Source organism: Ruditapes philippinarum, unplaced genomic scaffold (genome assembly GCF_026571515.1).
Source record: "Ruditapes philippinarum isolate M1 unplaced genomic scaffold, ASM2657151v2 ctg1830_1_1_1_1, whole genome shotgun sequence".
NCBI classification, from domain to species: Eukaryota; Metazoa; Mollusca; class Bivalvia; order Venerida; family Veneridae; genus Ruditapes; species Ruditapes philippinarum.
Window position 1 is genome coordinate 1 of NW_026861117.1, and position 144,179 is coordinate 144,179.

Sequence of the window (144,179 nt, forward strand, 5' to 3'; positions counted from 1 at the left end):
GGGGATAAAAGTTTGAAGAATTGTTCATTTGTTGGCCCAGTCAATTGAAGAAAGGTCTTTTGTTAAAGAGAAGTAGGGAATTGTACATTGGAATGACTTAAAACTGTAACCTTTGGTTGAAGACTATAAGTCTGGAATCATCAGATTCTTATCTATATGATCTTAAAGATATAACAGTGTTTTATCTTGAAGTTAAGTTGGTGAATTATTGAGAAAAAATCTTGTATATTACTGGGAACAATACCATGGCCAACTGCAGTTCAATTTGTACAAACTATTGGCTCTATAACAGGCAAAGTTTGGTCTTTACATGTTCACAAGGAAGCTCAAAGTTGAAATACCAATTGAAAGTTTATGGCTGCTTGAGACCAGACCACTAAGTCAATACATTTTACAATTGTCTACAGTTTTACATATTTAATTTGTTGGTTTTCAGGTCTTTCTTCTTTGAATAAGAGAAATATAAAACTGTAGATTTTTCTTCCTCATACTTGAAATGTTCATATGAATTTTTTGTTTTTACTATAAATTGTAAGTTGGTCATAGTTCTCTATGGGTATCAGTGAATAACTAATTTAACATGTTACTGAACTGATAATGAGCTGATATTTATTGTAGCCTGGATGTTTTATATCTCTTAGCTACTTAAATAGAACATCTTAAGTAACATATAAACACAGTTTGATAATATATTATACTATATATATACATGTATATCATTGAAAGTTTTATGATTATATACTGTTTGCTGATTTTGCTTCAGATAGGGCCAATCTAAAATACAATTAAATTCTTTATAAATAAGATTTTTATTTTTTGGACAAAACCATATACCTTTTGTTATGTTTAGGTTAAAGTTAAGATACAGTGTCTCTCTCTTTCATGTAGTGTTATGTAATAAATCTTTCCATGAAGAAATTTCTAGGGTCTTTAAAACTTACTCATGGAGAGTTTTTGACTTAAGTCCAATATATGGCATGTTTGTTTAAAGTTGATTCATTGTTAAATAAAATGCATACATTCTTATCTAGTGAAATATCAACCTTGTAAGACTGCTTAAACGATATGCATTTTGAACCTTTGGTGTTATTTAATTAAAAAAACATAGGAGAGAGTTGTTGCCTTTTGGCAATTGTGAAACATGGTGTTAATCACAGTTAATAAATGAGGACAGAAGACTGCCTTATTATTTAACCTCCTGGCTACATTACTGAGTTATAGTTTTTCAGTTAATCATGTGATGGGACATACGTTTTTTGGTTTCTTTATAATTATTTATTTATCTTCCTTAAGATCTGGGAAAAAAACAACGTAAAAACTACCCCAAACTTACAAAACACAGTTATACCACAATAATACATTCATTGCTATTTTGTTTTGCTAACAAAATACAAATGAGCCATGTCACAACAAAACCAACATAATGGGTTTGCGACCAGCCTGCGCATCTGCGCAGTCTGATCAGGATCCATGCTGTTCGCTTACCGACTCCATTACAAGTAGAGAAACTGATAGCGAACAGCATGGATCCTGATCAGGCTGGTCTGGATTCATGCTGGTCACAAACGCACTATGTTGGTTTTGTCATGACACGGCTCAAATGTAGAACATGATGAAACTTTATAAACTTAAATGTTTAAAGTGTCTAATTTCACACATTTTATTTGTTATTAAAGATGATATATCTAATATATTATCTCTTTGGTAGAAATTTCAAAAAAGCATGCATGCATGATGTATAGGATAGAAAAATAAAAAAGTTGTTAAACATATAGACAACATATAGTTGTAGTGCAAGATGTGAATACTGATTAGGTCCGTGTAGAATGATACTTTTATGTTTGACATTTATAACCAATTTAAAACCATGCCTTCATTAATTGCAATATTTACATTTTGTGTATTTTTTCTTAATTTCATTTATTTCATGTTTTTGAATTTCCAAAATAATATTTCTGTTAATCGTTATGCTTTGTTTATATAAAAATAATAAGATGCATTGTTTATAATAATAATTATATTAATTGTAATAAGATGCATTGTTTATAATTGTTTTATCCATTTACTTAAACAAAGTTGCTTTATACTGTAACTCGTATTATCCTCCCCATTTTGAAGAAAAAAGTTGAGCTGTTATGATTGCAGCATCCTAGTTGTCCTCAATATGCAAAAACTTTAATGTTGCCCTTTATTCAAACATTTCAAAAGTTATCAACATAAAATTTCGACTTCTTACTTATCAGGTTAGTTGTTAGACAAGGGGCATAATTCTGAAAGGTATATTTTTAGAGTTATGCCCCTTCTTCAAAATTACTTATCAACAGTTGTTGCCTTTAACAGATGAGCGTTAACGCATGCAATGCTCATGTTTTTTTTGTTAGATTTTTTCTTTAGTTTTGTCTGGTATGTGGAAGAAATTTGAATTTTAAATCAGATTGAATTATTTATGAACACAATAATTTTCGACTGGTATTGTTTTTGATTATAGCAATCTTAATTACTTCATATGCAAAGCCAAATTGGTGCCAGAATAGGAAAACATCTAGTAAGGCTATCAAAAACCTTATCAAATGACCTTTTGGCTGCCCAAGAATAAACATCTTTGAATCCTTCTATTTTTTATACCTTTTTTTCTCTCCTTGAGAAACATAAAATGTACCCTTTGTTACAGCCACAACATTGAGGATGAGTTTCACTGTATTTCTAATTAACAACAGTGATTGCAAAAACAGAGGTAGGCTTGGTCTGAAAGTAAACAATAAAGCTTTATGAAGTTCTAAGAGTGAGGTAGGAGGTATATAAGTTCTCTGATATTACAAACAAAAAGGAACATTTATTTCATTTCTTTATAACATTTCATTGTTTTATCGCAAGATTTGTTTTGCAGGTGTTATTATTTTGTTTCATAAGAATGTTGAATTTTACACAATTATGCAGTGTTGCCTTTTTTGCATAAGACTCAGCCTTTTACTTGGCAAGAAGTTGGTTAGTTAAATTATAACATAATAAAGTTCATGTTTTGTTTATGATTTCAGGAGAAAAAATGCCCTGATCTTGAGGACGCAACTTACTGTCCGAGTACATGCTGTGATAGGTAAGTGTAACCATGTGACCTTCACCTTCTTAGTGACCCTTTTAGTTATATAGAATAAGCTTTACTTTGAGTATCAGAATGCTAAACAGTATGTTTGGCCCTCAGTAAATTTCACTTATATGTGTAATTATACTCATTTCTGTTTGATAAATAGTAATTTTAGCTTTATTGATCTTTATTTAATGTCAATTGCATTCGATAATTTACACTTACTTTGTTTTTGAAAATAACTTTACCATAATATAATTACCTTTACAGGGTTAATTTACTGATTAATAATGGTCTTGGGACATTGTACTTGATATTGATGATGATCTTTGCACTATCAAATCTGTCTGTGACATGATCACTGATCATGGAAAGGATCAAAGTGTAAAGATTTACAATATCCTTCATTTATCATTAGAGCTCATCAAATACAGTATAGTTTTTAGCTTGACTATTCGATAAGAATAAGAAGAGCTATAATTGTAGTCACCCGAGCGTCCACGTCCGCGTCGGCGTAACCACTTATGTTAAAGTTTTTGTAATACCTCAAATATTTTCAAAGTCCATAGACATATGGCTTTGAAACTTTGCACACTTGTTCACCATCATGACCCCAACCTGTAGACAGGGGGAGGTAACTGTATCAAGCATTTTGACAGAATTATGCCCCCTTTTTCGACTTAGAATTTACATTTAAGTTTTTGTAATACCTCATATATTTTCAAAGACCATTGTCATATGGCTTTGAAACTTTGCACATTTGTTCACCATCATGACCCAACCTATAGACAGGAAGAGGTAACTCTAGCATGCATTTTGACAGAATTATGCCTCTTTTTAGACTCAGAATTTCGTTACAGTTTTTGTAATACCTCAAAAAAAGTCCAGTGACATATGGCTTTGAAACAAGATGAAATTTTATACTCTTTGAGAGCATAATAGGACTCTCTCCAAGGCCTATAACTGTAACATGTATCTAAAGAAAAAAAAATTCCCTTTTGTTAACTTAGTAAATATTACATTATCAAGGCTTTCTTACTATCAAGCACTAAGAATAGTCGAGCGTTGCTGTCCTACCGACAGCTCTTGTTTTTATACCGGTAGTTTGTTTAATGCATAAAATGAAAATCACTGATTTAAAAAAAAATTGGCATTAAAAGGACTGAAGTGCAATACTGCGATGTCACAATGTAAACTTGGGTTTAAATGTGGGCCAGTTAAATACACATATTAATCATGCTTTACTTATTGATCTTTGATTATTAACTATGTTAAAAAGCAACTTGAACTAGAAATCAATCATGTCAAGTCACACTGTGTGGTTTTTACAACATCAAATATTGAAAATGTTGTAATATTTGCCTCTTTCTATAGGCATTTATACAAAATCGTTTCATAATATTTACCAAATTAAGTACAAATTGTTGTATTTATTTAAATGGTAAATTTTCAGTTTAAGGTTGATATTGGGTGATATTATGTTTAATTTTTTTTTGCTATTTCATCTTGTAAGGCTACTGTCCTCGGGCAGAAATTTAATTGTAACCTCTTTCTTAAATAGCATATTTTCATGCTCAATTTATAGGATCTTTCTAAAATAAAGTAGGATTTTATGTTCAGATATTTTTTTAAATGCATAATTTTACAGGGGTACACCCCTTCTTGATCTATAAAAGTCATTATTTTTTCTTTATTTTACACTCATAATATCTTGATGTAGTGAAGTCATAAAGTTAAAATGTAGTCTGAGGAATAACAAAATAACTCAACAGTACTGGTATAGGCTATCTGGGATATAAAGATTTATTTGAGTGGGGGGATTTTGCTGTGGCCTGATAAAGATAAGGGAGGGGGTATATATCACCAGTGGTCAGTTTATTATGTTAACTGTGTGAAGTGTTTTTATGATACAAACCTCATTATATCTGTATTATATATATAAAGCTGCTTATATTGCCTACTTATGACTACAATAAAACCACTTGTTGGCGACGCCGGTGAGCGGCGTCGTCTTATATGGAATGCTTTTTATTTTGGCCTATGGAAGGAGCTGTTATTATTAGCAGTTAATTTCATGTTGTGTTAATTAGTTTTATTTTGATTCGTAAAAATCAAGTAAACAAATATGTTGTTATATTTGTATTTAATAACTTTATATAAAAAGCATGTGCATTGTGATATTAATTTCACGAAATTGCAGGCTCAGATTAACAGCTTGTCCCTTTGTTTTATTGACAATACTAAAACCCGGATTTCGAATATCGTTGTGGTCTACATTGATGCTCATTCATTTATATATTTTCAAAACTTTCCTACAAGAAGAAAGTTCACCTGCAAATGAGTATTAGGATAGGTAATGGACTGTTGTAAACGATTATCCTATTGATTTTATCCATATTATGTTTATCTGTTGAACAGAATGGTTGTTTTTACAAAGTGTACCAGTATCCGGATGTTGACAGCTATCCGATTTTCTGCAATTACTGCTGTCACATGGCCATCTACTTTTTTATGAATACTTTACCATTAATTTGCATGGCATAACTAAAATGAGCCTGCAACATTTCTTAATTTTGATGTTTAGGGTGTTCTTTTGGGTTTCATGTTTTCTTTATTTCAAGGGGAAGTAACTCATGTTTACTAAATTATTTGTTCTTTTCTGTCTATCTTAGGTATTACTTACAATTTTTGTTTTATAAAATTTACCAGTTGCAAGGTCATCAAAAGCATAGAGGCCCTGATGAGTGAATATTGATATATATATACTTTTACTGGCTTTATATACCTAATATTTCATATTTATTTAATAGAAACTTGGAATTATTAATGTTATGTGCATACATTTATATCTTAGTATATTGGTATGATGAGACTTATAATATTTCTGAATTTAAAGAGTTGTAGTTATGTCATTATTATTAAGAGATGAGACTTTCATTTAAAGTTATAAATGATAATACATGTATTGATTGAAAATGTCCTGAAACTTGGATCAAGCAATATAATTGATAAAGCCTCAAAAAATCATGTTCTGAATAGTTATTCTAATTTTTTTCTAACATGTGCATAGTTTGAAAAGGACAGCTTCTGCCTTATCTATTTGTAATGGAGGGACACCGGTCTCAATCTCCAGGTCTCCTGAGTCAACCCGACAACAGACTTTTCATAGAGTAGATTGATACTTGTCCTTGAATAAATTTGTACACTAAATTTTATAGTGGGTGATTTGTGCCACATGAAAACCAACAAAGTACAAAAAGTAAACCGGGCGCCAGATGAAAACATGAAAATACAATCTACCACAAAGTGGTTCGTTGGTTGCATTTTCATGTTTTCGCCCGGTGCCCTTGATGTAAAATACAAATCAGCCTTCATAAAATTTCTTATCATAGATATTGTACATGTATCATAATAGCACAGTTATATTCTCTTTCAAATTGACCTGTTATAAATAATGGCACAACCAATAACTGTCTTAGCCCTTTTTAGTAAAAATAATTATACAATAATAATTATATAAATTGTTATTTTAATTAAGACTATCAGAGTATGTAAGGTTTTTATTTCTTATTTATTAATTAAGAATTAATTTAGAACTGTTCACTATTTAGGGGAGAAAATGTGTAAGCGGCGAGATAGCTCAATCGCTACAGCCGCGGTACATTATTCTGTGGGTCACAGGTTTGAGTTCTGGTCAAGCTGAAAGTTTTTCTCATCCTGTTACTGCAAATAACCATGAGTTTAATTCACTATGCTCTGTAAACATCAGAAATTCAAGTACATGAATCAATATAGTGGGGAAAAAGGTTTAGGTTTAGAACTGTTTCATTATTAAAGAGAAAATGTCCGGCCGGATAGCTCAGTTGGTCTTCTGAAAGTCATGGGTTTGAGTCATGGTCAGGCAGTTTCAGTCAGGGTTTAGAAGTGGTTTTTCAACTGACACATGTTTGATTCATTCAATAGATTGCATTTAATTTGAAATGGACAAAGGCAGTATTGCGTGATACTTTTAAATCTACAAAAAGCATTTGGTACAGTTGATCACACTAAACTGCACATGAAGAAGTTCTTTTTTCTTCTTCTTCATCTCTTCAAGCATCTGCCATATGTAATGACATTCTTGCATGGTTCAAGTCTTATCTCTGATAGCAGCTGGTGAATGTGGCTGGTACTCCTTCTCTCTGAATACCTATGGTGTCCCCCTGATGTTCATTTTAGGTCCTCTTTTATGTATGACATGTCTGCAACCCTAAGCAATAAGCTTTTATTATATGCACAGGCACAAGTATCAGACCTGGGAAGAAAAAATATTACCAGATTGATTAAAAAACCTGTGTTCATCTTAAAAGTGTCACAAACCAAAAAAAAAATGTAAATGATGACCCCCTTTAAAAATATACTTTAAGTTAATAGTATATTTTTAAAGGGGGTCATTATTTACATTTTTTTTTTGGTTTTTGACACTTTTAAGATGAACACAGATTTTTTATTAATCTGGTCATATTTTTTCTTCCCAGGTGTGATACTTGTGCCTGTCATTATATGATGATGACTCAGGTATCCTTGTATCTGGTAAAGTAAATCTTAAGATTGGTTTATTGACTATAAATTGTCTTTGCATCTTGGCAAGACAGAGTCTATTCTTTTTGGTTTAAGTTTCAACATAAACTGGGCCAAGCCTCCAGGTCACATGAAATGGTACTGCTATAAAGTACACATCTTTTGTTAAGTTTTTAGGTGCAAACCTGGATCAAATTCTTTTGGCGTCGCCCTTTGATGCTTTGCATCAATGCTTTTCTTGTATCTCTTGATATACTGGTAAATATCCCAGTCTGTAATGGACCACTTGATACATAATGGTAAATATATACACTCACAGGGCCTTTTTACCTTCTATAACAGGGGCCGGTATAGGGCTGCTTCCCCAAAGAAAATTTCTTTAAAATCATGCAGTTTTCCCCCAAAATTAAATTTACATCAAGTTTTTTCTTCCCCTTTTGCAAATATACCATATAATTTTTCCCCAAAATTAAGGGCTGGGCTGCTTCCCCAACCTGTGAAAAAAAGCCCTGACTCAACACTGTTTACTTATTCCACACAACCATTACCATGAAGGAATCAAGATGGATTTCATTATTAACAGATTGGCGATCCATATCATTGGTTAAAATGCTGTTAAAATCAGTTGTATTTTCAGCCTGTAGATTTAAATATCCCCCTTGACCCCTGGCCAAATTGGTTGTTTTCATTGGCACAATATGAAGCCTCTGGTGATTGTGTGCTCCTCTTAACCTTCATATTTGTTAAAGATATTAAGGGCATATTATGAAACAAATAAAATTTGCCTTCATTAGAAAGGGCAAACATGAATTAAATAATGGTTTAAAGGCATGTAAGATGCTTGTTGCTGGAAGAAAGTAGAGCTAAATGTGAAATAATGTGTCATAAAAGTAGCAAAATGTAAAACAAAGTAGTATTTTGACTTCCATACAAAAAACTAAATCACTATAACCACTATAAGTGTACAAATAGCAAAAAGCTGGCGATGGAAAAATTGGATCAATAAGTAACTTTTTGATGAAAAGTATTCCAAAAAATAAAAATGAAAATCCTTTCTGTGGTATAATGGGCCTTTAAGATAAAGTACTAATGGTTTCTCAGGTACTGTGAATGTGTCTTGAAATACTGTGAATGTGTCTTGAAATACCATTGTGCTAGTCTGGCATTAATTTGATTAAAGCAAGATGATGTAAATGGTTTTTGAAGAGGGGAAGAAAAATCTCTCCTGTAAAGAATAGTGATTTGTCTATGGAGAGATTCCAACCATGTCACAATAAGACTTGTCACATAAATATCAATTTATTTTATCAGTTTAATCAACTTATAATTCATACAGTGCTTTGATCTTCTCACTTCTTTACATGAGGACCAATTAATACAATAAAATCAAGATCATGTCATTATGTGATTATGTCTTGTTGTTAGTTAACATTATTTTTCCTAATTTATAAAATGATAAGAATTTTGCATGTTTTAAATTTACACATGTCAATCCTGCCCATTTTAAGGTGACAACAGACACTTTCCGTGGTACTCACATAAATGTCATTTAAACCAAGTTATTTTAGTAATAATTGTTATTCATTTAATTTTTGTGCATTAAATGTCGTTGATCATCATAAAAAATAACATATTTGAAAAAAATGCCTTTGTAAATGATTGATTTTGAATAAAAATCCTAAAATTTTAAATCGTCATATCAAAGTCATTTTTTATTTTTTTGTCATCAAACTTTTGAAAAATAACCATTCTTATATTATCTGGGGAACCGTGTCTCAAATTTTTTATATCTTTTCTCAAAAAAATATTACGTAACGTCAAACATTTTATGCGACTTTTTTCACCATACATATTACGTAATTAAAGATAATTAAGTCGCTGATTGAGCAAACAAAAATCCCTGACACGGTTCCCTCCGTAAATGAATTTCCTTTCATGTGCTTTAAACCGCATGTTAATTGCTTGATTATTAAAAAAGTTATGCCGATTCAAAGTTAGTCCGACCCGCATCAAACGAAGTGTCATAAATCGGCTGTTCTCTCTCGGACCCCTACGTTTCACGCTAAATAATTGCATAATACACAAATATCGCACCAGAGAGGGTCACAAGTTGTGGTAACATACTCTAACAACATTTTATGACCCAGTGACATCCGACCAATTAAAAAGCTGCTGATTAATATCAGTTTATAGCCGAAATTTCTTCAATTCTTAACGTGATTTACTGTCGTCGCACATGTCACGTGACTATCGGTAAAATTTGAGGCACTCAGTGGGGCAAATGGAACGCATTTGCGCACCGCTAGCGGGGTATTTAATTGTTTCCTATTTGAAGTTTATTATTATTATCATCAGCAGCATTATTATTGTATTATACCAGTGTCACTCTGCCTGTGTATTCGTGTATGAAATTCCGTTAAAATATAAAATAAAATAACAAAAAACTGAGCTTCTGACAGTCTTTTAAAGTCCATGGTAGATGTACAAATAAGAACGGGATAGTATATATTTTTTCCACCAAATTGATAATGCTTCACATATTTTAATAGAAATAAAAGGTATTACTCGATCATTATGATGTGGCCTTCTTGACTTCTATTATCATGAATATCATCTATGCACGGCATAGAGATCCAGTTTCTACCGGGATAGACAATAAATTTCATACTTTGTCCCAGATTTATTAGTACTGTGTCGGATTTACTGGCGAACAATTTATTTTCACTGAGAATATATTTTAATATCTTTTTTTATTCATAGAGAAATAATCATCCTTAGACAATCTAAAATGGTTTAGAAATTTGTCAGGGACACCTTACCACAAGTCATATAAGCGTTCACATAAAAAATGTCGTCTGTTGTTGTTTTACTTGACATTGTTAGAAAACGAGGTTGAATGTAAAGTAAGCCCTTGAATCCGTACAAAAGTCTATCAACTCAATGTAATATATATCAGATTAACGGGACAGACAAATTATTTTCACACCTTATGGATATTTTAGCAACTACATTTTTAATCAACCCCGTGGTCGTGCGATTTGCCGCTATGCTTAATTATTTATGTTTCATACATTATGTTACGTACATTGGCCGACAATTTCTTAATTTATAAAAAGGCTAAATGTTGAGATATTCATAAAAGATGTACGGTAGATGAACGATACATGTATTACGAGAAATATGGACCAGTATGGACCTGTAATTCACGGATATATGGAACTACCGATTTCCCTCATTGATGCCTCAACAGGGGGCGGAGCGTTATCGATAATCGACAGGTTACGCGAATAGCAGATACAAATAGTATAGGTACCGTTTTAAATCGTTTAAAAACACATTTTTTGGACTAACTGCTTCCAAAATTAAATCACGAATGTGTTCAGAAAAGGTTGATAAATCTACTTAGCAAAAAATCTCATTTTAGGTATTTTCAGTGATAATTGACTCCGTTGTCACCTTAAATAGATCATGTTAAAATAGTAAACATTGTTTTTGATTAAATCTTACATCATTAGTTTTAATGACAATACTGGTATGTAAATATGAATGAACAGTGTCAGATTAGTGTACTAAAGTATGAAATGTAATAAATTGAGCCGCGTCACGACAAAACCAACGTAATGCATTTGCGACCAGCATGGATCCAGACCAGCCTGCGCATCCGCGCAGTCTGATCCGGATCCATGCTATTCGCTTACAAACCCTATTACAAGTAGAGAAACTTATAGCGAACAGCATGGATCCTGATCAGACTGTGCGGATGCGCAGGCTGGTCTGGATCCATGCTGGTCGCAAACACACTATGTTGGTTTTGTCGTGACAAGGCTCTTATAATGATTTGATTGCCAGATTCATGCTCATATGAGAGATTTAAAGTAAGAAGCATAAGAACTCCAGCAAACAGAGATGAAAGACTATCCCTGTCTTATGATAAGTTAAAAACTTAGATGCGTTAATCCCTTCATATGCGGTATCCTCTTTGGTTGGCAAGTTATACAAAAATCCCAGTATGATATTTTCCTTTTATCTTTGAACATATATACATATGAATTATTCATGGTGAGTAGTCGACAGCCATTGTCAATAAAATAAAACAAATTTCTTCACCACTAAACCCATAAAATGGCTGAGCGGCAATGCCACCAATAAAGAACCAAGTCAAATTGATGTGGTAATAACAAATTGATGAAATTTGAAATAGAAAATTGCTGACAACAAGCATTTTGTTCTACAATGTTTCTGTTATTAATAGATATGGTTAGGGTCTAACTAAACCAATGCTCTGTGAACGTAGGCTATCTATTTGGACTTTGTGTAGGGGAAAAAGAAGTGTTATGATTTAGATAAAGTTTCACATATTTTTCTTGTCCTGAAGAAGTAAAATAATTGTATAAGATAGATTATTGTAAGGAGAACATAGGTCAGTATATCAGCTAATTATGATCAAACATGGCTCCTGTGTATGGTTTTAATTGCACTATATCTGATAAATTATCTACCTATTGTTCTCTTTTACACCTTTCTTCTTTCTCTTTCAGATTACATTCTCTAGTTCTTGCAAGAAGAATGTATAATCATTAAGTTTCTGTACATATTTACAGCATTTATCCAAATATCGTGATTGTGAGCATGGGTGTCATTCATTTGAAACATATTTGTAAAGATACTGGTATTTACCCTGAGAGCATAATACTGCTGTATTTGTATACATAATTGATAAGCAAATAATAAATTGTAGATAATTATAGCCAGGTGAGAGTGATTGAAGAACAGGGATTATTAGGTCAATATACCATAAACACCTGAAAACTTTCCCTGGCTTGTTTAAAATATCAGGCTTTCTTGTGTAATAAGTAATTTAATGGTGTTTTTTTTCTTATCATGAATTTATAAGGAACGATTCATGACCTTTTCTTGAAATAGTTATGACTTTTGGGATCATTTTGAAAAACTTATTTATTTTTGCACCTGTCACCTTTAAAAGACACCAGGAATCGTTCATACCTATAATGCTCAGATATATTCTAGCTGAAATACTGCCTATAATCATAATTATTTGACTGAAAATTAAAAACAACACACACACACATGTACAACAAAACAACAAAATCCCCAGAGCTGTTACTTAAACAATGAGTCTGATATGTCATAGTAGTGACTGGCCAGTTATCAATATAAATTTGAACACAAGTTATTATTATAAACTTGATATATCTTTATATTTTCAGAAAAATTGTTGAATTCCTGTGGACGTGAACTAAGACGTGCCTTATTTTCTCTCAAACAGATCTTCCAGGTAAGCTTTGGTCATTTTCTACAAAATAAACTACTCTCTATTTAATCCCATTTAATTTTGTAATATAGATTTATAATTTCCAACTTCAATACACCTATTTTATGGAAATTTGATATGTGAAAGTTAATTTTCCAATTTTTATTCTCATAAACCTGTGAGTGCAAGAAAATTTAAAAGCAATTTTGTGCATTTTCTTTTTACGCAGTACGTGTAATTGTTCTAGTGTGTGCGTTTAGGTACAATTAAATTAAACCGCAGATGTTAAATTGGAAGTAAAATTAAATCAAAAGTGTCATTTATTTTCAAAAGAGTTTCTAAATTTGAAATTTTTATTCTAGAAATAAACTGAATGTAAGACGGAAATGTAAAGATTAGAGATTTTGCCAAATAGTTATTTGAACTGAAAAGCTAAACATATGAATTGATAAGGTTTTTACACTTACCTCAGATTTGAAACAAGATAGTATTTAATTTAAAGAGGCAATTTTCTAAAAATACATTCAGTATACTTTTCATAAAATGCATGTTTTGTTAAAGGGTGTAAAAATGAATTTGTTAAACCTTTTATTTGCACTTGTAAATTTAAATACATGTTTTTCCTTAACCAGTTACCATTGCGATATAGGACTTAAGAAGTTAAAACTTAGGTTCATGTAGCTTATTATACAAAATTACAAGTTTATTGGCCAAAATATTGTCAAATTGTCAGTTTTTCATAATAAGATGTTACAAAAAAAAAAAAAGATCAAATTTAAAGAAAACTTATTGTTCCACATTTCTCATATGTAAAAATCTTTATATGAAGTCCGGAGTTTCTCTCAGGAACCAGTTATTTTAAGAGCACATGCTGGCAACATTAGTTGAAAAAAAAAAATCAAGTATAAAAATCTCATTGGTTTAAAGATAAGAAGTTTTTTTAGAGGCAGTGTATCTGTTTGTATCAGCTGATGTATATCTAGGGTAGATAAACCAATTATTTAATTTCCTCCCAAGTTTACCTGTTGGTAAGCTGGTATACATGCATTTCCCAGCATGCAGTTCCAGGCACAAACCACAGGTAAACATCCAGATGATTGCTTTTAGAAAGCAAACAAATATTGAGGGTATTTAAGGGTATTTAAGTATAAAAACTGGTTTGTGTTTTAATGAATTATTTCCAGTACATAACCATAAGTTCTGTGTAATAATTTTCCCTATGAAAAGTTGAAAAATGGTATTAATTTTAATTTTACTGATAAGTTCATCTCTGTATGAAACTTTGTAACATGTGCACTGGTACTTCTGGCAAACTACCTGGATTATATAATTCATCTGTAACTTGTAAGGTGAAGATTTACAAAAGATATAAACAGTCATTTGCAACTATTAGTAAAATTTGTACATATAGAGATAAACTTCCTCACATATTTATGCAAATTTCAACTGTTTCAACTTGAAGGATTTCTATATGCTGGCCTTGTAATCTAAGGATTGCTAGTTACATGGGTTGAAACCCTGTCAGGGGCAACCATTGTTTCCATGAGCAAGAAACTTTACACTAATTGCTTAGTACTGGTTGGCTCCAGGAAGGGATTCAAATGCAGTTAATAGCTTCAATTAAAATCCAACTAAAATAAATTCGTATAAACTAAGAGTCTCTATGGTCGATGCAATTGAATTGTTTCTTTAGTTTACCCATTCTTTAGTATTTAGGGATGAACTGTGATAATCGTTAATTTCAAATTATAAATGGTTAATTATTATTATGTTATATTTGATTGTATAATGATAAAAATGTGTATAAAGTATAATTATACAGGAAATAAATACTTGACATCAACTTACTGTTTTGTATATAATGGAAGATCCTACTTCATAGTAGTGTACTTGAGGATAAGTAAGTTTATATATAATATGCTGTTAATTAACTTATTAGTTATCATATTTGACCATCAGTTAACTACTGTTCAACTCTTCAACTCTCCACGCTTTAATCCATTACTGATGAAAGCTTGCCTACATTTACTAGTCAACAATAGATGGATGCTGTACATCATGAAATCCTAGTTACCCGAGCAAAAATGTCTTACAAAAATAATTGGTTGCATTTCCCACTTGATTTGTTTGCCTGTAATTATAATATTTTGTCTGGAAATGCAGTTCATGTTATTGACTTTTTACCTTTCCTTCATGGTTTTTAAAAGTTTTCAAGGGTAAGAAAACAGTGAAAGGTGAATTATTTAGAAAAGTCTAATGAAAGTTTCCTTAGTATTTCCTTAGTATTTGGGTTTTGTGCAATGTTTGGTCTTCTCTGATCACTGAAGTAGAAAGTTTTGACATAAATTAGACTGCACCAATGAACTTTAAATGATGTTACTTTTTAGGTATAAATGGAAATAGAATAGATATAGTTACATGTATAAAGAGTCAATAAAACTCTCTCTATGCTAGAATTGGTGGTCAAAAACACAACTACTAGGAAAGTATCAAGGTAGTTGTTACATTTATGGGGTCAGACCAAGCTTATTTTGTAAGCCTATCTAGTTTGATTTCATCATGATATCCCTTAAGTTAATAATGGGCTGTTCAAAAATAGAAGTTGGACAAGTTCATTTTGAAAATTCAGCAGATTCAGGGTGTGAATCATGTATATAGCATATATAACAATGAATGTTATTATTATATTTGTAGGATGACAAGGATCTTGTACATGAATTTGTCAACAATGATGGTCTGGATTGCCTTATCAAAGTCGGAGCAGAAGCCGACCAGAACTACCAGAATTACATCCTTAGAGGTATTTTAATCACTGCAATATCTGGAGACTTTATTATTGCAGGCCTTTGATAATAATATACAATGATGCTTGTTGTTTAATTTTACTATTTGTTAGGAATCGGGTTCAAATTCAAAGAGATACAAATCATTATACAAATTCAGCAAATTTGTTAAACTTACCTAGTTTTAAATGTAAAGTTCCTCTTTACACCCTTTAAAAAAATTCAACACCCTTTTAAAGGGTATAAAGCTATATGAAATATTTTCATAAATTCTAGGGTGAAATAAATTATATTGCTACTATAATTATTTGGTCAGTTCTGGAGAGAGTTGTAATACAGAATGTCTCTCATATTTAACTCAAATCGAAATTGTATGAAACAGATTAAAATGTTTGGGAATAAAATCTTGTGGTGCTATTTTAAGTAGGGTTTTTACCATTTAGCAAAGCAATACTTTCTTCCATTCATCATTATTTGCTCTTAAGTAAATGTAAAAACTTTTTTCTTTGATACAGGTTTTTTTGAAGTACATTGTATTCTTTTTCCAAATACAAATAATTTTGTAAACTACATGCACTAGATATATAGCTTAAAACACTTTTATCTTAATGGTGTACCAGATATTTGTATATCAGCAAACGTTATTACAATCATAAGTCCATGTACAGGTTATAAAAACAATTTCAGGTGTACATTTATTTTTTGCTGATTCATCGAAATTTAGTACATCTAATGGGAAAAATTACTTCAGACATAATAACATCTTGTGTGTATGAGTCACAATAACTACATAAATGTAAACATTGTATAAATAGAAGACATGTATATTAATGTTTTATATGTTATAAAATGTACACAATGTGTGTGTATATATATATTGTATCAAATGTTTATCATATTTACAGCCCTTGGACAGGTGATGTTGTACGTAGATGGCATGAATGGAGTCATCAATCACAATGCAACAGTACAGTGGCTGTATTCATTGCTAGCATCCAAGGTATGTCTCCGCGTGATACCATAGTATACTTACTTCATTCACATTCTGCTCACTACCTCATCAGAGCTTAATGTACAGTGACATCTAAATAGGAAAAAAATGTTTAGATATACCCTTTACATATCTTATTTGTCAAGTTTGTTTTATCCCTTGATAATAAACATGACTTATATGTAGCCTTAAGTACATTATTCATGTAAAATCTTATTCATAAAGCATAATTACTAAGACTATGCAAGAGCCTTTGTTTGTAAACTAGTACTGCACTTTCAGAAATCAGAAATATTATAAGATAGTGAATAATAATTTCCTCGTGAAAAGTTTAGTGGTATCAAAACAACATAAACAATTAATTAACACTTGAGATTTTAGTCATAAAAATGAACCGATTTAACACAACCCAGTGTTATGTTTGATAAAAAAAATCAATAGCTGAAAGATTTCCAGGCCTCTGGCAAGAAAATTTGTTAAATTTCTCAAATTTGCAAAATTGTCATATTTGCTTCATGTCATGAACTAATGGAGTAAATTTTCAGCCAATTTTCTGCCACTGTAAATGTTTAACATGAAGAGTTTCATAAAGTAAATGGCATAGTAATTTTCTAACCTGATATTAATTCTTTAAATTCTTAATGTGACTTTGCAAAATTGTAAACCTTATACTTACAATATCAACAATTTCATTTTGTAATTACTATTTAGTAACATAAATCAAGACAGACTGCTTTAGAATTTAAGAAATGTAGATCCAAATTTGAATTCTTTAGGTATTTCACATTCTTTTAGTTTTAATTGAAGTAATTATGAAATTAAAAATGGAGAAGAATACAGTGTGGCTTTTTAAAAGTAAAACTGTGCCAGACATTGTTATTATAATCAATGTTAAATCTCCAACATGGATAGGAATTATTAGAGAAACATCTGTTTCTTATGTGGAGTAGATTTGATACAGAATGAACAATCTGTCAGAATTGTTCTGATATGATATTCTTTGATTGTCAATAAAAGGGGGTATAATGTCGTAAATGAAAGTTTTATTTTCCGTTCTGATCACATACTTTGATATCTTTTACAGAAGTAACATGTGTGAAATTATTTTTGAAATATATAATACATGTAAATGATTAATATTAAGTCAGAACAGAATTGTGTAGTTTTACATTGTTTTCATAATAGCTTTAACTAATGATGATGATGATCCCCCTTGTGGCTGAGGGGTTGCCTTTAAGAGTTAAGTCATCAGAATTGCAGCCATAGTTAATCCTGTGTGATCGTAAGGGGCGACGAAATGGGTTTGAAGTACGGGAGTCTATGCATCTCTTAGCCCCAGCAGGTGGGATGGTTTTGACACCTGGTGTTGCTTAAAGTTTGTAACACCTGAGGTTAGCGAAAGTCATCTTTCCTGTTTCAGCTCCATATGACCTAAATTGTGTTGGTGTGTTGTTAAACCAAACATGATGACAATGATGATAGTGATGATGTTAATAAATGATAATATATCTTAATAAATCAGGAAATAACTTGTTACTATATTTATGATTCATTCAAAATTTTCTTTGTGAAATGTACAATTGTAAACAAATTTCTTTATCAATTTTTACAGTCACCTTAATATATTTACAATTATTATAGTCCAGCTAGAGATCACACCAACTATAAAAGAAAAATCTCAGTCTTAAACTTCAACTAAAGACCTGCCAACATATTGTGCATAGTACATATTTATAGATTGAAATACCTTTAATCAGATTAGTCAGTAATTTGTGCTTAAAGATATGATAAGTGTTATACCATTAGGTCATTTAATGTCATGGCAGTATTTACACTTTCTCACCTTTTTCTAAAGCCTTTAATATCACAGCTATATCGAAGCCATATCATTTTGCTGTATTTAATTTGTACAATACCATGAACCCATGTAAGGAGATATTTATTGCGGATAAAACTGATCAGCTAATGAGATTTAAAGTGCAACGTGATCTAAATTTATGAACTTATATTGACATGTCATGGTAAACATGTTATGTAATATGATGGCAATCATATGACTTGAATTTTTTTTGTATATTTATGATCTTAAGATACTACGTTTTATGATTTAAAGATATAATGTTTTGCTTGCTCGTAAAAAATGATAATGAAAAGGCAAGCATTAAAGAAAAGAATGATTTTGGCTGTCCTCTGTACATAAATTTATGACAATTTATCAAAGTAAATGCAGATTGAAAAAAAAATGCTTATCCTTAGTTTTCATAATGTACAAGATCTTTTGAACTTAGCTGTTAAGAAGAAGAAAAAAAAATGAGAAAAGAAACAAATTTCAAATAAAAAATATTTGTAAATTACTTATTTTGTGTATCATAATGTACAAGATCTTTTGTGCCCAGCTGTTAACAAGAAAAAAAAATAAGAAAAAATAATTTTTGTGCAGCTATAACCTTCAATTTTTTTTGGTGTGTCTTATTATCTTTGTTACTATAATATTATATACAAATGTTCAAATGTAGCCCTTTCAAAGTAAGGTACAGAATATTTCAGAATGTTTTTTCCTTGGTAGTAGCAAGTTTTAAGGCAATAATTAAAATCCTAAGCTGATTTAATAGCAGAAATATTTATATAGCATGAAAATATTATTTTTGTAAATCTTTCATATCGTCTGTACATAAGAAAACATTGAACAAGATCTGTCAAAAGTTGGATTTAATCTATATTAATACTGATTGACATTTTGTATATCCTAAATTAGGTCAAAGTTTCAATCAAGTGTAACATAATCTAGCTGTAAATACATTTATGATTAACCAAGAATACAAATATGTTGAAATTGAATTGTACCAGTGTTTAATGGTTCAAATAAGAATTATTTAGTCATTTAAAATTCTAAAAATAACCTTTTATTTAAGTAAGTTGCCAGCTTCAAAATTCAGAATTGACTTAACACTATTAAATTTTATTAAATTAATTGAGTGTTTTTATTAGGTATATGATTAACTGATGTATTAATCTCTACAGATAGTGATAGTGGACACCAGGGTTTGTAGCCTTAAAGCCTCTTAAAACACATCCCAATACATGCATTTACTCTGACATTAGCTCAATTATTTACCCCCCTCCTGAAGATATTAAAATACATTTGTTTGGAAGGCGATTCATTGCTTCACCTGGCTTAAGAATACAAGAAGAAATAGCAAGTGGTCCTAGCTTTTTTGACCGTATTTGTCCATTAAAAAGCTTTACCTGAATCCTGAGATAGATTTTCACAATACACTTTTCCTGCTAAGAAATAGAAACTGTCCTTTGTTTATTTATGGACCTTATTCCTTTAATAATAACAAAATATTAAATTATATGAACAAATGTATTGTGTGGTAAGACTACATGTATGTACATTGTACAAACTGTTCTAATTATTATATGAAAAAGTGACATCATTAATCCCTGTGACTTTATCCCTGACATGTAAAAATTGGAAGAAATAACTTTCTACAGTGCCCATATTCATGTATGGGAAAACTTCAACTTGGCTCACTGGCATGGGTAAAAGTTTACAGGCATTCGCCTGAAGTTCAGATTTTTTCTGCTCCTGAAAGTTCTCTTTTTCTACATAAAACCAATTGAAATAATACTAAATTCAGGGTTTTAATGTTTTCTTATATTTTCAACTTGCACACATAGAAAATATTTATGTAAAGAAATGAAGTGCACTTTGTAACATTATATGACCATGTTAACAGGTTACAAGCTTGTATGATAATGTCACCGATGGGTTGTTCTGTCTCAAATATGATTCAAGTGAATACAAAGTGTCTAAGGTGACCAAGTTCAATAAGTTCTAATAGTTCTATTAGTTCATGTTGACAGACAGTTCTTTTCTTTATAAGTTTCAATCCATTGTTTTGTTAAATTTCAGATTGGTTACAGTTTTAAATTATTAAATTTTTGATGCAATTTATCCCACAGTTTTAGCCGAAATAGAATATTTCAGATACTTGTTGATGTATTTAGTATTGGTTAATTTGTGTTTAAGTTTTACACATTTGATTGGTTTGAATATTAATACATTCATTGTAATGATTGAGCAGTTTCACAATAAAGATTGTTCTTCTGTTTAGATTGGAGAATATTTTCAAATACATAACCATACTTTATGTTTATCATGTTTTCATTTCAAAATGTTAAGGTAGTTTCATAAACTGATTTATTTTCATTTATTATATTAAACCTTAACCTGGCAGGAACCAAAAGTGATCAACCTTTGCCACCAGTATAGAGCCAGGCCAGTCTGCACATTCCTGCAGTCTAACCAGGCTCTATACTGTTGGTAGCTCAACTTTTGTATTTTGATATTGAAATCCCTTGTACTATGAATGGACTGTTCCAAATTCAAAGCTGGACAGATCCATTATAGAAATATAGTAGGTTAAGGGTTAATACATCATGTACAATATTGGTTCATTCACACTAATCACAGAGCTATGATTATCTTTGTCATATTGTGCAAAACTTGTCTTAATGGTTTACAATTCTAAATTTGTTATAAGTTATACCGTAAAATTCCTAATAAACGCCCCTCCCCTAATAAAGGCCCCCCCAGGCCTTTTGATAGGGAAAACAATCTACTCATCAGTGCTGAACTCATAATTAAAGCCATAATTTTATTCAAATCATTCAGAATCCATAGTATTTTATAGTAAACACAAATATGTATAATATGAACTTTAAAACCTTAACATTTTTTAATGTCATTACCAACACTTGCTAACACTAAATGTATTTACAGTGATTTTTTTATTTAGGAAAAACTGTGTTGTAATAATAGCCCCCCTTTTGGAAAATGTTAGGCCCCCGGGGGCGTTTATTAGGAATTTTACGGTACATTCATTTGATGTTAGTACATGTTCTTAAAACAGATCCCTTGTTTAAAGCTCTGATTAAATTGGTTGTTATGTTTTGACTGTAATGATACTGTATGTTTACAGTTTCGACTAGTAGTGAAAACAGCTCTCAAGTTGCTCCTTGTGTTTGTGGAATATACAGAAACTAATGCTCAACACCTCATCAAGGCTGTCAATGCTGTAGATAAGAAAAGAAGTAAGTATATATATACATTGATACCTTAATTGACTTATTGTAAGGCAGCAGGTGTTTTCTTGTGCCAGAATTAATGAGGGATGTCCTAAGTCTTGCACCACTAATAAGGCTACCATTACATGTCTTATTATTCAACTATAAATTTAGATTTGCAGGGGAATCCGAAAACTTTGTAAACAAAGCCAGGAGTGTAAGTACCTGTTTTTAAAGATGCTAGTATAAAGTAGTCTGTATTAAATGACAATTCAGCAAAAAAATGATGACGCTTTCACTTCTTCAAATGATGAAGCATTACTGGAAATACTTATGTATCTCCAAATTAAATTATGAAAAATGACAACAATTAAGATAATGATATTTTTGTCAGAATGTTTTGATATTTTCATTAGTGTTGCCATCTGCCTTTATAATTACCACTAATGTGATTGACTAACATTATAAGTATTATCTATGAACTGACAGTAGGTAGACACCTCTCATGTCAAATCAGCTTTGGCATTTATTGATATCTACTTGGCAAAGTTCTAAAATTGAACAGTTTCACTGATGTGGGCAAAGATTATTGACTTTAAAATGAATTCTACTGTACTTTAATATAGATGTTTTGATAGATTCATGTTTATTTTAAATACGAATACGAACTTTATTCCTTTCAGCATAAAACATAGTACAATGTTTATAGCCACACACATGCATGTATGTGTTGCACAGGTGCTTATGTTAAAAAAATGTACAATTTGCTACATATAATATTAGTATATATATGTGATTTTGTTCTGTAAGAAAACATATGGTCAAAGTCACACTTATGTCCCAGCATTAAATAATTAATTCAGATTATACTTTATAGAATGGAGAAAGTGCTATCTAATATGGCAGCTTAAAGTGAATAAATTATGCAAACAAAATACACTTGATTAACATGTAACTGTTTATGTATATTAAGTCTGTAAGTGAATAAATTATATCAACAAAACATGCTTGATTAACAATGGTTAATTGTAACACAATCATAGATAATTGAAAGTACTATTTGTGAGGAAGCGACGAGACCTCTTTATCCTTCAAGAAACTTGACCTATTTAAAAAGGATACTCTAATATTTGCTGCCCAGTTTTTTTTGATTTTCACATGATTCAAAGTAATCATTGTGTTATAATATACATACATAATTCACATTTCAGGGAATCATCAAGCATTTAATGATGGAAATGTTTTCAAAATACAATATGTAACAATATTTGTATGGGAATAAAAGTAGAATTTATAATTAAACATTTAAGTGGAAGTTTCACAAATTTCACAGAAATGGTAAATAAGTGGGCTGGAAAGTGTTTAATACAAATTGCAAGAACTTGTTTCCTTAGCAAGCCGAAGTAAATATGTTTAAACTAAAAATAACTATTTAAAATCTCATCATACTATTAGATTTATTTTCATCACATGCCAACATGTATATAATGGTTATATTTGATATTTCAGTGGTCAAGCCTTGGACAAACATTATATCAATATTAGACGAGAAGGATGGTGGTGACACGGAACTTTTAGTCTATGCCATGACACTTCTAAACAAGGTATATATATATATATATATATATAAATGTTGATTGTAAATGAACTGAAATATCAGATGCCGTATGTCATATTCAATCAATACTCTACATACCTTCTCTCATCATAATAATTTGAGCCGTGTCACGACAAAACCAACATAATGGGTTTGCGACCAGCAACATAATGGGTTTGCGACCAGCAACATAATGGGTTTGCGACCAGCATGGATCCAGACCAGCCTGCGCATCCGCGCAGTCTGATCAGGATCCATGCTGTTCGCTTACCAACCCTTTCACAAGTCGAGAAACTGATAGCGAACAGCATGGATCCTGATCAGACTGCTGGTCGCAAACCCATTATGTTGGTTTTGTCGTGACGCGGCTCATTTATACATACATTCCGATCAGGTTCTATACTGTATTCTATTCAGTTTCAGTATTTCATCATATCCCTAAAAGTGATGATGGACTGTGTCAAAATTTGAAAGGGTTAATGATAAACAGAGTTTTATAATTTATGTGGTTGAAGGACTTCAATTAATTACCAAAAACAAGAGTAATCTCCCTTTGGTCAAAAACATAGAATTCATATCTTTCTATCCATGTTCAAACTTTACCCTGCTGGAACCAAAACCGATAAGCTTTGTTACCAATATAGAGCCAAACCAGTCTGCACATCCATGCAGTTCTGACTTGCCTCTTGATCCATAGGCTTACTAACTTGTAATTTTCATCCCCAAAGCCAATAATAGACAGTTCCAAAAAAAGGAGCTAGACAAGTCCATTAAAGCAGATTAAGGGTTAATAGCTGGTTTGGTGTGAACTTCATTTATTCTTCCTCAGATGGTCCATTATCATATAAATGCTTTAATTATATTCATTAAAGATGATTGATTTATTGATTAGGAATGCAATTGTTGATACATTACATTATATGCATCAATTTATTATGTTTGAATGACATGTCAATATAACAATGTCAATGTTAAACATTGATTTAATATCCATATGTTAAAGTTCATCTTCAGCAATGTTGTCTCAAATTTTTGCTGTACAATGTTACCAATGTTTGATTTGATATTAAATATTGCTGTCTTTTTACAATTGCGAACAACAACAAATTTTAGATGTGAAAAAATAGATAACAATAATGGTTTATGCACAGGGTTGAGTGTTGTTAAGAAATGTGCTACATTTGTAATCTTATACCCAGATCTTAGGCATTTGAATGGTCAGAAACTGGCATAGAATGTTCACTGACCAATGAAAATCTCGAGATTCTAGCCAGAGCTTTTAAAAAAAAACGATTTTATAACTTTGAGGCCTGTATCCTGTATTTTTTAAGCTTGAGTTTTTGTAGAAAAGTATGGCTATCCTCCTATTAAATGTATGACTTCAAAATAATTTGTGTCTTAAATTTACTTAAAATGTCAGAGGCTAGAACTATTAGTTGCAACCAATATGATTAAAATTTGAAAGCATAACCTTTGTTATCATGACTCATTGACTGTTAAATTATGTTTTACTGCTTTTTAAACTGGAACGTCTGTGGCCGAGTGGTTAAGGTCTTTGACTTCAAACCACTTGCCTCACACTGCTTTAGGTTCGAGCCTTACCAGTGTCTTTGAATTCTGTCATGTTAGAAAGCTATCCAGCTAGTTTATAGAGCATCAGTGGTTCTACTGAGGAGCTCATTTGCTCCTGAAGTAATGGGCACCTGAGGTCTTCCTCCACCAGTATAGCTAGATATAGAGATATAGACATCATTGACATGTAGGCAGTATTAAAACTGTTTTAATTAAACTTTGTATGATCATGGAATATGATTATCAAGATATTTTAAGCAGAATAACATTGAGGGTTACCAAGCTTGTTTTTGAGTACCTGCCTGATTCAGGTTGTTATATTTTATATTATAATATGTATATTATATATATATTATATGTATAAATATTACAGGTATTAAATGCTGTACCAGATCAGGATACATTCTATGATGTAACAGATTGTCTGGAGGAACTAGGTATGGAGCGTATCACTCATAGACACATGAACAGAAAGGGGGCTGACCTCGATCTTCTTACACAATTCAACTTGTATGAGGTATGAATATTCATTAATATTTATACCTGGTGTTTACTCAGTGATATTCAGGCTTTAAATATTGGTTATATAAAAAATAAAACTCTATTTATGATAGACAACAGACCCCTCCTATTCAAGATAATGCTTATTTTTCATACCATGTGAGATGCACATTTCCAAAGGTGTGAAATAGGTAAAACATATTTTATGGGAGATATTTATGAAAGTATTGCATTTATCCACACGTGAAAAAAATGGAACATTTAGCAGTTTTCCATGTACTGAAAAAAAAAATCGTAATTACATTTGTATAAGCATAAGTCTGAAAAAAGGCATCAAAAACTGTTTTATTAGATATGATGAGTAAAAATTTAGTATTTGTTAAATGGGGTACTTGAACTGGGTTGAAAAATTACACTGGTATTTTAACATTTTAATCTTAAGAAGAGGTTCTTATTAGGGTTTTTATATTTTTACCAGTGTGATTCTTAAGTGTAAAAAGTTATTCTTTCTGATCGATTTTTGAAATCATTGTGATTTTTAAACATTTTTACAGAACCAAAAGAGAAAGGCCCGAATCCTAGTGGTAACGCTCTCCTTGTTATTAAGTACAACTTGTTTTGTTAAAATGCTGTTGAAACAAGACAATGGTCTATGTTCATGTTCTTATGTATTATCATTGTTCGTACCCCTATGTACAACATGTTGGAAACATGATCATGTTTTTATTCTGTATGTCAATTTTCATTGTTTTAAAGATTTTCAGCAATGTTATACTGCATGGCTATATTGCCACTATGTGGATGTTATACTTGAAGTTTTTTTTATGTTCAAAGTAAACCTAACTTATATTATTCATGAGATATGAATGCCTGAAACAAGGTTGTTTTTTGTTTTTCAATGGGTCAATATTATTTATAGTAAAAATCCAAAAGAGAATTTCATATTATTAGTAAACTATGGCTGGTATAGCTTATTGAACCTTTCCTCATGTATAGACCATTTTATCTGTAAAATCATCTTAGATTTTATTCATGAGACATTAGATGACTGTATTGCACTTTAATGTGGTGTACAATAGAGCAGAAAATATGTATTTTTAGGAAGTCTATAATCCAGTTTGTGATTAACCAAATTTGTTTTTGAACACTTGCCTTTAAAACAATTTTTCTTGACTGTAAAGTGAACTAACATAGAAATAAATCTGTTACTATTTTAAAACCACCTTTGACTTTTAACAACTACAGGCATCTTTGAAGAATGAAGATGGCGAAGAAGATGAAGTAGGTCAGATGGAAAATCTCCGTCGTACTCCAAGAATCAAGAGTGACGGGGACATTGCACGAAAGTCCCGTAGATTTTCCACCGGAGTGATGCCAAGTCGGAACTCACTGGGAATGAGTGTCGAGGGAAATGAACAATCGCCTTTGAATAAATCTGCCCTGTTAGCTGAAGAATATAACAAAAGAAAACAGAAATTAAAAGAGTCAGTAAAGTTACCTCAATTATTTTCAGTTGAAAATTATTTCTTATGTGTTTACTTATATTTTACAAAATCTGTGTTCAAAGAAAGGTCACTTTATTCATTGATTTCCAGAAAGGAGTAAAATCAATAAAACTCTAAATTAAGTAAATGAAATACATTTCCTTTATTATTTATCATATCAACTGAAGAAGCCTTATAATTAGCGAAACATGTTTTGATAAACTGTGTTGGTTTGTGAAATCTTTTTTATCATACTTGAAATTACTCAATATTTGGACTATATTTAATGTTATTAAGACTAGTTATATGAAGCTACTATCCCTCGTGTACAAGGTTACACAACATCAAGCTTCATAGCAAAATATCATGTTATTTTTTGACATACAATTGTGCATACATTTTAAGTAAGATTATATTTCCTTAAATGTTTTTAACTAGAAATTGTGTTGTACACACTTATTTAACTCATAAAGATTGCTGTGACTTTGATTTTTATAAATGTAAAAAAAAAAATGTTTTGCATACATCAGAAGATCGGCTATACCACCAGAGGAACACGAGATGATTGATAGATTACCGGACAAACAGATGCGTATAAAACGGTTAGGGTTAGACAAGGAAGATCCGGTGGATGATACCAGTAAATACACAAATGGCTCGGACAAATCGCATTGTACGTATTACATTCACAGTATGTCCGTGTTATGTATAGTAGTGCACAGTCTGGTCTATGAAAGAACAAAATCAAAATTTCTAGTCATTATATTGTAGATGAAATCATTATTTTGAAACATCATTAGAATAACATGTAATTTTTAAAAAGTTTAGACTGAAACAAACATTATATGCACTGATTTAGTGTTTAATATGTTATGAGCAGATGATATATATAGCATGAAATGTATTTGTATAATGTCACCAAATGTTCTGTCTTTTGTCTGTAAATAAATATTTATTGTGTCGATGAGTATGAAAATTCGATATATACAAGAATCTTAGCATGTTACATGTTAATTGTTCATGACAATTTCATGATTCATACGTATATAAACAATGGAGAGAAAGGACTGACGGGGCGGTGGACAATGGAGGATGGGTTTCGCACGGATGGCTTAGCTTACGCTGTGTGAAGCTTTATTGTTCATCTGTATCATTTACAGTCTGGTACATGTGGTACTCATTGCTTTTACTAAATGAAAAAACAAAAATGATATTGTGGCGTCCTTCAATTTTCGTTCAAATTTTAAAAAAAATAATCTAATATTGTTTGATTTACTAATTGCTATGAGAGGTGATATTAATGCTTGGCAAGAAAATGTGTATGTTTGTACTTTGAATTGCTTGTTTATAAACGTAAATTTGAAATTAATCTTCAGCTGACGGAACTTTATCTGAACAAAATGATCAAAATGATACACTGTCTGTCCATGGTAAGTTGTCATATAACCCACATTATATAACCAGGTTTGGAACTTTGTCATATAAATCCGTCCTAGGAATTCTTGACCCATTTCTCATGGCTTTAAATTCATTATTCATGTAATAACATTTAAAGCTGCTTCTGATGCTAAAATAATTCTGAAACTCGTGCACACACTCATGCACACACTTACACAGAACTGTTAGGTTTTGTTTTCTTTGTTCTTCTGTATATCTGATTTTTAACTGAAATTTGGCAATATGAAAAAAAATAGAATAGAGAAAAGTCATTTTTAGTTTTTAATACTAAGAAATACAGAATCTTGCATTTTTAATTCTTCATCAAAAGGAATTAAAAACAAATGAAATAGCAAAATTGTGTTAGTAATTGGTGGTATGATTATTTCAAACTTTATAAATGAATGCTGGATCTTATACAATATATTATAAAGATACATGATTTTTTTTGTACACATCCTTTACAAAGGTTTATGTCAATTCATCATGCCTTTGCATTGATCTTGGTGGGGGGGGGAAGAATTAGCAGTTTAACATAAGACATTAAAGAAATGATTTGAAAACAATTGGCAGCAGCTTTGATATACTCTATGGCAGTTTATATTTTGACTGTAATTCTCTCCCCTTAAGGTGATAGTCTTACATAACAAACATCAAAAAGTATACAGACATCTGTACAGGGATCATAGGTTCTCCCAGGAATAAATGTATGTGTAATGTTAAATTGAAGAAATGATAAAAAAATGAAACTTAACCTTCAAAGTCATTTTATTTCCTTAATTGAAATCTAGACTTGTTCAAATAAGTTAGAATCTTGACATTTACAAAAGAGATGTCTGTGTATTTTGAATTAATGACAAATCATTCTCTGCTTATCCTAATGTACCTGGGATTTTTGTAGCATCATACAAATGCACCTATCTTTACCATTTCCTACATTTCTTCAGAAAAAATCACACGATGGGTTAACATAATCGGTGTGTTTGATTGAATCTAGTGAGTGATTTAACTTTTACATGAACGTTTTTGCATTAGACATTTTGATCAACTTATTTAAAGAATCATGGTTAACTTATAAATAATATTTTAATGACAGATTTGCTGAAATAGTTAAAGATCCTGTATGTTTTGTGATTGATATTGTTACTGTGTGTATACCACATTTGCAAAAATTTATATATGTATATAATTATGCAAATAAAACAATTTTCAAACAACGAAGAATATGTAAAATGTGTACTGCAAATATTTGTGCACATTATATTTAATCAATAAATTATATCCATTCATTTCTTATTGGAAAATTTGACTTAGAATTTATAGAAAACAAATTTCTAATTACCTCCCTTTATTTACATGAAATGTTAAATTTGGTAATATCTTTATAAATAATGCTTATTTGAACTTACAATATTGACAAATCTTAATTTGAGCATCATATTTATTAAATAAAACCATGAAAGAAATGTGTTACAGGATCTTTAAATAACATCATAAAACTGATCATCGGTAAATGTGTTGAGTAGTGTTAAAAAGGACATTAATTCAGAAGTTGGGAAATAAATTTGAATTAAAAGGCAATTTATACCCATGGTAATGTTATTCGTGTCATCTAATAATAGTTTAGTGTACTGATTTTAGGACTCTATAACCTAGAAAATTTCATACCTTCATTCCATGCTAATAAATAACCCAAGTACAGTCAGACCTGTGCTGTCAGGCCCTTGAAACAGAACAAACTACCTAAATTGAATACCCACCTTTTATATTTCCAAGTTTTTCTGGCAAGATTAAGTGTTTCTATACCTTATTTGTCTGGTGATCTAACACAGGTTTGACTGTATTTCATCTTTGACTAAAACATATATAATCAGATCAAAATATAGAAATAATTTATCATTAAAAGACATATGAATTTACATGTATACATATACATCATACTGGTTAGATTATTTTACCTTATATTATAATGATGATTTTAGACATTGATATATAAAAGTTTATTTGAATAGTTACAGTATCAAGCATGATTACAGAGACAGCAATTTATTTCTGACGTTTTCTTTTAATTGTTTAGTTTCTGCCATTTTTTTCCTTGAATTTTGAGAATGTTTTTTTGCAAGAACAACACTGTGTTACTGTTTCTATTTTGCTATGGAGTGATATTTTGAATGTTTTTTATCTTTTATTTCTTGTTCAGAACATACCAACTATGTACATGTGATCATTAAGATTCCATTAATTCTTTGTAAAATTTGTTAAAAGAAAATTAAGAATTTTCTTATCATAAATGGTGTAAAATACATGTATAAAAATAGTCTGTCTTACCAGAATTATGTATGTAAGTGGAAAGTCTGAAAATTGTTTTTTTCTGATTTGAAACAAATTTTATATTCGGAGGAGAGAAAATAAGTTTGAAGTGGTTCTGGCACATATCAAAATAAAACTGGTAAGGCCAGTTACCCACCAGTACATGTAATACATGTTAAAGATAATTTTTATAATTAAAGAAATAAGTATTATATGAGAAGTTATGAAAATATCACATGTACATGTTTGGTTGCCATGTTCCAATTTTGTTGCCTAGCAACTAACCTGGCATGTTTGCCTGCAGATATGATGAGGAGCCGCCGTGACAGGCGGGCACGCCAGCGTGACTTTATCAAAGCACAGGAAACTACCACTTTGTTGAGGCGGGAAGGTGACAGAATGTCTATCGCTAGCAATGACTCTACAAGCACTTGCAGTAGTAATGGCAGTGCTGCACCTGTTGCCATGGAAACTAATTTACATGGCGATAATAAATACTCTTCTATGAGTTCACTTAGTGACACTGAATCTTTGGGTAAGGATTAGATAAAACCAAAATGTCCAAGTAGAATAGTTTGTCTCTGTCTTGTCATTCTGTTGTCTGGTGAACTAGGGTTACTATACTTCATGCAAATTGCAAAGTTCTGGGGTAATATCTGAATAGAAACTATTTTATTTTTTGAGCACCCTTACAGTACAGATATTTACAGGTCTAATATTTAATTTTGAATTTTAAATGATTGATTTACCTCATTTAAATCCTCAAGCAAACATGTTTTATTTATATATTTTTATTATGAAATAGATAAAAAGATACATTATATCATTAAAAAATATACTTTCTTATTATGTTATGAGCATTGCATGATAAGGTACATGATCATTGGATGATAAAGAACTATCCTCAGATAAAATATGTGCTATCCTCTGAGGGCTGTATGTTATGTTTTCACCAAAACCATGTTTTTCTCGCATGTTCACAACCCATATTTCATCTGTAATGACTTTAAAAATAAGCCTAATATAGATGGCTGTGCTTAGTAAAGAATGGGATGGGGGGAAATTAAGACACCGATGCAGGATTCTTTGGAATTGTTTTATAAATCTGGTTTAATTATTGAGTTTACTGTGTTCTTAACCGAATATATGAATGTGTCAAGGTCATTATGATTTTGTATTTAATCAAGATCTTTTAGTTAAATAATTAAAAGAAGTTTGTTCCTTACTGTGAAACTATTAGTGTTTATGTTTTAGAAATTTTTTAGTAAGTTGCAATGGCAGGTGGTCACTTTCTAAGTAAATCTGTTTTGGAAGGGAAGTAGACTAACAAATTTGCAAGGTAAAGTATTTATCAAGTCATTGTTCAGGTGAAATATGGGTTAAGAAATCAACTTGCTTTGAATGCTCACTAAACATATTCCTCATGAATTAACATTTACTTGTTCATCAGTATATTTTAATAGTTTGAATGATATTAGTGTTGAGTTGAGTATGTATTATATGTATGAACATTTTCATGTGTGTTACAGATAACCAGCATCTCAAAATGGGCCGGGAACCACCAGATAAGAATTACCTTCGGTCACAGAAACCGGATGAATCTGGGTACCAGTCAACGGACGATCACAGTCGGTTACAGGAGGATGGATATTATAATGAAAATGAATCTCAAATGCAAAATGGTGATATGCAAGGAATTTCAAACAATAGACGTTGGCTAATGTACAAAATGGCTCACAAAGATGATGAGTCAGGACAAAATGCTATAAACGATCAAAGTATGTCTCCAAGAGATAAGCTTATAAATGATAATCAGACATCACCGACAAGTGCTAAATTAGATGATAGTCATAATAAAGTGAAATCTGAATTAGAACGTTTCGCAAACAAGAAACCGGAGGATACGGGACCAAAGCGACCTTCTGGGCCGGCTGGAGATAAATCTGGGCTAATTAGTCAGGCCATGGAAAATTTGAACAAAAAACAAGAACCTACAAAACCATCAGAACCTGTTATACATAATAAACCTGATGTAAAACAAGCAGAAAGTGACTTACAATGGGAAAGATTAGCCAAACGTTTTCATCGTTCTCTCAAAATTAATGATATGGATTTTACAGATTTAAAAGATGATGACGATACTGATGTGTTCGCTCCTCCTAAAGTTGACTTAGGTTCAGGTGTACCGCCTCACAAACCACCAGGTATGGTCAGTATACCGCCGACACAACCAGGAATTCCTGGAGCTCCTCCCCTGCCCCAGGACTGGCTCCCCCTGCCCCACCCCCACCAGGTGGTATGGCTATACCACCACCTCCCCCGATGGGATTAGTAGCATTCCAGCCAGCAATGACAGTGGATTTACCTCCACCACCAGGTGCCGACTTGCACAAAAATAAAAAGACTGTGAAACTTCACTGGAAAACTGTTCAACCTGAACATCCTCATCCGGCAACAAAAGGGGAGACAATTTGGAAGAATATTGTTAAAGTAAAAGTAGATCCTGACAAATTGGAGCATTTGTTTGAGACAAGACAAGCAGAATTAAAACAAAAGGTCAGTATTGTATATTTTGTTTAGAATTGGATATCAAATATAATTATGAACTTTCGTTGATTATTAATTTTGTCTTTCAGCTGAAGCTGAGTGCTATTTTTTTTATGTTTTATCAAAGCAGATTACTGTAGAAAATTTATAAATGCTTGTTTAAAATTACTTTGCTAATAGTTTTTTAACATACGTTTATTTTAAGTATTTTAATTTTTAATGTAGATTTATAAGTGAATGAAAATAAAATGTGAATGAAAGCTTTCATAGCTTTAACAATTAATTGTAGGCATTTGTCTTTGCTAAACTGATCTTTTTTGTTTCACAATTTCTTACAAAAGAAATTTAGAGCTTAATTGTGATATTTTGATAAAGTGTTGTTACTGTGATAATAATTTTACATGTGATAATCAAGGAGCAGATGTTATGGGTTTAGCTTATTTAATATATACCAGAAGTACAATGTTCAATTTACACATGTTATGACTGTTTAATACTGTTTCACTGCCTTCAAAAGCTTGCGAAGATTCTCTATATTTTGTATGTAAGTTAAAAGCATCATATCAATTGCTATTTTTTGGCAGAAATATCTGCTGGATATAGCTCTTTTCCTTTATAAGACTAATTTTAAAATTCAAAATTATTTTAAGAGCTTTGTTCCTTTTTTGCAAACTTAAATTTCCTGATATGAAAGACATTGACTTTTGCCAACAACAACAATAAAAAATCTTGTCAATTTGATGCTTTTCCCTAATAAAGAAACAAATATTAAATTTGATGACAAAAAATAAAAAATGGGGATGTGGGAAGAACTAACTCAAGCTATTGATTGCGTGAATAACTTTGAAATCTCATTTGTCAAAAGAATTAATTTGATATGTTTTAGATATGTTTTAGATATTGTAACAGAATGAGAAAATGATGTGATGAATGTATTAATATTTTTTCACATACACTCCAACAAACACAAGTTTGTCTTACTGTTCACAAATACCCAATTACCTCCCTTGAATAAAGGAGATATTTTGTCAAGCCTGTCCTTGGTGACCTTGACATAGTTACAATGACATCTGTCTGTATGTGTACATGTTTATCCATCAGTAACCATCGAACAAATGAATATGATAAAGTTACTAGAAAAATTTAGATATTGTATTGTTACTCTTCTGCCGCTCTTATATGACTTCATTTAGTAAAAGTGTCATGACTTGAGGGTGACAAATATGGAAGTCATGTAATTGCAAATTTATAATGGCTTTCTGAAATAATTATGTCACACGCAAGACCGATGTCAGTAGCTTATTCAAGGTTCAGGTCCTGTTAAATTGGTCAAATATTTAACACAGAGCTTGACAAGCAAATAGTCTGCAGGTATTATGTTATCCAAAGTTTTGGATTTTTCCAAAACCCCTGCTTAATAATGATAAAATTAGTTACAGAAAGCTTACTTTTACAACGTGGAGTTACTTTTATCCTGTATTTTGTACATTACTTATGTATTAACCAGTTGAAATATTTGAAATGTGTAGTAATTTGATTATATTGTGATTCTTTTTCATGCTTGTTTACTACGCTGGATTTTAATTGCATGTTGTATGCTCGTTCATAATTCAGGAAACGGTAAGAACCAAAAAACAAACACCCCCAAACAATCAAAGCACTGAATGTACTGATGGGGAGGCTATGAGAGAATGTTTCAGACTTATAGTTTCTTTTCTTTTTGCTTAAAATATGCTACCAAAATAAAAAGATATGCACATTGCGCTATTTATCCTTACTGTTGTGTTCAACCATTCATATATATGGTTAATGAGGTTGACTATTCATTTTGTTAATATTCCAGAACATTTAATTAAGGTCTACATTCGGACTGTTAATCATGCAAATTTTGAAAAACCTAAACTGTCAATAATAAATGACATACCAGCAAGTATGACGACTGTTCATTATCAGATAACAATAACATTTTACAACTGACGGTTCCTTATCAAAATATTCTAGGACTGTTCATCATAAATATTTTATGTCATTTTAATATTATTGAATGATAATAACAACTGCAGTGATGCAACATTTTTATTGAACATAAAAATTATACACGTTTAGATGTACCATAATTGAGATCAATAAGATACTGTCTTGTGATGAGTATTAACATTCATGCTCTACGGACAGAAGGTTGTCTTCTTCAGAAGCAAATCTCGAATAAAATCACGTTTCAGAAAATTAATCCCATTTCATTACTGACGGCATCGGATAATATTAAAGCTAAATATTTCTTGAAAAAATACATCTCTGCAAAGCTTATTCAAAAACTGAATCAACCTAAGTGAAAATTGATCAGGAAGTTATATCTTCTTTTTTTTACCGCCAACACTCAACACTCAACCAACTTATGGTAGTTAATCGATAGATTCTACGTGTATTTTTTAAACCTCACTAGCTTGAAATATATACTGCGGAAAAATCTGTTGTTAACAGGGTGTGCGGTTATTACGTAGGGTTTTCCCTGTCGACCATTTCCCGCAAATAGATGAGAACATCGAAGCCGTCAGTGCTATGAATGGTGTTATAAATGGCGTGTTTTGGAAGTTTTTTGTTGAAACTTCTCCAAATACCTCCAGAGGCGTGCACGTCGCGGAGAAGGCACACGGAAGGTCATAGTCAAGTCATCATAAGTACCAGAGGTGATTGGTTGACCTGTCGTGACTTACTCTGGAGGTTTGGCGCTAATAGATGCCGTTTTTGTTGTCGTCAGTCAGAAAGTTGATGCCTTGACGGTATTGTCGTCTCCTTTACCACCAAAGAACGAAGAATGGGCTTCCAGGAAGAATCTGCTTGAAAAAGACGTCCCAGATGCTATAATCTCGGACATATGGTTATTCCGGCGCCGAGTATAAATAAACTTAAAACACACACACTTTTGTTGAAAACAAAACAACATCACATTTTCTGTAGTAATTTTTCAAGTGTTGTAAAATGAATAAGAAATTCCTCTTATGCCGCCCATTATTTTTAGAACACAACCATAAAAGTTTCTTTTTTTTTATTTTTCAAATAAACATTTATCACTTCAGCGCGAGCAAATATCGGTTTCAAATTAAAGTTTCGTAAGATATGTTTAATGACTTCCCGATGCTCGACTGTAAGTAATTTGTATATGTATGCGGTTTTTTTTTTGTTTTTGTTTTTTTGTTTTTGTTTTTTGATTAAAGCTTCTTATTCTTTAATATTTTTAATGTATCTCATAATCTGTATTGAAAATTTGAATTTTATTACAAATGGACTATCAAATTATGATGTATGCCCTAGAATTGAATAAACTTTCTAATTACACAATACGGGGTCATACTGATCTTGCGTCTTTCTCTGAAATACTTATTTCCTTGTTAAAACATATTTGACCACATATTTCTGTCAATTAACTGTTCACTTTACTTCCGATTTTGTTGTACGGAAACACATGTTTCTATTTGTGTTTTCTAATCAATTCGAATCTATAATCAGTTTAATGGGATCACCACCGGGTAAACGACTACTAGGTACTTTGGTCATGTTTTTTTACCACAAATATTTGAATGTTTCTATTGGGATTAAAATGAGCATAGTTAACTAAACAACTGTTTGTATAAATTCCTGACCTGTCTAATTCTAATTATGAGATTAGTGAATATATAAGACTTTCACTACAAAATATTCCTAAACAAAAGAGCACATGTTTAAATTTATTCCTATACAAATAAAAGATCAGAGTAGGGATCTGTCAATTACCAAAGATACTTTTATGTTAAAAGTTTGATTAATGAATTATGTAAGATGAAAATATAAGTATTGCTTTTTTTTATTTTTGCTAATGTAAAATGTAATATTGTGCTGGGATTTTGTCGGAGGTCCTTAGGGGTTTTGTAGTTAAATAGTTTTTTTTTCGGCGATAATGGTTAAAGAATAAAATGTTTTTTAAACTATATGTTCATCACCATCAGTGAATTTTTTAGTTAAATGTATGCAAAATATTTACTAAACAGCTATATGATTTAGCGGTTTATGAGCGTTTTCCGCGTACAGCCTCCTGGGGTGTACAAATAAGTTAGTTTTCCTTAGTTATCACGCAAGCATGATCCATGTCTCTGATGTAAGCGACAGTTTACAATTATTTGTCTTTAAAAAATATTAAGGACTATTAATAGTTTATAACAACAAAAGCACATGCATGATATTGAGAATACGTAGTTGCAACGTTCTAGTTAATGACCCGTCATAAACAGTTGGTCGCTGCGTAGTAATTGGAAAATTGTTATCAAAAATAATAAAGAATATTTGCCACTGAATTAAAGCATTTACTTATAAATTTTCATTTATGCTTTTTTGTTAAAAAAATATGGATAAAGTTATTATTTTGAAGGGTTTTCATACCAGAACTATTTAATACAGACGTACGTAATATGCCTAAACCTGATTACCGCGGCAGTATGACGTCACGGAGTAGTGATTTAAACAAAAATCAAGAATTTTTCAGAGAATTATTATCTTTACAAATTGCAGATATGAAATTAAAGAATGAAAATATTTTCATATTGTAAATGTCTGTGATGAGTGATGAGTCAGCTTAGAAAAAATCAAAGTACTATTTTTTGACCTGATTACCGTGGCAGTATGACGTCACGGAGTAGTGATTTAAACAAAAATCAAGAATTTTTCAGAGAATTATTATCTTTACAAATTGCAGATATGAAATTAAAGAATGAAAATATTTTCATATTGTAAATGTCTGTGATGAGTGATGAGTCAGCTTAGAAAAAATCAAGGTACTATTTTTTGACCTGATTACCGCGGCAGTAAGATTTGACAGACAGTTATTAACATTGGGTCGGCATAGCCTCCCCAAAAACAACAACATTTACTATCTTACCCTTGTCCCCCTATATTACAATATACAGTTTAACCCTATTATTACCTCAGATTTATTATATCCTGTACCCACTATTATATGGAATGAAATTCACCCTCGTTGTTTTTATCATTCCATTATAGACATTTATATGTTTATGTAACAGTACTCAAAAAGCACTTCTCTTGCACTTTTCCATCACTTACACTGTATTTCAAGCACCTACTGGTATATAAGGGAAAAATTGTGACAAGTAACATTAAATTTTCTGTAAATCTTTTGGGAATTATTGTTTGGCAACAACATACAACTTGATGTTTCTGGTTCTGGTTGCTTCTTGGTGCAGTGCCTGTTGTCAGTTAACTCATAATGTGTAACAAAGACCAGATAACTGTCCGTATTATTGTTCTATGAGAATACAAATTTCCTGTCCTTTTAGAGTAGAATACTAAAAAATAAGTTGACAATAGTGTTAAGCATGTAATCTTTTAAATAAGCCAGTGGGATTAAGTACTTGCCCTAGTACTTGTATAAAATCAGGCCAGTTTCCACATCAGAAAGTCGACTAGACCAAATATACTATTGCCTGCATAATTTAAGCACAAGTTGAAATCTAGTTAGTTCTGGATACAAAAGAAGACAAGGTCTGTTACTCACTTGCAGAAGGGTTAAGGTTAATAATGAACAAAAATGAAAGTGCAAGAAGAGTGTGTCACAATATCAATGCTATGAATGGATCATTATATTATCATACTGTCCTGTGAGTTGAGACAAGCATTTTTGCCCCTCTCTTCCCCCAGAATAAAGTTAGGTCTTGAATATATGTGCATGAATTGTCTATTCTCTAACAAGTATTGTCTTGATATGATTAGTCTTTCAGGCAATTTACAAATGAACATGCTTTAGTGTAGTTGTTAACCCTGAAAATAAGTTAAAACATTGGTTATATATTCAGAAAACAAAAAATTAGGTTACAATATGACAATATGTCGAATTTTCCACTAGTTCTATTCCAATCTTTAGATTACCATATGAAAAAAATTAAGATCCAGAAAAAATCATGTCAGTCTGTCGGATAATTGGCTATTTGAGTTCCTGGTAACCAATAGCGGGACAAACTAATGATATCATGCTTGGCCTGTTTGTTTATCTGTACAAGTCAGAATTAGACTTGTTCATCATTTTAATTTTAAAACAATATGTAAATTCATTTAAATTGAATTAGAAATGAATAATTTTTTAAGTTGAGATTTGTCATCAGGGTCAAGATCAAAGGGAACTTTACACTGAAGCTATGTTTATTTGTTCCAATAGTGTTGCAAGTCTTATACTAATAGAATGCTGGCATGAAGTTTTAACATATATAATTTCTGTATATGATAATATTGCTAATATGTCAAGCAGACGACAATTCTGTTTCTCATCTTTTTTGTTGAATTACATGTATCATTATTTTGTGGCAAAATTTTAAAATTTGAAGAAACAAAAAACGAACAAAAACAGAATCGTCCTTTGGAAAGTTTTATATTTTTTAAAAACCTCTTCACAAGAATGGGAGAAAAGTGTTTTGTTTTTTTTCAAATGATTTGTACAATGATTTATATTTTGAGGGATTTTACCTGAGTTTATCCAAAAACTGTTAACATCTTGTTGAGAGGTTTATATGTCTTACATATTGTAATACATGTATCTGAAGTACAGTCAAACTATCACCATCTCATATAGTGGTGTTTGTTGTTAGGTATTCACAGTTTCAAACATTCAAATCGTTTAAAATGAAAATTAAAAAAAAATTATTTAAAGAGCACACTCTTTTCAAAGAAAGTCTTAAAAGCATAATTATGTTTGACCGTACTTTGTATAAATAATACAAAAATGGGCTGAAAGTTTTGCTTTTTTTTTCAAATAATGAAATTTGACTATATATATAAAGTAAGAACAGATGCATCTCATGAAGTCTCTGAATTTATTAGGGATTTGCTGTTTTTCAAGATTTTGATATTTAGTTGTAAACAATATTTCTTTACTTGGAATATTTGCTAATGTAAAATTGATAATAAAGTGTTTGTAAATTAAGCAAAACTAGCAGCCTACTACAGTGTATGTAATGGATCATTTCTTATCTTGCATGTTGTTCTCGTGTACTTGTTTGGTATGATACAAATATATGTATAAAATTTCATTATCTCTCGCCATTATTTGAAATTATGAACTTTAACAAAGCTGGGGCTTAAGAACCAGTCTCAGATGAAAACATCTGATTTGGAAGTTTGTGACACAGTTTTGAAATTTACCAATGACAAAGGACTGTTTTGTAACTGGAAATAAATATACAAAAGAAAAAAAGATGCAGATCTTTATAAATTATAATAAGGGTATCCAAACAAGTACATGTTACAAACTTTTTTCAGCACTAACAGCTTTATTTAAGACTGATAGGTTTGCTGCAGGTGATGGGAAAATTTTATTTTTCATACTCATTCTTAAATTGTATTGTTCTTTGGCTTGTGATATAACTTTAATATATAAACTTGAATTCTTGTATATAAATTGCTTGATATTTGTTACATTTCGGATTTGCAATAAATTTCTTTCAGGTTTGCCAATTAATGTAGATTTAATTTTTGCTTCTCATAGTATATTTAATCTATTACTTGAAAGTAACTTTTTAGTGAAATGAAGAATATTACTGCAAATAAATACAGTTTTTATTTATTTATTTATATTTTTTTTGTTTTGACAGAATAGGAATTAACACTAACCAAATAGGAAGTGTGATTAAATAAGCTTTTTTACGAGAATGATTAGATGTTTCTAATTTCGTTATTAATTAATAAAACTGTTGTTACAAAAAATTTAAGACTTTTTTAATGTTTAAAAATTTTCATTCATGAAACATCTAATCGTTTCCTATAGAACATTGTTGACCCATAAGCTTATGATACCAGAATGTTCCTATCAAAATAAAATGTTCTGTTTTTATAGCGACAAGAAGCCGCTGGTAAAAAAGAGATCACTGTGTTAGATCCGAAGCGTTCAAATGCCATCAACATTGGTCTTACTGTCCTACCACCTCCCAGAACAATAAAAGCTGCGATATTAAAGATGGACAACTCTATCATGAACAAAGAAGGCATTGAGGTAATTGCATTCAACAAATTCTCTCCCTTGTCTTAATTTGTCACAACTCTTGATGTACATTAGTTCAGATGCTATTTTAATAATATCTCAGCATGTTAGACACACCTAATGAAGATTTCACGTTTTGTGTATATTTTTGGTTATAAAATTATTGTATAAATGGTATGCGGGATAAACATGTCCGTGATAAAAGTGCTACCAAGTTTACTAGCAGCGGATGGAGGGATAACACCAGTAAAACTACAAGCATTAGAAGAGATTCAAGTCTGGTGGTCAAGGTGTCTGCCTTTTAACGTTAGCCCTACTAGGGTCATAATAATGTAAAATGATTCTTGTCTCATGTCGCATTGCATATAACAGGTTGGTGCCCTTATTATCAAAAAAGTATATTGTTGTTGTTGTATCACATATGACACCAGTATTGGTTAGTTTAGGATGGTTAGTTCAAGGTAGTTAGTTCAAGGAGGCAGACTTGAAAGTTGTTTAAATAAGCTTCAAGCTTTCATGATAGTTGAGCAAAAATAAGTAATACTTCAACACAACAACTTATACCTACATGATCTACATTTCAGAAAATTTTGAATACAATGATACCATCAGATGAAGAGAAAACAAAGATCTTAGAAGCCCAGCTTGCCAACGCTGATATCCCGCTAGGTACCGCAGAACAGTTCCTGCTTACATTGTCTTCCATCAGCGAGTTACAGTCTCGTCTTAATGTGTGGCTCTTTAAACTGGATTATGACACCATAGAATCTGTACGTTCTTGTTATACACTTGTATACCTTAAATTTTCATTGTATCTTTAGATAACTTTTCCTTTCTTATTTTTTCATATGACAAGAGTATAGCTCTTTCATAGAAGGGGACTGGGAAAAAAATTGATTCACATCAGCTGATATTTGTTGTTATGTGTGAATAAACTAATACGCTCAACAAGTCAAGATTGTGTGAGAAGTTTTCAAGTAAATTTTAACAGTTAATCTCAGTATTCAAATGAATTTATATCAGCTTTTGTTGAGAACAAATGAAACAAATAATTATATTTTATTTTACATAATTTGTGATTGTTTGCTAAGTTTATCAAGATTTTAGTACATAATATTTACTACATGTAGTTTGTAATGAGTTGTTTCATATGATACTTAACTCATAATAAAATTTGTCCAGATTAGGAATGCATAGAAATCAATTTGATTGGTTATTGAATATAAAAGACCTGGTATAAAACAAGATAATCATTCCTAAGTACAGGTTGCTCGCCCATATAGTAATTATTCTGGTGGTTAGGGTATACAAACCTAAACACACCCACTAAAGTACTGGTATGTTACTAATTTTCATATATTCTGTGTTATAATGATAGGAAGTAGCAGAGCCCCTGATGGACTTGAAGAAAGGTATAGATGAACTACAAGATAATAAAACATTTAAATACATCCTGTCAGCCATTCTTACCATTGGTAACTTCCTCAATGGAGCTCAGGTCTGTACTAAAATTGTATCTGTCTGTGTATATTGTTGAAATGTATATTTTTGATCGTTAGTTTCCTTGATGTGAAATATTCATTTAACACAAACATGTATGGACAATTTTACTTTACCAATGTCAATAAGATATTCTGCATTTTTCCCAGCAAGTTAATATCTCTAGTAAACACTTTCACTTAAAACCATGTCACTTGAAAACCATGAAAAATTTAGCTCATTCATGAAACAGGTTTAACTTTGAATGAAATGTCACTGGTTCAAAATTATTACTTGTTAAATGCTAAACGTAAGTAAATTATCATTCTTTTTCAACAGTAATCAATTCTTTAAAAATAATGAAAAAAAAATTTATCGCAAGATTGGGGATACAAATTTTAATATTGCAGAATAAAAGTTGCAAGAAACTCTTAAGCTTATTTGTATTTTCTTTCATACAAAATTTCAAAGTGAATTGTCTGCATAATATATTGATCTATTAAATATTTATCAATTAAGTAAAGATCTATTAAATATTTATCAATTAAGTAAAGAATTTTTGTGATTTTTTTTTTCAGGTTCGTGGATTCAGTATAGAGTACCTGTCAAAAGTACCAGAGGTTAAAGACACTGTACATAAACATTCTATCTTACATCATTTGTGTACTATAATCATAGAGCAGTTTCCTGACAGTACAGACCTGTATTCAGATATAGGGCCAATTACACGATGCTCAAGGGTAAGATACAGGAATTTCAATCCAAATTCATGTACATATTTTTGAAAAGATGACTTTCATTGTAACTTTTTTGGACTCACCAATTTAAGAAGTTTTCTGTTCCATATTTATATTTCATACTCGACTGCCTACCGGTAGGTACTTTGGTATTTGTAAGCTTGTTTGCTTCTGTCATTAATTCTATGTTTTGGTCTTTACAATTTTGTTGCATTTAAAAGGAAGATTTCATATTGTGTTGTGTATATGATAAAAGTGAATATTCAAATATTTTAGATGTGTTCAAATTGATTGAATATGAACTGTTAATTTTAGAAAATTCAATATGAACTGTTAATTATAGAAAATTCAATATGAACTGTTAATTGTAGAAAACTTACAGAATTTGACTATGAACTGATATTATAGCTATTGCAAAGCTGTTTAACCGTTACCCCACTTGATTTTATATTAATGTACATGCTCTGCTTTGTTGATGGAATAGTCTTTCAGTAATTATAAGGATTTCAATGTTAGAATTATTAAAATTGAGAACCCAGACAAACAGAGTCTAGGACCCCTAATTGAAGTGTAGGTGGTAGCTTTGATCTGTTTATAAAGATTTAAGCACTTGTAAAATTAAGTTCACTTAAAATTCACTTCCATTTTATTTGGAAAAAAGAAAGAAAAACGTCATAATTTTCTGTATAATTTATGGTATTTACTGACAAGTGGAATTATTATCAATGGTTTGTTTTGAATATATTACAGGTTGACTGGGATGTTTTGTCACAGAAGCTGGACAAATTGGAATCTGATTGTAAGGCGTCATGGGACAATTTACGTGCAATAATCAAACATGATGGAAGCTCAAATTCACAACTCAAATCCAAGTAAGTGGTAACAATAATGTTCAATTTGTGTACAATATAGAGGTCTGATTTCCATATAAAACAAAGTCACTTGTACCTTTATAAAAGATAAAGGCTTAACAATGTTACAATGTATATATGATTTAACTACATAAAGAAAAATGTTTAATATATGTAGTATATATATGTAATTTTAAGTTTTAAGTTCAAAAATATATTAAGTTTTGATAATTCTTTACAGAATGTCTGAGTTTTTGGGAGATGCTGCGGAAAGAATTATGATTCTTCAAATAGTTCATAAACGTGTCTGTAACAGGTAAGTGAAATAGTCCAGTAAATAGTTCTGCACCGTTTTCTGTAATTAAATAACAATGCAACAATGTTGAAGTTGAATTCTATTTAATATACTGACCAGTTGACCTGTAATCACAAGTTGTTATTAAAAATAAAAGGCTTTCCCAATGAATTAATTAAATTGTTAGGCTTAACTAAAAATATTCTGGAAATGTTATATGGCCTAGTATGAAAATATGTAAGATTATATGGACCCAGTCTGTTACAAGAGGGTTATACAGAAAATAACTATTTATATACATGGACATACAACCTGACAAAAAACATTTCACTTTTTTATTACAGATCAACTTGACTCTTTTTGTATTGGAAAAAAAAGAAAATTTAATTCATAAATTTATATGTGTATGTTCTTTCACAACCTTTCAATATTACATTCAATAATTATAGCTAACAAAAATATATGAATTAACAAAAAATATATGAGCCACGTCACGACAAAACCAACATCATGGGTTTGCGACCAGCATGGATCCAGACCAGCCTGCGCATCCGCGCAGTCTGATCAGAATCCATGCTGTTCGCTTACCAACTCTATTACAAGTAGAGAAACTGATAGCGAACAGCATGGATCCTGATCAGACTGTGCGGATGCGCAGGCTGGTCTGGATCCATGCTGGTCGCAAACACACTATGTTGGTTTTGTCATGACGCGGCTCATATATATGCTTGCAATGATAAATTACATGGACGAAAATTGTTTGTTCATCAATATTTTACATAAAATATATTATATTTTAGATATCACAAGTTGTTACTGTACATGGGTTTACCATTGTATCAAGCGAAGGAGCTCAAAATTAACCAATTCTGCAAGATAATCAGTGAATTTGCTCTGGAATATCGTACAACACGTGAAAAAGTTGTACAACAAATGGAGAAGAAAGCCAACCAACGAGAGCGTAAAAAGACAAGAGGAAAAATGATTGTAGATGTAAGATTTTATTTCAGTCTTGTGTGTTAATTTGTAGATCTTCTTCCAAGCTTTTCAAGTTGCATTTGAATATTTTTCCTGCTTTGCTTTACCTGTTAGGTTGTTAAAGTGGTGACAATATATTGTCAGGGCTCAAAAATCATGTTGTCTTTTTATGGTTATTGGTCTTACTTTAAAAATCTTTATATCTTTAAGATATTTTTTATGTAAAGTACCAGAATAGAATGGCTTAAGGTTGATCAGTTTTGAAAAACTTTACCAGGTTAAGCTTAAGGTGGTCTAGTTTTGAAAAACTTTACCAGGTTAAGCTAAAGGTTGACCAGCTTTGAAAAACTTTACCAGGTTAAGCTAAAGGTGGACCAGTTTTGAAAAACTTTACCAGGTTAGGCTTAAGGAGGACCAGTTTTGAAAAACTTTACGAAGTTAACAGGAAAAATGTTGGTTATGAGTTAAAGCCTAGGGCATAACAAGACAATATTAAAGAAGTTATTCAGGGTTATGAAATTACTTGTAAAAGGCTTTCTACACTGAAATTAAATAAATTACTCTTTCCCAGATACAAAGAACATATACACTGTTGATGTTTATTTAGTGACATGATTATTGAGCTCTGTTCAAGCTTAAATTGATAATTTTGTTTAAAGACCACATTCTTTCTGCTGCTTTCCCAGAATGCATTTCACTTTGATTCTTACCAGTCTGGCAAGTTGTGGTGATTGTTCAGTTTTTGTTGTTATTTTTTTTATCCTCCAAAAAACATGTGTTGGTTTGTTACAATATTTCAGTATTAAATATTTTAATTCAACAAGGCATCTTTTAATAATATAAATTTTATGCAAAACACTCCTTATCTTTCATTTTGAATACACTTCTCTAAGAATTTTTCCCCATTTTACGCATGATTTTCTCGAGCATATTAAAATTTTATACTTCTTTGATACCAGTCCCTTTGTTACAAATCATACAAAAAAAACTTAAGTTTTCCTTACAATTGTTTCTAAATTTCTAATTCCTTACATACTGTATAAGTGGATATTTCCGCGTGTCGAAATGTTAGCGAATTTAAAATTCCTCACATTTGGCGTGAGAAAATATTAGTGAAATGTGCAAAATGTGCAATGTTAGAATTTAATGACAGGTTGGTTGATATTTATGCTAGAGGAAATTTAAGCAATTTTTTTTTTCAATTCCTGAAATTCACAAATATTTCCACGTCGCTAACTTAACCACTTATACAGTACTGTTGTATTAATTTGTTACATGTTTGTGCGGCGGCTAGTTTTGTGTTGTATATGATTTGTATGGTTTGTTTATACAGCTTACATTGCCTGATGGCATTGACAATAAGATCAAGAAGGCAAGTTTATGATGATGTTATCAATCAAGATGAATGAATCATTCATTCCTAGAAATATCATCTTTTATTGCCAATAGTTGTGTTTGAAAAAATGAAATCTTGATTGTTTTTCCAGAATGAAATTTTTGTTTTTGTTCGTTTTTGTTGTTACCTTTCTGTTATGACCATTTTATTCATATGACAGAACTCATAATTTATTTAAAAATAAATATTTATTTTTTTGTTTATCAGGTTAATGCTTTTCTTATGATAATAACCCATTTAATATGATTCCAGAAATAATAGGACTATAATACATCCACAGTTATAGAACTTCCAGAAGGATATTTGTCCTTTAATTAAGTTTCCAAAATTGTCTTTGTTTTGAAATTATAACTTTTTTTTAATGTAAGTTTGTTGTTATATTCTTTTTAGACAACAAAACCCTTAATCAATTGGGAAGAAATAACGCTAACCAACATGACTCAGAATTTACTCTGTTACTGATATAAATGCTCTCCCAACCTCTTTCTTGAGTTCTGTCACGTGATTATGATGGTAATTTAGTAGGTAGTGACCGTTGATTTTCTAACGCAGGAATTATGATTTGACATTATGCTCATTTATAGCTTTCATCAGTCGAGGTGATGCACCGTAACTTAAATTCTGATTTGGTGAGAAAAAATAATCAAAAAATTATATTCACTTATAATAATATTATGAAAATGAAGCTGTAAAATCATTATATTTTGTTGGGCATTAAATTTTTTAGGGAATTTTATGTCCAATGATGCCAAAAGATTGATTTCTGGTAAATTTAGATGGCAAATATTTTTTATTTAAAATGATTAGTTATCAAATTTTTGTATCTGAATGGGGAAAAACTGTTTTGTTAAAAATTGTTGAATTATTGCCCATGAAATATTTTGATTTTACAGTATATTGTCATGTTTTAGAACATACGTAGCTAGATGTTGTTTACAGAATACAATTATGATAACACAGTGATTTTGCTCGATGGTGTATTTTTCATGTACATTTTGCATGCTCTCTTATTAAGGGTTTCTTTGGATATCTGAATGACTTTATATCATAAATAAATATCATAAATAAATATGAACAAAAGTGTTTATTATTGTTTCATATCAATTGATCTAGGAACTTGATACATAATTGTTTTCATTCACTTCAAAAATTCATTTTTTTTTGGAACCACAAAAGAAATTATCTTTAATAAAAACACTTCTAACATTGTTTTTTTGATGGAAATGCATGAATGGTATTAAAGGGTAATCTTTCATTTTTTGGTCAAACTATGAGTAAATTTTATTTTGTATTACTTGTTCACTGTCTATGATTTATTTTCACTTACACATATTGTCAATATATTCAATACAGAAATATGCCGAAAAGTTTAAACACTTGTCATTCATATAAAATATATCCATGTGCATTTTTCATTTAACATTTAACTTAAATTATGTCAAATATATGAATTTGCCTATGATTTTCAAAGCATATAATAACTTTACAATATAAATCTGATATTAAATACTGAAGAAATATATTTTGATACATTCACTTACCAAAAATAATTTGACAAAGTACTTATGAATTTTAGATAAAAAGAAAAATAGGATGCCCTTGCTGAAAAAACGTTTACGACAGTTGCATTCTTGTTGTATAATACTATAATCTGTGTTTGTAGATGGGTAAATTCAAGGGCTCAAAGGGGAAGAATGCCAAGCCAGACGATCAGAGCGAGGAGGCGTTACAGCGGGTTCTTGCTAACGGCTACACTAGTGCAGATGACCGAGGGTTACCTGGACGACAAGGACGTAGAAAGATGGGACCAGCAGGTTAGTATTAGTCATGGTTGAAATCAGTCTTAAGGAATAGGTTATAATGTTATCATTGCCTAAACAGAATGACTACATTAATGTTACTACAGAATTTTAATTTATGATATATAAAAATGATACAAATTTTTAAATTGTCCTAGTCTGACTAGAGATGTTAGGATTGCTAGTTGCATGGGTTTAAACTGCATCATAGGCAAACTTGTTTCTCTGAGCAAGAAACTTTTCAATCTGCTGTAAAGCACTGGTTGGTTCCTTGAATGAATTTGAGAGTGTGCCTATAAGCTTATAGCTTCTGACATAATGGAACTTAAATAAATTCTGTTTAAACTTATCATTCTATATGGTTGTAAAAATCACAGGACAACTCTAGATTTCCTATTGCCAGGCTGTCTTTTACAGTACATTCAATAGTTAAATACTTTTATATCAAGCTTTCACTGAATGTAGGTTTCCAGGAGTACTTTCAAAGATAATCATTGCTTATTCAAAATGAAATGCATTGACACAAACTGGTCTATTTTAATGTTTATTTTGTGTTTGTAAACAAATTATTGACATTTTTGATGTCACTTATTCATTATGTAAAATTGTTTTAAAACTTACAGAAACTTAACTCTGAATCAAATGTGTTCTCTGTGCTCTTCAATTTGAATATTTTGATCAAGAAATCTTTCCTTTATATGCTTGACAGTTTAAAATATTTTAAATAATAAGCAATATGAGTTCATGACACAAATAGAGCAGGGCTAAAGAGTGCAAAAAGGTAATGAGAACTATGGTGTCGTGTTTTATCTTTCAGACAACAAGAGAAACAGTATATCTCGGGGTGGGGTAACAACTGACTCGGAGATGTACGATACCGGGGACGATGAAATCCTAGAAGCTTGTGTACGTACTGCCACCACTCCAAGTACTCGTGCACCCAGGGAACGCAGAAGGTCAAGAGGTCAAAAAGACAGGAAATCATGTAAGTAAAGTTTGATATAACTTTTATATAGAAATATCTTGTACACAAAATTTGCATAAGTTCATTATAGAATGATGTAACTTATATACTCAGAATGTTCTGTTCTTGAAAGTTTGTATTAATATATTCTTGTAGATAAATAGCTTAATACAGTAGTTCCTGTCATAGATATAAGTTAAAGAAAGGAAACTATATTTTCCTGAAAATTAGTAATCTTTTTGACAAGTAAATTTAAAAGATTAGTTCTTAAATTATCTTCTTGTAATTTGTTTGTGTTTCTTTATCAAAAATATATATTTTAATGTGTTCATAGTAAATTAGATATTGTAAAACAAATATTTATTTCTTTTACTCATGCACTATTATACAAAGGGTATAGCACAAGCTTTTTCCAGGCACCTGCTTAGGATAATCTATACACAATGCTTCCACCCTGGTCTCGCACAATATGCTACACTCTTTACAAAATTCTACTTCAAATGCATTAGTTTCAGGATAAAAAAAAGAAAGAGGGGACCTTTTCCACACTTAATATCTGTAACTGACTTGTCCATGCTTCAGGCTGACCCAATCTTTATTTCTAGGGAAAATTTCACAATAACTGTTGACTAAAAAGCGAATTTCACATTAACTACTGACTAAAAAGCAAACAGTGCAGACCATGATCAGATGGAACAGATGTGCCGGCTGATCTTGGTCTGCACTGGTAACATAGGTAGATTCTGTTGCCACCTGCAGCTTAAAGTTTAAGAGAGAATTTGTTTTATTAATAAAAAAATAAGTGATGATTATACCATATGACGAGAAATTACTGAGAGAGAAAAATAAGTTCATGGGACTTCATAAAATACCATATCATGCCTTATTAATAGATATATATGTAAGATAGGTCTTTGTTCATTCTGAACTACATGTATAATGGTTGAATTCTCTCAGTATGTATGCTATTATTCCACTTTTTAACCAAGGTAAAAGTCTTTAAAGGTGTATAAACAGTATGATTATCTGTTCATAAAATCATCTTTGGCCTTAAATTGACAGAACATTTTTTTACGTAATAAATCATTTATAAAAATATGAAACGTCTTTTATCTGTTCAAGTGAAATACATAACTTGCTCTTTAAAAAAAACTCAATTTAAATCGTTATTTTTTCACTGAAAACTACCCAGTTGTTGTCATTTCCCAAGTAGACTTATATTATGTCCAATTTCTTATTAAGAATTAATTCATCAAGATAAAATTGTTTAATTGATTAGTTAATTGAAATACTAGTAAAGGCTGTAGACTGTTATATAAAGATGATTGACACCTTTCCAGATAATATGAGAATTATGCCACTATACTGAACAATGTCTAGGTAAATTTTCTACCATCCCGTCATGATTGAACGCCATGCACACTGAAGTTTTTCACTCCCAATATTTCAGTTGTAATTGTCATGTTATGTTTTATTATAAACTGTTGGCTTTGTATAGATGGCTTGCATACTAAAATGTTTTAATTTTGGAAATAATAATAGGAGAAAAACAAAAATGAATGTATCTTTTGCAAAAAAAAAAAAGAAAAAGAAAATCGAGAAAAAGATACTGTATTAATTTTATTGTAAACATCTGAAAATAGAATTATACTCGTATAAAGAAGTTACAACAACAATGTGTGAAATATGTACACTTACAGCAAATTTATAAACTTTTTGAATTTTTTTTTAATCTGTTAAATTCAATGGATATGTTACTATTTGTAATTGTTCAGTTATAGTCAGTTATAGTCAAATTGACTGAATAAAAAAAAAAGAAAAGTAAGCAAGCCATGTTGCGATAGCCGCCATTTTCTAAATAGTGTGCCGATTTAAGTTTGTTATAAAGGCTAATTCCTAGACCTAAACAACAGTTGAAGTTCATCTATATATCCATGTTTGTTGTACCTTGTTTGTGTTTGTTGTTTTATGATGTTATGAAGTGAAGTGATTGTCTTTTTATTGTTTACATTATCAGCTTATTAGAAAACCGATGGATAAGTAATAATCTGCAAAAAGTGGGTGGGGTAATTGGGAGAAAAGTGCTCATAGATTCAATAGAATCAAAAGTTCTGTGATTTTAAATAATGTATATACATTGCTCTTAATTAAGAAGGTTTTAATTCAATGACTATTTGAAAATCACATCTTCTCCATCAGTGAAACATACATCATTATGCCATTCATGGTGTGACTTGAATCCTTTAAAATAAATATATAAATTTGACTAAGCTAGTGAGTTACCATATATATACAATGCTTTTGTTTTGTTAACTGAGAAAGGCAGTAACATGGAGAAGGCAAACAAAATGAATGGAGTATTGATATAAAGAAAAGCTTCAATAGGATTTAATTTTATTAAAAGTTAGTGTAATCGAGCATTTTGTGTAGAATTAAATAAGCATTATTTGTTTTCATTGAAGCATGTTTTGTCTTGTGTGGTGAAATATTTGTTTGTGTAAAATCTGTTTCCTTACATTTTAAAAGATACATATAATAATAATAGAGTGTAAAATCTATTCCATAGATATTTCAAACAAAATTTCAAACAAAATATGATAATATTAAAATCATTGATTAAAAAACCTGCCCCCATAAATATGTATACTGGTAGTAATGTTCACCTCGAATATTAAGACATTACATATTATATAGTTATATAGTAATTTCCCTTGGTTGAATTACTTTCAGTCTTGGATAGGGATAGTGATACTGAACATTGATTGGGTAATACTTGAGTGACTAGTGTTACTATGACAACTGTGTTTCCATGGCAACAAGATTTAAACATCTCATTTTCTTATGTTTTTACATAGCTACAATGTATTCTTATTGAAGAAAACTTAAAAGATTGACTTGAACAATGTATCTTTGAATAAAATAAATATATGATAATTGAAAAATGTCTTGTTGCCATGGTAACCAAAAATGATCTATTTTTATTCTGCCATCTGTCGTTGCTAAGGTTATGTTGCACAAAATTCACTAGTTCATGCTACATTATAGACTTTTAGTTTCACAGAGTTTTGTTTTTTGTTGTACATATTTATAGTAGGTTCACAATCATTTATAGCATTTTTCAGTTGTAGATGTATTGAAAACATATTCACTTATAAAGCAATGATGCTTTACAAAGCAAAAGTGCTTTGTGAAGCAATGGTTCTTTGTGAAACATTGGTGTTTTGTGCTAAACAATAGAGAGAAAGTTTCTTTCAAAAATCATATGTATCAAGTTTAGTTTATTGCTGTTGTTATTTTTTGTAAGAAGGAAAACTGAGATTTAAATTGTGTGACTGAAGTTATTGCTTTATAAGTGAATTGTTTTCTGGTTTGTAGACATTCTGATTTATAATGTATCCTTCTACTAGCTTATATGTTGTAAAAAGAATGACTTGTTTAGTATTTTATTTTGTTCATACAGACCTGGTTCTCCCAGACAGATGAATATATTCACATAATACAGACCTGTTATAACACAATGTAATATGAACACACTGAATGTATTAATTTGTCACACACATTAATTTTGTTACTATCATTTGCAGAGTTCAGAGTATGGGTGATACGAAATGTGTTAAATTTTAACTATAAAAATGATTTCTATGGTGATAGGACTAATGCTTATAGGTTGATATTTTCACACTGTGTGTTGCCAAGCTTTAGTTACCAACACAATTCTTTTGCACATAAATTTATTGTTCTATCCATTGATTTGTGAAGATTAGGTCCTGACTTGGAATCTCCAGTCTCTGTGCAGTAAGATTAAAATCTCACCATGGATATAGACTTAATGCTAGCAAGGAGTTACTTAGTTTATCTTTTATAGATGATTGTGGTTCTATCACTGTCCTTCCCTGTGCCTGAAATTGTATATACTGGGAAGTTACTGGAATTTTCCTTGCTTTGATACCTTTCCTGTTTATCATTTGGTACAAACACTTTCAGTCAATAATGGTTATGCCATTGACATTGTCAGTTTAGCAGCATTTTACTTTTTACCAGAATAAAACGAGTTATGGAAAAGAACTTATGACTGACTTTCCAATAACAATAACAATAATATTCCTGCAATCACTTTAATTAAGCCAAGGTTCTAGTTTGACCCCTATACTTTAATTAAGCCAAGGTTCTGGTTTTTCCCCTATACTTTAATTAAGCCAAGGTTCTGGTTTGACCCCTATACTTTAATAAAGCCAAGGTTCTGTTTTTCCCCTATACTTTAAATGAAACCAAGGTTCTGGTTTGGCCCCTATACTTTAATAAAGCCAAGGTTCTGTTTTTTCCCTATACTTTCATGAAGCCAAGGTTCTGGTTTGGCCCCTTTACTTTAATAAAGCCAAGGTTCTGTTTTTTCCCTATACTTTCATGAAGCCAAGGTTCTGGTTTGGCCCCTTTACTTTTGATGTCTTTAAATGAAGTGTCTCAATCATTTTATTAATAGGAGTTTCTTGAAAACATGTATCAGGTAAGATATATATATAATCAGCAAACACAATATAATTTTTAATCAGTCACATCCCTGATAGAATAAATGTAACTTCAAAGAATAAAATATTCTGCCCCATCACAACTATATTCAGTTCAGAGAAGTTCAACCACTTCTGAAAGATTAGAGAACTGTTATCTCTCACCATCCCATATTCTAGAGTCTATATCAAGGTTGGGTTGGATTCTCAATGGGAAAAGGTTTTCTTTCCTTACAAATGCTCAAAGATTATAGTGTAAAAAAGACTAACAGCAACAGAGCTTATTTTTGCTTTTAAAAATGTTTTTCTTCATTGTGGCTTTTCAGTGAGGCGTGAGTTCTTTTCGATAGACAGATACGTAACAACATAGATTGTTAATCTAGGTATAATATTGCTCAACACTGATGCAATAGTGCTAAAGTTTTTGGTGCTTTCTTTTTTTGGCTTGTGTTGTTTTTGTTATGCTGTTTTAGGGCCACTTTTTGAATTTATTCATGCATTTTACAGGGACTTCACCCGAGGCAGAAGTTTAAAGTGAAGTTCATGACTGCCTTTGGCATGACTTAAGTTAAGCTTTTTATTAAAAATTAAAAGTAGCAATACACAAAGTCATTTTTCAAAATTTGCTTGACAAACTGTTTTCTGAAACATCATATTTTTATGTTTTACTTAATTTATATTTGAATGAAAAACATCAAATACAGTTATACTTGTTCTTTTCAATTGTTTATATTTGCAAGATAGTTTGAAAGGTTATATACATTAATGCACAGATTTTGATGCAATGCAAATCAAATGTTATGAATGCTAATTTATACTTAAAAATAATTTAATGAATGAGATATTAACAATTTATCACCAGTCATATAAACTTAAATCTTATATCAGTACATTAATTCATAGTCACATTATGAATGAACTGTTTAATTTTGCGTTGATTGTTTGTTTCAGACAGTTTATAATTTTCTTTTTAAAATTTGGTTCATAATATGAGCCGCGCCATGACAAAACCAACATAATGCGTTTGCAACCAGCATGGATCCAGACCAGCCTGGGCATCCACGCAATCTGATCAGGATCTATGCTGTTCGCTGCTAGATTCTCTACTTGTAATAGAGGTTGGTAAGCGAACAGCATGGATCCTGATCAGATTGCGCGGATGCGCAGGCTGGTCTGGATCCATGCTGGTCGCAAATGCACTATGTTGGTTTTATCATGGTGCGGCTCATATTATTGTTATCCTTTGTTATTGATATTTTACCCATAACCTTTTGAAAATCCATCTCCCAGATTTATATTAATCAATTATTAACAGTTTTTTTCTGAACAATGTATCAAATGAAGTGATTCAGTAAGCAAATTTTTAACAAAAAGTCTTAACGTAGTCTGTATTAATGTTTCTTGTAAAAATAAATGTTAAAAGTATTATAATTCAAGTAGTAAAAATGAACTGTAAATTTTAATGTAAAATGCTTTTTTTATTTGCTTAATGTGATGGGATATAACATAATGTATAGTCACATGCCCTGTGGTTTATGGTGTTAAATTAATACTGCCAATTGCAACATTTACTTTTTAAATAAATATTTTAATATGATCTTTGATAAGTTATAAAGTCCAGCAAAATTCAAATTTAAATAGTAAACTTTGCAAGAAGCAGTGAATTGATTTTAATAATTCAACAAATGTGTGCCATGATGTTAAATGTTTTGTATTTTTGTACAATTTCAGTGAGACGAACATTAAAGAATGGTCTAACACAAGAAGAGATGAGTGCCATTTCAAGCCAGAAATTCTAAAACCATTGTTGACAATGTTCATGTCACCCTGATCTATTTTACAAGGTCATTTCATGTCTGTAATGCTCACAGCAACTGATGGGCTACAACCAAGCTACACTTGGACAGTGTGAGAATAGCTACATTGTGAGGACTACAAGACATTGACTGATTTAGTGGTTTGAATTGGATCAGAGACTTTGGTTACCCAAGTTTTTGTAGTTTTGTTCAACATGGCAATAAGTTATAAGCAACAGCTATATAATTCATAAAACCTTAACTGTTTTGTACCATACCATTGAATTGTCATGGCATTTTGGACTAAGCTTAGCAAATTTTGGTTTTGGATGAAATATTTATGTGCCATTTACTGTAGAATACTTGTATTTATAAATTTTACATTTCATCATTGATAGGCCTTATGTTATGACAACCTTGCTCATTAGAGTGTGAACTGCTTACATTATCTGTGTTATTTTCATTGTTATATGAATTAGTGTAATTTTGTAATACGCGTAATCCAAATGCTACGAATAGATATCTCACTGTGTAGCGTCAGTTTAGTTTCGTAGTAAAATAAATGGTTATTCATGTACGTGACCAACATATCATGTCCTTTATACAAGATTTAACCGTCCAGTTTTATAATGACCTATTTCTAGATCGGCCTAATAAAAATTTGCAATGAATTTGTAGAATTTAAATTTTGATCGACCTAATTCAGTGTTAATTATTGTTTTTGTGTTGTATTAGGAAAGTACAAAACAGGTAATAGATAGAAATCCTTACAAGTGCAATACTTTTGATTTCTGAATACTGACAATAGCATTTTTTTCTGTTTAATTAACCAATTAAGTCTGTTTCAATTAATTAACAAACCCTTACATAGGATATTTGCTTGAATACAATTATAATAGGATACCGGTATGGATAATTGCTTAAAGAGAATAAGATATGTTATAGCTTAAACATGGCTTAAATCTTTTTCTGAACGTTTGCTAATATTCAAAATTCAACTGTGACATTCATACCATTTCAAAAACCTTCATTTCATATCAAGAAATGGAGAAATACATATTTTGTAACAATATTTTCTAGAAAAAAAGTTGTTGGGTTAAAAAAAATAATTGTAAAAAAATATATATTTTTGTGATATTTGGTGTACATATTTAAGTTTGAGATAAAGTAGATTTTTAAGATATTTATATATCAGATTCTGTCTCGATGATGTATTTATATTCTGTGGGGATATATATCACAACATGACATAACTTCATATCTATATACATGTACACTGACTATATGACAGCATGGTGTGAATCAAACTATACTATCTTATTATCTATTTATATTTATTTATTGTGAGTATCATCTAGACAAAATGCTTGTATTTTTCACTAGTTTTCAGTTGAGAAACCACCTTGGTGACAGTTGTTTAGTGAAATCATTAATGGTTTAATGTATTATGATTACAAAAATTTATTTAAATTTTTTTTCTCTACTTTTTTTTTCAGTTTGAAATGTTGTTTGTTAATATGATAGAAATTTTTGTATTCTTAAAATGGTGGAAGTTATTTAAGAAAATTTGAAAGATATGAGTATGATAAGAATTTGTTTGATGTTGAAGGTTGTCTGATGTAGGATTTGATTCAGGGAAGGGGTTCCTGGTCTCTATGGTTACATTATGTTGACTTTATTATGTATACATGTATGTTTATGCTTGCCACGTAGATGAACTAGAATTCCAGTGCTTACAAATGTTTTATATTATTATTTATTGTTACCTTTTCTTTCATTTTTATGTTGTTATTTTTTTTCCGTTTGTTTAATTGATACCTTTTTAAGGTATGCAATAAACTCATTTTTATATTTCATTTGTTGTAATGGGTTATTTGTACCGGAATTAAATTCTGTTCTTTTTTGTCCTATAAGTTATGCCATTTTTGAGATGTAAAAGACACTATGTAGCAGGATGAAATAAGTATTATATTATAATAAACAGTGTTTTGCAATAATCTGTAGTTTTGAATAAATCTGTTCTTGATTAAAAAAGAGAATCCATTATTCACATATGGGCAGTTTTGATAACTTTTTGAGACTCATTCTTGACCTTATAACCTTGAACTTGTAACCTTGACCTTTGACCTTGATCTTTGGTTGAAATCATCAGTATAATGTGTATACCTAGTCAAATATCAGTGTGTATTGTTCAGCATTCAGACTTTACACATTTTATATGTCATGTTACTGTGTTTGTGTAATCCTAATATAAAACGGCATATTAGGTTTTTACTGTGTACTGTGTCTCATCATGTACTTTGCATGCATTTGTAATCCACTCAGAAAATAAAACGTGTATACTCATAGTTATTGAACATAAGTCATTTGATGATGTCTTAATGTATGTGCATTTCTTATTCTATTTTGTGGTTAGGTATTCATTCATTAATGAATTATATTTCTTAATATTGCTTTGAACAAAATCTTGTTTAATCGGCATTTAAAAATACCACAGTGTTTTATAAAAGTGTGAATATATTTATTCTAGTTTAGAATTCAATACCGATTTCAATGCTAGGTAACAAGGAGAGGTTCCAAGTATAAAATAAACTAGTTCATCTTTTGATGTTCATGCAGTAATTTTTCTCACTTTTGAAACATTTGAGGTATATATTGTATTACAGGAAAACTACATGTTTTAAATCTAAGTCTCAAATTGTTAAAATTAAACTTTTTTGTAAGGATAGCCTTCTGTAATATTATCAAGGCCAGGTAGATAATTTGTTATCCATGACACCAGATTACTAGCATATTTTATTCACATTGACTTCAATATATAACTATATATATCATGATTTTTTTTTTACCTACTTTTCTCAGAATTCTCTAGATTTCTTTTAACTTATTTCATTTGTATTTTAAACTTATAGAAACTTAAATATGTATTATATGATTAACTGACGGTGAAGTTTAATTTTCTTTTCTTATTTTTATTACTTGTGTATAGAGATTTGTCAAGTCTTTCAATGTGTTGTTTTAGTATCAGGCTTTAGTGATCATTGTAAAAAAATGATCACTGAACAGCAAACAGTTATGATCACAAATGAATAGTGATCACTGATCAGTAATGATTACAAAAGAAAATGATCACTGTATGGTAATGATCACACAATGAATAGTGATCACTGATCAGTATTTGTTACAAAAGAATAGTGATCACAGAATGGTAATGATCACACAATGAATAGTGATCACTTATTGTATAGTGATCACTGTCACACATAAATGATAGTAATAAATATTCAGGGATAACTAGCAGAAGCAATTATTAAGTTTCTATTCACAAAAAAATAGTGATCATGATCAGCTGCAACCAGTAAATGATCACTGATCACTATACAAGTGATCATATACTGGATAGCTATAGTGTAATTAATACAGGACAGCCTGATAATTCATGCTTCCATTTGCCTTATTTTTTGTTTCTAGATCGAGTCTAGATGTAGTTGACTATATGTGAGAGAATTTCACAAAAATAACATTAATGGATGTGTTGCTGGTTTAAAAATATATAAATAAAAAACATCTTTTATAAAAAAAACAACACTATTTACAATACCAAAGTAAAAAAACATGCACTGCTGTCAGGCCACTGGCTATGAAGAGATGATTCCAACATGAACTAACGCACTTGTGCCTTTGTTTATTATTGGTGAGGATTTATCAAACAGGAGCGGTTTGTTATTGGGAAGGATTTTATTTGAACATTTATCATAAAGCAATAGATTTGATTTTGGACAAAAAGCTGTGTTATTTGTGTGGAAATCTGTCACAGATTGTCTGTAGATGTGATATAAAGATGTAGATGTAATCAATTTTGTTGTTTATTTAAATGTGTCCACCTGCCATACAAATGTATGCATCGTTTTTGATATGATTTCAATTAAAGATTTATTTCATGTAATCTTTGGTGTTTGTTTTATTTATGACAAAATATGTAAACAGTACTTTACCTCAGTCAAGTCATCTATAAATGCCTTTGTGAAATATCTCAGGATTGTTCCCGGTTTTAAAACAGACTCAACTATGCCCTATAAAGGAGTTTTGCAGATTTTTTATTTTTTAGCTCAACTATCACACAATGACATGTTGAGCTTTTGTGATTGCTTTTCCTCCAGCGGCCATTTGTATACTTTTTTCTGTAAACAACACCTCATAAACTGCTAAGTCAATTTCATCCTATTTACGCAGGAATGTTCCTTTGGTGGTTACCTCTGGTTCCAAAAAAAACTTGAAATATCTTCTAATAGCTAGAGCTTAGATATTAGGCATGAAACATCTTTAAGTGAGTGTCTACCAAGTTTGTTCAAATAAAAGCCCTGGTGTCAAAATTGGCTGCACCCCAGGGGTCATTGATTTTCCTTATATTTATGTAGTAGAAACTTAAAAAATCTTTTACAAAAACACAAAGAGCTGTTTAATGCATGCTGTTTGGTACCTTAAGAATTATTATATATTCCTTAAAATAGTTTGTCCGTCTGTTCGAGCGAGGGGTAGTGTTCAAGCATAAAGAAACATCATACATGTATATTATAAACGTTCTGGAAAAGTTGTTTGGCGCTGACAGGAAATGATTCAGGCCCGTCGTCACGATTTTGTGATTGGTGCGGCCAACTTTGTTGGTTTGAGCCAGAATCTAGGGGGGTACGGGGGCATGCTCCCCCGGAAAATTTTTTATTCTAGGATGCTCTCAGGGGCGTTTTCCCGTATATTTGGCACAGTTTACAGCCTGCGCTAGTACATGTTATAGTAATATATGTCAACGATTTTTTACACTTTTAAGTGCGCCGTAAGTTTTAAGGGTGAAATTTAAGGTTCGCATAACGGACGGACAGGTGTACATAAAAATGAATACAGTACATGTTATTGATATTTGGCAAATGAAAAATAAACAATAACTGATGTTATAATTCTTTAGATGCATTTTTATCTGATAATTATAAATAAACAAATACAAGAAATATTACAGCTACGTGGATTATTGTTTAACATAAATCACACAATGGTATAGGCTTAAATATCAATTGATGACATGATGGAAGAATAGTACATTACGAGTCACTAATAACCACTTTCTGTTTAGCAGTAACTTGTATTTTGTTCACAATAATCTTACACAACACAGAGTTTCATTTTATGTAAATTTTCCAAAAACACATCGCCATCGTTCTCTGGTGGTAATGAACTCATCGGCAATAACACGTTAGTTAAGTGAATCTGTCCTGTACTTATGAATATGTAACACCATTAGATTGTTCAAACGTACTTGAGACATTGTCGATCTCAGGTATGTCTTTCTTCTTCTGAGCGCCAAGAATGGCCTTTCACTTGTAGCATTAGTAGCAGGCATTTCTAACAAAATCTTAAACAACACAACGACCTCAGAGAACAGTGCTCGTTTTAGCACTGACTGTTCTGACACAAATTTCAAAACGTCAGGTAGAGTAACAGTACTATTTTCTGATTTGTCAAAATGTGAACGTAGCAGGTAAGGCCTTAGCTGCACCTCTAAGATGTCTCGGTTAATGTCGTTACCATAGGAATTTCAAACAAAACCAAGTTCTCTAGTGTACTCGGTCTTCAAAGGTTGTGCGACCTTAGTACGTAAATCCTCCACGTTCTGAAATACGGGATATCCCGGTTGGTCAAATTACAGACATACATGAGTAGTGACCTTTTCAAGATACTTTAGTTTGACCAGGAACATTGTCAGTGAACAGCAATGACATTATTTTGTATAGGAAGGCCACCGACCCATTATATACATATACAATACAATACCAGTAATATACTATGTTGTGGAGCATTGTACCTTGAACCGTCTTGGTTGTAAAAACTTTTACGCAGCGTAAAACATTTGACTGTTGACTATTGAACAATTATATTTTCCTATTTGTATAGACATTTAGCAAACAGCACATACAACGTATTATGTGACATTAGCTATAGATCCCTTGGCAGTACAAAAAGCATGAAATTGGTTAATCTGCTGCTCGTCTATCGATCATCACTGGGGAAATCCCAATGTGTCTACCAAGTTCGATACCAAGTTTATGATCCGGACATTTCAATCTAGAAAAACAAACTGTTGCGTAGATAAAATGGAACGTTCAATTTCAATAAGAACGCTACATCTAACAAGGGTTTGAACTCCTTATAATGTTCACAGCTAACATAGTTATAAAGTAATTATGCCAGTCCTGTTTCTGGCAATCAGATGCCGGCTTTTTAAATTTAGTAATGAATTTAATGATGCCACCTACATCCTAAGACAATCATACATACCCAAAACAAAAATTTAAATAAAAATGCTTTCAAGTCTTTGATGCCCATGTTCGTCTTCCTACCTAATTAAGTATTTGAGCATCAGATAACAGTTTATAGTAGCAGTTTACAACAATATTCTACAAATCTAGTAACATAATCGACATTAATGGTAAACGACCACATCCGCCTAACGCAATGTTTAACCACTGCATGGTGGAATTTCAAAATAAACAAGAATATTTGAACTTCTGTTGATCAAGATGTGCACTGGAACCCCATATGTGAAGGCGAAAGTAAGTCATTCACGAGGTAAGTTTTCAACCTTTTCAACATTATTTAATGGTTTCAAAGCTTTTTGAAGAAAATAAAAAATGTACCTCTCCCGACTTTTCTCTATATTTACCTTTTTTTTATTTATTTTTTGATTGTTTTGAATCTCCTTTTGATTGTTTTGAATCTCCATAGTGTTTGCAGGAATATTTATCTCCGGCGTGGGACCTGATGTGTTCAAAACATGCAATGCCTACGCGAAACAGAAACATTTCACGAAATCTGACCGCAGAACGATGGTATCTAAATTTAAATATTAAAACTACTCGCAATTGATTTGTATTGTAGAAGAAGTCCTCTTGTCCGCGGAAACGTCTGAGATGAACCAGCAAGAAACAATAGTCATAACTAATATCTTGTTGATGAATGTCACCACACATCAAGCCACACCAAATTGATTTCTTGTTCCACGGATTTTTTTACAGAAAAAATAGCGACGAGCGAGCGATTTTTTTTCTATATTCACGATTTTGATGATTGGAGCGAGGAAGATTTTTTTCCTTCACAAATTTTGGTCATTGGGACAAAAATCAGGGTCATAATGACGCTAAATGTAAAATTATTGTCCAATCAATAACTTGTTTATATGGCACTTTGAAGGCAAGGTGAAGTAGGGGCATCCTTGTCCTATAGAAAATTTGTAGTTAAATAGGAAAATTCATATAAATAGTGTAATCTGACTGGTTAATTTTCTCGTGCGCACGACTTAATTATCCCGTTCCCACGACTTAGTAACTAGGGGCCACGACATAGTATCTCGTGCGCACCACTTAATTATCTCGTGGCCACGACTAAGTAACTCGTGACCACGACATAGCATCTGGTGGCCATGACATAGTATCTCGTGCGCACGGCTTAATTATCTAGTGGAAACGACTTAGTAACTCGTGGACACGAAATAGTATATCATAGCACGAGATAAGTAAAATCACACGCAAATGTCACCTCTTAGCTATCATATTGTACTGTCCGTACAGCTGAACTGTGAACTTTCAGCAGTCATATTGGCAAATAAGGAGCCATATGTTAATGAATTATATATCAGACCGCCTCCTCCTAACAACAGTATCCTTATAGGGATATCATTATATATAGGTGATGCAACATTCTACACAACCTTGTTAATATTACGTTATATCGCCCACGTTAATTGGTTTGCCATGCATTATGAGTATTGGTTTTTGTGTTTCATGCCGGTTTTTGGGGAGGCTATGCCGACCCAATGTTAATAACCGTCTGTCAAATCTTACTGCCGCGGTAATCAGGTCAAAAAATAGTACCTTGATATTTCTAAGCTGACTCATCACTCATCACAGACATTTACAATATGAAAATATTTTCATTCTTTAATTTCATATCTGCAATTTGTAAAGATAACAATTCTCTGAAAAATTCTTGATTTTTGTTTAAATCACTACTCCGTGACGTCATTACTGCGCGGTAATCAAGGTCAAAAAATAGTACCTTGATTTTTTCTAAGCTGACTCATCACTCATACACAGACATTTACAATATGAAAAATATTTTCATTCTTTAATTTCATATCTGCAATTTGTAAAGATAATAATTCTCTGAAAAATTCTTGATTTTTTGTTTAAATCACTACTCCGTGACGTCATACTGCCGCGGTAATCAGGTTTAGGCATACGTACGTCTGTAATAAATAGTTCTGGTATGAAAACCCTTCAAAATAATAACTTTATCAAATATTTTTTTAACAAAAAGCATAAATGAAAATTTATAAGTAAATGCTTTAATTCAGTGGCAAATATTCTCTTTATTATTTTTGATAACAATTTTCCAATTACTACGCAGCGACCAATGTTTTATGACGGGTCATTTAAATTTGAAAGTTGCCCCAAAAATTTTTCTTTCCAAAATCCCTGCAAATTTTTTTTTGTTGTTAAAATATTAATTTTCCTAAAATATTTTTTAAAAAAACAAAAAATTGTAAACTGTCGCTTTTCAATCAGAGACAAAAGGATTTTAAAGCCTTTTGGGATAAACTAAGGGAAAAATAATTTTTTTTTGTAACCCCAGGAGGGTGTAACCCCGGAAAACGGCCCCAAAAAACCGGGTTTAAATCATAACTGTTTAAATAAAAATTTTGCCTACAATTTTTAAATAAAAATTTAATATGGGGAGAACATATATTTGAAAAAAAATTATATTCTTTAACCATTATCGCCCAAAAAACATTTAACTACAAAACCCCTAAGGGGCCTCCGGGCAAAATTTCCGCAAAAATATTAACATTTTTTTAAATTTGCAATAAAAAAAAAAGCAAAAACTTATATTTTTTATATTTTCATTTAAATTTATTTTCAAATTTTAACAAAAAAAGTATCTTTGGGAATTGACAGAAACCCTACTCTGAACTTTTTTTTGGATTTTGGAAAAAATTTAAAACATGTTCCTTTTTTTTAGGAAAATTTTTTAATTGGGAAAACTTTTTATATTCACTAATCCCCAAATCAAATTAAAAAGGGCCCTTTTTAAATTTTTAAAAAACATTGTTTAGTTAACTATCTCATTTTTAAACCAATAGAAACATTTTAAAATTTTTTGGTAAAAAAAATTTTAAAACCAAAAGTAAACCCAGGGAAATCGTTTTCCTTTTGGTGGTGCCCCTTAAACTGATTATAAGGCGAAATTTATTAAAAAAACAAAAAATAGAAAAATGTGTTTCCTACAAGCAAAACGGAATAAAAGTGAACAGTTAATTTAAAAGAAATATTGGGCAAATGTTTTAAAAAAGGAAAAATTAAATTTCAGAGAAAACCCCAAAAGAATTTAGTAAACCCCCTAGGGTAATTAAAAGTTTAAATTAATTCCCAGGCATACTCAAAATTTTATATTCCCCTTTTAATAAAAATTTAAAAATTTTTAATACAGATTATGAATACATAAAAAAAATTAAAAAATAAGAAACTTTAATTTAAAAAAAAAAAAAAAAAAAAAAAAAAAAAAAAAAAAAAACCCGCAAACCCTATACAAATTTTTACATGCGAGCTCGGGGAAACATTAAAAATTCTTACCAAAATTTAAAATTTAAAAAAAAAATTTTCGGGCCTTTAAATGATTAATTTTTTTTAAAAAAAAAAAAGGGAAATTTTTGGTTGGGGTTTCTAAAATAATGGGGGGCATAAAAGGAATTTCTTTAAATTTATTTTAAAAACCCCTTGAAAAAATTACTAACCCAAAAAAATTTTGTTTTTTTGGGTTTTTAAACAAAAGTGTGTGTGTTTTAAGTTTAAAATTTTTAAAATCGGCGCCCCGGAAATAACCCCTATGCCAGATTAAAAGCACGGGGCGTCCTTTTTAAAGCAGAATTTTTCCCGGAACCCCTTCTTTGTTCTTTGGGGAAAAGGGAACCCACTATACCGGGCCAAAGGGATCAAAATTTTCTGAAAGACAAAAACAAAAAAGGGCAATCTATTAGCCGGGAAAAACCCCCAGAGTTTAAATCCCCACATCCCAAAACCCAAAACCAAACCTTTCCCTTCCTTTTCCCCCCGACCCTGCACGGCCCCTGGAGGTATTTGGGGGAAGTTTCCAAAAAAAAACTTAAAAAACCGCCCCTTTTTTAACACCAATTTATAGCCCCTGACGGCTTCGGATTTCTTTATCCTTTTTTGCGGGAAAAAGGTCGACCCGGGGAAAACCCTAAAAGTAAAAAGCCCCAACCCCCGTTACAAAGGGAAATTTTTCCCATAAATTTCAAGCTAGTGAGGTTTTAAAATACACGTAAAAAATCCCATCATTTTAAAACCCTAAATTTTGAGTGTTGGGGGTAAAAAAAAGAAATATAAATTAACTTCCTGAAAAATTTTTCACTTAGGTTATTCAGTTCGAAAAAAGCTTTTTAAATGTATTTTTTCAAAAATATTTAAAACTTTAATTTTCTCCCACGGGCCTCATAATGAAAGGGAAATTTTTGAAAAAGGGGGATTTTTTTCGAATTTTCTTTCCCGGGAAAGCAACCCCGCCCAACATAAATATTAAACCATTTTTCAAAAACAGATTTAAATTTTAAACTCAATTAAAGGTACATCTAAACTTAATTTAAAATTTTTTTGTTCAATAAAAATTTTTCAATCAAATTTCAGTTGTTTTTTTAATCCCTTTTAATTTAAAATTTTAAAAAGAAATAAAGTATTTTTGAAAAACAGTCCTAGAAAATTATTTTTATAAGGAACCTCATTTAAAAATTTTTTTTGTTATCTAAAAATGAAAAAAAAAGGTCATAACTTGCTGGTTTTTCATTTTTTATTGACATTTTGGGGTTTTTTAAAATTTTCCAAAAATTAAAAACCGGAATGTAGACCCCCCAATTTAAAATTTTGGAATATTAACAAAAGAAAAAGTAAACCCCAATTTAAACCCAAAAATATAAAAGGTTGGGAAAACAACAGAAAAATAAAAGCGAAAATTCAAACTTTTATTTTTTAGCCCTAAATTTTTAAACAAAAAAAAAAGAAATATAAGTCTGAAACATTCCTCATAAGGGGCCCCCCCATCACAATTTTAAAAGCTTGATTAAAATACTCTTCAATAATTGCATCATCTAAACTCACTGTTGCACGATACATGTTTACTAATGCTTCCTACAAACTTATTGTAGTGGGAAATGCTGTGCTTCTACTTTATTAATTAATTTGGAATATATTTCAGGTTAACTTTGAATTTCTGTTTTTGTTTTTTTGTTTTTTGTTTGTTTTTGTTTTGTTTTTTTAATCATGGACAACTTGAGATCATCCTACGACTTTTAATTTATAGAAACTGGTTATAATGATGTCCTAGATACTTGCCTTGCATAATATGAAAAAGACTATAGACACACCTCCATTTTTAACGCGATGTTCAAAATGAAAAAAAGTAGTACGGATGTTTGCACTGAAATTCGACAAAGTGAAAAATTAATGACATGCTTAAAAATAAAAATAACTCTATATGGACTTCTATATTTACAAATTAATGTAATAGAAATTGAAACTAATATTTGTTCTATTTTTTATCCAAAAATTTTTTTGTGCTTGTTTTTTTTCAAAAACTCTTTAAGGTTCCCGCCCCAAAAAAACATATAATTCTCAAACCCCTATTTGAGCAAAATTTAAATACACGAAAAAACTTAGAAATTTTAAAAACCCTTTCCAAAATTTTTGGGAATAAAGGGAAAACCCATCGGACAGGAACCAAGAAAGGGGAATCAAAAACCGTCGGCCCCCCTATTTTTTTTTTCCCACAAAGTTTTAAAAAAACGTGGACCCCCAACCCGCCCTAAATCAAAGAATTTTTTGGGGCCCGTTTTTTTCCCCCTTTTAAACCAATTACGACACAGGGTGGGATATCATGTTTTGGGGCCCCCCCCAACCCACCCCAACCCCTTTAATACCATGAAAAATAATTCAACACTTTACCCTAAGAAAACAAAATCATAACCACCGATAAAAATTAAAAAAAAAAATTTCCCCTGTAACTATATAGTTTTGATACAGTAGTGGAAATTTTTTTAGTTTTTATAATATATTTTATCGGGGATCTTGAACAGTAAATCTAAGAGTGTTTGATTATTTTGTTTATTTGGTATGTTAGTATGGGTCCAGTGGCCAAAACACTGACAGTGTTGTAAATTTTTTTGAAATTATTCCAAAACATGTTCCTTTAATATTTACAGTATAGTGGAACCCCATTGTATCGTGCTATTCATTGTATCGATCTATTTACAAATCTTTAGATTTTTTGCAAAATATGTAACCTAATGATTGTTAACATTTACGACAGTGTCACGAAAATCTTTCACATTTATTTGTGTGCAGTAAAATGAACAAAAACATGTTTCCAGTACCGTAAGACGTTGTAGATAATAAATAGATTTATAAATATTGTGTTCTTATTAAAAGTACATTTACTGTCTGTTAAAAGTTCCTAAATTTATGCTGACATTTTAAAACAGACATCTATGTTTCTAATTGACTGAAATATCTAACATAAAGATGGTTAAGGCTTCCCAAACTTTGGCTAACTTAGCGATTCTCACAATGCATCGTTATAATGGCGTGACCTAATTCTTCAACCTGTTTGACATGTCTGTAAATATCCGTATATTCCAAAGCTAAAAACTATATATCAGTGATGTTTGCCATGTAAATATTATGGCAAAAGGATAAAAATAAATGATACAAAATAAATATTCAGGGAGATTTGAATTTTTAAAAGCAGTTGTGATTTATGGGTAAATAGATCGATACAACAGGGTTCCAGGCTAACCCTTTTTACTGTACAGTATTATAAATTATATACATAAATTTGTAAAATTATCATGGAAATTTCTTAGATAAAAAGTGATGTTAATGTACATATCAAAGTTTATTTTTTTAGATTTGTTTGTTAACCTGCATTTATTAGTAGGGTCTATGACTGAACAATATTAACTTTTTTGCAGAGTTTTGGTCATATTCTGATTCATATAGTGACTTACTTTATCTCCCAGTTGTAAGTTACGTTTTGTTCATGTTACAGGGTTATGAATATTCAAGAAGTGGAAATCCAACTAGACAATGTCTGGAGGAATGTCTTGCTGCACTCGAAGATGCCAAATATGGTATGTGGTAATAGATTAATTAAATAGTAAAACCTTTTGTCAAAATTGCCATTAAAAGATTTTTTTAAAGAACTATTCAACTGTACATATATGATAATTGTCTCCTGTTTCTCTTTAAATTGCTCTGTATACTCTCCATATTTTTGTATCACATTGGACTCCTCATAATTGTTCTTCCAACCCTTGACTTATAGTATGAACAAATTTAATACATGCCAATTAACCCAATTGTACATTGTAAATTAAAAAAAATGAATTAAAAAAGCATCAACCAACCATATTTTGTTTAAAAACACAAATGCAAGAGATCCTACTATAATTAATATGATAGAAATAAAATGATAATTAAGACTCATATTAGATGATCGGTATTAGAATTATTTGATATTATTAATTAAGTGACAGTTGACTGACAATACTTCTGAAAGTGTAATATACATGAACTGTATGATAACATATGGTAAATTGAGTTCATTTAAATGTCACTATGTGAGCTGAAAATATGACAGTGTGACCTTCAAAATGGTGATAAGGTTAAACTAGCACTGGATACATGCATATTTATGTATTTATTTATGCAATATTATTTTTATCAGTAAATTCAAGGGTGGCTTTTATAAACGTTAAACCCTTCGCTTCGTAAACTATCCGATTTCCGTAATTTTATTTAATACATTTTCCTCATTAAATTAAAGAATTTCAAACCAAGTTAATGGGAAAGTTCCTTTGGTGTCCCTTTACTAATTGTTTAAAAATTAATTTGACTCTTTTTAAAGCAACGTAAAAAAAACTTTAATCTTCTTTTAAAAACATAAGAGCTAACGATGTATATTTGCATAAACATCTCCTAGTGATTTACCAATTTTTCAAATAAAGTCGGGTCAAAATTCCCTCCCTTATTTCCTATATTATGCAATTATTTGAGCTAAGATATTTTGACCATTTTTAAAGCCCTGGGGTCAAAACTGGCCCGGCCCCAGGGGTGTCATTGTTGGGGGGGGCCTATATACAGGTGAGCGACCTCAGGGCCATCATGGCCCTCTTGTTCAAATTTTAACTTCAATTTTTTTTAATAAACAGGTAAACCATTCTTCTAAAAAACTATCAAAGATATTCTCCTTAATGTTGATATACTTTTGCACTCTTAAATTTGAGAAGAATTTCTAAAAGCCAGGTAATTCTGAAAGTTATTTTTGCTCCCTTTCCTAATTTTCTCAAAAATCATTTGCTCTTTTTATGCATAGGTAAACATCCAGACATGTTATCTTAACCTTTTACCACATACAGCATTATACATGTACTGCACTTTAATCTATAACACAGCGGCCAGATAGATAATCAATAATCAATATCCTTCTGATAAGGGGTTGCACATTATCTCCATATAGGGTATGATAAGACTGATGTAAAATTGACTAAAGTTGATACCTATATGTTTTAAATGAAAATAATGTATTAAGTTGTGTTTTGACCATTTTTTTGTAGAGAATTGAAATCCGATATAATACCAGTAATTATTTAATTGCTCTGTAACTGTGTTGATTTTGCATGTTTTTGTTTTACTTTCAGGAATGGTGTTTGCATCTGGTCTAGCTACAACTACAGCAATAACATTTCTACTGAAACAAGGAGACCACCTGATCAGCATGGATGATTTATATGGAGGTAATTTTCTCTATTCACTTGATAAATGAACTTTAATTTTACCATGATCTAACAAACATCAATTTGTAATCAATTTCAAGGCACATACATGATTATACTTTACTCATTCATTGCAAGCTTTAAATTTTGATGATACATTATATCATGGGAATAGATGTTTTAATTAAATGTATTTTGAGATTGTTCAAAATCCTTTTAAATTAGTTTATGAAATTCTGGTGTTTGACTTGATAAAAGATGTTCAATGACATGACATTATAGCAAATAATTTGTCTATAAGTAAGGGTAAAATCCATAAAATTTCACTTCTGAATAAAGTTGATGGCATGAGTAGGTGAGGGGAGTTGTTAAATTATGGATGTCCTCTTACTTTATTACAAAATTTGTCCACATAAGATGTCAAGAGTAGAGTTAACCACTCAGTTGCTTTTAAAACAGGAGTGAAAATTTACAATAATTTCTAAATGTATGACTATAAGTGAAACAAATTAGAATCATAATGTTGTAAAAAAAGTTGCTTTGATAGTAAATGTACAAGTTATTTGCAAGAATATGGAATGCTACTATAATGTGGACCAGTGGTGGTGTTGGTAGTTTTCACTCCGAATCATGGCAGTAAGCCACATTGAATTTACCAGGCTATCAAGCAGTTTACCAGTACTAGTTGCCTTCACTTTCACAAGGAACTAATAACTTCTGAAGGCCTACATGCCAGAGCAGAACTGTACTTCAGAGGTTCAGTGCAAATGACAGTAGAAAGGATTTCATGATCAATGATGACAATCACAACGAAAGTGACCTGCGCCGTCGGGTCGCCCAATTCACAGTCCAATGCTCTACCTATGGAGCTAACCAGATGGCGCATGCTACCGTTACTATCTTTATGTATTTATATGTTAAAGGTACCAACAGGCTCTTCCGCCAGTGTACAACCAGGATGGGTGTAGAAGAATCTCTTGTAGACTGTACCAATGTACAAAATGTTGCTGATGCTATCAAACCAAATACCAGGGTAATCTTATTTCTTTGATTTTTCATCCACTGTAAAACGCTTATATTTTATCCTTGACCTTTAGTTCATATGAGCTTTTAGGATTATGGTATGTATGATCATCAATATTTTATGCTAAATGTTGATATTCAAAGAACTTTTCCTAAGTTACGAGAGATGTTTCCGGAGCCTTAATAAGCTGTAGAAATATTTGAACAAAGAGCATAATAAATTTGTATTGAGTCCAGCTGTTTGTATATTTCATCAAGGTTAGAGATGTGTTTATATATATATCATCAAGGTTATTTATACCATATATTTAAAAATTATGAACATATATGTATTATATAATGTAAATTTTTATGCCCCCACAATGTGGGAGCATATAGCGTTGCACTTGTCCGTCCGTCCGTCCGTCAGTCCGTCCGTACGTCCCGAAATCTTGTGAACGCAACTCCTCTTAAACCGGATGGCAGATTTTGCTTAAACTTACAGGGATGAACAACCTTAATGTGGAGATGGTAGTAAAGGAAGGAATTTTCACTGCGACCAAATTTAACAGAATTATGGCCCTTTGTTGATTTTTTCACTAGATACTATGTAGAAATTTTGTGAACGCAACTCCTCTTAAACCGGATGGCAGATTTTGCTTAAACTTACAGGGATGAACAACCTTAATGTGTAGATGGTAGTAAAGGAAGGAATTTTTGCTGCGACCAAATTTTACAGAATTATGGCCCTTTGTTGATTTTTTCACTATATACTATGTAGAAATTTTGTGAACGCAACTCCTCTTAAACCGGATGGCAGATTTTGCTTAAACTTACAGGGATGAACAACCTTAATGTGTAGATGGTAGTAAAGGAAGGAATTTTTGCTGCTACCAAATTTTACAGAATTATGGCCCTTTGTTGATTTTTTCACTATATACTATGTAGAAATTTTGTGAATGCAACTCCTCTTAAACCGGATGGAAGATTTTGCTTAAACTTACAGGGATGAACAACCTTAATGTGTAGATGGCAGTTAAGGAAGGAATTTTTGCTGCAACCAAATTTAACAGAATTATGGCCCTTTATTGATTTTTTCATTATATACTATGTAGAAATTTTGTGAACACAACTCCTCTTAAACCGGATGGCAGATTTTGCTTAAACTTACAGGGATTAACAACCTTAATGTGTAGATGGTAGTAAAGGAAGGAATTTTTGCTGCGACCAAATTTAACAGAATTATGGCCCTTTGTTGATTTTTGGTTTTTTTCACTATATACTATGTAGAAATTTTGTGAACGCAACTCCTCTTAAACCGGATGGCAGATTTTGCTTAAACTTACAGGGATTAACAACCTTAATGTGTAGATGATAGTTAAGGAAGGAATTTTTGCTGCGACCAAATTTAACAGAATAATGGCCCTTTGTTGATTTTTAGTTTTTAACTTGGGGCACATGTAGTCGAAAAAATATTTTACCTAGAGTCATAAGATTGACAGAACAGTGGCGTGTGGGGGCATCCGTGTCCTATGGACACATTTCTAGTTTTATATATAATGTAAATATTGATTGTTTTATAACAGATGGTATGGATTGAGACTCCCACCAATCCTACAATGCGATTGGTTGATATTGAAGCAGTATGTAAGGTTGTCAAGGAGAAAGCTTCAAAAGAATGTTTTGTTGTTGTTGACAATACCTTCATGTCATCCTACTTTCAGGTAATATGTCAAATAATATGAGCCGCGTCATGATAAAATTAACATAGTGTGTTTGCGACCAGCATGGATCCAGACCAGCCTGTGCATTCGCGCAGTCTGATCAGGATCCATGCTGTTCGCTACCAGTTTCCCTACTTGCTATAGGTTTTGTAAGCGAACAGCATGGATCCTGATCAGACTGTGTGGATGCGGAGCCTGGTCTGGATCCATGCTGGTCGCAAACCCACTATGTTGGTTTTGTCTTGGCGGGGCTCAAATAATATCAATTAGTTCTTCTATCAACTGGTTAAAATAAAAGGAGAAAAAACTTATTCCTTTACTTGATTAATGCATTCTCATTCTATAGGTACTTGTTATATGCTTTCATAGCAGGGACTGTTAAAGAAGAAAAAAAACTTTAAAAAATCATGCAATGAAGGTTTGCAGGGAGTTTCTGTGGCCCTTTGGTTAAGATTACTAACCCTTACTGATCTGGGTTTAAATTTTGCCATGGTCTTAGGATTCTTTCATGTGAGGCACTACTAGGGTGTCTACTTAAGCATTATACAGGTACATTCTAAGGTTTTATTAAAAAAAGCTTGAAAGTTGCCATATTGCTTTTACAGTGTCAGAGAGACCAAAAAAGTGTGCTTGCATTGACCTAGGTGTATTTAACTCTTAATACATTTATACTAAATATCTTATTATAAATGGACTTGTCCATCTTTCAGTCTGGGCTAAACCATTAATCTTTTTAGGGTAAAATTTTAAATAAGAACTGATTGAATAGCAAACAGTGTAGACCATGATCAGATCTTAGTCTGTACTGGTCATGTGGGTGGTATTAGTTGCCACCAGTAGGCTCAAGGTTAAAGTGATATTCATATAGAATTATATTAGTGGTATCAATAAAATCTAGGATTAACCAGTCAGTAAAACCTTTGTGTTATTGCTTATTTACTGACAAACAAAATAAAAAATGGCAGGTAGTGACCCTTTACCAGATATCACTGCATTTTAATAGCATTTTAAACTTTTGTAATAAAAATTTCACCTGATTATTTCAGAGACCACTCATGTATGGTGCAGATATTGTAATGCATTCCTTGACCAAGTACATGAATGGTGAGCAAATCTTTCTTACATATATTTATCTCTTAACTGAAATTAAGTGACATAAGTTTAGCAAGTCATTCCTTCCAAGTTTTATGATATCTTTCCGTATAACCTTGACATACTACCTACTCTGTGATATATTTTAAAGTTCCTGAGTCAAAAGTTAAATGACATTTGCTTTACAATATTATACTTGGATATCTGGACTGTGTAAGGTAATTTTATATCATAACAGGTCATTCTGATGTTGTAATGGGAGCTGCATGTACTAACAGCGATGAGCTGGCTGAGAGACTCAAATTTCTACAGAATGGTGAGCAACATTTTGATGTGAATTGATTTGGAATGCTTTCTGCATTTTGTTTATATTTTTCTGACCACCTTTCAGAAGTTCTAATGAAACAGTGGCATAGTGTTAAATAAGTTAAAATATTAATAGTTTTTTCAAATCAATCAGCAAGAAATGAGTCAATGATACACCAGTGACCACTATTGTTTCAATTAATGATAAATGATTTGAACATAGAGCTCCATGTAACTGTTAATTAATAAGAGTATTGAGAGTTAAACTACCTGTATAATTTATAGTGTACATTTGAGCCATGCCATGAAAAAACCAACATGATGCATGGGCTTGCGACCAGCATGGATCCAGACCAGCCTGCACATCTGTGCAGTCTGATCAGGATCCATGCTGTGTGCTGACAAACTGTATAACTAGTAGAGAAACTGATAGCGAACAGCATGGATCCTGATCAGACTGCGCTGATGCACAGGCTGGTCTGGATCCATGCTGGTCGCAAATTATTTTATTGGTTTTTTCATGGCGCGGCTCATTTAACAATAACTTTATTTCAGCTACTGGACCAGTACCCTCTCCGTTTGACAGTTTCTTGGTGAATCGTGGGTTGAAGACTTTACATGTTCGTATGAGGGAACATATGAAGAATGGACTCGCTGTGGCGCATTTCCTCGAGAAAGACCCACGTGTTGAGTCAGTCATACATCCAGGTATTTATAAGATAGTAAACTAGTGTGCTAGTAGATAAAGGTGGTGTGGTTCAATTTTAATGGCTTAAAGGCTAAATATCTGTTTCACATTACATATATCTATATTATTGTTTTACTAGCAGTACTTAGATCTATCCTGGAAAACTGGTTAGTTGGATTGGTTGCTGAGAAGTGACCAATAATGTGTAAAAATCGGCGTAAAAAACGCAAAAACAAACAAACTAACAATTATCCAAGAAAGTGTTTATGTTTTATAAACTGGCAAATGATCTTACCATTTCTTAACATTCTCTGAATAAAACTGCTTCCATTTATAATGTGAAGTAGTTCCGATGCAATACATTGTAGTCAATAGGTATACCTTTATAATACTGCACATTTGTAGCATCGCTTTTCATTTGATAATCATGACGTTTATATAGTTTTATATACACGGCTGCTGTCGATTTATAAAGTATCTCGCTTTATTCCTCTAAAAATGATGCTATTTGTTATGAATATTTCTAACAGGTTATATGGCCATATATAAACGGTTGTTTTCAATATAACTATCGCCATGCGGCTCATGTTATATTTACAAACAACCGTTTATATAGGGCCATATAACCTGTCAAAAAAAATCATTATAACTAATAATATATGTGCATATCCTTGACTTTAAGGGTATTTATATGTTCTTTAAACTGTATTGGCAAGAAATTTTACAGTTAAACTAGGATTATTTTCAGATGGAGTAGTATGTTTGTTATTTGTAATGAACAAATGTTATCATTTACACTTTTCACTTAAAATTTTTATGATAATCACCTAATTATAAGTGTTGCTAGAAATGACCTGTTTGTGTAAACTTAAGTGGCGGTAACATTTATAAGGGAGGTAACCAAGTAAAATTGTATGTAATTATCTTTTATGTATTACCTTAGTTATCTCCCTTACACCATTATCTTACTTTATTTAGGTCTTCCATCTCATCCCCAGCACGAGTTGGCAAAGCGCCAAATGAGAGGTTACAGCGGGATGGTGTCCTTTTATATCAAAGGAGGTCTAAAAGAGGCAGAAACATTCCTGAAAAGTCTGAAGGTATAGATATGATACTGTGTACCTTATTACAATCAGTTAATGAAGAAACATTCTGTTTATTATGTGAGAAGAAATATTGTTAATACTATGAAAGAAAATATGTTGTTACATATCATAATAAACCATTTCATTTGCATCTGGTTCTTTAACTTAGACATATTTGTCCCTTTAATTTATGTATTACTAAATGTCTGATGGACACTTTCCCATCTCTAGAATTGTAATTGCATTCATTTCAGGTGTTCACATTAGCAGAATCTCTTGGTGGCTTTGAAAGTTTAGCTGAGTTACCGTAAGTCTTAAACTTTTTTTTCAATGCATATGTATGAAGAATTCTTTCTTTTTCTTTGTGGTGTTGAAGTTTCCTATTCAAAAAATAGAGTTTATATTTTAGCTTTCTTGTATTTTTTGCCCACTAAGTTTTTATGTGTAGTAGATAAATCAGGTTTGAAGTCATCATAAATAAATTTTATCATAACACTAATTAACAGATGTCATAGGAATTTGTTGTTTAGGGATACTTACCATTGACAGTTTCATGTGGGTAGATCAAGGTAATTTCACCTTGAATAAAAAATAGATTTTCATTATAGTAAGCTTATGTTTTTGTAATTGTCAAGGTGATGCAGGGAGCATCTATCATTTTCAGTTCATCTATTCCGAAGAAAAAGACGCTGCAACATTATTGTCATTGGCAGCATGCTAAAACTTTAATGTTGCCCTTCATTCAAACATTTTAAAAGTTATCGACATGAAATTTGGAATACTTGCTTCTTGTGGTTAGACAAGGGGCATTATTCTGAAAGCAATACTTTAGGAGTTTGCCCATTTTTGAATTAGAATTTTTAGCAGGCGAGCTTTAACACTGCATGCAATGCTCTGGTTTTGTTTCTGTTTGAATATAGAGCAATAATATTGAATTTCTTAAACATTTTTTGATAGTTACGAAATTTATCATCTACAGATCTGTGATGACCCATGCTTCAGTGCCGGCCCATGAGCGTGAAAAACTGAAAATCACCGACAATCTGATCCGTTTATCTGTCGGTATAGAAGATGAGGAGGATCTTCTACAGGATCTGGACCAAGCTCTTGCGGCTGCTACTAAATAAATCACTTTATCTGGTAAATATATATATGTTAAATTGACACATTAAAGCAGCATTTATTCAGATTCATGCTCACTTATATATGAATTATTAGAAAATGATTGTGAAAACGTTCTGAAATGTACAAATAAAGTGATGTACTTCAATTTCTGAAATGTTTTGACAACTTTTTGACAAAATATGCTATTTTTTCCCCCCTTATTCCATTAGAAGGGTGGTAGAAAGAATGGCGGGAGAATTACAAATGTGGCCACATCTTGCATAGAGCATTTTAAACATTAATCCTAGAACACTGTAGAATATGTTTAAGTTTACTCACCTAAGGACCTAAGCTTGAAAAAGAAATCCTGGAAAAAACAAACTATTAATACAATGTACTTTGTTTTTATATTAAAGTTACACAATATTTGAAGAGTTAATTTGGTATTGATACACAGATGCAGTGGAATGTTTCTTTTTTTGTACTTGTAGTATTTCTTGTCAATTCTCAACTTTTGTGTTGAGTAGTTCGCAAATCAGCTATGAAAGAACATTTACTTAGATATTAAAATTTTGAAGTTTTCTAAGCTTTAATCATCGTTTTTCTTCATCACATAAGCTGTTACACAGTCTGATATGGTTGCTGCGATATAGTACAAGATATTCATAATAATTCATAAACCATTCTCTGATAATGAAGTAATATTGTTGTATGAAGAAGAAAAAAAAAATACTAAGATATTTTGTTAATTTGAAAGTACTAATTGTTCCATATGTTAGATTTGCTATCAATATTTGTGTCACTGATACATTTGAAGTTTTGCTCAATAATTTAATTTGTTTCTTTTTCAGAAAGCATAAAGCTGATCCACACAGTTTTCTCAAAATCAAAGAAAATCTCACATAATTTCACATAAATTATAATCATATGCTGGCAATAATATTCTAGGACCTGTTACAGGAATATTTAAAATTGTGTGTTTAAATTTGTGTATCTTCACAACTGGAAAAATACCATATGGGTGAGCATATACATTAAAACTCTATTCTTACAGTGATTATTGATTTACTGATTTCACCAATGATGCAAATTGTTTTGTGTAAAGATTACAACACAATTGCATATACATGTATTTTGTATTTTTCTGATAATTTGTTAAATTCTATTTATAAATAGTTACTTTTTTCTTTGGGTCGAGTATTTTTTTTTTATGTTTCTCAGGCAAAATGTGCTCAATTTTACATGTACTCACTATTGACCTTATTACTCCTGTAAAGGGAAGTAATATAATAATATTTAGCCAAGATCTGTTAAAACAATTTATTATTGTATAATTATAATCTGATTTCTCCAGTGTCTTTAAGTTTGTATTTTCCTAGTTTTGTTTTAAGTATACTCCTGAAACACCCCATGTATTCCTAGAATATCATTATAGAAAGCTAATAGAAATCAACAAAAGCAACATATACTGACCAGCCCTTCATATTAAAATACCTGTTAACCATACATGCCATATCGTCCCAGACTTCCGGGGACTGTCCCGGAAATCAGGTGACAGTCCCAAAGGCTTCCAAAACATGATTTTTGTCCCGATCTGAAATAGTCTCCTTTGCTGTGAGAAATATAATGTTTTTATGCAATCTTATTGTCAGGTTCATTATTCTGTCTGTAACAATTAACAAATACACATTTAGTACATGTAAAAGCCCCAACCTTTTTAGACCAAAAGAGTAAAGTTTTAGTCACTTGTTAATACTTACTGTTACTTAGTTATTATTAATTAGTAGATCTTGATGTACTTTCCACTAAGCACTAGGTTAACATTCTATATTTATGATATGTACTGATTGAAATAAAGAAAGGTGAACATTTTATTCAAGACAGAATGATGTATATTGATAATGATAATAAATGATTTTCATGATGTATTATCATCTCTGTTAGATGATCTAACTTATCACTGCAATATGTTAAAAATTTTCCCTTTTTTTTCCCTAGTTTCCTTAGAACTTCTCCCAAGTTTCAACATTTTTTTTCCCTGCTGGAGAGTATGGTGATAATATTTATATATGTTGTTTTTTTTGTTATAATCAGCATTTTATAATCAGTATTTGCAGCTTTAAAGTGATAAATTTTATTATATTGTTAGCCTTTATTAACAGCGATGCAATTATGGTATTACATGTAATTAGGAGTAATATTTTCAAATTTTGTTTGTTGTTTTTATTTTAGAAATTTTTGAAAGAAGTAACCAAAATACTGTCAGATTTTGTAATTTTATATATACATTGTTTTAATACATAGTATTAAATTAAGTTACAATTTATATAAATTTATATTCATCATGGTTTATTTGACTAAAGTGTTACAATATTCCGGTAAGCTTAAAAGTGCTATATTTATTCTGTTGTGTAAAAGCTACACACATGTAGATATCGTAAGTAAAGTATTTTACTATTCTAGATTGCTACTTAGTGTAATTGCTATTGTCAGTTATTTTGAAACATTGGTACTGGTAATTTAGGTATATACATTGTATGCTATCTTCAATAATGTTACTTTTTATATGACAAAATGATTACTATTTAATTCACTTTCTTAATTTTCTTTAAATTAATCTTAAATATACAGGTGAGCTGCTTTAATTAATATTTTTGTTTATATATTTGCATTATGTGAAAAGGAAATAGGATCAGAGTTCTATTTTTAATTAGAAGATTCACTGATAATAATATTGATCTGAAATCCAAAATTGTACTCATTTCATATTTTTCCCCAAGAAACAAAGAAAACTGCTATTTTTTCCTATATTAGGAAACACAGACACAAAAATATAATTAAGTTTTGTTGTTATTGTTGTTTTTGTAATTGTATACAATACCATTGACTGGAGAAGAAGTTCTTGTCCCGAAAAATATTGATAACAAATTTTCTTGTCTCACAAGTTACATTCAGATAATGTTGATGACACAAAACATGACTAGTCAATGTAATAATAAACTATCACAGATGCATATTTGTTCTTTGTTTTCTTGTATATCCTTTGTTTTCTTGTATATCTCCTTATACATGTATACAGCAGGATTTATTTGCACCCAGTGTTTATTTCATGAAATCAGTAAAATGTGAGCTGTTAAAATAGAAAGTATTCAGAGTGATTACAGCCCCCACTATTTTAGTAATTTTAGTTTTCATTTGGCCAATGAGAGTATTCTTACTGTTAATTCAAGTGTACCATGTGACTAAAACATTTGTACTGTTACATAGGTAACATTACACATTCACAGTAAAAATCTGAAAAATATAAACCTATAGAAACAGTGTCTCATTGAAGTAGATGTTCTGGGTAATAAAATAAATAACTTATTTAAATACTATTCAACAGTATGTAGTATCATAATTATAATACTGTTCAATAAATAAAACTGTCCAAAAGTTGCTAAGTGGAGAGAATATTAGTCTTTGCAAAATTCGTAGATTTTCTAGCTTTAGCACTTGTGGTAGAAAGAGCTATGTTTATGTATGATTTGGTAGATAAGTTTGTTTAGCACAAGCAGAGTGAGAGAGTTGGGTGTATGTACAATTACATTCTTCAGTGTTCGAGTTTAATTTAGTTAATCCCAAAATTGGCAGCTAACATTTTGTGCTTATGTCTGAATCGAAATCTGATGAAAATTAGAATAGTTTTAAGGAGTATTACAATAATAGGACAATGTTTTAGTTCCACTACATGTACTTTGATAAGAAATATACATGCTTCATAAAATTGTCAATCAAAATGAATTATCTGAAATATATGCTGCAAAGAAAGTGCAGAAATTAACCATTTTGAAATTGAGCCTTTTAACTTAAAAGAGACTGTCATCTCTATTAGAACTTGTTGTCCAGTATGTATTCAAATTTTTGTCCTTTCCTTTAAAAACAAATTATGGCTTTTGGAGTATTTGACCTATAAGAAATAGTAGTGATTTTATTATCACTGTACAAACTGTCCTATATATAGCAAAATTGTTGATGAACATTTTAGAATTATGCAACACATTTTTTCATTCAAGACTATTGTTGGCATGGTTACGAGAATGTAATATTCTTGTTAAACAGCTCCATTTTCTCAAGTACCGAACACTGAGAAAATACATGGCCTTGTTAATAATGTCTCCAATAAGTTATTTCTTACAATAAAGTAATATTCTACAAAATAGAACTGTAAAGGAAAACCAGACTATTGAAAAAAAAAAGACTCAACATTGCAATCTTGTAAATTGACAGGTTTCTGTTACTAAATTTAGACCAGGATAATTATCAGACTGCAACTGTTACAGTCATAATCACTTCTTTAAAAGTATCGTCCATGCCCTAGACATTTTTATAACTGCTCTCTTTCATATCTATCTGGTTAACAATTAAAAATAATAACAAATAGACACATTAAATTTTTTTCCTTTTATTACAATAAAAAATCTTCTCTGATACATTCTGCAAGAAATTTATACAAAAATAGAAACTCATTACTTTATACATTCACCACAATCATGACTCAGTAGCTTACAATTGTTGACTAGACATTCTATTTTTGGAGAACAATTTATATAATAAAGGTACTTCACTATTGCATAACCATAAATCTGACAACTTTAAATCTAGCATTTATTCTGCAGTATCTTGTCGCAGTATCTTGGCTGTTGACTTTGTTCTTCAGGAGAAATCGGTCTTCATTTGACCCTCAAGTAAATTCTAAGTACCCAGGGCCTTTATGTTCCCAGGCTCCATACACCCCTAGCAACTGTTGCCATGCATTCTGATATGATGCTGCAGCCATTTTCAAGTCTCTGTAAGTTTTCAGCTCTTTATTTCTAAAAATGAAATAATAAAGGCCACAAAAATACAACAAGAGTGCCATGATAATCACACAAGTCCATTTTGATAACATACATTACAAATCTTTCTATACTGTACTATACACATGTATAAATACATGTATTAAGAAAAAATAATATTTTGAATAAACAACGTCATTAAGATAATCTGTATGCAGTACAAGGACATTTTATAAAATGAACAGGTAAGATCTAGTGAGTTACAACTTTACACAATTGATATGTTTTAACAAGTATGTCTGAAATTATATCACTTATCATTTAGTTGTAACTTTCTTATAAACAGAAATAATTCACTTCAAAAGAAGTTAATGTTGAAATTAAAATTGCTTGTCCACTATTAAATTCTTGGACTAAGGTTTTTTATGGAAAGAGTGTATGGTGGTAGTAATAAACAAAACTAATGTCTTAACTTATTGAGAGAACATAAACAAATGCATGATAAGGTTTTCTAAATTAGTGATCACAATTTTTCATTGTTTTAACAAAATTAATGACAGGACACAACAATTTTGTGATGACCTATTTATACATGTACACAATTTCACCTTATACATGAATAATAACTCACTCTAATATTTGTTTTTTAAACATTACATAATTTTGTTACTTTGATAACAAATTCATATTACATTTAATTTAAATATAAAAGAACAAAATATACAGCGGCACCAATAAAAAGCATTTTGATATAGGAAATATCAATTAACAAATATATATACAAGCGAATATATATTTTATTATGATAGATATTAAAACAGAACAAATGACAGAGAACTTACTTTAATGTTTCTGGACTTGTTTCCGGACTTATTTCATTCTTCAATGTTACAAACATATCAAACAGACCCTTGCTACTAATCAAGCTCCTGGAATACACAGATTAATAGAAAAAAAGCTCTCAATGTTTCCTTTCTAGAACAGACATGCTAGAAGATACTGCAATAATTGTGATTTATGATTGCTGATTCTATTTCAAGCATAAATGCCGTCTGCTGCAATTCTAACTCCAAGAATAGCTTATACATAGTGTAACAATACATCCCTCATTAAGTTCAGTGTGTCAAGTCTAGAGAATACTAAGTAACAAAAAACTTTATTATCATTTCAAATATTTGTACAAAAATAGTAATTCTATATCTAATGGTTAATAATTAAATCATCGGAAAAAGAAAAGACCATCAAGTTACTGTCACAGAATTTAGACTTATTAAGAATTGCAAGGGTATTCCTGAGTCTAAGCAATGTTTATACAAGTAAAGAGGACAAAAGCACAAATTTGCACAATTATTTTACATTGCTTTATATCTATCCAGCAATTTCTTCTGTAATGCCTTTTTTTTTCAAAGTTTAAACATTTTAAGCTTACATGTTTTGAGATACTGAATATGTGTTATCTGTGATGTGTTATGTCATGGGTTTGTATTGTTATAATTTTGAAATATTGAAAAAATAATTTTTGTAAAGTAGAGTCAAATCAGACCACATAGTTATACAGGCTGGTTGAAGCCTAAACATGTACAGTTGTTATAGGGGTTTATAATTCTCATTTCTCCTGATTGCATTTCAATGAATTATAAATACAGATGATAATCATTTTTTCTTATTTCTCTGGTAGCATAAAACAAGAGGGCCATGATGGCCCTGAGGTCGCTCACCTGTATATAGCCCCCCCCCCCACCCCCGGGCCAATTTTTACCCAAGGGCTTTTATTTGTTTATTTGAACAGACTTGGTAGACACCCATAAGAAGATGTTTCATGCTAAACATCTAAGTTCTAGCTCATTGGGTTTTTTAAAAGAAGATTTTTTAAGTTTTTACTATACACATATAGTTTAAAACAATGACACCCCTGGGGCAGGGCCAGTTTTGAACCCAGGGCTTTTATTTGAACAAACTTTGTAGATATTTACTTAAAGATGTTTCATGCTTAATATCTAAACTCTAGCTATTTGGGTTTTTTCAAAGAAGATTTTTAAGTTTTTGCTATACACATATAAGGAAAATCAATGACCCCCCCGGGCGGGGCCAGTTTTGACCCCAGGGCTTTCATTTGAACATACTTGGTAGACACCCATTAGAACATGTTTCATGCTAAATATCTTAGCTCTAGCTCTTTGAGTTCTTTAAAAGAAGATTTTTTAAGTTTTTACTATATGCATATAGGGAAAATCTATGACCCCCTGGGGCGGGGTCAATTTTGACCCCAGGGCTTTTATTTGAACAAACTTGGTAGACATTCACTAGAAGATGTTTCATGCCAAATATCTAAGCTCTAGCTCTTTGGGTTCTTTAAAAGAAGATTTTTTAAGTTTTTACTATATGCATATAGGGAAAATCAATGACCCCCCGGGGTGGGGCCAATTTTGACCACAGGGATTTAATTTGAACAAACTTGGTAGACATTCACTAGAAGATGTTTCATGCTTAATATCTAAGCTCTAGCTCTTAAGGTTCTTTAAAAGAAGATTTTTTAAGTTTTTACTATATGCATATAGGGAAAATCAATGACCCCCCAGGGCGGGGCCAATTTTGACCCAAGGGCTTTTATTTGAACAAACTTGGTAGACACTCACTAGAAGATGTTTCATGCCAAATATCTTAGCTCTAGCTCTTTGGGTTCTTTAAAAGAAGATTTTTTAAGTTTTTACTATATGCATATAGGGAAAATCAATGACCCCCTGGGGCGGGGCCAATTTTGACCTCAGGGCTTTTATTTGAACAAACTTGGTAGACACTCACTAGAAGATGTTTCATGCCAAATATCTAAGCTCTAGCTCTTAGGGTTGTTTAAAAGAAGATATTTAAAGATTTTTCTTTCGGTTGCCATGGCAACCAGAGTTCTGCATGGAATTAAATTCTTTGAACAATTTTTAAAGGTGACCACCAAAGGAACATTCCTGTGAAGTTTGGATGAAATTGGCTCAGTGGTTTATGAGGAGATGTCATTTAAAGCAAAAGTTTACGGACGTACGCCGGACGGACGCCGGACGAAAAGTGATCACAAAAGCTCACCCTGTCACTTTGTGACAGGTGAGCTAAAAAGATCATTACCTTTTCTTGAGAAAAACTAAAACATAATAAGACATCTGCCATTTTTTTTCACTTGGATTAGATAAGCACTAGATCGATAAGGTAAGTTTAATCAGGTAACCTAAACAGCTTGTTTCTTTGTGTGTTTTTTTCTGCTCTTCTTATACTTAATGTACTTGATGTACTTAAAACTGTTGCTACAGATTTTCATGCAAAAATTCAAATGGAGAGCAAACAACCAGCCTCTAAAATAAATGTATGATTTTGATACAAGATACAGACTGGTATATTATTTCAAAAGATCTTCGCTTGTTTTCAAAGACTGTTCAAAAATATAAACTTGTAGGAATAAAAAAACAACATCATATAGAAATCTGTATGGATTTCAAAAACATTTATTTTTTGCACAACAAATTTAGAGATTTGACAGAGAAATTATTCAAGGGATGAGACTGTCCTGTAATTTATTCACTCTTGTGAAATTTATCATTCTGAAGAAAATTTCATGTCTATTCATGAATAAAGATCCGAATGACCTTTCATGGGAAATGATGAAATCATGGTATTATACTGTCACACCTTGTTTTGACAACATTTAGTGTAAACACAAGACTACCAATAATCATGAAGGAATCATAAAATCAAAGCTGCACGAAGATGAAATCAAATTAAAATCTCACAAGTCAGTGCAAAAACATGTTGACAAAATACCCGTAAAGTATCACAAATTATTCTTTAGTCACCATTTTATCCTATATAGTAATAAAACCTTGGCAATAAATGTCATTTTAATAGTAAACAATATTATGTTTACACTGACTATTCACAATTTCTCCCAGGATTTCAATTATTTGCACATGCACACAAAAAACTACAACAACAACAACAAATATGTATATCAAGTCGGTTCTCCCCCATCTAGCATGTAAACCCAGCTTGCTGCAACAGTTACCAAGTCTTTAAAAAATCCATTATCCAAGATTTCCCCAGAGTAAATATGAGACAGAAATTGTCAACGTAACAAAATCTAATTTTATCGAATCTTTGACAAAATATTGTTGTTTAACAGGAAATTCTGATTCAGTGAAAACCAATTACGTGCGAGTACGGGGAATATGACAAGTACGAGCATATACTATCACAAGTAGTCACACGAGGGCGAGATTTGCCTCAGGTTAAAGAAAAGCAAGAAAATAAAATGGTTCGTATTTGATAAACTCATTACTGTAGAAAGAGAAGTGCGTAGGTTTAAAGATGAATGTAATAAATACAAAGTTGAGAATTCAATTATGTGATCTGATATTTAACTACTTTCTGCAATGTTGCTAAGGAAACAAGATATTTCGTTGACTGTACGATTTATTGCAATATGTCAATGGAAAACAGAAAATATCAATGAATCCTGGATCATTATTTGTAAATCTTTTTTGTGTAATATTCAGGTCACCTATGATTCCCATAAGGAAAGTTTAAAGGGACTTGACTGGAGCTTTTTCGACCTGACCAGACAGTGTTATTTTTTATGTAACAGTTCTTTAATATTGGTCTTGAACAATAACTTGCAAGAAAAATATTAGATGATAAGATCATTTACTCATTTTGATTTTCCGCATAATAATCCTTTTATTTTGCAAAATTAAAACCTTTTAAATGCTTTAATGTAATTTAGGCTACAAATCACATTAAAATTCATTTTTCAATTTAATAGTGAGTATAATTCAATCTCATCTTTTGCAAAATGTTCCAGTTTTAGGGTCATAGTTGAATTATTTTAGAATTTCAAATTGCTTTAGGGTTTTTGACTGCAGTGGAGCTCCTTTAAGAGAAGAAATTGAAGATATTAGAGCAAAACAGTAAGTAGCAGAGAACTTGACAGGTTAGAGGTGTGTGTGACTAATACATGTATGTTTTTCTGGTACTCCATCTAGTTATATATACTAGTATTATAAGTTATTAAGATTTTTGACAGGTTATATGGCCCTATTAAACAGTTGTTCGTAAATATAACCAGAGCTGCTAGGCGATGGTTATATTGCAAACAACCGTTTATATACGGCCATATATCCTGTCAGAAATATTCATAACGAATTTATAATACACCAAGCATCATTTTTAGAGGAATAAAGCGAGATTTCTTTATAAATCCACAGCAGCCGTGTACATAAAACTATATAAACATCACCGTTATGCAATGAAAAGTGACGTTACAAACGTGCAGTATTATAAACAAATTTACGTACCTAGCAGTTTAGGTTTTTATTGTTCTTTTTGGAACATACCTAGCTTGTGGCTTGTGAAGATTCTTTGAGGTTACACCATGTTTTCTCCCGTGCGTAGTTACATCCAGTACCTCACCACTTACTCCACTTCTACACCATGCTATGGCTGAAAGATATCACAGTAATTTAGGAAATTTGCATTCATTGTTATTAAGGACGTTTTCGGGAGTTTTCATATAGACATATAGGCAAAATTAAAACTGTTCAATAGAATTTCTTAAAAATTGGCATGTTGTTAGAATATGATAACAGAAACATTTTAAGCGAAAAAAAAATTGGGGTCACCGTTCTTATTTTCGAGTTATCTGCCCTTGAATTGGACTTTTTCGTTAAATTCAAGGGCAGATAATTTGCAATGAAAAAAAAAACAATACATTTTTTTTCTTATTTTCATGAAGCTTACCTTCGTTTTAGTCGATATGCAAAATTTCAAGAAGGAATTTAGAGTGGATAATTTTTCTTCCACTTCTTTTTTAAACCTGTGCATATTTTTCTTAAAAATGGCATTTTTTAAAGAATTTAAAGTATCTCTATTTTCATTGAAAAAAAATTAACAGAAATGATATAAGGAATTGTATGTTATTATGTATCGTACCCAACAGTAAAAAGAAAAATATAATTCAGAGGTAAAAACAAGAATTCATTTAAGTATATATAAGTTATCTGCCCTTGAATTGACCTCAAATAAGTAGAAAATCCTGATTCAGGGGCAGATAACTCAAAAACAAGAACGGTGACCCCAATTTTTTTTTCGCTTAAAATGTTTTTGTTATCATATTCTAACAACATGCCAAGTTTAAAGAAATTCTATTGAACAGTTTTAATTTTGCCTATATGTCTATATGAAAACTCCCGAAAACGTCCTTAAGATATACATTAAGAATGTTTTCATGAGTTTTCATATCCACAAATAGGCAAAATTAGAACTGTTCAATAGAATTTCTTTAAACTTTTTCATTAGAAGTATTTTCTATATATTTTCTGATATGTCTATAATTATGAAAACTGCCGCAAACGTCTTTAAAATGTGACCGCTAAAATTGTAAAACAAGCTTATCCAGCATGCTTATACATTATTAATGTGACTAACAACACAACCAAAATACAAATATACAGTCACTCAAATTAATTATGACCAACATATAATAATATTATGTTAGTCAGGATTCTTACCAGAGGAACATGGAACAAGTTTTATATCTTTCCCAGACTTTACAATCTGCTCCAAAACTACTTCTTTACTATGACAAAATCTGGTCTCAGATTGGTAAAGTTCCGGAAAATTAATCTTGTAGCCTGATGGAAGATGCAGCATGCCTGCTTGGTTACGGTCAACTATGGCACGCTGTATAGCACTTCTGTTGTATGGACACCTGAAGTGTACGATCAAAAGCTGACATATTGTCGAGGCAGGATTATTTGTATTTTTACTTCACAAAGGCAAATTATGCCTCAGAAACAAATTAATTGTTACTCCTTTAGAAAGGTCAAACATGAATTTTATTATGTTTAAATAATAGTTTAAGAGAAATGTTAGATGCTTGTTATTAAAAAAAGTAAATAATTAATGTGAAATAATTTGTCTTAAAAGTAGCAAAATGTAAACAAAATAGTATTTTGACTTCCATACAAAATACCTTTTCACTATATAACTGTATTTATTGTCAAAAGGAAATAGATGAAAGATGGTTCTGGTCAATCAGGCCAGTAAGTTTTTTTTTGATACTTTAAAAGTACACCAAAGAAGAAGCTTTTTAGTAATAAAAATAAAAGCAGCAGCACAGTGGACCTTTAATTAGTGAAGGAATAATGAATTATGGCAATCATGACAATGAGATTTATATATTTTATTTTCTATTATGAAAATAAAATATTTGAAACTGGGCACATAATGTAAATCCATATTTAGTGAATAAAATTTATACTCATATTTACTCTGTGAGAAATAAATTCATATGAAACAAGGCTAAATTGACAAGATAAGATCAAATTATGATTTATATTGGACTATCATATGCTGGAAGTTCAGGTTACATTTTTTAAGGAGTTAAATAACAAGAGCTGTCCGTAAGACAGCGCGCTCGACTTTTTTATTGCTTGCCAATAAAAAAAGTTTTTGCAGTAAAAGGCAATACAAGAATCTCTGTATTTTTAAAGTGAACAATGGCCATGAGCATTAAGATATTTAGTGAAGAATTATTTTACTGAATTGTGTGATACCCTTGAACACTGCAGCAAAGTTTGAAATGTTTAAGTCAAAAGAGGGCTGGTAAGAAAGAAAAAAAAACTAGTTGTTTGATACCCTTGAATATTACAGCAATGTTTATATGACATAATTTATGGTAAAGTGAACAAGTGGATAGGAATGAATTTTTTTAGATTTTTTAAGTTTTTTAGTGCTTGCCTATAATACAAAACATTGACAGTTAAGGGCCATAATTCAAATAAAATCTTTGACAGAATTACCTTCTCCTGGACATGTTTGGGAATCATGATTGTAAACAAGTATTCCAACTTTCAAATTAATATCTCAAACAGTTCAGTCAAAAAGTGGACTGGTACTAAAAACTTAACCAAGATTCTAAGTCGATAAAAGGCCTTAATTTTTAAAACAAATCCTTGACAGAGTTACCTTCTCTTGCGTACAGATGGGGTAATGATGTGAAATAGCATTAAAAGTTTCAAAGCAATATCTCAAAGGGTTAAGGCAATAAGTGGATTTTACCCATATTCAATGTATTTTCTAAGTCAAAAAGGGGCATAATTCTGTCAAAAACCTTGACAGAGTTATGTCCTCTTGTCTGTTGATGAAGGTCGTGATGGTAAACAAGTATGGTCAGTTTCAAAGCAATACCTCCAATGGTTTTGAAATAAAGTGAGGTGGTACAAAAAACTTAACCAAGCTCAATACACTTTCTAAGTCAAAAAAGGGCCATAATTCTGTCAAAAACCTTGACAGAGTTATGTACTCTTGTCTGTAGATGGAGGTTATGATGGTGAACAAGTATGGTAAGTTTCAAAGCCATACTTGTAATACTTCTGAAATAAAGTGGGGTGGTACGAAAAACTTAACCAAGGTGTGACGCCGACGCCGACGCCGACGCCGGGGCGAGTAGGATAGCTCCCCTTTTCATAGAAAAGTCGAGCTAAAAATGAATATTCATGCAGTGAGATATATACCATATTCACACGGTGAAATATATAATCACTCACTTAAAGAGATATATTAATATTCACTCAACGAGATGATACTGGTTTACTCTGTGGTAGATTTTGCAGCTGTGTGAGTTAAATAGAATCAGAATTATATTCAACAATGTATAATGACATCTTATTTCATACTACAAGTTTTTTTCTCTTCGTTTTATCAAACTTGAATTTTTTTGCTTGAAAAAGAATAGGGGCTGTATTTGAAAAATTTTATGTTTTCCCGAAAACCCGTCTATTTGTAAAAGACGGGACCCGTCCAAAATCTTCAAGATTCACAATAAAAAAGTCTATTTTCATAGCTGGTTCCTCGTCATGATATTGTTGTCAGAGACTCATACCCATTCATTACATAATTTTCATAGACTAGCATCCAGTTAGGTAAATTTGTAATAGATTGGACAAATTTTTTTTGTCCTTGAAGACTTGTTTTTCATTATGAAATTGAGAACTTATAATTTACTCTTCCTTAAAGTAAAACAATATCAACAAAATAATATAACTGGAAGAAAATAAGAGAGAAAAAAATCTATTTAAAGTCTTATCCATCTTAAGATTAAAGTTATTTTTGATAAAAGGAAATTAATTTCATCTCCAGGAAATGTTTCTCTCAAATGTGGTCATGTATTGTTTTCTATCTATTTTCATTTTATCTACTCAATAAGTTTCTATATTTGGAACATAAGATACCTTTTTATGGTCAGGTCTTTATAATTACAATTCCTAGACTCGTTATTGTCCATTTAACGTTTTCTAACTCTTTTTATCTATATAGAAATTTCTTAAACCTCTCCTACATTACATAAAAGGAAGCTGAGACTGCATTTAAAATTGTCTCTTTTTCCTTCTCTTTACTAATCTAAAATGTTGATTACTTTCCCCATTTAATACTTCTAAGTATAAAAAATGTAGTCAGCTGATGCAAAATTTAGAAGGGATCATCTAATTCTAATTTTGATTCAAATCAAGTCCGAAAGTAATCCATTCAGGCCTTAAAATAAATTCAGAACAAATTGTTCCAAGCTTTTTCTTCAATATTTAGCTTTTGAAGTTTTGAGGTCTAAATACACATAATTATACGATGTTTGGGGATGTTTCATTCATTATTTCATCAGGATAAATTGCTCAATCACATTCTTTTCTTAATAGTTTTGATATATACCAAACATTAGCAACCTACTGGTATATATTTATATACACCTTATACTACCAACCTATATAGATATATACACCTTATACTACCAACCTACATAGATATATACACCTTATACTACCAACCTATATAGATATATACACCTTAAACTACCAACCTACATAGATATATACACCTTATACTACCAACCTATATAGATATATACACCTTAAACTACCAATCTACATAGATATATACACCTTATACTACCAACCTAGATATATACCAAACACTATCAACCTATATAGATATATACACCTTAAACTACCAACCTACATAGATATATACACCTTATACTACCAACCTAGATATATACCAAACACTATCAACCTAGATAGATATTATTTTATATACACCTTATGCTACCAACCTAGATAGATAATTATATACACCTTATACTACCAACTTAGATAGATATATTCACCTTAAACTACTAACCTAGATATATACCAAACACTATCAACCTAGACAGATATATACATACACCTTATACTACCAACCTCAATAGATATATACACAATACTACTAATATAACCAAGACAGATATTTACACTTAACACTAACAAACCTAGATAGATATATCCTAAATACTACCAACCTAGATTGATATATACACCTTATACTACCAACTAAGGTAGTTATATACCAAGTTAAGTGATATTTCATGAAGTGGTAAATGAAAAGATGACATTCAAACTTTATTTGTTACTATTTCAGCTGTAGAACATCTATGAAAATATTATAACTATCCATGGAAAATTTGGCAATTCAAAGATGCCAAAATTTAATATCCTTTAGTAAAAAGTGACTCAGACAAGTGATATAGAGGAGAATCGTGTTTAAATGAGTAATTTGTTCTTTAATACTGGAGGTTCAGCCTATCTAACATATTAGTACAGAATGAGTAACCATGATTTAACATTTAATATCCTTTTCTATTTAAATACTAGTATCATGTTTTTGTTCAAAGTTCTTCATTTGCAATAACTGTACTTTTAATCTACAATTTCCATAAATAGTACAAATTTTTCTACTAATATCTTGCAAAAAATATATTCATTAGAATGTATAAAAGAAACAACAACAAAAAATCCTTGTCAATGATTCAACATGTCTAAAAATAGTTCTATATATGACTCCAGAATATTTATAGCCAATAATACTTTTCTTAATATGAGCATCAGTGACAAAAATAGTTTCACAAACAAAAAGTCTTAGAAAATCTGATAATTACAACTATGAGTCAACAGTTTCCAGCTATTTACAGCCTTGAATTTCTTCAGCATGATAGAGTAACAGAAAGTCACATAATTATGAAGATTCAAGTTACTATTAACTTATGTTTTTCTATAACACTATTTGCCTAATGCCTTTCTAAGACATTATTTTCCCTTTTTGTATTTTCTGATCGCAAATCAGAAAATTCAATGCTGACATTCAATCTCTGACACAGAAGCTTCACAACAAACCTAACAACAAGTAGTTCTCAAAACAGCTTAAAACTAGCGATGTTAAAGAAAGAAATATTTTTATTTTGTTACAAGTATCAAACAAATTACAACGCATTCAAAGTTTAAAAGTAGCGTTGGCTTATAGAATTGTCAATTCACCAAATACGCGGATGAATATGAAAATGCTTTTTTTAGCGATGTTGATGACCAGTAGTGGAACATATACATGTCCGAGAAGATTTTCGCAAAATTATTTACATCAATGTTAAACAACAGGTATATCGTGAACAAAATACCTCAAAATTAATTTTGATTTCTCTGAGTATTTGTTATGACCATTTTTTTTTCTACTACATTATTTACCTACTTTTTCCTAAGATATTATTTACCTTTTTTTTTTCTAAGATATTATTTGCCTATTTTTTTCTAAGATATTATTTACTTTTTTTTCTCAGACAAATTTACCTACTTTTTCCTAAGAATCATTATTTACCTATTTTTTAAGATTGAATATTAATATTCAAAGTAAATCAATACTTTATAACAGTTTACTATGTCAAACATTATTAAATAAGAAACTCTCAGATTTAAATATCAAAAGAGCTGCACCCTGATTCCCCTAACATGACTCTTTTATGACAAACAGAAATGTCTGAATGTTTTGTGAAGACAATTAGATTTATCTGACATCTTGAGCAATAAAGAAGACCACTGGAATGCTCTTCTGTAAAATTCTATTGATGTCTTAATGTCTCTTACAGTTAATTTAACTGTTTACAAATCTATTTCAAAGACATTTTAAATTCAGTCAGACAGAAGGCTCAGATTTATTCTCAATCAAGGTTTTAGAAGAAGGCAATAAATAGCAAAATGTTTTTGTTATTGATGATACAAAATGTAATTGTGTTTGCTCTTTGGTTATGATGATTTTTTTCATTACTGAGAGCTGTTTCTTATTTTTCTTTTTGAGATTTAGATCTATTCTTTATTTCTAGTTTTGATAATTTTTTAGTTTTTATGATTAAAGAAAGTGAAAATTGTTTCCTTAAAAAAATAAAACCAATGAATACTTGCATTAAAAACTGGAAATGTGTCCATCTGAGGCACCTAAATGCTCCCACTTCATTTGCCTGTCCCAGTGGTATATTTACATATTTTATAAAGGTCAAGTGTCATATTTATAAGTAAGATTATACAAGTATAAATAATAGTATTATAATTTATAAAATTCACAAGCCTGTGACTGGGCAAATTCTAGTTATTCATTACACAAGGATTTCACAGCAAGTGTCACTGTGACCTTGACCTTAATATCACCTCAAAATCAATAGAGGTCATCTCCAAGCCATCTGCAATGTCCAAATGAAGTAACATAAATGATGGCTTATAAACATCTCAAGAAATTTACCAAACAAGAATAACAGGTTGGGAATGGATGTATGGACAGATATACTTATGATATGGACCACCCGTAATTATGCTTCCATTTTTCTGAGTGGCAGCATAAAACTGGTTGAAAGTACTTACGATTACATAAATACATAAATATTAAGCATGATAAAAATAATTTTTGAATAGATAATTTCAAATTATTAAAGACATATGATAAAATGTACCAACTAAAAAAAAAGTTGTCCATTATAAAACATATTTTCAAAAGGAAAAACTACCTTCCAACAGTCAATGAGGAGAGATAAATAGGGGAACAAAAGAAGTGAGACAACAGCGCCCCCTGGAGGCCCACAACATTCCAGCGTGACATCTTATCACTGCAAGACATTGACAGAGTTCTCTCCCCTCTACCAGGCTTTATCCTGAAATAAAAGGTTTTATCATAATTACAAAAGGTTTTAGTCATTCGAGCTTGACATTATCGGAGATTTATCTAATACATGAATATTACAGATAAGTAAATAACTGTAATGTTTAGTGATTTATCTATTACTGGTATTTCTTATTCTTGTCTCATTAAAACATGTACTTTAGTCAATTGAGAGTAATTTTTACAAAATTTCAGATAGCAGACGACAATTAATACTAAAACCACTTTTCTTTAACTGTATTTTATACTGATACATCGATATTGTCTGGAATATTCAAAAGATAACAGTTTTAAAAGGAAATAATTTCACAAAATTGTCTTCAATTTAATCTCCTGAACATAACACTAATTTTAATATGCTTACTCTTGCTTCACAAATAATGTTTAGAAAGGGGTAATAATATTCAATCTACAGGCAATCATTGTTATTTCCCTTCAGCCAGCAGCTAAGGGACTTCGAATATTACTTTTGATATTCTTTTATTTTCAATCATCAAAATAATTATACACTGGAAAAGAAACATTCATGTACATTTGTTTTACATTTTGAAATACAGCAATCATTGCTTTGGTGTAATTAGGATAGAATCTCTTTCAAAATGGAATGTTAGGTTCACAAAGAAAATTACATTTAAATCATTGCATTAATTTAATTGTTAGAAGCATTATGAAAACTGCTAAGTTAACTTTGAAAATTAGAACACTTATAAAACAAGCACATGCTGTCAGGTGTTCTAGATTTGTTGTACTGTTTCATCTTATTTAGACCAAGATAAAGGTTTGCATTAAACCATTTAATGCTGAACTTAAAACTGTTCATCACATACCTGTGCCACTTTTGTGAAACCATAAATATGGCATAAAACAGCTGAGCATATATTTTGACATGATGTCACATGCGTTATACAAAAGTAGCATTATAGCACATTAATATTAGCTTTACACTATGGGCACATCACTGAAAATGTGATCGTTTGTTTCTACTGTAAACATTTTTTTTAGTATAAAACTACAAGAATAATACATTTGTATATTTATGTAGGTTAATTACTAAATTTATTGAATTCCTTGAATAAAATAACATTATGCTTGCATTATGTACTTTTATTAAACTTGTTCAATAATTCTGTACTGAACCTACACCCATTTAATGTCTACTCTATCTTTTTTTTTTAAAAAAAAAACCTTTACAAAAAGCATAATGTTATGTAAAATACAAAAAAAGTTGTTTTGCACTTTGTTTCACTGAAACATAAAAAGAAACAAGTTATTAAAACATACTTTAAGCCGTAGTGTGCTTGTGGCAAACTTTATATATGCATGTGACCAGTGCAAACCAAGATTAACATGCACATCTATGCTGGGCAGCAAGTGTCCTTATTTTGAAATTTTCCCTAAAAATGATCCATGGTTTTGTCCAGATTGAAAGAAGGACAAGTCCATTTAAGATATAGAGTGTTGTCAAGGTTAACTTGAAAGGAAAAATATAACACTTTTATTATTTTCCATTAGTGACATTATGCTCATATTTCCATCGTCAAGTTGAACTGAATTGACAACATATTTCGAAAGATTGACTGTTATAATGGTGATTAACCAATACTCAATATTGGAAAACGTTTTTGATAGAATATATATCCTGCCTTAAATATAAAAAGACTGCCCCACTCTTTTTATAAATTGACTGTTTCAGGTAAATTTTGGTAGATATTCAGATATTGTTTGGGGGGCAACGTGTGTAATTTATCTTTCATGAGAAGTAAATAATAAAAAATTGAAAGACATTCAAACAAAATGTAAACTTGTTTTGACTTTTACCTGTTTACTCATTATATACCCTTGTATGGGCATAATGTCACTTTAATCCTTAACCTGGTGGAACCAAAACAAGTTGGCTTCTGTCAACAGTATAGATTCAGACCAGCTTGCACTTAACGTGTAATCTAACCTGACTCAGACTATGCTATTGGCTGCAGTCTGACCAGGCTCTATACTGATCAGGTCTAGGATTTCATGATATTTATGGACAGTCTGTAAATTTTTGGACAATCCATAATTTTAAAGATTTTTTTATCTGTAAATTTACAGACATTAAAATATGAAAATAGTAGAATTAAGTGGCATTAAAACTCAAAACCGCAGGTTAAAATGAATAAGGTTATAAATGTATAATATGAATATGGTAAGATTCAGAACAATTTTATGATTTTCAATTTTCACTTTTTAAAAAAATTCAAAATCATCATACAACTCCATTACCTTTGTAAATATAAACAATCAATAAAACAACTTGTTTTAAGTTGTGGATTTTAGTGTAAAACTAAAAACAGCAAATTCCACTTGAATATCTGTAAATTTATGGATTGAAAAATCTTTAAATTTCTAGACTACTGGGATCCGATGTATTTACCGGACAATCAGTTTACCCGACAAAAGCTATCGGATTCCTGCCGAATAGTGCTTTATTTTTTTATTTGATTTAAAAAATAATACAAAAAAATCGTACACACACTTTCTATTTAAAAGTAAATAGCAACAAAACCACTCTCAGGTTAATATTGTTGATTCAGTTTTTTATCTACTAACGTGCCCTTTTGTTTACTAGTTATTTCATGACCTAGTCATGCGGGGGAATTATCTGTTCTGCGCAGCCCGAATATGGAGGCCCTAAATAATGGGTTATTTTAGATAGGTTTTACTTTTAATTCTTGTCAACGTTACATTAGGAGACAATCGTAACACATTTTAATGATAAAAAGTAATTTGAAATTTCGTCCAAACAGTATCTCGTTGTTGACTTACAAAGAAATGCAAATTAAAAAAACATATTTTATAAGGAAACAGGTTAGCCCATGGGAGGAAACTCTACACGAAATGTAAATAAAATAAGATTTTATGACTTTTGTAACATGCTTCACGATGACCAAAAGGTAACTGTATGACAAAGAACAGAATTCCATTTGAATATCAAAATGTTTCATACGGATCAGGAAGAATCAATACGATAATTGTGTTAATAGTGTTAATTTCAATTACACCTTATATATTGGCCTCTACGTAACAGACATGGCAGCCGTGTCTATTTCTAGTGACATACTCGGTTTTTCCAATGTTTTAACATTGCCTTTCAATAGTCGTACTTTCCTTGCTGATTATTTTAAGATTAATTTTAATTCACAAATTCAAAAATTTTGAAACACAATGTCCGGTTAATTGAGTTGTCTACATGATTTTTTTCCTCTTATAATGCCCTACTTTAAAGACACATTTCTACAGTCAAATGTTTGATTTTATGTTTGATAAAGTAATGTTTACGTGTATTAAGAACTCAAAATTATTTGGGTAAAATTCTATTCTTTTTTATTATTTTGAATAAAAGTTAAATGTAAAAAACATAATATTTTGTCCGGTAATATGTAGGATCCCAGTATCTATAAATTTACTGAAAGTCCATAAATATCATGAAATCCTAGACCTTCTGATGGCTAACAAACTTCAAAATTTCATCTCAATATCCCTAAAAAATGATAATGAACAGTTCCAATAAATGGAAGCTGGGTCATATAGTCCATTTAAATAAATCTGCAGGTTAAGTCTTTAGAAGTCAGACATGACACATGACAATAGCAGCTGTCAATTAAATCAAACTATACCAATCAGGACAAGATTGTTCTGTTGTATAATGAATACTTGTGTCAAATTCAGTCATCATTCGGAAGGTTTTAATCAACCTTATCATTAAATTCTGATGTCAGACCAAGAAAGCCTAATGTCTGTAACAGACAATATACGTCAGTGCTATAACAAGAAATCATTGCTACAAATACATGTAAGAATCCATGTAACTGTTCAATATATTGTAGCATCAGGGATGATGAATCACTCACAAACATCTGGTGGTCTGCAGCACATAGACCATATGAGCCGTGTCACGACAAAACCAACATAGTGCGTTTGCGACCAGCATGGATCCAGATCAGCCTGCGCATCCACGCTGAGTGAGTGAGTGAGTCTGATCAGGATCCATGCAGTGTTCGCTATCAGTTTCTCTACTTGTTATATAGTTGTAAGCGAACAGCATGGATCCTGATCAGACTGAGCGGATGGGCAGGCTGGTCTTGATCCATGCTGGTCGCAAACCCATTATGTTGGTTTTGTCATGACGCGGCTCATATGTTCTTGTGTTTCAATCACTCCTTTGGTACTGTCACTTTGAATCGATTGAGCTTACACTGTATAAGATAAAAATTGGTCATCATCAAGTTATGTCCATGTTAACGTCAAATTTATGTCAAAGATAGGTCAAAGCTATATCAAAGTTCATGTCAAATTAATGTCAAAATTATGTCAAAATAACGGGTAGTTTCATATTTATCATTTTCGGTTATGCCAGTTAACCAATAAATCTAATTAAGAACCTGAGAAAAGCTTTATCCAAAAACAATAAAACTTCTCATTAAAATATGGTTAAAAATCTCACAAATTGAAAAATAAGAAAACATATAAAAACAATTAGCTACCTTGCATAATGGACCTTTAACAAATTAATTAATTGATATGAATTTTTGTTATTTGTTAATATCAACTTCAATTTCATTAAAAAAACCTACAAATATCAAATTTTCAAAAAACAAGACTCCAGAAAGTCAAACCATATTGACTGGTTTTATATCATGAAGGAAAACAAAAGCAGTAATGAAAAGGGGCATAATCTTAATCTTGCAATATTTCAGACATTGCAAAGGTTTAAATAGATATTTTTCAAGATAAAGGCCAAATAATTCTCAGTATTGCAGTATCTGATAGAAAGTTCAAACAAAAATCATAAAATAGAAATATGATTATCTGGTTACCATGACTACAGGAAGTCATTGCAAATTTTTGAGAATAAGTATAAAAAGATCAAAGATGTAGAGACAGGGAAAACTCCTGATTTACATGATTCAAGTACAGTATGTTACGTAAATTCTGATGATACAAAATTAATGTACTTTTGCCCGATTAATAACTTTGGAAAAATTGTAAACACACACTATATGTACTTATATTACTGTAAAGACATACTGAAATCAAGTTCTACATTCCTTATGTCATTTTTTTCATATCTTGATGACCTATTTTCCTGATTTATTTTGAAAGGCATTGGTCTGAAACACAAAGAACCCGAGTGCTTTTCTGATTTAATTGACCTACATTCCCTGTATTAGATTTCATAAATGAATTCACTATTAATGTTAATTTTAATCAGATTTTCAGAGAATGACAGTAATTTAACTCAGACCATCATGTTTCCTGGCTTGTGGGATTTATCTTAGCTATTGCTTTAAACCACAGTATATTCAGTGCATGGAACATAGTTGATTTAGTGCACTTAATTTATTAATGGCAGCCTTAATCTATGTCAAATCATGAGGACAATACTAATGTGATGTGATTAGAATTATAGCATAATTATAACAATTTGCACTGGTCACTGGTCAGTATGTCATCTTTATGATATACATGTACTTTTATTAGGTTGTTGTTGTCCTGGTGAAAGACAACCTCAGATGCTCTTTTTAATGCATTATTTTAGACAAAAGCAGGTCAACAAAAAAAAGCACTGGCCTCTCAGCAAGCTGGGCCTTTGTATCAATATTATCTTTGTTTAGTATTTAATGATTATGGCTAAGGCTATGGGAACCCAAATATCAAACATGACTTTAAACGAGAGCCACTGCTTAGCTAATCTCAGCAATTTTCACTAATATGACCTTTAGTGCCAAGGTCAAATAAAGGTGACATATTTGAATTATTCAACATAAGGGCTTTGTCATAAGTGTTCTTTTGTCCAAGTATAAAGCAAAATATATTTTTTTTGTTTGGTTTTGTTTTGGGTTTTACGTCACATCGACACAGTATAGGTCATATGGCGACGTTCCAGCTTTACTGGTGGAGGAAGACCTCAGGTGCCCTTCTGTGCATTATTTCAGGCACGAACAGGCACCTGAGTAGAACCACCGACGTTCTGTAAGCTAGCTGGATAGCTTCCTCACATGAAAGAATCCAAAGTCCCTGTCGGGATTCGAACCCACAGCGGTGAGGGGCAAGTGGTTTGAAGTCAACGACCTTAACCTCTCAGCAACGGACGCCCCCTAAAGCAAATATATAAATACATAACAAAGTTATAGCCATTCACTAATTTTACCTTAAGTGTCAAGGTCAAATTATGGTCAAGATCAAATTCAATGAAATCTTCTTTAATGTTTTCTCCAAATATTTGTTGTGCACATGATTAAAGACAATACATTCAATTTTAACAAAGTAATGGCCAATTATATATAATAAACAAAACTGTTAAATTACATAAATTTAACCTTCAAGGTCAAGCTCATTGATAAGTGAATATGGTCAGAATGAATTTGCTCTTAAAGGTCTTGTCCAAAGGATTGTTGTGTCCAAATATGAAGAAAACCCATTCATAAATAACAAAGTTATAGCCAATTATAGCAAAAGTAAAGTAAAATTCAAAATTCAAGGTCATTTATGAGGCAAAGTTAAGATAAGTCTGTGCTACCTGAAGCTTTTATCTAAAGGATTGTTGTGTCTAAGTATGAAGACAATCCATTAAGAAATAAGTAAAATACTGGCCAATGTTAAAGTTTTCGGATGGCAATGGCAACTGGAATGAAAGACATGACTGTAACAATACCTCAAATTTTTCTTCCAAAAAAAGATTAGCTTAAAGTTTTACCAATACATAACCTGGCTGACAAGTTCTACATTACAACTTTATTGTCAGTAATGATGAGGAAAGGTACTATTATAATTCATAATTGTCAATTTTTACAACTTAAAGTCAGTACTGATGATGAATGGATAGTACTACTATAGTATTATTATTCATAATTGTCGATGTAGGTGTGATCTGACTGGACTGACACTGTGTGTGATAAGACAGAAACTCTAGTCTACTATTATGTATGTGGGGCAAATTAATGATCAGAGATCATCAATATCCATTTCTTGCAAATTAGTTTCTTGATTTTCTAAATGTTTAATATTAGGGACTTGTAAATATGAAAAAAAGATGGAATCACTACAACGTATGAGAGTGCATAAAATTTGTTTTTTTGTGATGTAACTCATTTACAAGATTAACACATTTCTAATTATTTACTTGTCCATGTGGTTCTTTCCTAGGAAAACAAAGACGAAAATAATCATTGAGAAAAATAAAATACCAATGCTAAGGCATAGTCATCCATTATCATGTATGAAAATAGAGAAATGCCAATTTACAAATTGTGAGCTGAAACTTTGCTGTGATAACTAGAATGACTAAGACAAAAAAATTGTTGAGTTGTGACTTGTGTTGTTTATCATATCAATCTTCGTGTATAGAACTATACAACTCCTAGTCTATTATTTGTTTGTTTGTTTGATTGAGTTTTATCTCTTACCAACACAGTATAGGTCATATAGCTATGTTTCAGCTTTACTGGTGGAAGAAGTCCTCAGATCCCTTTCATGCATTATTTTAGGTATGAACAGGCTTCTGAGTAGAACCACTGCTAGCTTGATAGCTTCCTCACATGAAAGAATCCAATCTCCCTTCCAGGATTTGAACCCACAGCAGTGAGGGGCAAGTGGTTTGATGTCATCAGCCTAGTCTATTACCCAAAGAAATGTGTGAGAATGGTGAAATGAACTGAACTGATTTTAAATAAATTTCACATAGTCTCCATACTGAAAAAACAATTTGGATGTTTTGCTTTTGCACCAAAAATACTAAAAGATGAGTAAGATTACAAAACGTGTTGGAGCACCACACTAAATAATGTATTTCTGTATATATACCAGACAGGCAGCATGAATGATTAAATGCTTAAATCTCCCCAGTTTTCACCTGTCGAATTGCACTGTAAGACGTCTTCTACATCTCTTCACACTGATTTATATACATTTATGATATATGAATAAAAAATGAAAGAATCGGCGAAAAATAAAAAAGCAATATTTTTTTACTTTCTGATCATGATTTCTGCAAACGTCTAGAAGTACTACTCCAACATTTAAGCAAGTTAAATCCCTAAAAAGAAAAAATCTGGCCAAGACAAGGTAAGATTGTACCTGGCCAATTTCATGTTTTTCTAATACTGGTTCCTTGTATCTATGGGTTTATTTGCATTTTAAAGAATTCCATAAGGATTTAAATCTTCTAGAAATTTTTTTTGTTTTTAAAAATAGATTTTAAATGTAAACATTAGAGCGATCAGTGATCACATGTGTCGCCTCATGATAGCCAATTGCATGTTTCAGCAACTGTGTAGCAGGAGACACAAAAGTCATTAACAGGGGAAAATGCATTGTTTTTTTTTCCAAGGGTCATAACTCAGCCAAAAATAATTCAACTGGCTGTGTAAATGTGACAAAATAAGGCTACAACTTCTGCAATCTCAATTACTTTACCTTAAAACATCAATGGCACCTTCAAATAAGTTCTAACAAAAAGGACTTGATGACATAATATTTATCTTTGCACTTCATTGTATTCAAATGTTTTAAAATATTACAGGCATGTACATGTATTAGCAAAAATTAAACAATGAGAGTCCCTACGAAAATTTATACATATAGTTGACAATTTGGACACATTGCCAACTCAATCCTTTACCAAACAAACTTACCTAACACAGTGTACTTGCAAAAATAGATTTGTACAGTATTTTTTACCAGTGCCTTGTCCTGTTTCTATGCAAAAATAACTTTTGTGATTTCATATTGTAAACAGTCACAATCCCTTTGCACTTTCCCTACTGTTGTTCTTGTGAAAATAAACAATTTCAAAACAAGGCTCTATGCAATCATAAGAACTTTGTAAACTCAGTTTTAGATGTTGCTAATCAAATGTTATTTCCTGTTTTGACATGAAATCTTAAAATGAAGAAGTCAACAACAACAGGTGAAATTTTATGAAAACAAAAAACATCAATAACATGTTGGAACTTGGACTAACTCATTTGTTACATTCAAAAATCTTCGCTTCCTGATGTATTATTCATCATTAACTTCTTTTCATATAAAACATTTTTCTTTTATGGTAGTGACAATCCAATAAACCTCTTTTTCTCCATTTTTTTTGAAGTCAAAATATTCAGAAATATGCCATTTTCCAGTCATAACTATATAATACATGTGAACTTTTTTTGATGATCAAGTGGGAGATTTTTCTTAAACAAGAGGGCCATGATGGCCCTGAGGTCGCTCACCTGTATATAGGCCCCCGAACAAACTTGGAAGACACCCATTAGAAGATGTTTCATGATGTTAAGTTTTTACTACACACATATAATGAAAAACAATGACCTCCCCAAGCCCCCCCCCCCCCCACAGCAGGGCCAATTTTAACCCAAGGGCTTTTATTTGAAAAAACTTGGTAGACACCCATAAGAACATGTTTAATGCTAAACATCTAAGCTCTAGCTCATTGGGTTTTTTTAAAAGAAGATTTTTTAAGTTTTTACTATACACATATATTTAAAAACAATGACACCCCTGGGACAGGGCCAGTTTTGACCCCAGGGCTTTTATTAGAACAAACTTTGTAGACACTTACTAGAAGATGTTTCATGCTTAATATCTAAACTCTAGCTATTTGGTTTTTTTTCAAAGAAGATTTTTAAGTTTTTGTTATACACATAAAAGGAAAATCAATGACCCCCGGGGCGGGGACAATTTTGACCCCAGGGCTTTCATTTGAACAAACTTTGTAGACACTCACTAGAAGATGATTCATGCTTAATATCTTAACTCTAGCTATTTGGGTTTTTTCAAAGAAGATTTTTTAAGTTTTTGCTATACACATATAAGGAAAATTAAGGCCACCCCCCGGCAGGGCCAATTTTGACCCCAGGGCTTTTATTTGAACAAACTTGGTAGACACCCATTAGAACATGTTTCATGCTAAATATCTTAGCTCTAGCTCTTTGAGTTCTTTAAAAGAAGATTTTTTAACTTTTTACTATATGCATATAGGGAAAATTAATGACCCCCTGGGGCTGGGCCAATTTTGACCCCAGGACTTTTATTTGAACAAACCTGGTAGACACTCATTAGAAGATGTTTCATGCTAAATATCTTAGCTCTAGCTCTTTGGGTTCTTTAAAAGAAGGTTTTTTAATTTTTTACTTTATGCATATAGGGAAAATCAATGACCCCCTGGGGTGGGGCCAATTTTAACCCCAGGGCTTTTATTTGGACAAACTTGGTAGACACTCACTAGAAGATGTTGCTTGCCAAATATCTAAGCTCTAGCTCTTTGGGTTTTTTAAAGTTTTTTCTTTCGGTTGCCATGGCAACCAGAGTTCTGCATGGAATTAAATTCTTTGAACAATTTTTAAAGGTGACCACCAAAGGAACATTCCTGTGAAGTTTGGATGAAATTGGCTTAGTGGTTTATGAGGAGATGTCATTTAAAGTAAAAGTTTACGGACAGACGCCGGACGAAAAGAGATCACAAAAGCTCACCCTGTCACTTTGTGACAGGTGAGCTAAAAAGAGAGAGATTTTAAAATTTGCAATAAACAAAGAAGAAAGTTCTGATATCAAAAAGTGGGAGATTTCTTTAATTTGTGAAAATACCCTTTATTTTAAGAAAAATCTCTGAAAATATGGCTACAGAAAGTGGGAGTCTCCTGCTAAAAGTGGGAGAGTTCACACTGTATGCTATATACATGTACTATCTGGGCATCTATAACTCTACCTCATTAATAATATCTTACATGGACTTTCTTTCAATCTAGCAAGAACCATTCGTCATTTTGAGGGAAAATTTCAGAATATGTACAACTTTTTATTTTTAGTGTACTGTTATAGTTTCAAAAAATTTACTCATTGGCCAGTTACCAGACTGAGCTTCTGTTGCTATTTGTCAAGTAAATGATTTGTTTTTGTAAGAGGTTTTTACTACTTTGTTTATTATTTTACTACTAATTTTCACATTCAGATACTTTCTTCAGGTGAAAATCATCTGCCATTCCCTAATACCATTATTTAAAATGTCATATTAGTGATGTTCGTCCTTTCCTAAGCAGGAATAATACATTTGTTTCAGAGGCATAATATACCTTTATTAAAGCATTATTTTTCATGAGGGCAAATGACGGTTGATAAAATAAGACAATCTTGTTGACAGCTTTTTCAAAATAATGTAGTAAATCATTTTTACCGAAGCACAATATAAAAACACTTTTGTAATGAATATTAAAAAAAGTTCAATTAATCAGACACCCTGACTTCTACTAATTAGTAAAATGGTTCTTTAGCTATAACAATGAAGCAGAAGCTTTTGTCTTGTGGAAGAGCTGATCATAATAACGTGGTTAAAGTTGCAGCAAATAATATTCAAATGCTTTCTGATGTACTCATAAGCATGCAGTGCAGATATTTAAAAAATCCACTTTAGTTTCCTATAATTATTATGGGCAGATTTTTTTTCAGTCTGAACAATGGTGAAGTACTTACACTACTTAGGAATGTTTACATAACAGAATTTATTTATATCTTGCTTATGACATAATACATAACAATATAATGGTAATAACATGTATCTTTTCCATTGCATTGGTCTTTTTTTATCACATACTGTAAATAATAGCAATCCCCTGTCCATCCCCTGCCGTTCTTTGTGAGAAGAAATAAGTCAAAAACACTAACAAAAACATCACAACATCAAAAGTACATTTTTTTCTCAGAAATTTTTTTCTATAACTTATCAAAGAAATATTAGGATTGCGTTAGTAGAAAGATGAATGGTATCACAAATTTACAACTACATGTAAATTAACATCTTTATTTAACCTGAAGCAAATTAGGACTGAATGATCGAAGAATAACTTCAATACTTCAATTTTATCCTTTGTGACAGTGTCACTACTGTGTCATGTTTTTGTTTTTTTTAATTTCTAAAAGGGCATACCATATAAAAGACTAGTGAAATAAGCAAAGTTAAGTAATGACATAAACCTTTGCTATAATATAAAAGTGGTAAAATATATGAAATTTTGAAGCCTCAATACGCTATTTGGAATCTGTGGTCGTATATAATGTCTCAGATTTATTGTAGGGAAGCATTTCTCTCTCATCTGCCCATGCACCAGCCCAAGAGTATTGCTTATATTTCTATAAATTTGGAATTGTCATGTATGTATTTACGTATGTACATACATATGTATGATTGTTGTATGTATTGTACCTATGTATGTACATAATGTATGTTAGTGTGTTGCATTGGTGAGATGGTGACTCTGGCTTTTAAGTCATAACTTTTCTTAGGAAACTTATATCATACATTGTTGTGCAACACAATGGTTTGCATCTTTCAGGCCTAGAATTTCGGTATTTATCAAACTGTTCCACAAGTTTCTGGATCTTTAATTTCTTTTTCAAACCAGTTCAACTAAGATTTTAAATTCTAAAGGTTTGTATGATAAGTTGACGAGTTGAGATTTATTGAAATGTAATTAATTTGGTTTTAAAAGCAGGCACTCAGTTAGGATGAGGGAGGAGGGGGTTATAAGTTTGATCTATCCGACCTAAATCTCAAATATCTGTGTTACAAACAAGCTATTGTGGTAAAATTGCAAACATTTAGGTTATATATTATCACAGCTGCCCTCTATGTTTGTCACAGCTAAATTTTGCATTAAATCACATTGAAAACAAGGATTATTAATGTCAAATGTACATCTATATTTGTGCTCCGTATTATAATAAATATAGAAGGGATTAAGTAACCATGTCATAATATGACGTATGACACATTCTCTAGCCAGCCAATGAAAATGCAGGTTATGTTCTAAGTCAGTCAGAACATATTAAGTAAATCTTATTAAGGCAAGGCTTGCTCACTCACTCTGAAAACCTTTAATCAATAAGGTTTACTTAATATGTTCTTACAATAACTAAACAGTACATCATGTACAGTTAAAAGTACTGAACTGTCAAATATTAGACTACAAGTACAGTTATAAGAATAAAGGTACTGTCATTGAGGAATAAGAGCTGTCAGAGGTAACATTACTCGCTCAACTTATCAACATTGGATGCATTAAAGAAAGACAAATTTATGAAAAACAATCAATTATAATACAACATTTCTTTATCAAATATCAAAACTGAACTATATGATTTCCATTTTACTAATATTTTTTGTTGTTTATAAAGGGTATATTATACAACAGGCATATTTACCTGAAAGCTCCTGTTATATGATAGTTATCTCCTGCACCAAGCGGATCCTGTATTCCTTCACTTACACACTTAGCACCTGTGCGGTAGATGTCATTTACTGTAATATAATATTTATTGCGTATTTGAATTTCACTGGTTGCCCATATGGGCGAGTCCTCCAGACGAGTATTAGTCATTTTATATTTTGAAGAATAGTTCATAATAGAGATTCAGAAGTATGCCACAATTCCAGAAGCTTCTCCCTCGATTACAGACTCATCTGAAAGACTGATTAGAAATTTTAGTAGGTCAGCTCAGGAATAGAAAAATTACAAGTCTTGCACTCTAAAAGATTGAGCTATGCTGGCTGGCTAATGTAATATTTATTGTTTTGGTGTAACGTATTCAAGTGACATTCAGCCCATCTGAGTGTCAACCAGTCAGTGGATAGGTAAATACATCAAAAAGCTTGACATTTTTCAATAATTGCATTAAATTTTATATTTCGATATGAAAAAATAATCAACAATTCATGTGATCAACGAAAATTTCTAGAAATTCATTTAGAAATATCTTTATCGTTCGAATTCTAAAAAATGGGGAGTCCTCAGAAGTATTAGTCTTTTTATTGTTTGAAAATTATTCATCAATAAATTATTGTGTCAATCCCATTTTAATAGTTAATCTTTTGAAAAATATTACTAATTCAACAGAACTTGACAGCAAAAAAATGTGCATAATGTCAATTTAGAATCATAACAAACATTGTCCATGTCATATAAAGCACCTGGCAACAATGTAGAACCCTCATACCCATCCTCCCTGAATGTGGCCAATACACACTTGCAATCTAATGCTTACAAATGAAAACACAATTTCAAATTTTTTACATAAATGTCTCTAAAATATTATGTGTACAGCATGATACATTTGTAACACTATCATCCTGATGGCATTTTCTGAAATTTCTTTCCTCAGGTTTCTCTAAACATTCTAATATATGTTTATGTTTGTTTCTTTGGTTTTAAGGTCAATTTTAACATATTTTTAGTGAAATCTCAACAGTTGGTCCATCAAAATGCTTTTATGAATAACTCTCCCACATGACCTGGATAACTCTCCAACATGACCTGGATAACTCACCCACATGACCTGGATAACTCTCCCACATGACCTGGATAACTCTCCCACATGACCTGGATAACTCTCCCACATGACCTGAATAACTCTCCTACATGACCTGAATAACTCTGGATAACTCTCCACATGACCTTGATAACTCTCCCACATGACCTGGATAACTCTCCCACATGACCTGGATAACTCACCCACATGACCTGGATAACTCACCCACATGACCTGGATAACTCTCCACATGACCTTGATAACTCTCCCACATGACCTGGATAACTCTCCCACATGACCTGGATAACTCTCCCACATGACCTGAATAACTCTCCTATGGATAACTCTCCACATGACCTGGATAACTCTCCACATGACCTTGATAACTCTCCCACATGACCATGATAACTCTCCCACATGACCTGGATAACTCTCCCACATGAACTGAATAACTCCCCCACATGACCTGGATAACTCTCCCATATGACCTGGATAACTCTCCCATGTGACCTGGATAACTGGATAACTCCCCCACATGACCTGGATAACTCTCCCACATGACCTGAATAACTCTCCTACATGACCTGAATAACTCCCCCACATGACCTGGATAACTCTCCCATATGACCTGGATAACTCTCCCACGTGACCTGGATAACTCTCCCACATGACCTGGATAACTCTCCCACATGACCTGGATAACTCTCCCACATGACCTGGATAACTCTCCCACATGACCTGGATAACTCTCCCAAAATAACCTAGTAGAAATCCTGCATGATTTCTAAAGATCAATTGTCAACTGAAAATTCTGCTCTACCCAAGGATTGAATCAGTGACCAGTGATTACAAAATAATGCTCTCCCTTTTGAGCTAAGGGAGACAGCCCTTACTTAGGTTAAAATATCTTAACAAGTATAGATTGTAGATATGTACATTGATGATTTCAACACCTGTTAATTCACATATAATACTTTGATAATGAGCTTACTTAAAAACTCAAGTATTGAAAAAATATAATGCCTAAATGCTTTATTACTTAATATGATCAGGAATGTATTACTATAATTATCACAAGTGTTGAATATGCTGCTAACATACTGTATAATATATTGTCAATATCCTTTTCAATCTTAATAGAAAATCACAGGTTTTGCTTATTCCATGTATATAAGGATTAATGACCAAATACAAATTTTCTCATGCCAATTCTAAGTGGTAACTGCTTTATTATGCACCATTAATAAGGCAATTACAACAAATAAATTAGGCAATTCTCTGAAATTAATAATAATTGAATGAACAAGAGCTTTTTACAAGACCATATGATGGTCATTAGTAATAATTCAAAGTTTCAAAGCAATATCTCGATGATTTTAATGAAAAAGGGAAAGCAGTACAAAGAACTTATCCTATGTGTGACACTGACATGGAAAAGGACAAAAGATGATGATATTCAGGTCAACAGGATAGCTCTCCTTATTCTTCAAATTAATTGGCTATAAACTAATATTCATATTGAATACAAACAAGATATATATGTCAGTGATAACTGATAATGAAGGAATCAGATGTTAACAATAGATGTATTAATGGATGTGAATTCAAACTGTAAAATTATGACAATAGTCGGACAAAATCTAGTATAGGTCACCTTTACAATTAGGTCAAATCAACAACTGACAGGAGTTCATTTAGTACATATGAGCCGCGTCACGACAAAACCAACATAATGGGTTTGCGACCAGCATGGATCCAAACCAGCCTGCGCATCCGCGCAGTCTGATCAGGATCCATGCTGTTCGCTATCAGTTTCTTTACTTGTTATAGGGTCTGTAAGCAAACAGCATGGATCCTGTTCAGACTGCGCAGATTTTTCTGGATCCATGCTGGTCGCAAACCCATTATGTTGGTTTTGTCATGATGCGGCTCATATTATGTCAAAATCATTCCTTGAATTATTAAAGGCATACAATTTTCAATATTGTTTCAGCTTACAGAACAGCCGTGGTTCTACTCAAGTGCCCATCGTTTATGCCTAGAATAATGCACGGAAGGGTACATGAGGTCTTCCTCCACCAGTAAAACTGGAAAGTTTCCATATGACCTTTACTTTGTTGTCTGACGTAAAACCCAACAAAAAATATATATATACAGTTTAAGTTGGTGAAGAAACATTCCACAGTGTAAAACAGATTTCAAGATTTTATATGGAAAATAAAGATCATAGTTTGTACTGAAATCAGAAAATAATTAAAGTGACTTTATAACGTTGGTGTCATACATAAAACCTAATCTCTTACCTTTTGTATTGTTTTCAGTGTTTTCAAGATGATCTGTAGAATGTGTAACCAGAGTGTTATTTGATTCATTTATATGTACATCTAAACTTTTATCTTTTCTAGCCTTTTTGGATACATTTTCAGTCTTGTCAAGTTCATCATTTTCTTGATTTCTTTTACAATTCTCTCTTTCATTGTCTAATTGTTCTAAAGTGTTATCATCAACATCAGTTCCTTTCAGATTGTCACCAAACCTTTGCTGATTTTCAACTTGTTCACTATTTCTAGAATCATTCAATTGTAATCTTACTTTATCAACTTGGTTCTCTTCTAATTCATCTGCCTTCTCACTGACATTCTTGACATAGTCTATGTTTATATCTGTCACATCAGTTCTAGTGGGTGAATCTCTACATTTCAAGTCTTCATGTTTAGTAACCCTCTGAACAACAACATTACCAACATCAGCTTCATCACTGTTACCTTCTCCAGTATTTACCTCTTCTTTTGGAAATATGGAGGCATCACCACCTTAAAAATATGTGCACATTTTTATTCAAATATTTTAAAATTCAAAAACATTGTTTAGACAACAAAGCAGAAATACCTATGATAAGTCAGCCAATTTCAAAAATACAAAAAAAAAAAAAAATCCCAAACAAAACAAGAGGGCCAAGATGTCCCTAGATCTAGATCACTCACCTGACCCATCAAACTCATCCGCGCAATTACTAAGACAAGCATCCTGACCAGGTTTGATGACAATTGAGTCTAAAATGTGACTACTAGAGTATTCACAAGGTTTTTCCATATTTGGGTGTTGTGACCTAGTTTTTGACTCCAGGTGACTCATATTCCAACTTGACCCTAATCATCAATCATCAAACCAAACTTGCAGACCAATTTTCAGGATATTTAAAGAATCAAAACAGTAGCCACTAGTGTTAACAAGATTTTTCTACTTTTAGCTCCTGTGACCTAGTTTTTCATCCGAGATAACCCATGTTCGAACTGATATGAGCAATTACCAAGACAAGCATCTTGACAAAGTTTGATGATTATTGAGGCAAAAATGTGACCACTAGAATGTTAATGAACAAATGTGGACAGACAACGGATATTCAATGATCCTAAAACCTCACCCTGCGCTAACTCAAGTGAACTAAAAACCTTACAAAAAGCAACTTAACACCTTCAAAATATTCAATAAATCAATAATTCTGATTGGCCAATAATGGTCACTTTCCATTATCTAAATTATTTTTGTATTAACTTAACTTTTACTATATAAATCATTGAAATTCAATAAATACATATTGGACTAAAATTAATAAAAAAGCTTTAAAATATAACTTGAGATATTAAGGTATTTTACATCAGTATTACATTGTTTTTTGTTCATCCAGCTATAAAAGTAATCATTTGAGTGCTAGCAGCTATATGACAAAAGACTTATGTCACAAGTACAATGTACATCACGTGGCCAGCATACACAACTGGAGCTCATCTGATGTATGGTCATATGTCGATTTTAATCATATAATCTATGTCCGTCAATCGTACAATTTTGTTTGGTGGTGTCATATCAAACATGGCATATTTCCATTATTGTACAACAGTTGTGTAGACAGGATGGGGCACTGATGCCTTATTAAATCCTTATATTTATAATACTGCTAATTCTGATATTGAAATCCCTCAAGTTACTAATGGACTGTTCTCAATTTAATGCTGGACATGTCTATAACATAATTTCAGGAGGTTAATAGTGCTTCTTTAATATAACCTTTCCACCTATCCCCTACTTAGATCACATCAAAATGGAAATGACAAAATAGACAGACTTTCAATATAGATTAGAATACATACAGGGAATGTGTGATAAAAGGTAATGGATTATGGAGAGAGAGAGAGGCTATAGTACATACAGGGAGTGTGTGATGTATACATATGGAAGCTAATATTCTCCTGGAAGTGACACCTGTTATCTGCAGCTTTCTTCAATAATGTATTACCATCACAGTTGTATAACTTCTGTATCTCACTATACAAAAACCTGAAATACACCAATACTTTCTAAGAGTGCACATGTTAAGTCAGTTAAGTGAAGCAAATATGTCATCTAACACCAAGATATAATATTAACATGTCTGCCAACATTAAATCAACAATCTATCAAGTGAGGCTAGCCTAATGATCTATCAAGTGAGGCTAGCCTATTGATCTACCAGTGAGGGTAGCCTATTGATCTATCAAGTTAGGCTAGCCTATTGATCTATCAAATGAGGCCTGCCTATTGATCTATCAAGTGATGCTAGCCTACTGATCTATCAAGTGAGGCTAGCCTATTGATCTATCAAGTGAGGCTAGCCTATTGATCTATCAAGTGAGGCTAGCCTATTGATCTATCAAGTGAGGCTAGCCTATTGATCTATCAAGTGAGGCTAGCCTATTGATCTATCAAATGAGGCTAGCCTATTGATCTATCCAGTGAGGATAGCCTATTGATCTATCAAGTGAGGCTAGCATATTGATCTATCAAGTGAGGCTAGCCTTTTGATCCAAAACCTGATTGGATTATAATACATAAACACTATGAAAATTCTATAAAATATTGATAGCAGCAGGAAGAATATGTTGAACTATTTACTTAACTTATATAATTTAAAAAAGTTGACAACAGAGATTTTAAGTAAGTCTCTGGTTTCATAAAAAACAAAATTGTAAATATCATAAACAAAAAGTACCTAAGAAATGACCTTCTAGCAAGGACCTCTGCATGGCTGTCGTTCAATATCTCACCTGCAAAATAAAAATGTTTTTTTTTTTCAATTATATTTTTGAAAAATGAATGTCAACAAATGTGATTAAATAAGAAAGACACTACAAAAAAATAAAGGTTAAAAGGAAAGGCAATGCCAAAACAAAATTTATAACTCTAGAAGAAGTATAATTTCAACAATAAATTAACTTTAAGCATGTTTTTAAGGCTTTATGACAAAAACAAGTGACATTTGAGTGTGACTTTACTCATACATGTAGCATAATAAAATATAAAATTATGAATTAGGTACAGGTACATTAATCTGGAATTTGTATTTGACTCAAGTGGATTTGCAAAGCCAGGACTGCATGAGATATGGAAGCACCAAGTATTATCCATTTTATTAATTTAAAAATATTGAAGAGTCAATTACACTGTAATAATAATATTGTCATCCTAGCACAATAACTGGTTAACTCCTATTAAATTTAGAAGAACTTAATCCATTATTGCACTAAGGTGACAATATCAATCTTCTATAAGGCCCTCAACAAGGAACAATACAAATTAAACATATTTGAAATATCAAAATACATAAATTTTACATAGCTTATATGAGATGTTAAAGAAAGCGTGGAATTGACAATAACAGAACTCTAAATGGAGATTCTCAAGAAATGAGAAGTTTTGTGCATATGAAAGGAGCAATAAATATAGCAAAGAATGTATTTATATTTATTTAAGTGCAATGAGTTCATAATAAATCAAGACACTTAGTTAACTAATATACAATGTCATATGACTCAAAATAAAAAACCGTTTCTGTAAAACAGTATACTTACAGTATTATTATCTAAAAATCTTTCCAACTTGAAAGATGTGAATTAAAAGTGAGCAAAAATCAGAAACCATACATTACATTGAGATAACAGAATAAAAAGACAAGAGGAAGATAAAGTTAACCTGTTCTGCTCATTTTTGACTTTCCCACACATTTTGAGCCAGTTGCCAAGGAAACAATCTCAAGATCATAACTTGTCTCTGAAATAAAATTTCTAAATATTGAATGTGTAAAAACTGTTATAATATCCAGTATCCAGCTATATGTATTTCCTAGCAATGTCTGCTATAAATAAAGCTTCTCATATACTTTCATCTATGTATTAACATTTAGCATTCTTTAACAATCATAAATTATTGTCCTCAAAAAAAAGAGGTAGCTTAGCGAAAAATATTATACCTCACAACCAAAGGACCAAGGGCTTAAACCCTACATGGGTAATGACCATATTTTATGGTATGACACCAGTCCTGGCCAAGAAGTCATAAAACTTTTTTTCTTCTGAGTTATGTCTTGGATTTCAGGATTTTCATTGGTCTATACACATTCTGTGCTGGTTTCTGACCAACAAAATACATGAGATCCAAGTTTAAGCTCAGAAAAATTCTTTGTAACCTGGGACCTAGGAAGTGAACATCTGGTTAAAAATAAGCTAACAAAATCATTGCAATTTTGACACATATTTACATATATATATATGACTGTTGATTAAAGTTGTAACTGAATGTCTATGTGTACAAAACAATTTTATACACTCGCAAAAAAAAAGAAATAACATCAAATTTGATCATAAAGAACAATCTCGTGTTTTCCTTACTCTTTTTTTTATAAAATAACTCATGCCAATAAACATGGATGTTTTTAAAAAAACATTTTCTGATTATATTACAACATTACTATTATAACCTACATTTGAATAAGTTTTAAAATTGTTTCTTGGGGCAGGTAAGAACACAAACGTGCGTTTATTTATTTCATTAAGCTAGTCACAACTCATTCATACAGACTACAGAGCTAACACATAGAGCAGAGTGCGTATATTTACTAAGCATGCGCAGTTAACATTATAACTAAAGCATCATGGGAAGGTCTGTACTTAGTATGTAAATCAAATACTGTTACAAAAATGGGATTTGAAAATACTTTTAACTTCTCTAGGTGGGCAACACTTCAAATACAAAGTAATGAGTAAAACATTGCTATAAGACAGCAAATTTTCCATATACATTAGGTAAGGAGTTTATTACATGTACATATATCTAACAGATTGAGCTTAATGTAATAATAAAATTACAACTGTAATATTAACAATAGATAATGTCCAGTTATAAAACTTGTATGCACTTTCAATTATTCAAAATTATCCTGATAGCAAATTAAGGTACATTTTTCCATACAAACCTTTCTGTATACACATGACCACACCAGACAGTAGTGTCCATTCTTTTCCTGCCTGTGGTTTTCCTGTCTTTGGTAATCTCTCATATTTCTCTGTACATAACCTGGCAACTTTCTCACTAAAATCTGGATCATGTATCCAATGCATTACTCTGAAAACTATTCAATTATAAATTATAATTATAACCTTCCCATGGGATGACATCATGTACAGACAGCCTTCTCATGGCATATAGAGGGGTAGACAACCTTCTCATGGGATGTAGAGTGGTAGGCAAACTTCCTATGGGATGAGAGGGGTAAGCAAACTTCCCATGGGATGTAGAGGGGAAGGCAAACTTCCCTTGAGGGATGTTGAGGGGTAGGCAACCTTCCCAAGGGATGTAGAGAGGTAGGCAACCTTCCTAAGGGATGTAGAGGGGTAGGCAACCTTCCCAATGGATGTAGAGGGGTAAGCAAACTTTCCAAGGGATGTTGAGGGGTAGGCAAACTTCCCAAGGGATGTAGAGGGGTTGGCAACATTCTCTAGGGATGTAGAGGGGAACGCAACCTTCCCAAGGGATGTTGAGGGGTAGACAACCTCCCCATGGGATGTAGAAGGGTAGGCAAACTTCCCAAGGGATGAGAGGGGTAGGCAACCTTCCCAAGAGATCTAGAGGGGTAGACAACCTTCCCAAGGGATGTAGAGGGGTAGGCAACCTTCCCACGGGATGTAGAAGGGAAGGCAAACTTCTCAAGGAATGTAGAGGGGTAAGCAACATTCCCAAGGGATGTAGAGGGGTATGCAACATTCCAACCTTCACTAGGGATGTAGGGGGTTAGGCATTTTTCCAAAGTGATGTAAAGGGGTCGGCAACCTTCCCAATTGATGTAGAAGGGTTATAATGCATGAAAACAACTGTATGGATTGTTGAAATAGATTCTCATCCGCACCAAAAAAAAAAAGTTTTTAAAGCCTATCTCACAACCATAAAACTAAGCCCTAACCCTCAAAGTAATCTGCATGATTTTGTAGAGACGTGCATATTGAAGAAATAATATTGAGTAAAATAAAGCTGAACATGAAGTGTTGAAGTCAAGCCAAACCACCATGTCCATGTTCAATTGCTTAACTTGTTCAACCACAACACTCCTCCTGTGATTAAAAAGCGTTAAAAATATGAAAATGCAGATTTCTCAAGTCAGTCTCACGAAAACCTGTAACGCATTCTGCTGTTCTGCGTCAGCTTTATAGATCTATATGATTAAATAAATATACCTTGCTAGTTGTCGTCACAAATGGCGTTGTGAAATAAAAGGTACGTAACTCTGTAGTACGCTCGATCTTGATAATGTACGTAGAAACCGAATATCTTAGAATCTAGCTTCGGCACGTCAAAATATTTTGACTATAGACACTGGTGAACGCTGAATAAAATTTTTAGTCGTATTTACATTAAGATACGTTGGTAAATCAGAAACTTATATTACATATATATTTAAATATAACTCTGTGCAGGGACATAGATGATAATAATAATAATAATTATTATTATTATGTTATCTACATCTCTGCTCTGTGGTATTTAAACCTTGCAGATCTAATACATTTTTTTAGAATGACCTTTGTTTAAGTTATGCCATATTGAGTTAAATGAATATTTATTAAGAGTTAATATGAGCACGCTACGAAGAAGATACATGTATGTACGAATGAGCAAGTTATTTGAAATTTTACTCAAAACTACCTGCACCAGATTTTGAAAAAAGGCGATGAAAAAATGACTAAAAGGGTTTTCTGAAAAATAATACAATATGTAGGGCAAGCTTTATAATAATTGAGGGTAATGGACCGTTGAAAATGTAAAGCCCGATTTTTCAAATGTCACGGAATGCTTGTGATAACTCAAACTATGTCCTGGAGTTCATATAATATGATAACTCTTGTAACTGCCAGTCTTGTGCTTAATTACGGCACGTTTTTTGCGTATTATATTATTTAATAATTATGTTTTCAAATCACCATGAAATGCCATACGCTCAGCCTTAAACAAATATTATTATATAATGTTGGTTTTGAGCGTGTTCAAAAGATATTTTTCTAATCAAATTTGTGCGAATTCATATTGACATTATGAAACCGAACGAATGCACTTAATGTTTCTGTGTATACTGTTCGTTAACTATAGTTTTATGTCATAAGTTTCCTTTGAAATGTTAACGCTTAATTTACAGCAACTACAGAGAAATGTATGTCACATAATAGACATGCATATCGTTATTATGATGACAACGTTAAGTTAATATGCGGTATATAGCTTGGTGTGTAAATAATTTTGTCACGTAATTTTTTTCAGGATTCGGCTGTCAGAAAACCACAAATCTTTTAAGAATAGATTGAACATTAAACTGCTTTGGTGTAAGTCTACAAAGAATAAACAGGTGATAGGCTATCTTCGGGAAAACCTGAATCAGCGGTCACCTGTATTCAGCAGTAACATGGCTTAAACCGCCAAGCAAAAATTGTTAAAATTTTTTTTCTCAGTTACATGTTTTAAGCAACCGCCTTTCTTAAGCAGACACTATATAGTTAGGCTTCCCTCAAGAAGCGGCTACGTAATTTGCATCATTTTATGTCATAAACAACAGAGTTTCCACAACTAGGATTATATTGGGGGAATGCCCGAAGGACTCCAACTTTGATAAGAAAAATGTATCAATCTGGAGATTTCTGTACTTAACGTGATGCTACATTGGATCTAATAGAGAAAAGAACAAGGTCGATAAACGGCATAAACCTTACGGTGACTCACATACATGTATATTATTAAAGACTTACTTTCTATTGTCATATCATTGTCATAGAACTTTATACGTTTCTATGACAAAAATTGATACCTTTTAGAGAATAAAATATCCGTTGACTACCTAAAGATGACACTCACCTAATTAAATTTAGATAAAAGCGTATTTTTATCCTGTAAGTCAATGCTCTACATCAAGTATGTTTTCAGTCATTCCAATAAAATGAGAAAATTAAAACAACAAAAACAACAAACAAACACAAAAAACCCAAACAAACACAAAAAACAACACAAGAAACGGAGTTAAGAAAAATATCTGCCGAACTGAAATACGAGCACGTACACTCTTAACCAACGTTATATAATCAAATTTTTGTGCAAATTATAGGCGTACTATGCTTCATAATGATTTACACACTTATTGACTTATAATTGCCGTAATTAAGCACAAGAAACACACTGGCAGTAACAAAAGTTATCATAAGAACTCCAGGACATATTTTGAGGTATCACAAGAACTCAGTGACATTTGAAAAATCGGTTATAAATTTATTAGCCTGGGTTTTATATTTGCAACTCTCCACTATAATTAGGTAATTAAGTGTAGCAATGAAGATCACAAATGAAAAGGCCAATATGTACGAATGAGCAAGTAATTTGGAAATTTTACTAAAAACTACCAGATTTGTTTTTGAAAAGGCGATGAAAAATAGAACAGGTTAGGTTAGAAAGGTTTTTCTGAAACATAATACAATATGTAGGACAAGCTTAATTATCATAGTTTAATTTAGCACCTCAAACTCCCAAATATGAACTCCAAATCATTTGAAAAATCGGGTATAAATCTGTTAGCCGGTGCTTTATGTTTGTAATTTTGCATTAGAATTAGGTAATTATGTATGGCAAGGATAAAGACCAGACAATAACAGGTCAATACTTGTGAATTGGCAAATAATTAGAAAATTTTACTCGTAACTACCAGATTTGAAGCAAGAGGCGATGAAAAATGGCCTATGAATTAGTTTTTGACACAAAATACAAGATGCAAGACAATCTTAATTATTAAAGTTTAATTTAGCACCTAAAACTCATTTTTGAAAGATGAAAATAACCATTTTTGACGAGTGTTTTTGTAATGTATACAGATGTTTTCCGACGAACTCCGTGACAGTTATGACATGAATTTCAAAAGAATTCCATCCTTCGTGTAACAGTTCCTCCCCCGTGGTAACTAGCCTATCTCTCTGTCAGCCGTCCTTTAACTGACTATAATCATTTACGGTAAAGTTTAAGTATTAATAGTGATTGTGTCACAGGGTGAGAAAAATGTTCAGCCTGACCGGGACTCGAACCCGAGACCCACGGAATACCGTACCGCAGCTCTACCGACAGAGCTATCAGGCCGCTTACACACTATCTCCCCTAATAGTGAACAGTTCTGAACCGTGACAATTGTGTAGTTAAAAACAATTTTATTATGTTCATTTGCCTTAGTATTATTTAGCTAAACCCTGTAAGTTATGACATTTGGCATTTCTGAATACTAATTTGAATGATGACGAGTCACACAATATAGATTATTAGACAGTACATGTAGGATACCAGAACTTAAGATACAAACTTGATATACATGCATTTAAAAATTGTGAATTATATATATTCTTTAGAAACATAGCATGTGCCTAAGGCTAGTCCGGGATTAAAATTATATGGATAAAATTTAATCTAATCTTAAAAATATGTTTTAGACAAACATGTTTAAAAGAGCTGCATTTAATAGAACTTGTAAATACAAATTGAACATATGGAGATAGTGTACGTACTGGGCAAATTTTGTTTACTTTTTCTGATTATAGGAAAATATAAGCACTAGGTGCATTTACACGTAATCTTATATTAATAACAATAGCCCGGTTTAAGCCGGGTGATGCTCCCCGAATAGGTTTTAGACACAGGAAAGTACACCTCTTTTAGTTTCAGAGTTATGTCCCTGAAAAAAGCTCAAAGTGCAATAATTCCAAAATTAGGCAAGGCAAAGTAATTGTTCTTTACACTGCACTTCTAATCAATGCGATCTATCAACCTACAAAGTTTCTTGTTGATATCTCTTATGGTTTCCGAGTTTTGTCCCTGACAACTTCAAAATGTAAAAATGAACAAAGGGCAATTACTACAAAATTTGGAAAGGCGGAAATCAAGTTCTTGTGCACTGCACATCTACCAATTGAGATCCATCTACCTACAAAGTTTCATGTTGATATCTCTTGTAGTTTTAGAGTTATTTCCCTGACAAGATTTTTTTAAAAGGGGAGATCATTCAAAAATTGGGCAAAACAGAGTTATGTTTTTTTTTGTACTGCACTTTTACTCAATGAGATCATTCTACCAACAAAGTTTCATGTTGATATATCTTATAATTTTAGAGTAATTTCCCAGACAAAGTTCAAAAAGTAAACATAAACAAAGGGCAATAACTCCAGAATTAGGCAAGGCAGAGTTATGATTCTTGTACACTGCACATCTACCAATTGAGATATATCTACCTACAAAGTTTAATGTTGATATCTCTTATAGTTTTACAGCTATGTCCTGGACAAGATTTTTCTAAAAGGGGAGATAATTCAAAAATGAGGCTAAACAGAGTTATGGTTCTTTTGCACTGCACTTCTACTTAATGAAATCTATCTACCCACAATGTTTCATCTTGATATCTCTTATAGTTTTTGAGTTATGTTCCGGACAAAGTTCAAAGTGTTAAAATTAACAAAGGGCAATAACTCCAAAATTAGGAAAAAATGAGTTATGGTTCTTATGCACTGCACATCTACCCATTGAGATCTATTCACCTACAAAGTTTCATGTTGATATCTCTTATAGTTTTAGAGTTATGTCCCGGACAAGATTTTTCTTTAAGGGGAGATAATTTAAAAACCGGGCAAAATAGAGTTATGGTTCTTTGACACTGCACTCCCCCTTAATGCCCTCTACCACTGTATGAAGTTTAAACAAATTATCTCCAAGGGTTTTCAAGTTATGCTCCGGACAAGACAGCGGACGGACAGACGGACGGTCGGACAGACGGACGGATGGACAGACGGACAAGGCGCCGACTATATGCTCCCCCGAAATTTTTCGGGGAGCATAAAAAGCTGGAGCATATCCGCTATAAGGAAGCAAGGGGAAAAAAATCAATTTTTGGCGATATAAACGAATTTGAAGACTCTGTACAACAGCATATGCCAATGAAGTAAAAGCTCACAATCTTCGACATGTCCTGTATTGCATAGACTTTTTACTCAAACGACATTCCTTTCAATCATGGCGCCTCATGTATATGATTAATAAAGTTATTCCTTGTAAATTTGTCGGAGAACCGTCAAGTAGGAGATTCAGTTCTCTTACAATACCCGATGACAAACTTTATTTCAACCTTCCTGTCAGAAAATGAATATGTGTATGTCGAATGCTCCAGCTTTCTCATCACTTATACAAAGCTAGATGGAACCCCATTTAGTAAAACATTGATTGTGCTGATAATGTAATGACTTTTTAAGAAAAGAGAATGTCATTTGAGTTGAAGTTTACACCAACATATAGTATAGTCTGTAATAGGCACATTAGCCTCCGAAACGAAAAAAATATTTCAATATGGGCAACATTAGTTTTATAACGTTTGTATGATATTTCTGGAGCATGTTACTCGTAGAAGCTTATTATCTGAAGATTGTAGGACTGAATGTGAAATAATTGTCATTAAAGTAGTAAAATGTAAACAAAGTAGCATTTTAACTTCCATACAAAATACTAAATCACTATTAGTGTACTGATTGCCAAAAAGCAACCGATGAAATAGATGGTTCAGGTAATTGATCAATAGGTAACTTTCTGGACACTATGGCATGATATCAACAATAAAATGTTCTTTGAGAAATAAAAATAAAATAATTCCTGAAAAATAATGGGCCTTTAAAAGCTCACCATCGCCGACATTTACTTCATCGCTATAGTTCAAATTGTTGAAGGTAAACATTTCAAATACTCTGTCATTAAACAATAATTATGTACCTTTTATTTTCATTTTTCATTTAAAATTGACCCACTTACACAAACAATTTGTAAGCAAGCACAATCTTCTCTATGCAGTGTTTTAACGAAAGATCAGTTCAAAATAGTTTCGCGGCATTAGGAAGGGAAATGGATAGAGAGATCTCTGAAGTGAATAGTGCAGACAGCGACTGTACAAATAGTTTTGTTAACAGTTCAAGTTTCAACAGTTCCATAAGTAGTTTTAACAGTTCCTATAGTTTAAACAGTTTAGAAGGGAGTCCTGATTCTTTAAACTCTTCAAATATGGAGGAAAGTTTTGTAAGTTTAAATTACAATGTTCAGGGAGAACAGCATAATGTAAATAAGTTAAAACTTTTAACTATTTAAATTCATTGAATTCGTAACCAAAAATAGGACTGTACGGGAGACAAATTTAATAAAATTAATTCAATAACATTATATTTTACAACGTTTTTATTAATGCAATATCAAGTTTAAACATGTATAACAGTTCATATATCTTTTCTTCTTGAGATAATATAGACTGATCTGCGACAACAAAATGTTTTAAAGGGGGTCTAAATACTAGTTACCTTTATTCTTACATTCATAATAGCAATCGACCCTTTGTTGTTTTCAAAACAGGTGCGCGTGTCAAATTGTTGATCGCCTCGTTAAATTTATAATATCATTTTCGCACCTCTGCAAGGATGTTTTGATTGCATTTAACAGGTATTTATGAAGATTCATGCACATCTCCGAATTTCTGAACTAAATCCGTGGAACTTATACACCAATCTTTCTAAATCGTAAAAGAAAATAGAAATTATATGTTTTTTCCCGTGTAATCGAATATTAATTTTGTTAACCGATATTCGGACGTTCGATCGAGTACTCGGTTAACCGGTTACTCGTTGCCATCCCTAGTTAAAAGTATATTATACAAATGCAGATGGAATATTGAATAAATTAAATGAATTAGTTGTCGTAACATCAATACACGAACCGGACATTATAGTAATTTCTGAAATGTTTCCAAAAAATGGTGATCAAACAAATATACACCCATGTGAATTTAAAATACCAGGTTATAGTACATTTGTTGGGAATATTACAAAAAATTGTAGGGGAGTTGTTATTTATGTAAAAGATGTTATATCGGCTGAGAAGTGTGAAAACTTAAATGAGATGCATATGAAAGAATCGGTGTACGGACATAATCCCCTTCGGACAAAATCCCCTTCATGTATTTTTGTATATCTGGACATAATCCCCTTAATGTGTGAAATTTCGAAGTGGACAAAATCCCCTTAATAAAATTGCTACCTAGGACAAAATCCCCCTCGGATGAATTTTTTGTTTAAAGTGGGTATGAGAGCGACATACTGCATTATGCTGTGTAGTAAATATCTTAATGTATAAATAAGTAGAAAATATTTCAGCAGAAAAGCACATTCAATTAGCAACATTTAAATCACATTAAAATTGCTTTGTTAAAGCATTCATAACAATCAGTCGAGTAGTGCAGTGATCTTGGTTTGATTTAATTATCACTCTTTCATCAATAGAAATTGTAACAATGGATAGTATATATCAATTAGAATTATAAACTTAAACAATCAATGAAACAATTATTGGCTAATAAAAATGTTTTTCATACTAATCAGTTTAAAATAATTAAAGAAATTGCCAAATCAAATATGTGTTATGCAGTTGATAATTTACCATAATATTAATGAAAACTTCTAAACTAAAATAAAGGTTAACTATGATGCATAATTATAAATAAAAAAACAAAAGTTCATTATTTATCAATTTTTAGGGAGTATAATAATACATTATTCATCAATTTTTATGGAGCATAATAATACATTAGAAACCTATGAAAAAAGGGGATTTTGTCCGGGTAGTGAAGGGGATTTTGTCCAGCCTTGCAAAAATTTGAAGGGGATTATGTCCACCCATGAAGGGGATTTTGTCCAGGTAGGTGAAGGGGATTTTGTCCGAAGGGGATTATGTCTGACATTCGAAAGAATCCTCTTGGTGCGAAATAAGAATAAATAAGAAACAAATATTGTTGATTGGTGGCATATACAGAAGCCCAAATAGTGACAATGTAAACAATGACTTATTGTTAAATTTATTTACTCATGATTATATAAAGACACACAAAAAATTGTTAATTGTCGGAGATTTAACTTTCCGGACATAAATTGGGACTCCTGGTCGACAATACATAATGAAAACCATATATCGTATAAATTTATTGAAACATTGAGAGATAATTATTTGTTTCAACATGTATATGAAAATACACGTTATAGAATTGGGTACAATCCTAGTTTGTTAGATTTGTTATTGACTAATTCAGAGGGACTAGTCAACAACGTTAGATACGGTGATAAGTTAGGAGCAAGCGATCATATCAGTGAGTGTAGGACAAAAGGCCCCCCCCGGACGAAAGCCCCCCCTTATAAAAATGACAAGGTAGACAAAAGCCCCCCCCCCCATGAAATTTCCACATAGGACAAAAGCCCCCTCATAAAAAAGTAAAGGTAGGACAAAAGCCCCCCCCCATTGTCCATCAAATTTACATTTAGTGTAAATGAATTAATGGGGAGAAGACTATGGCACAATTTATGTATGCCATGTCACAATGTATCAGACTCATCTAAATGTGAACATTTTCTGAAACTGAACTGTAGCAGAGACTGTGAGAATAATTTATCAATAAAGTGTGTTTTTTTCATCCATGTGCTCTTCATCTTCATGTTTGTAATATTTTTAAGCATGCATGTATTAAAGTTGTGTTTTTTATGTGTATAAAAATATGTATGGACATCAAATGTAGGTGACATAGTGTTAAGGATATTAATTTGATCCCTTTACAAAAGATATTAAACATTACTACTCTTCTGACGCTTGTTGTGTATATGAAAAGCTATGAATTCAGTATTACATGCATGCATTATTTCATCTGTTATCATACTTTGTTATCACTTCAATATATACATTATTAATAAACATTAATGCAGCACGCCCACAGATTCATCCTAATTTTCATGAAAATTTTGAAAATGTATTTAAAGGTAAGATATTGTGAAATGAACAAAGAAATTACTTGACACATTACAATCGGCACTTAAAATCTACGTAAATTACCAAAAAGAGGTCAAAATATGCATAAATAGCCCTTACTGCGTTAGTAATGCTGTAGAAATATGGTGATAAATACTACAAAATACAGTCATTAATTGCACATAAGGTATACACTATATGTAAATTTGATGGACCATGGGGGGGGGCTTTTGTCCTACCTTTACTTTTTTATAGGGGGGCTTTTGTCCTATGTGGAAATTTCATGGGGGGGGGGGGCTTTTGTCCACCTTGTCAATTTTAGAAGGGGGGCTTTCGTCCGGGGGGCTTTTGTCCGTATCCCCATATCAGTATAACATTTGACATTATGTGTAACATTGATTTTGAAGTATCGTTAAAACCTCGACAAAATTATTTTAAGGGTGACTATAACTTGTGTAGAAAATATTTGAGTGATGTGGATTGGGAAGTTATGCACAACTTTAATGTTTGTGAATGTTGGGAATATTTTTTAAAACAGATTAATCATGTAACAGACAAGTTTATTCCTTTTAAAAGGGTTAGCACCAGGCATAAACCTAGGTGGATGGACAACTACTGTGTAAAAATGGTGAAAAGAAAGTATCATGCTTGGAAAAGGTTTACATACAGTCGTTCATACCAAGCCTATGAAGAATATTGTAAAATTAGAAATAAAGTTTCAAAGGCAGTGAGATATGCAAAGAGGAAACATGAGAAAGGAATAGCAGATAATATTAAGACAAATGTAAAAAACTTCTGGGGTTATGTAAAAGAACAGACTAAATCAAAAACGGGAATTGGAGATTTGAAAGATATAAATGGAGACATAATAACAGATGATAGTAGCAAAGCTGAAGTTTTAAATGACTTTTTTACATCCGTTTTTACAAAGGAAGGTGATTCAAATATGCCGGTTTTTGAGAGCAGAATTGATTCAAATGAGTATATTGATATGGTTAATCTAAACTCTGAGAACATTTTGAAACAGTTGAATTCTCTAAATACTTCAAAAGCCGCAGGCGCAGATAATTGTCATCCTAAGTTTTTAAAAGAATGTGCTTATCAACTATACATGCCTCTACACACGTTATTCTCAAAATCATTACACGAAGGAAATATACCTAATGATTGGAAACTAGCAAATGTGACTTGTATTTATAAAAAAGGACAAAAATCTGAACCTGGTAACTACCGTCCTGTTTCATTAACTTCTATTGTATGTAAAATGCTGAAGCGAAATGTTAGACAGGGAATTATTGAACATTTGAAAAGGCATAATATGTGGTCGGATAGTCAATTTGGATTTAGGGACCATAGAAGCACCATTTTACAGCTATTATCAATATTGGATGATTGGACTGAAGCTTTGGATGAAAATTTACAAGTTGATTCTGTTTATTTTGATTTTGCTAAGGCATTTGATACGGTTCCCCATAAACGTTTGCTTCATAAACTTTCAGCATATGGCATTACAGGGAAATTGCATCAATGGATTCAAAGTTTTCTTTTAGATAGAAAACAGCGTGTTGTAATTAATGGTAATATATCCAAGTGGAGTAATGTTATTTCTGGTGTACCACAAGGATCAGTATTAGGTCCATTATTGTTTGTTATCTTTGTGAATGATATTCCTGAGGCAGTTAAATGTGTTTGTAGACTCTTTGCTGATGATACAAAATTATATCGAATTATGAGAAATATGTCTGATCAACAATTGCTTCAAAATGACATTAATACACTATGTAAATGGAGTGACGACTGGTTACTCAGATTCAACTCTAACAAATGTAAGATAATGCGGATTGGAAACAGCAATTTTGATACAAAATACAAAATGAAAGACAACACTGGTATTGATGTTGATATTGAAATCATTGACAAGGAAAAAGACCTGGGTATTAATTTCACGTCTAATTTGAAATTCGATGAGCACATATCGGGTTGCTGAAAAGAAATTTTATTCACATGGATAAGAAGCAATTTTTGTTATTGTATAAAGGTCTTATAAGACCAATCACTGATTATGGAAATATCATTTATTACCCTCCTGTAACAAAGAAAAATAAACAACTAGTGGAAAATACCCAAAGAAGAGCTACAAGAATCATCCCTGAACTAAGAGGACTCACATATGAACAAAGATTAAGAGCAATGAATTTACCAACTCTTGAATACAGACGTCAACGTGGAGATATGATACAAGTTTTTAAACTTATTCACAAAATAGACGATTTTGACTATGAAAAGTTATTCAAATTATCTGTTACAAATCATGCAATCCGAGGACATATTTATAAATTAGAAAAGTTAAGACCACTAAAGGCAATGAGACAAAATTCTTATAGAGTCGTAAACGAATGGAACCTACTTCCCAGTGAAATAGTTTTATCAAAGAATGTAAATGAGTTCAAATCTAAATTAGATAAACACTGGCAATGGAAGAGATTTAAAATTGACAATATATATTAAATAGACCAATACCGGAGCGGACGACACTGAAAACGGAAATCGAGGGAATGATAGTCCGTTAGGGGACTAATAAAGTTTCCCAAACATCACAAGGTATCACAAGGTATGACAAGTTGCATTCGTGTAGGTGTTCTTGTTTGCAACCAGAAAGCTCGTCTCAGCCCTTTAAAACTCTGTAATCTTAATATTTCGTTAATAACAATGTCGCCATTAATGAAAGTCACGGCTTTTAAATGTTAATCATTGTTAGAGGCTAGCGTTGCAAATAGTTTTATCCTTTGGGCATTATAGGTCACAATTTCAATCAAGACCGTGGTATAGAGTTACGCACCTTATTAGTAAAAAGTTCCCAATTTCTCATAGAATTCATTGATTGAATTTCTACTTGAGTGAGCACTAGAGGCGTATAAGCTCTGATAATTGAGATTGTGTTCCATGATTTAAGTAGAACATGCTCAAGAGGCAATGGCACTATTTTTTCCGACGAATATTAAAGTGAATTAAATAATGACCGTAGGAAAGGAAAACATTTTAGCAGTAATTGTAAATTGAGAAATTAATTAGTTAACCCTGCCAGAGAATTCATATTTTTTTGAACTTTTGATACTACAATTAAACATGTTTCTTATTCAATTAAGTTCTGTGTAATTTGATGTGACTCAATTAAAAACAATTATTCTAAAATATAAGAACATGGAAATACATATTTTGGTCGCTTCATAATTAAAAAAGACAAATTCCATAGTAAAGCAAAAGGTATTAGAATTACAGAAATTTTGGTTTAATATATTTTGGAAAGTCATCACGTCAAAGTCTAGATCTTAGGGATAAAGATTAATTAAACTAGACACGATTTTCACGAGCTCTTGGATAATGTCATGCTGAATTAGATACTGCAAACTGATGTCGGATCTATAAGTCAGAGTAATTTATCAAATTTGGAAACTTTGACCTATTTGTATTGAGTATTTTATCGGGACAAATTTGGCATACATAGCACATTTGTATCAATATAAAACATTGAAATGATCAATGATATAGTTGAATATATATTTTAGGAATTTATCAGTTTCATAAATTCATGAATTCTGAAAATTATTTAATCAAAGCTATAATATTTGAATTTATATTATTATTATTATATATACAATTTGGCCATATGTCCAGGCCATAAGTAACATAGAACTTTAGAATCTTGTACTGTATAGATACAATCATAGTGTAGGTGAAAAACACGTGAATTACATAATTCATGAAAGAAAAGAAAAAAAAAATCAAACTTTACTTTATATTCCGACAACTTTTACAATTGTGATACTAGTACATCACCTGGTCAAGCCGGTGCTAGGGTGAGTCAAACGTAAAAATTTATCGAGGTCTAAATAAAAGCGGATATGTTGACTATGCACACGCTCTTACAAGTGACAAAGACTTCGTTTTGATAAACTTGAAATACCATTTACAATTCAGGTAAGTAGATGAAATTAGTTATAGATGTATGTTTGAACACTTTTTTACACTTGTCTGTTACTTTGAATATCTGATGAATTTTCAGATGACACTTGAAATGCTATTACTGTTATTGCCAAACCAGCTGAAAATGATATAAGACTAATTGATAGAAAACGAAAAAATTAAGGCACCCCCTTTTACACATTTTTGATACAAACTAAGGATTTGTCAATGTACATGTATAAAAAATTTAAATAAAATAGCATTTCAAATATCAGAATGCATGGCTATCAACCAGGAATGTCCAACTGTGAATACAAAATACATTTTAATGAAACATTGTTTAGTTGTAACTGATATGCAAATAATCATTCTTCAATCCAATCATTGACTGTGCTTTGAAGGTAATGGAATACAGGGGTACCAAGGTGTTTTCGCTAAACAAATTGTCTCCTTAAGAGGTACTTTTATCCTTATGAACATAACAGTCTCAACAGGTTAAAATTAGGTGAATACTGAAGATGAGCGAGCACAACAACAACAACAGCAGCAACAACAACAACAGCAGCAGCAACAACAGCAGCAGCAGCAATGACAACAACAGCAGCAGCAGCAGCAATAACAACAACAGCAGCAGTAGCAGCAGCAACAACAACAACAACAACAACAACAACAGCAGCAACAACAACAACAACAATAACAACAACAACAGATATAGACGTCACATTCCTTGACAATCAGCTATATGAAACTAGTCAAATCTGTTTTTGATTTTTGAACTTTTTGCTTAGAGTTTTCAAAGAATTTTAGTTCTATAAACCATTTAACCATTTACTGTTTGACCATTGCGTACAGCAACCTGAATTATGAATAATATTGCATACATTACCTTCTAGAAACTGATCCATTTTGCAGTACACGGTCTTTGTCAAATTATATTTGACCTGACTTTTAAATTACTTGTTTGGGTTCAGAAAATGTATTTATATTCGTCATCCATAACAAAATTTGCGAAAGACGTACATCGTATTTCAAAATTGTTCAAGCAACATTTTGCGCATTGCACATGTGCCCTGATTCTTGATATAGAATATATTTTCATTGGCGTCTGATCTTCTATCACCTATTGTTTAGAAAGCGATACACAAAAATAAAGTGAAATCATTTTAAGGGATGTGATATCATTGTAAAGCTAACATGTATATCTATCTACTCAATGATTATTATTTCCTTTTATTATTTTTTCGCGTTATTGAACGAGATAAAGTTCAAAATGCATTCATATTTTAATAATCCTTGTATAAACCTATTGTTTGAGTATCTATTCTTGTATTAATATTTTTCAATACAAGTTCATCGACACGATTTACGTCATGTGTACGTCATTTCATTATTTTCACTGTTGCCAGAGGTTCTTTATTATTCTTCATGATGAGATTGCTTTTCCCGTTTGATAGTTCCGTAAATTAGATTTCCCCTTTGGCGAGCAATGGGCTCATATAAAATCATGCAGTTTAAACATAATTTAGATATTTTATATCTATTACATAAACATTCTATTCCCAATTTTAACTCGCGCGCGAGTTATTCGTATCTGTTACTTAAGACGGCCAAATGTGCAAGTCCAACATAAAATTTCAGACAACGCTTAAGTTTTCAATCTTTCTTGTAAATTGATGATACACGTTTTATTTTGTAAGAATTAAAAACGCTTTTTTGTAAAAATGAAATCAACCCAAATAGAAAATGTTGTTGTTCAGAGGAAAGGATTATCTTATCAAATACATAGAGAGCAAATTTGTTTTAACGCCCATTTTGCTATCAGTTTTTCATATAATTTGTTAAAACTATTGTTTGATTTTGTTACTTCACATTTAATGACAAATGCAACACACACGTCACAGTTGTTTTTGATGATAAAACTGAATAATTGTTTTGGTATATTTAGAGATAAGATAAGTTTAAGGAGCAAGGTGAGGCATGTATTGTATATATTGTATGCATTGCTTTATTGGCACCTTACTATGTCTTCTTAATGCAAAGATACTAGTTACCTTTTAACAGTTCAAAAGTGTTAGTACTGTCAACAAATACATGGACTTCTTTGAATGGAATAATTCCTTATTGTAACCAAGCAGTGCAGGAATTTTTCCCCTGTTGACAATAACATTTTAAAATAATGCAGTCAAAGTTATTATGCGATTTCATCTGGCAATAATTCGATAGAATTAAGTAAAAGTAATGATTTATTTGGATGCTGCCTACATTTGTCGCAAAGAAAAGAAAAAAAAACAACCAAAAGGAAAAAACCCAAAAAACCCCAAAAATCCGGCTCAATAATTAACTTGTTGTATAGACACTTTATCATTGGCAAGAATATTTGGAATATGGTATATTGATTATTTGTCAAGCTTGAAGCAAAAAGGCGTTATTTTGACATGTTATTTGTCAATTTTTAATCAGCCCGAATATCGTATAGGAAAATATATTAATTCCGCAAGTCGCTTAGGCGATATCATCGCTTATAAAGCATTGGCAATTATCTTCACTTGGCAAAGAAGTCCACGCTTGAAATTAAATAAAAAAACCCAACTTCTTGTGGATGAAAACCTTTTATAATTAAATTTAATTTATTTCTATTAATTTCCAACATTGCCTACATTTTATTAATCGAGACTATAATGTTTCTTTGTAATTTGTCTAAAATCAGCTATCGTTACTTCTAACCTAATATAAACAGAACAAAAACCTGAAAACGATTGTATAGAATTATTACTCGTTTCAATTACCCCCTTTTCTTGATAAGCATAATAACGAAAAGCATTCAAATAATAAGAGAGCATATAGATAGTCAGAAATACAGAACTAATTAAAGTGTCTATTGTCATATTTTAAATATGATAATTAATTTTTCCAGAGACATCATTTTTTTGTAATTTCATGATAAATTCTACAATAGTCGAATAATACAATTGAGTCGAAATGTTATATCTGACACGTAATGTGCTAATCTGACATTTGAATAGCCAGCTTTGAATCCTTCTCACAAACGTAATAGAAAATGAAAGAAAAAAATAATAATAATAATAAAAAAACAACAAAAAACCCCCAAAAAACAACACACACCCAAAAAAACCCCAAACAAACAAACCTAAAAGGTACTAAGTATTTTCAATTTCAGTCTGAATCTATCCTTATTATAACTACTGATAATGTGGAATAATTAGATGTGTTTTTTTTCGAGCCAGTTTCATATTTTACAAGTTATGATAGTCATTATAAGCAAGCTAATATAATTTTGTTTCCTCTATTTAATTTTGTGTAAATATACAGTGCCATAACCAATACATTTTATACATTATCTAGCAATCCCTTGATATAAAGATATTATAGAGAAATACGAATGGTCACTGTTGACGTTCTGCAACGTATGTTTGAGTGTAATGAGGAATTTACTTATGTTTTGATGATTTGAAAGGTTTGTAAGTTTTTTTCCCCAGTCTCTGGACTGAACGTAATTTACTGGAAATTTTTTAAATACATGTAGTTTGATTTAGTCTCCCGTATCAAACATATTCCTTCATTGCAAACGGATCTAAATATTTGCCGGTAATATTGGGAATGTGAAAGACTTCATTTAGGCTTTTTTTAACTTTACGTCTATGGATATCTATCTTGATAACATTAGTCATCCAATGGACATCTTATAGACTTTACTAGTGATATCATTCTTAGCGAAAGTTTATTTTTGGTTAATCACGCATTTGACAATTATGTAAATATCTAACTTTAAACAAGTTTCCAGAGGATAATCACGTAAGGCTTCATAGTCACCACGGTCATATTACCGTAAGAACAGACTTGTCTCCATAAATACAAATATAGGTACGTCATATGTACTTTTGAACCAAATACAAGATAAATAAACTAGTTTGGTATAAAATAAAAAACAAACTGTAATGAGGAAATACCATACTCCCTAAAGCCCTCTTTCAAGCAATCAAACACCATTACCTACGAAAATGGACCATTCTTTTAATAGAAATATTAAAGTAGTCAAATCAAAAAGAATGTTGTTGTTTTTGTTGTTGTTTTGTTGTTTTTTGGGTTGTTTTTTTTTCATTCGATTTAATTCAGAACTAAAAAAACTGTTAGCGCATAGACTCCATGTAACATTGGCCGGAAATATTAGTATTTTATTTGCTAGGTTTCGAATTAAATGTGAACAAAAACATTTTTTATCTAATAAGCACACAGCACTTTTTTACCTTTTTGAGCTATGCATTTAATGATTTATTAAATCTAATATTTTTAATATAAAGATTAATTACTTTAATTAAGAGAGTTAATGTGATACTAGATTAAATACATTTAAGAGAAAATGAATCCCTAAAGAACATCCAAAATGACTTTCTGTAGGAATTCTCTATGTCTTTATTGAAAAGTTTTATAATACATGTATATATACTTTAATGTTTATAGAATCTTTTTGTTGGCGATCATTTTAATAACATTTTTTTTTCACGATTATCCACTTTCTTTGATTGATGCAATTTCTTCTTCAGATAAGTTTATCTTGATAAACAGTTTTTTGGAAGCTGGTTAATCGTTTGGAAGTCATATGTTGTTGTTGTCACTTTCATGTGCTTGGGAACAACGATCAAAAATACAGAAGAACATCAGAATAGCTCGTGACAAATAACGTAATTCAGATCAAATATTCGATATTTTTCCCTTGAAATCTTGCCTTTACTTTATCTACCATATGATATCATTGTTCTCTTTCTTTCTCATGAATTCCCTTACAGTTCTTTGTGATTAATTACATCTCATAAACAAATAATACATCTAGTACATGTTTGTTTCGCAAATAGTTTATTTGTGCAAAACGCAATCTATTAATAATTAAACGTATTGAAACTACATGTATTATGAAACGTTAAACTTCGAGCAAAATTTTCAGATGATACATGACACTGCCATATATGTTTGCTTTTGTATGCCTACTTAACAATGTACAACTGACTTTCCTCCAGTACGATGGTAATCAGCAGATACACTAGTCTATAGTTATGCGCAGTTTATCAGTATTTTATTCATATCCCTTTTAGTATTTAATAAACTAATCCTGGCTGTCTGGTCTTTCACTTTTATCTAGAGATGTTAGTTCGAATTCTCCGTTCAAATTCAAAAACCCTTGTAATTTTTTACCCCTTCCAGTTAAACTTTATCATGTTCAAAATAATATTTCTTTCTTGCTTGCTTTTAAATGTTCACAAAATAGATAGAAACTTTTTATTCTTTATTCAGAACAATGTGACTTCGAAGTTTTTCCTCTCTACATGGTAAACCAAAACTTTGATTGTAACAGATGACATAACTATTCTCTTATCATCCATCTAAAAACAAGAATTGTACTGATGATGCTCATTGTGATGATATTGTATATCAATGACGGTACACACTATGTGGCGTAGGGCAGATCTAGAACTAAACAAGCTTTGGCTGTTCAGTGTTACGGGCTTGCAGTTGAAATTTAGGTTTTAATCACTCATGACGTTGAATGAATAAAATATTAAAGTGAATGACACGACCAAAGAAATATTTAATAATTTGTTGTAAAGCACATCAGAGGTAGATGGGCAATAGACACTATGAAAAGAATATGTTGGTTGATATAGAATGTAAGCTCGATCCATATACATTCTTGTAATAAGATCAATAAAAAGATAAATAAAAAGAAAAAGAGATAAAAAAGAAAAAGAAATACTGCTGCTACTTTGACTGCTTCTGCTGCTGTTACTGCTGGTACTTATGCTACTTCTGTTGCTAACACTGAACAAATACAACGATGTTTTTTTCATAAAGCTATTTGTCTACCTAGAAAATGACATTTATGTAGAAGGCAGTTGAAGAAAGTTATGTAAGTTGATACTGTCACAAATGTAGGCCATGGACAAACAATACAAGTTAATTATCGGAAACATTTTCTATAAAAGCTTACTTTTAAACAGTCGGAGGATATTTAAATAACCTTTCGTGTTCTTTCCATTTGCAAAATAGCTCACCGTCTTTTAAAATATTAAAATAAGATCCTCCTTAAGACAGCTAATTATCTTAAAGATCGTGTACGATAAATTACATACGTACGCCTTCTCGTTTTGTACAATAAAGCCAATCTGAATGTTTAGACGAAATTTCTTTGAAAATGACATTGTCTGTGTAAAAGCAAGTCATGGTAATCATTATTAGAGGCTAGTGGCATAAATATTTCTTTCCAAGGGGAATTAAAGATAACATTTTCAATCAAAGTCGACAATTAGAGTACGCACTTGAAAAAGACAAATTTTCCAATTTCCATAAATTTTATTGATTGAATTTCAAATTCGCTGAGCATCAGAGGCTTACGTTTGTGAATCAGATCCCTTTAAATATTGATCTTTTTGTAGCACAATACCTTTTCCTGCTCCACTAGATGCCATAGACGCATCATTCGGTTATACATTGTGATTGATGACGCATGTCAGCAATCAGATATAGGTCAGAGTTCTTGTTTAAAAGAGAAGAGTTTTTAGTTTTCGAAGAACTTCGAATAAAACTATAGCGACCTCAATGAAGGAAATCTATGGCATATATTACCTTCCTGACAGCTATGGTCAACTTTATAATACCCGGCCTTTTGCTGACTAACTTGCCCGTATCATGTCTTATAAATCTAAACCAATATTTCATTACAATTGACCGCATTTCGCGGAAAAACGTCCATAGAATTTTTGAAAATGTTTAAGCAACATTTTGTTGCACATTGCACAAATGTCTTCCTGCTTATTCGATTCTAAATAGGGATCTGCCACAGATCTGTTTCATTTTCAAATTATGTTTGAGGTGTTGTTTATAAGATGTAAACCTCACTGTTTGTACACCGGTATATCTTGTAAGAATGAGAACTACAGAAGAAAACCGTTTCTAATATTTTAATTTTTGAAATGGCCTATTTCAAGTCATCTTAATTGATACTGGTTATATTTTAAGTATATCTTTAGTAATTGTGTACATAAAGTTTCATTTCTGAGTACTTTAAAGGTTGTTTTTGATGTATTTTTGCAGGATTTCATTTCTGGGTGGATGGTTTCAGGAGGTACTATGCACAAGAATACACACCAGTTACTATTTGGAATATTCTATAGCGATTACAGAAATTAAAAGCTGCAGAAAAACTCCAAGGGCTAATGTATTTTTTTTTGTGCTAAATTTACTTGGACTGCATTGGTGTTTAAAAAAATGGTCATGAAGTTCCGGTACCGGATTTGCTTTGTCCAGAATTGAGCCTTAAACGTGATGGATTTACTATAGGATATATAATACGAAAATTCAGTGGGCCGTCTCCGGAAGCACTTTAACTGGTCACTCTGAACTTGTAACAGACTATCTTGTATTGGTATACCTGATAAGGCAAATTAAGCGAGCAATAAAAAGCAAAAAGAAATATTTTATCTTCTTAATATTCTAGATATTCACTTGATTTTGCATTTTCATTTTGATATATATAATACTGTAGATATAGTAACATTTAGACAGTCCTCACATATACTCTAAGTATTTATTTTAATTATACATTTTTTCAATTCAAAATTCATTGGCACGATTTACGTCAATTGTTCGTCTTTTCTTTGTTGCCATAGGCGATGAAATGAGATTGCTTTTATCGTTTGAGTGATTCTTAAATTATACTTTCTTTGTTGAACATCAGGCTCATATACTTCCTTGAATTTAAAAATTTACAAAATTAAACGTGTGTTATTTTTTATTCTAAATTCGAAACATTTATCCAAAATGAGAAATTAAATGATATTGTCCAAACCGTTTTCTAGCTGTATATTTCTGATCAACAAATTTAGGTAGCAATACAATTTTTGCTTATCTAAAGTTCATTATCCTGGAGCTAAACCAGCTTTTTGGAATTTGATAGAAAATTGTATTTGGAAAAATAGCTTTCACTATTTAGAAAAGAGCACGAAACGATCAACACTTAAATTTAGAATGTAATTTTGAAGAGATTTATTTATTAACTTATGATGTCTGTCACGATTGTTGATATACAAGTACAAACAGTTTCGTTTTAGTTATAATGGATAATTGTTTTACATTCAAATACCTTTTCAGGAATGAAATTCAAATATAAATACTTTGTAAAGAAGCGGACGAGGAGCGTCTACGAGATACTATTTCAATTCCTGCAAAAGAAATCTTCAGAAACATAATATTAAAATTGACATTGCTAAACAAACTCATTTCGTGACACCAAGATGTCGTGTTTAAACGCTTATAGTTACAACATAGGAAATACGATACATGTTTCCCCCTGGTAAGCATATAGATGCGAGATTCAATACAAACCCCTTCAGTTAAATTGTAAAGGAAATAAGTTAAACTATATATCATATAATAATAATTAAATGGTGTTTTCAATTAACATGTTATTATCATTGCAAGAATACGTATATCAACGTTTTATAAAATTCATGTATCTATATTTGTTTACCCTTATTGATGTAAGATTATTCAAAAGGATGTTTCTGAAATTTCCACAGAACAAGACAAGAAAATCACTTTGGGCAATATCAATCAGCAAAAGGAAACAGTCATATGGTTATGGAAGTACAAAATGATCTAAGTGAAAAACATTGAATATAAATATACTTCAGAACATACTCAATTGACAAGAAAGCCAAATTAATTGTGCTTTTTTCAAAATAGTGTATTGTCAGAAATGAAACACTTCTCAAAACCCATGAAAAACGGAAATCGAAAGTATAAACCTTTACCACCATTATAAAGCACATCCTTGCAAAACAACCAAAGACTATACTGTTTGAGGCTTAATTCTAATTTGATATTAGAATCACTTACACTATAAATAGATTAACAAAAATTCAAACATGTTAAGCAATAAATAAGCATTATTATGAATTGTGTTGTACATTCATTTGTATTCTTTCCTGGCGTTAGTATGCATCTAAATGTCAAAATATGGTTATGCAAACAGACTACTTTGATTTCAATTTTTAAAAATAACAGAGTTAAGCAATAAGTTTACATTGACTTAACACGTTAAGCAGAACAAAATGTCTAAGTATTTGGGAGTATAATATTTACTTTAGCAGGAAGTTCCTGAGAACAAATAGCTTTGTCGATACTATAACCATTGAAGCATTGGCAGATCAAGAAGCAATCGTTAGAAAACACAACGTCTTGTTGTTGTAAACCTTACTAGATTGAAATATGATATATTTCTAATCAATTACCTTTATCACGTAGTTCGTGTTTCATGAGAACAATTTTAGATCTTATTTCTTTTATGTAGATCTAATGAAGATCGTATATGTTTCGCATACTTTTTAATTCGGATTTCCCGAGGAAAGCTATTTTAGCCTTGCAATCAAACCGGTTTTTAGAAGTATCAAAATACCGCTAACCGTGAAAGTTAAACAAATTGTTGATTTTTTGTTAGAAATAAATGTTTGAAGTAATTTTTTCAAAAATTAACTTGAAATAATAAAGTCATTTTTAATAGACAAGATTGTCTTGCCAGTTTACCTATCAGCTATATGGACAAAGCCATGTTTGTTCTGGAATTCGTGAAAATTACCCGCTCAGTATTGGTTTTTCCAGAGTTAAAATTAAAAACTAAATCGCTTTCAAAATAATGAAAGCTCGCCGATGACTGGCTGTATGAAATGTCACAAGAAATGACTTCCTATTTGGTCACTTTCAGATCTAAAAGGGAGGCGTTATGTAGAACTGATTTTAATCAGATTGCGTATTTTATAATATTAAAGTGATGGTAGAGAGAAACTTGTCTTTCATCCATTCTTTTCCGCAACAAGCATAGTTACCAAAAAGTACGTAAAAGAGAAATTGACGGAAGTATTACCATTCACGAATCGTTTACTTTTGTTATTGAATACATTCACGAGAACGCCTTCTCTGATTGCCGTATTTGACTCAAACTTCATATCTCACACTTTATGTTTTAATTTGACATCTGAATCGCCAGCTCTGAATTATTCTCAGACGCATGAAGAAAATATGAGTAAAGAATTATAATGAAAAAAACCCTGGGTAATAAGCGTTTTCATTTTAAGTCTGAATTAGTACTTTTGATATGCTAATTTCTATCATGCAAAGACTTCTTGGCTTTGGAACAACGTTGGACAATTTATAACAAGACAACTTTGTTTTATTTGAAACAAGATATGATTAAAATCATATTTTGATGTCTTGATTATCGTATCTTCATAAATGCGAAATAGTTTTAACCACATCAATAAAATTCCTTTTTCGGAAACAATTCATTTTTCTTCAAATATTAGAATAAAATCAACTATGCAAGAAATTTCTATACAATAAGGTTTCTAATTTTTAAGCAATTTTATGACGACTCGTTCCTTTTTCTCTCGGCACATAACAAATAGCTTATACATGTAGATTAAAGGCATCATTATAGAAAAAACATTTCCTCTAAATTCGACCACAACCCCTGAAATTGTTGTCTAAAATTGCTGTTTAAAAAAGAATTTAATCACATTATTTTAATTATCGAACGAATTCACACAGTCCAAGTGGACATTTTTAACCAGGTATTTTTATGCTGTTAATGTAAGAAAAACTTAGATATTATTTCAAAAATACATTCAAAAGAGTAAGAGACTATTTAAGACATTTGGAAATAAAATAATGATATACAAATACATGAGATCAAAGACACTTCTTAAATTAGAAGGTTAATGTATACATGTATATAGATAATGTAGATTATGAAAGATAAGAGTATATGAGATACAGACTTATTTAAATGTTCTCCATTGATGCTAATCTGATCACCCTAATTAATATACTATATTTTAAGCAAGATTGGTATGAAAATGGAATGGCTAATATTGAATTTAGTATCATATTCCTTTTTTTCTAATGAAATCTGAAAAAGGTTATAAAAATCCACAAAAACAAATATTATATTTCATATATATCATTTTATGCATAGCGTCAGAAATAACATATATTAGAAAAAAGCAAATGAGGTTCAAGTTTTTAAGGATGCCATCTGGTTTCACATTTAAAAAAGTCGAACTAAATCAATAACAATGTCATTATTTTCGGCCCGTGCAACGGTACACCTTAAGCTTTTGAATTTTATGGAAAAAAGAAGCAACGACACAATTAAAGCGTTTTTACATCTTCTTCGCTGAAGTTAATCTGTTGTTATTAATAAATTAATTTAAACAACATTTCGACTTTTCATTGAAATTAACGTGTTGTCTGAAAGTGTATTCTTTCAACATGTTTTTCATTTATCAATGAATACCAACCGAAATTCATTGACAAGAATAACGTCAAGTATACGTTATTTATTTCACAGACGATTTTTATGTTTCCTTATAATGAAATGATATTGCACTTCTTAATTGCTTTTTTACGTAAATCAGATTTCTTCTATAGACAGCTATATGCTCACATACTTTCTTATGTTTAAAAGAGCTGCATTTAATAGAACTTGTAAATACAAATTGAACATATGGAGATAGTGTACCGGGCAAATTTTGTTTAACTTCTTTTTCTGACTATAGGAAAATATAAGCTCTAGGTGCATTCACACGTAATCTTATATTAATAAAAAGCTGGAGCATATTCGCTCTAAGGAAGCAAGGAAAACAATTTTTTTTGGCGATATAAACGAATTTGAAGGCTCTGTACAACAGCATGTGCCAATGATGTAAAAGCTCACAATCTTCGACATGTCCTTCATTGCATATACCTTTTACTCAAACGACATTCCTGTCAATCATGGCGCCACATGTATATGATTAATAAAGTTATTCCTTGTAAATTTGTCGGAGAACCGTCAAGTAGGAGATTCAGTTCTCTTGCAATACCAAATGACAAACTTTGTTTCAACCTTCCTGTCAGAAAATGAATATGTGTATGTCGAATACTCAAGCTTTCTCATCACTTATACAAAGCTAGATGGAACCCTACTTAGTAGAACATTGATTGTGTTGATAATGCACCGACTTCTTAAGAAAAGAGAATGTCATTTGAGTTGAGGTTTACACCAACAAATAGTAGTCTGTAATAGGCACATTAGCCTCCGAAACGAAAAAAATATTTCATTCTTAAGAAAGGGCAACATTAGTTTTATTGGCGTCCGCGCCGAAGCGCGGCGCTCTTATGGAATGAGATCAGATTTTGTGAAAGGGCGACAGCAACTTCTCGAGCCTTTTAGTCGGTCATAATAAAAGCCGAAAATTCCGATCGGTATGAGGGTGCTTGATTATTAAATAAGAATGAAATGTCGCGATATGTTACAATGAATTTTCGCAATGCAAACATTTTCAAGTGAAATAACCTTTTCCGTCAATAAATCGCGCTCTTCGGGGTTTTTTATTTATCATTTTGTAGTACACAGTCGGTTATCATGGTATGTTATTGTTGTACATGTATCCTAGAATGATCAGTTGATGACCTAAATATTCCAAAAACCTATTTATAGATATATCTATTTATCACTCCTATCGTAAATGCCGGTCTCTCCCGGTCTATTTTGACCAGGATTTACTAGTGACCGGCGAATAGTACCACAGGTTTATTGTCCGGTCTCTCCCGGTTTTGGAGTAGATGTTTGATATCGTTACAATTAGAAAAAAAACAACAATAGCATGTTTCATTTTATCTATATGAGATAAAAACAATAAATATGTACACGGATTTATATGTAAAATATATCCGTGATATGTACAATAATTGAGAAAAAAGGTACATTTTTTATGGTATTAAAATGACATTATCAACTTTGAAACATTTTATTTAATTATTTAATTTGTTATCCGTGTTTAGTAAAGATGCCGAGGAATTAT

General features: G+C 31.4%; 3 protein-coding genes across 5 annotated transcripts; 2 read left to right on the forward strand and 1 right to left on the reverse strand.

The window, feature by feature from the left end:
• Nucleotides 1-3,038: 3,038 nt before the first annotated feature.
• Nucleotides 3,039-59,972, forward strand: LOC132714576 (FH1/FH2 domain-containing protein 3-like; the record flags this gene model as incomplete). The annotated part of the gene is given in 24 exon segments (XM_060697464.1): nt 3,039-3,094; nt 12,871-12,938; nt 15,609-15,714; nt 16,603-16,697; nt 21,677-21,788; nt 23,271-23,365; nt 25,304-25,447; nt 26,677-26,915; nt 27,446-27,588; nt 28,292-28,345; nt 30,967-31,197; nt 32,192-32,920; nt 32,923-33,218; nt 41,083-41,238; nt 41,811-41,996; nt 42,605-42,724; nt 43,284-43,445; nt 44,193-44,314; nt 44,535-44,609; nt 45,389-45,581; nt 46,900-46,938; nt 48,626-48,776; nt 49,579-49,746; nt 55,962-59,972. Coding segments are annotated over 24 exon segments (3,808 nt in total), but the record flags the coding sequence as incomplete, so codon positions are not given.
• Nucleotides 59,973-69,136: 9,164 nt separating this feature from the next.
• On the forward strand, nt 69,137-80,930 carry LOC132714579 (cystathionine gamma-lyase-like). Its single transcript, XM_060697468.1, has 11 exons — nt 69,137-69,269; nt 70,839-70,934; nt 71,837-71,946; nt 73,502-73,639; nt 74,686-74,743; nt 74,970-75,047; nt 75,593-75,745; nt 76,704-76,825; nt 77,065-77,117; nt 77,790-77,950; nt 78,766-80,930. Exons 1-10 carry the CDS (start codon nt 69,179-69,181, stop codon nt 77,935-77,937), a joined length of 1,047 nt encoding a protein of 348 aa, XP_060553451.1. The 5' UTR covers nt 69,137-69,178; the 3' UTR covers nt 77,938-77,950; nt 78,766-80,930.
• Nucleotides 80,931-82,342: 1,412 nt separating this feature from the next.
• LOC132714578 (tRNA-specific adenosine deaminase 1-like) lies at nt 82,343-118,766 on the reverse strand. 3 transcript variants are annotated; one of them, XM_060697466.1, is made up of 12 exons: nt 118,656-118,766; nt 117,401-117,556; nt 116,122-116,199; nt 115,142-115,196; nt 114,323-114,450; nt 112,416-112,925; nt 109,009-109,105; nt 95,624-95,767; nt 89,277-89,476; nt 88,104-88,209; nt 83,574-83,660; nt 82,343-82,767 (listed from the first exon to the last, which is right to left on the reverse strand). In XM_060697466.1, the coding sequence occupies exons 2-12, from the start codon at nt 117,543-117,545 to the stop codon at nt 82,638-82,640; spliced, it is 1,680 nt and encodes a 559-aa protein (XP_060553449.1). In that variant the 5' UTR covers nt 117,546-117,556; nt 118,656-118,766; the 3' UTR covers nt 82,343-82,637. The 3 variants fall into 3 exon arrangements, with proteins under 3 accessions (XP_060553449.1, XP_060553448.1, XP_060553450.1); XM_060697465.1 differs by having other exon boundaries at nt 117,401-117,549; nt 118,656-118,701; XM_060697467.1 differs by lacking the exon at nt 82,343-82,767 and having other exon boundaries at nt 88,065-88,209; nt 117,401-117,549; nt 118,656-118,701.
• Nucleotides 118,767-144,179: the final 25,413 nt, after the last annotated feature.

What these genes read in the sequence shown, in the direction of transcription:
- LOC132714579 (XM_060697468.1), top strand. Translation starts at nt 69,179, where the DNA reads ATGTTACAGGGTTATGAATATTCAAGAAGTGGAAATCCAACTAGACAA. An exon ending in ACTCGAAGATGCCAAATATG is followed by an intron (nt 69,270 to 70,838) that starts GTATGTGGTAAT and finishes TTTTACTTTCAG; the next exon opens with GAATGGTGTTTGCATCTGGT. An exon ending in CATGGATGATTTATATGGAG is followed by an intron (nt 70,935 to 71,836) that starts GTAATTTTCTCT and finishes TATATGTTAAAG; the next exon opens with GTACCAACAGGCTCTTCCGC.
- LOC132714578 (XM_060697466.1), bottom strand. Translation starts at nt 117,545, where the DNA reads ATGCATTGGATACATGATCCAGATTTTAGTGAGAAAGTTGCCAGGTTA. An exon ending in GTCAAAAATGAGCAGAACAG is followed by an intron (nt 115,197 to 116,121) that starts GTTAACTTTATC and finishes TTTATTTTGCAG; the next exon opens with GTGAGATATTGAACGACAGC. An exon ending in CATATAACAGGAGCTTTCAG is followed by an intron (nt 95,768 to 109,008) that starts GTAAATATGCCT and finishes CTTTTATTTCAG; the next exon opens with GATAAAGCCTGGTAGAGGGG.